At 42.9% G+C, this 137148-nt stretch overlaps 1 protein-coding gene across 3 annotated transcripts; it reads right to left on the bottom strand.

Annotated features, from left to right (window-relative positions):
* Positions 1 to 16320: 16320 nt before the first annotated feature.
* On the bottom strand, positions 16321 to 57896 carry LOC143933864 (uncharacterized). Of its 3 annotated transcripts, XM_077456960.1 has the most exons (11): positions 57733 to 57791; positions 57145 to 57188; positions 51736 to 51845; positions 49189 to 49328; positions 47909 to 48131; positions 44861 to 44983; positions 40737 to 40956; positions 39841 to 39988; positions 29636 to 29818; positions 26516 to 26658; positions 16321 to 19844 (listed from the first exon to the last, which is right to left on the bottom strand). In XM_077456960.1, exons 4-11 carry the CDS (start codon positions 49264 to 49266, stop codon positions 19760 to 19762), a joined length of 1203 nt encoding a protein of 400 aa, XP_077313086.1. In that variant the 5' UTR covers positions 49267 to 49328; positions 51736 to 51845; positions 57145 to 57188; positions 57733 to 57791; the 3' UTR covers positions 16321 to 19759. The 3 variants fall into 3 exon arrangements, with proteins under 3 accessions (XP_077313086.1, XP_077313084.1, XP_077313085.1); XM_077456958.1 differs by lacking the exon at positions 57145 to 57188 and having other exon boundaries at positions 57733 to 57896; XM_077456959.1 differs by lacking the exon at positions 57145 to 57188 and having other exon boundaries at positions 57737 to 57865.
* Positions 57897 to 137148: the final 79252 nt, after the last annotated feature.

The raw sequence follows: 137148 nt of genomic DNA, 5'->3' as shown, positions 1-137148 counted from the left end.
ATTTTCATTTGTTGGGTGAGCAGAAGAGAGTGGAGAGACTGAGGCGTTGCCAGCTTCACATTTCGCGTGCCGTTTTTGAGACCTGATGTACGCGTGTGGGCATCTTTTACTTTGTGGCATTGCCAGCTTCACATTTCGTGCACCATTTTGTGAGACCTGACGTACGCGCGTGGGCATCTTTTACTTTGTGGCGTTGCCAGGTTCACATTTTGCGCGCCGTTTTTTGAGTCCTGACACACGCATGTGGGCATCTTCCTTTTACGTCCACGTTCCGGCGGTGACGTCAGACTCCGCCGGGACGGGAGGAACCTATGAATGCGGCTACCTAGCTACAATGATCTGTCAGAGGTGCCCTGTGAGTGGGAGAGTGAACATCTCTCCCACCTCTCTCTATACATTTGAATCTTTTCAACGCAGGTAAGCAATTACTCTGAATCTATTCCACAAGATACCAGATTCAGTTATGTACTTATCTTGATACTTAGTGTTTGGTTTTTGCTTTTATGACTCTTTAGATTTCCTAGATATATATCCCATGCTGGACTTGACCAGTGACCAGCAGGACTTTAATATTGATTCAACCTTATCAGTATGCACTTGAGGTAACTCCTATGTCATTTTAGTTTATTTCAATTTATTTATGTTTATTTTTGATATTTTTGGAGTATCATTAATCAATACCTATTTTCTTTTCTACCCACCTCTTTGTTCCCCTCTTCAGGAACATTTGTTTCTAAATGAATTTCCTCCTGCGACCACACAAAAGCAAACTTCTGGGTGGAGCACTCTGAACATATATAGGACGTACAATACTCCATCTTAAATCTAGTTTTGTATATAGTTCTATGCAGCCCGGATAAGATTCATCTCTTCCCACATTAACATACTTTTTTTGTACATTTGTCCTTTATGACCACCATTGTACTCTTTGATTACTTGCATACCCATGTTATGCCAACATTACAGTATTGACTTGTTTGTTTTCTTCTTTTGATCAAAACAACCAACATGAAGTCTCATTCCTGTCTCTTTTGTCATCCATAACATATTATACATTCTACCTGAATCTCCTGAAGAAGCTTAAAAAAGCGAAACATGTTGAGTGGTAGTGTTTTTATATGTGCTTTTTAATGGAACATACAATTTGTGATATGGATGGTATAATTTCCTCATGTTTGTTTTTTATCTTTGTAATAAAATAATTAATTTTATTGATTGTGCAATTGTCCTTTCATATTCCTTCTACTCATAACACCGTTAAAGTCCCAGGGTATGTTACCCCCCCTCCCTTATTCTATGTTCTCTGGATATACTGTTAATCATTGTTATTTCAACCATCTTATAATCATTTGTTTTCCATGCAAAATATTCATGCGTTTTTCCACATTTACAATTATGACCATATGTATCATATCCTTCTAATTTGCGGTATTGCTGGGACTTGTTCTCTTTTATACATTCAGCATCCCTTATCATTGTTTAACCCAGTTATCCTGTTTTATTGCCATCTGTTATACGTGTTCATAGTTACATAGTTACATAGTTACATAGTTAGCCAGGTTGAAAAAAGACACAAGTCCATCCAGTTCAACCTTAAAAACAAATAAATAAAATAAAAAATAATCGTACAATCCAGATACCCAATTTTATGCCCACAATTGATCCAGAGGAAGGCGAAAAAAAACCCAGCAGAGCATGCTCCAATTTACTACAGCAGGGGAAAAAAAATTCCTTCCTGATCCCCCAATAGGCGATCGGATTTTCCCTGGATCAACTTTACCTATGTTAGTACCTAGTTATATTATGTACCATCAGGAAAGTATCCAAGCCTTTCTTAAAGCAATCTACTGAACTGGCCATCTACTGAACTGGCCATCATCTGCTGTCTTTCAGTCCCTTTCTGTGTAAGTGTTTTGTGGATGAATATTCCTTTTATTCTGGCTATGGCTCCACTGCAGCGAGCATTGTACTGCTACTGAATGATCTGACAGTTGTTATCAGTACCGCTCAGCCCCTGCTCATTTCTCCACCCCACCTCACATAAAAACTCCCTCCCCTCTGCATCACACTTTTGGTTATGAAGAAGAAGCGACTGGGAATTCTCCAAAACGCGTCACCACCCACTTTGACGTAATTTTCAGGTCCCTGAGGTCTAGGCTGGCCCTGACAGCGCGGCTTTCCTTCCTGGATCAGACACACACTGCTTCCCACCACTGGTCAGTAGTGATGGCCGAACGGTTCGCCCGGCGGTCGTTTCGCGGCGAATTTCCGACTTTCGCCGTCCGCGGGTTCGAACGCCTTTTTCCGTCGTTCGCCCCGGCGGACTTACGTGTTTAATGTATACAAGAACTTTAACCTTTCGTGACACGTTTATCATGTGTTACAGGACAACCAATTGAGACATGACAGCTCATGGACACTTGGACATTCCCCCTAACCTATAAATACACCCGATCCGGTGGCCATTTTACATTCTTTCTTCTGTCACTGTAGGGAAAGGATCCTGTGTGGAGTAGGGACAGAGAAAACGCTAGCTATTTGGTACACAAAAGTTCTTTTCAGGACTGGTATAGGTGTTAGGTCAGCAGCCTGAGTTTCTTTTGTCAGTTTAGATAAAGGGACAGAGCGCTGTATGCTGCTATTTTAGGGACAGCTCAGCCAGATTAGTCTTTCTTCATCATCATCATCATCATCATCATTAGCTGTTACTATCAGGTCCACAAAAGAGCTGTTCCAGCTAATCGTTCCAGCCTACTCTTTTTTGCCAATTTGTATAGGGACAGGCAGGAAGCAGTGTGTCAGGCAGTGAGGATAATTTTAAAGACTTGCTGTTACTATTAGTTCCACAAAGGTTCTTTTCAGGACTGGTATCAGTGGTACGGTAATAGGCTTGTACACGTATAATATTCTTTCTTCCAAATATAGAAAGAATATTATACTTGACTGCTGCCCTTCTGCTGCAGTCTGCTAATCATTCACAACTCACTTGTTCCACAAAGCTCTTTATCAGGACTGGTAACTTGGTCTGTCTAGGGTGCTACGGTACATAGGCTTGGGTGCGGTACAGTCTGCTGTTCTGTAAGGACCGCTATCGGTCCACAATAGATAGGGTTGCCGTGCACTACTGCTGACCGCTGCCCTATACTGCAGCAGTCCTTCAGCGGTATAGGGACTGACGCACAGTCTGCTAAACACTAATACACAACCTGCTTGGTCCACAAAAGTTCTTATAAGGACTGGTAACTTGGTATAGGGTGCTACGGTACATAGGCCTGAGTGCGTTACAGTCTGCTGTTCTGTAAGGACCGCTATCGGTCCACAATACATAGGGTTGCCGTGCACTACTGCTGACCGCTGCCCTATACTGCAGCAGTCCTTCATTGGTATAGGGACTGACGTACAGTCTGCTAATCACTAATACACAACCTGCTTGGTCCACAAAAGTTCTTATAAGGACTGGTAACTTGGTATAGGGTGCTACGGTACATAGGCCTGAGTGCGTTACAGTCTGCTGTTCTGTAAGGACCGCTATCGGTCCACAATACATAGGGTTGCCGTGCACTACTGCTGACCGCTGCCCTATACTGCAGCAGTCCTTCATTGGTATAGGGACTGACGTACAGTCTGCTAATCACTAACACACAACCTGCTTGGTCCACAAAAGTTCTTATAAGGACTGGTAACTTGGTATAGGGTGCTACGGTACATAGGCCTGAGTGCGTTACAGTCTGCTGTTCTGTAAGGACCGCTATCGGTCCACAATACATAGGGTTGCCGTGCACTACTGCTGACCGCTGCCCTATACTGCAGCAGTCCTTCAGCGGTATAGGGACTGACGCACAGTCTGCTAAACACTAACACACAACCTGCTTGGTCCACAAAAGTTTTTATAAGGACTGGTAACTTGGTATAGGGTGCTACGGTACATAGGCCTGAGTGCAGTACAGTCTGCTGTTCTGTAAGGACCGCTATCGGTCCACAATACATAGGGTTGCCGTGCACTACTGCTGACCGCTGCCCTATACTGCAGCAGTCCTTCATTGGTATAGGGACTGACGTACAGTCTGCTAATCACTAATACACAACCTGCTTGGTCCACAAAAGTTCTTATAAGGACTGGTAACTTGGTATAGGGTGCTACGGTACATAGGCCTGAGTGCGTTACAGTCTGCTGTTCTGTAAGGACCGCTATCGGTCCACAATACATAGGGTTGCCGTGCACTACTGCTGACCGCTGCCCTATACTGCAGCAGTCCTTCATTGGTATAGGGACTGACGTACAGTCTGCTAATCACTAATACACAACCTGCTTGGTCCACAAAAGTTCTTATAAGGACTGGTAACTTGGTATAGGGTGCTACGGTACATAGGCCTGAGTGCGTTACAGTCTGCTGTTCTGTAAGGACCGCTATCGGTCCACAATACATAGGGTTGCCGTGCACTACTGCTGACCGCTGCCCTATACTGCAGCAGTCCTTCATTGGTATAGGGACTGACGTACAGTCTGCTAATCACTAACACACAACCTGCTTGGTCCACAAAAGTTCTTATAAGGACTGGTAACTTGGTATAGGGTGCTACGGTACATAGGCCTGAGTGCGTTACAGTCTGCTGTTCTGTAAGGACCGCTATCGGTCCACAATACATAGGGTTGCCGTGCACTACTGCTGACCGCTGCCCTATACTGCAGCAGTCCTTCAGCGGTATAGGGACTGACGCACAGTCTGCTAAACACTAACACACAACCTGCTTGGTCCACAAAAGTTTTTATAAGGACTGGTAACTTGGTATAGGGTGCTACGGTACATAGGCCTGAGTGCAGTACAGTCTGCTGTTCTGTAAGGACCGCTATCGGTCCACAATACATAGGGTTGCCGTGCACTACTGCTGACCGCTGCCCTATACTGCAGCAGTCCTTCATTGGTATAGGGACTGACGTACAGTCTGCTAATCACTAATACACAACCTGCTTGGTCCACAAAAGTTCTTATAAGGACTGGTAACTTGGTATAGGGTGCTACGGTACATAGGCCTGAGTGCGTTACAGTCTGCTGTTCTGTAAGGACCGCTATCGGTCCACAATACATAGGGTTGCCGTGCACTACTGCTGACCGCTGCCCTATACTGCAGCAGTCCTTCATTGGTATAGGGACTGACGTACAGTCTGCTAATCACTAATACACAACCTGCTTGGTCCACAAAAGTTCTTATAAGGACTGGTAACTTGGTATAGGGTGCTACGGTACATAGGCCTGAGTGCGTTACAGTCTGCTGTTCTGTAAGGACCGCTATCGGTCCACAATACATAGGGTTGCCGTGCACTACTGCTGACCGCTGCCCTATACTGCAGCAGTCCTTCATTGGTATAGGGACTGACGTACAGTCTGCTAATCACTAATACACAACCTGCTTGGTCCACAAAAGTTCTTATAAGGACTGGTAACTTGGTATAGGGTGCTACGGTACATAGGCCTGAGTGCGTTACAGTCTGCTGTTCTGTAAGGACCGCTATCGGTCCACAATACATAGGGTTGCCGTGCACTACTGCTGACCGCTGCCCTATACTGCAGCAGTCCTTCAGCGGTATAGGGACTGACGCACAGTCTGCTAAACACTAACACACAACCTGCTTGGTCCACAAAAGTTTTTATAAGGACTGGTAACTTGGTCTGTCTAGGGTGCTACGGTACATAGGCCTGAGTGCAGTACAGTCTGCTGTTCTGTAAGGACCGCTATCGGTCCACAATACATAGGGTTGCCGTGCACTACTGCTGACCGCTGCCCTATACTGCAGCAGTCCTTCATTGGTATAGGGACTGACGTACAGTCTGCTAATCACTAATACACAACCTGCTTGGTCCACAAAAGTTCTTATAAGGACTGGTAACTTGGTATAGGGTGCTACGGTACATAGGCCTGAGTGCGTTACAGTCTGCTGTTCTGTAAGGACCGCTATCGGTCCACAATACATAGGGTTGCCGTGCACTACTGCTGACCGCTGCCCTATACTGCAGCAGTCCTTCAGCGGTATAGGGACTAAGAGTTTTGTCACAGGGTGATTTAAAAAATGACAGGCAGAGGAAGAGGCAGGCCCTTCCGCAGGGGTGGTAGGGGTAGGGCAGGAGCAACAGCCTTGAGCCAAAGTGGGAAGTTGCAGAAGGTGCGTTCAATTACTTTAAAGGACGCACCAGACTTGGTTGAGTGGCTCACTCAGCCTTATTCTTCTGCACCCTCCTCATCCTCTCGATCTGCACCCTCTTCTTCACTCTCTGCTATGTGCACCCCCAAAGACACTACCACCAACAACACCACCACCACCACATACCTTCCGCTTGAGTGCAAATGGGGGCCTTCATGCTCCAGTGTTTTAATAGGGACCCCCGTATAAAAAGCATGAGGGTCAAGGACCAGTACTGGGTGGCAACGTACTTAGATCCCCGGTACAAACACAAAATGGCGGAAATGTTACCGCCGTCGCAGAGGGCTGTCAGAATGCAGCACTTCCAGGCCTTGCTTCGAGAAATGCTGCATTCTGCTTTTGCGTGCGCTGGCAGAGGAGCAATTCCCACTCCCAGAGAAGGATTTGCGGGTACCAATCCAACAGCGCCTGCAAGAAGAGGCCGGTTTGAAGATGTGTTGGTGACTTCGGATATGAGGTCATTCTTTCAGCCGACCCATCGACAGGTGTCATCCGGATCCAGCATCAGGGAACGCCTAGACCGTCAGGTGTCCGACTACATTGGGTTAACGGCCGATGTGGACGCTCTGAGGAGTGATGAACCCCTAGACTACTGGGTGGGCAGGCTTGACCTCTGGCCAGAGCTTGCCCAATTTGCAATCGAACTGTTGGCTTGCCCCTCATCCAGTGTCCTGTCCGAAAGGACGTTCAGCGCAGCAGGGGGGATTGTGACCGATAAGCGTACTCGCCTAGCTCACGACAGTGTTAACTACCTCACATTTCTAAAAATGAATGAGGCATGGATCTCGGAGGAATTCAACACATGTGATCAGTAGACCATGTATATGTCTATAAACAATTTTTGGAATCAAGCACACAGACCTTCTTAATTCATTTGGCTCACTTCCCTGACCCAAAAAAGCACACCGTACTATATGCCCCTACCCTCCTCTTTGAAGAGGTTGAGCGGTGTCATATTTCTACTGGGGCTGCTTATTATGAGGGGTTCCCACCATCCCTGTGCTGTGCTGACTTCCTCCTGGGTGTTCTTATTATGAGGGGCTCCCACCATCCCTGTGCTGTGCTGACTTCCTCCTGGGGGTTCTTATTATGAGGGGATCACACCATCCCTGTGCTGTGCTGACTTCCTCCTGGGGCTGCTTACGGTGCTGCTGTCAGCGCTGTATGTCACGGAGCTGCTGTCAGCGCTGTATGTCACGGAGCTGCTGTCAGCGCTGTATGTCACGGAGCTGCTGTCAGCGCTGTATGTCACGGAGCTGCTGTCAGCGCTGTATGTCACAGAGCTGCTGTCAGCGCTGTATGTCACGGAGCTGCTGTCAGCGCTGTATGTCACGGAGCTGCTGTCAGCGCTGTATGTCACGGAGCTGCTGTCAGCGCTGTATGTCACGGAGCTGCTGTCAGCGCTGTATGTCACGGAGCTGCTGTCAGCGCTGTATGTCACGGAGCTGCTGTCAGCGCTGTATGTCACGGAGCTGCTGTCAGCGCTGTATGTCACGGAGCTGCTGTCAGCGCTGTATGTCACGGTGCTGCTGTCAGCGCTGTATGTCACGGAGCTGCTGTCAGCGCTGTATGTCACGGAGCTGCTGTCAGCGCTGTATGTCACGGAGCTGCTGTCAGCGCTGTATGTCACGGAGCTGCTGTCAGCGCTGTATGTCACGGAGCTGCTGTCAGCGCTGTATGTCACGGAGCTGCTGTCAGCGCTGTATGTCACGGAGCTGCTGTCAGCGCTGTATGTCACGGTGCTGATGTCAGTGCTCTGTATTACGGTGCTGCTGTCAGTGCTCTGTATCTCCTGCACCCTCTTGTTTGCCTACCCTGGTCCCTGACCTTCCCTCTCCTCCATTGCCTTCATTAGCTCCATAGTCCTGAATTGTCAGAACAATTTCCCAAATAAAAAAAAAATGCTTGTAGTTATCGATCCCAAATTCACCTCATACATGTATTATGCTATTGTCCAGGTGGTGGGACTACGTGCTACCCCCTAATAATTACCCCGTGGCCGCAAATTCGACCTAAAGGTTTGCGAAATTCGCCTCCCATTGAAGTCAATGGAGCCCGCGGCGAACGGTCGTTTTCGCGAACGTTTGTGTCCGTTCGCGTTTCGCGTTCGCGAAACGTCCCGTCGGAAGTTCGTCCATCACTACTGGTCAGCTGGTCTTCCCATCTGCAGCTGTTACAACACCCAGAAGGTATCCCGCTGGACGCTACAGACCTATAATGAGTTTTGTTTTTATTACACACATCTTGTAAGCAGGGCCGTCTTTAATATTGATTGGACCCTGGGCAAAACTTTTCTTGGGGGCCCCCTCCCCATGCAGTTTCGCTCTCCACCTGCTCTAAGACATACAATAAATAGCAGCTAGACTCAAAATCAGTTTACTGAATCAGATCAGGCAGCTATTGCGATTGGTTGCCAGAGGTTTCAGTGTATCATTACCGCTCACTGACTGGTTGCTAGAGGTTACAGAACACATTACAGCTCACTGGTTAGTTGCTAGAGGTTACAGCACATGATTTCTGCTTGTTGATTGGTTGCTAGAGACTACTGTGGATATGATCTCAGGGGGGCATGATATACATATCAATGCTGCCGGCCACCTCTATTTACATATGAATGCCAGTAATTTACATGTAAACACAGGGTCTCCAGGTGAGTCATCTGGGCACAGCACAGGACTAAAACCTCAAGGGGCAAGGGAATTTAAACCAGCATAGTTGGCAAGTATGAAGCAGCTGCTTTGGGCCCCACAACAATGACAGGGCCCAGGGCAGCTGCCCCTTTTTCCCTGCCTTAAAAACGGCCCTGCTTGTAAGTGTTTATAACCGCTCTTGTCATTAAAAGGTTTTTATTACTACACTTACTGTAGAAGCACCTTCTCTTTTGCTTTGGGGACTGTACTTGGACTTTGGTAGAAAAGATGCACAGCTGGTCTGTAAAATTGCTTTGGACATGGGATCTTCCATTAGGCACCCATCTTGGCACGTAGTTCTACAGCACTTTCGTTTAGCCTTATGCCCCGTACACACGACCAGACTTTTCAACATCAAAAGTCTGACGGAATGATTCCGGCAGACTATTCAAACGTGTGTGGGCTGCAGCGGACTTTTGATTTGCAAAAGTCTGACAGACTTTAGAAATGGAACATGTTTCAAATTTTTCCGACAGAACTCTGCCGGACCCAGTTCCTACTGAGAAATCCGCTCGTGTGTGTGCTAGTCTGATGGACTAAAACCGACGCTAGGGCAGCTATTGGCTACTGGCTATGAACTTCCTTATTCTAGTCCAGTCGTATGTCATCACGTTAGAATCCGTCAGACTTTGGTGTGATTGTGTGTGGCCAAGTCCGTTCATTCGGAAAGTCCGTCAGAACTCTGTCAGAACTCCGTCAGAACTCCGTCGAAAGTCTGTCAGACTTAGTCCCTCGAAAAGTCTGGTCGTGTGTATGCGGCATTAGAGTGCTCTACAGTTTGAGCACCAAAGAGGTTGCTCACAACCCTGAAGGCCAGGGGACTGAATAGAATCCAAAATCTGTCCCATCAGGGCAGATATAAAAGCCACAAAATCCTCCTTACTGAGGATGCATGAGGAGTGTCCGATGAGGGAAAAAAGCAGGGTGCCAACTGAGCAAACATTTAGTGGCATCATTTTCCAGGAGACATCAGTGCAACTGCATTGTGGGCTCCTTGAGGGTAGGGACCGATGTGAGTGTGCAATTTACAGGGATAGGGACAATTGTAGACACTCACTGAGGTTGAACTGGATGGACTGGTGTCTTTATTCAACCTAACTAACTATGTAACCTCTTCAGCTTAATTGATAGTCTCCCCTCTTCCTCATCCATGACACTTTTCCTATGCTCCACCCTGGATAGTCAGGGGCACTTCTGTATATTGCACACATTGTGACACAGGAGGCAAGGAAGGGTTAAGATGGAGGGGTCCCTGTGTTCACTCACACAATGTGTAGCCGGTATCCTGTCCCTAATGCTCACTTGTTCTCATGCACTCTGCAGCTTTCTCAGTACAAGTACATAATGTAGTCGGCTAAAATGCGAAATCTACGGAAATCAAGGGCCAAAATGACCGCAGGGCAGCCCTGCTCTTGCACAGTAAGCCCCCGCTATTTATAATGGCAGGACTACCTCAGTTCCTTTCTCTGTTTCAAAAGTGAGACATTAGGAGTTTGTTTAAACCCCCGATATTTCACAAGAGCCCCCAAACAGTTTAAAAAAATTGTAAAAATAAAAAACAATTCACATGTGCTTTGCTCTCTGAAGAGCAGTCAGTATTTGTATCACTTTCCAGAGAGTATTTGACTAGGGATGAGCCGAACACCCCCCTGTTCGGTTCGCACCATAACCTGCGAACAGACCTAAACTTCGTGTGAACTTTAGAACCCTATTAAAGTCTATGGGACTCGAACGTTCACAATCTAAAGTGCTCATTTTAAAGGGTAATATGCAAGTTACTGTCCTAAAAAGTGTTTGGGGACCTGGGTCCTGCCCCAGGGGACATGGATCAATGCAAAAAAAAGTTTTAAAAATGGCTGTTTTTTCAGGAGCAGTGATTTTAATAATGATTAAAGTGAAACAATAAAAGTGTAATATTCCTTTAAATTTCGTAGCTGGGGGGTATCTATAGTATGCCTGTGAAGGGGCGCATGTTTCTGGTGCTTAGAACTGTCCCTGCACAAAGTGTCATTTGTGCAGGAAAAAAAGTCTTTTAAAATCACTTTGGCTAAATTGTCGGCTCCCCGTAATACAGAGAACACTCAATGAGTGTTCTCTGTATTAGCCGACAATTCATTCCTTCATTGATAAAAAAAAAAAAAAAAAAAAAGCGTGGGGGTTCCCCTAAATTCAAGTACCAGGCCCTTCAGGTCTGACATGGATATCAAGGGGAACCCCGTGTCAAATTAAAAAAAAAAATTGACATGGGGGTCCCCCTAAATATCCATACCAGACCCTTCAGGTCTGATATGGATATTAAGAGGAACCCCGCATCAAATTAAAAAAAAAATTGACGTGGGGTCCCCCTAAAAATCCATACCAGACCCTTTATCCGAGCATGCAACCTGGCAGGCCGCAGGAAAAGAGGGGGGGGACGAGAGAGTGGCCCCCCTCCCTCCTGAACCGTACCAGGCCACATACCCTCAACATTGGGAGGATGCTTTGGGGGTCTGTGACCCCTCAAAGCACCTTGTCCCCATGTTGATGAGGACAAGGGCCTCATCCTCACAACCCTGGCCGGTGGTTGTGAGGGTCTGCGGGCGGGGGGCTTATCAGAATCTGGAAGCCCCCTTTAACAAGGGGACCGCCAGATCCCGGCCCCCCCTGTTTGAAATGGTAAGGGGGTACAAAAGTACCCCTACCATTTCACAAAGAAAGTGTAAAAATGGTTAAATAAGACAAACACACTTTTGAAAAATTCCTTTATTAAAAATAAAAAAAATAAAAAAAAAGATTCCAGCGGTGCTAATCCACTCTTGCTATCCAGCGACGAATCTCCGGGGTTCAGCGATGGATGATCATATCCAGGAACGGGGGATCTCTCAGTCCAGCGCTGTCCATACATCCGTCTTCTATCTCCAGTGCGGAGACACTGCGGAGATCCCAGCGCTGACGTTTCTTATATTAGGAGGGCGGGGCCACCCGTCACCTGACCCCGCCCCCTCTGACGCTGGTGAAGGGAGCCAGGGGTTCCCCAGTGATGTATGGGTGACCCGCCCCCTCTGATGTAACGGAAACCTGCGTTACATCAGAGGGGGCGTGGTCACCCACACGTCACTGGGGAACCCCTGGCTTCCCTCTCCAGCGTCAGAGGGGTGGAGTCAGGTGACGGGTGGCCCCGCCCTCCTAATATAAGAAACGTCAGCGCTGGGATCTCCGCAGTGTCTCCGCACTGGAGACAGAAGACGGATGTATGGACAGCGCTGGACTGAGAGATCCCCCGTCGCTGGATATGATCATCCATCGCTGGACCCCGGAGATCCGTCGCTGCATAGCAAGAGTGGATTAGCACCGCTGGAATCTTTTTTTTTTTTTTTTTTTTTTTAATAAAGGAATTTTTCAAAAGTGTGTTTGTCTTATTTAACCATTTTTACACTTTCTTTGTGAAATGGTAGGGGTACTTTTGTACCCCCTTACCATTTCAAACAGGGGGGGCCGGGATCTGGCGGTCCCCTTGTTAAAGGGGGCTTCCAGATTCTGATAAGCCCCCCGCCCGCAGACCCTCACAACCACCGGCCAGGGTTGTGAGGATGGGGCCCTTGTCCTCATCAACATGGGGACAAGGTGCTTTGAGGGGTCACAGACCCCCAAAGCATCCTCCCAATGTTGAGGGTATGTGGCCTGGTACGGTTCAGGAGGGAGGGGGGCCACTCTCTCGTCCCCCCCTCTTTTCCTGCGGCCTGCCAGGTTGCATGCTCGGATAAAGGGTCTGGTATGGATTTTTAGGGGGACCCCCACGTCAATTTTTTTTTTAATTTGACACGGGGTTCCCCTTAATATCCATGTCAGACCTGAAGGGCCTGGTAATTGAATTTAGGGGAACCCCCACCCTTTTTTTTATTTATTTTTTATCAATGAATGAATGAATTGTCGGCTAATACAGAGAACACTCATTGAGTGTTCTCTGTATTACGGGGAGCCGACAATTTAGCCGAAGTGATTTTAAAAGACTTTTTTTCCTGCACAAATGACACTTTGTGCAGGGACAGTTCTAAGCACCAGAAACATGCACCCCTTCACAGGCATACTATAGATACCCCCCAGCTACGAAATTTAAAGGAATATTACACTTTTATTGTTTCACTTTAATCATTATTAAAATCACTGCTCCTGAAAAAACAGCCATTTTTAAAACTTTTTTTTGCATTGATCCATGTCCCCTGGGGTAGGACCCGGGTCCCCAAACACTTTTTAGGACAGTAACTTGCATATTACCCTTTAAAATGAGCACTTTAGATTGTGAACGTTCGAGTCCCATAGACTTTAATAGGGTTCTAAAGTTCACACAAAGTTTAGGTCTGTTCGCAGGTTCTGGTGCGAACCGAACAGGGGGGTGTTCGGCTCATCCCTAATGGGGGACATATTTTCTGCTATGGCTGTGAAGCATAGCATCGCAGCCATGGAATGCCAATGCTTCTGTTGCCAAAGCGGGATAGCAGTTTGTGGGTGATAAAAGCGCAACTAAACCATGTAGTTTTGCTGCCCCCAACCTCATACTAGCATAAGCCCTAAGAACTCATTCACACAGTTACTCAGGCTGTGTAAATTAATGGATTGTTCATGTGGCGTGAGCTGCCTGTTGGTCTAAGGGGTCATAGCGTCTGTAAGAACACAGATCCTAATTTGAGTTGTGCAGGGGTGAGTGGCCCAGAATACATATGGACTGTGTACAGGGACATACACCTGTGCCCACACGCCTGTCAAATTATGACTTATTAGCCATGTTTGTACAGCTGCTGCACCCCCATAGCGTAACAAATGCTGACTGCATACTGCGCAGATACATCATGGATAAAAGGTGCCAATGCCTGAGATTCCATCCTTGGGTGAGTGAGCTTTCCATCCACCATCTGTGACTGAAGCCCCCCCCCCCCCATTTCTCCTGCCACCAAGCATATGAATACACCAAGGGATGGAGGGATCAAATGTAAGGGATGCTTTGGAAACCCTGATTAATGGGGGAATGCTGGGGAAGCATGCAATGAATTCGGTTTCGGCATGGTTGTCTGCAAAAATGGGGTTAAAACAGGTGGTGAGGAGGCATTACATCCCCTGAACTCTGCACATAACACACTTCTGGTATTTATTGCCCCTTTAAGATTGTTAGTGCAATTTGGCTACACCCACTGTTCAGTGCGGTTTGGTGGTTGTGGTGGTGGTGGGGGTGTGTGTGGTTGAGTTCCTGCACATAGTCTTTGAGAATAAAAGGATAAATTTGTATAATTAACCATCTGTAGTACCGCACCATAGTCAAAAAACAGTCACCCATGGACCTCTCCCACGTGTCCCCTGGAGCATGCTTTATGATCACTGTGTCCTTCAGGCACAGCTGAGGAAAAGGGCCAATCACATCAGCCCTTTACCATGTGATCAGTGTCCAATCACAGCTGACGACATATAAACAAACTTGCTGGTTATCGCCATTCCTTTTCTCACGTCACTGTTTGAGGAAAGGAGAGCCGATAACCGGTATCCGTGACCTCAATATCAGTGCAGTCCCACCAGTACCTATCAGTGAAGAAGATACATTTTCTGTCTTTTTTGTTTGTTAAGCAAAAAATTTAAAAAACAGCGATGAATAAGTAGCATCAAAAGAGAGCTCTATATGTCTCAATTTTTTTTTTTAATGGGTACAGCAATGCATGGCTGCTGCAATTATCGTTCAAATTGCGACAGCTCTAATGAGGCGTACACACTATCGGAATTTTGGCCAGCAATAGACCGATGAGAGCTTTTCATCGGAAAATGCAACTCCCACCAGCAAAAATTTGATAGCATGTTCTCCATTTTCCCGATGGAAAAACTTTCTATCAGAAATTCCGATCGTGTGTTTGCAATTCCGACGTGCAAAAACTCACGCATGCTCATATTCAACTATGAGATGGAAGCTATTGGCTACTGGGTATTGAACTTCCTTTTTCTAGTCCCGTTGTACTTCACCGCGTTCTTGGTAGTCGGAATTTGGTGTAACCGTGTGTAGGCAAGACAGTTTGAGCGGAATTTCCGTCGGAATTCTGACGGGAAAACCATCAGAGCTTTTTCAAATGAGAATTCCAATCGTGTGTACGTGGCATAAAAGCTGAGAATTGGCTTGGGCAGGAAGGGGGTGAAAGTGCCCGGTATTGAAGTGGTTAAACAAAAAAACACAGTCAATTGCCTATTTAATGTGGGTTGCAAGCAATGCAGAAAAAGTGATTTCACACCACCTAGGAAATAATGTAATGAATGAAATAGTGTAGCGCTACCCATACAAATAAATCATGTGCTCAAATCAAAATTACTATGATAAAACACATACATGTGACTTTTAGAAATCTTTAATTAGTCAGACTCTCCCCATATGAAGTAAATGTCTGTCTTACAGATACAACCAGCCCTTTGATGGCAACCATGCTGATTTTGAGTTTGATACCACCGATATGGTGGAAAGTTGATCAGTTTCACTGCAAAATTCACGGGCCTCTCTTTGCCATTCTGAAACTTCCCTCCAACCGCTTTGCATATTATTCTATATATACCGTGATTGTGTATTTGCCAAATATGCTGCAGAAATCTCCCTCCACTGAGTCTGTTTGCAACCATTTTAACTGTGGGCACTTGAGGCTGCTGCCTGTTCACTTCCTGGATTTACACAGACACACAGAGGCACACTTCCAGCTCTGCAGCTCTCATTGACCCTCTTATGACTCACCCCCCCCCTTCCTGGAAAACTCTCACAAGAGAGAGAGAGAGCTGTGCATGATGTCATAAGCCTAGCCTTTTTACCAGACAAGAAACAGGGCTGTATAAGGTATTTACGGACATAAAAGTGTTTTACTATCCAAAGTTAAAACAACAAGGGCAGATGATTTAATAGATGGAAAGATGAAAAAAATGACTGAAGCTCTGCTTTAAGTCATTCTTTATTGGACTCAATATAGTTGGTTTAAATACTGCCATCTTGTGGTCATTTTGGTTATTGCACCATCTTTTTCTGTGTTCCCTCCTATTTTATTATCTATTTCCCCTTTCTTCACATTGTCTTTATGGCATAAAAATGTCAGCTTGTCTCGTGACCACATGCTAATCTGCTCGCATGGGGGAACACGTAACCATGTTTTAACCTGCAAATACTATATTTTGAATCATCTGCCACATCCTGTTGTCTGCTGTAATCTGCTACGTTCCAAAAAGATCTTTGTGGATGAGAAGAGGTATTTTGTCAGTTCATCCATCTGATAAAGACTGTCTGCGGTGATTGTATATGCTTATACAGGTTAGGCATATAGATATAGGTCTCAGCAAGGGATAAGTCACTAATAAACAGTCGGAGTCAGAATAGTTCTAGATCGCTCTATAGATAGTGGTTTTAAAGATTCAAATATAAAATAGTTAATTATAAGAAAAACAATATATTTATGAATCATTTTATTCTGGGAAATGGATCCAAAAATCTAATTGGCACAAACATTTATGTCTCCATGGTCCTAAAGTGGTTGTAAACCCTTACAACACACTTTGACCTACAGGTAAGCCTAGATTAACCACTTGACCACTGGGCACTTAAACACCCTTAATAACCAGACCAATTTTCAGCTTTCGGTGCTCTCACATTTTGAATGACAATTACTCAGTCATGCAACACTGGACCTATATGAAATTTTTGTCCTTTTTTTCACACAAATGGAGCTTTCTTTTGGTGGTATTTAATCACCGCTGGGTTTTTATTTTTTGTGCTATAAAAGAAAAAATACAGAAAATTCTGTAAAAAAATGAATTTTTCTTCATTTCTGTTATAAAATTTAGCAGATTAGTAATTTTTTCTTCATAAATTTTGGCCAAAATTTATACCACTACATATCTTTGGTAAAAATAAGTACAAATTGGTGGATATTATTTGGTCTTTGTGAAAGTTATAGAGTCCACAAGCTGTGGTGCCAATATCTGAAAATTGATCACACCTGAAGTACTGACGGCCTATTTCAATTCTTGAGACCCTAACATGCCAGAAAAGTACAAATACCCCCCAAATGACCCCTTTTTGGAAAGAAGACATTCCAAGGTATTTAGTAAGAGGCATGATGAGTTTTTTGAAGTTGTCATTTTTTCCCACAATTCTTTGCAAAATCAAGATTTTTTTCACTTTTTTTTTTTCACAAAATTGTCATATTATCAGTTTATTTCTCACACAGCATATGCATACCACAAATTACACCCCAAAACACATTCTGCTATTACTCCCGTGTACGGCGATACCACATGTGTGAGACTTTTACACAGTGCGGCCACATACAGAGGCCCAACATGCAGGGAGCGCCATCAGGCGTTCTGGAGCACCCAGGACAATTCTGACGTTTCTCTCCTACATGTAAAAATCATCATTTATTTGCTAGAAAATTACATCGAATCCCAAAACATTATATATGTTTTTTTAGCAAACACCCTGGAGAATACAATGGTGGTCGTTGCAACTTTTTATCTCGCACGGTATTTGCGCAGCAATTTTTCGAATGCTTTTTTTTGGAAAAAAAACTGTTTTGTGCTTAAAAAAAAAAAAAAACACAGTAAAGTTAGCCCAATTTTTACATAATGTGAAAGATGAAGTTACACCGAGTAAATCGATACCTAACATGTCACTCTTCAAAATTGCACAGGCTCGTGGAATGGCGCCAAACGTCGCTACTTAAAAATCCCCATAGGCAACGATTTAATTTTTTTTTTACTGGTTATATGTTTTGAGTTACAGAGGAGGTCTAGGGCTAGAATCATTGCTCTCGCTCCAACGTACGCAGCGATAACTCACATGTGTGGTTTGAACACCGTTTTCATATGTGGGCGGGACTTACGTATGCGTTCGCTTCTGCATGCGAGCACATGGGGACAGGGGCACTTTAAAAAAAAAAAAAAATAATTATTGTTCATTTTACTTTATTTATTTTAGTTTGACATTTTTTTCCCCAAAAATAATTTTTTTTATCACTTTTATTCCTATTACAAGGAATGTAAACATCCCTTGTAATAGGAATATGGCATGACAGGTCCTCTTTACAGTGAGATGTGGGGTCAATAAGACCCCGCATCTCACCTCTAAGCTGGGAAGCCTGAAAAAAAAAAAAAAAAGATTCTGGATTTGATAGTATTGGCGAGTCGGTAGAAGCACTGGAGGGCGGCGGGAGGGGGGGGGGGTTGTCTATGGCTGGGTATTGCAGGGTATCACCGACTATGGCTGGGTATATCAGAGTATGGCTGGGTATCTCAGAGTATGGCGTTGCAGAGTATTGCGTTGCAGAGCATTGCAGGATATTGGAGGGTGTTGCAGAGCATTGCAGAGTGTTGCACGGTATTGGCGGGTGTTGCAGAGCATTGCAGAGTGTTGCAGGATATTGGTGGGTGTTGCAGAGCATTGCAGAGTGTTGCAGGGTATTGCAGAGTATTTCAGGGTATTGCAGGGTATTGCAGGGTATTGCAGAGTATTGCAGGGTATTGCAGAGTATTGCAGGGTATTGCAGGGTATTGCAGGGTATTGCAGGGTATTGCAGAGTAATGCAGGGTAATGCAGAGTAATGCAGAGTAATGGCAGGGTATTGCAGAGTAATGGCAGGGTAATGCAGAGTATTGCAGTATAATGCAGACTATTGCAGAGTATTGCAGGGTATTGCAGAGTAATGCAGAGTATTGCAGGGTATTGCAGGGTATTGCAGGGTATTGCAGGGTATTGCAGAGTAATGCAGAGTAATGGCAAGGTATTGCAGAGTATTTGCAGGGAATTGAGGGGTTAATTTTCGGTGAGCAGCGATGTGGGCACTGCAGATGCAGCCCACATCGCTGCTGACACCGATCTCTTCCCCCTCCGCTGTTCCGATCGGTACAGAGAGGGGGAGGGAGGAACCGGCGTCATAACATGACGCCGGTTTGTTTACAAGTGATCACTCCGTCATTTGACGAAGCGATCACGTGGTAAACGGCCGCGACGAGCGGCCGTTTACCGTGATCCGTGATGCGCCGGGTCCTGTGGACCTGGCGGTCACGGATGCTCTCGAGTGCGCGCCCCAGGGGGCGCGCAAGAGCGGAATTCTGGGAGGACGTCATATGACGGCCTCCCACAGTTAAGAAACCGCCCTGAAGCCGTCATTCGGCTATAGGGCGGTTATTAAGTGGTTAAGGCTTACCTGTATGTCCAAGAAATATCTCCTAAACCTACACGGTTTTGGAGATATTTTCCGAAAGACAGGCACCGCTGTCTACGGCGCATGCACCGTAGACAATGGCGCGCAGGCGCACTGAGCGCGGCACCGTCAACGGTGAAGATGCCGCGCGTGTTGGCTCCCGTGTGCATGCGCGGGAGCGACGGCTTCGCCGAATGACATCGGCAGAGCAGCAAGACCCCACTGAGAAGATGGATGCGCTGGACTACAGGGGACAGCGGTGACTTCGCTGGCTCCTGTGTCGGGTAAGTGACACATAATGGACTACTATGTGATGCATAGTAGTCCATTATGCTTTGCCTTTGCAGGGAATGAAAGAGGAAGTAAACTCATCAGGGTTTACTTCCTCTTTAAACCCTACTATCATTAAATTTAGACTTTAAAAGATAGAATAGTGGTGTACAGATTGTATTTCTACAGAATAAATGCACTGTGTATGTATGTATGTATGTATATATATATATATATATATATATATATATATATATATATATATATATATACACATATATATATATACACACACACACACACACACAAACACTGTATCAGATGCAGTTGATGTTGAAAATGACTGAAAACAAAAGTGGAAATGTTATGTAGAAGAGCAGAGAACCACTGAGCCATCAGATGACAATCTTCTTCCATTAGTGATTTTCCTTTTGCTGAGAATTCTGTCTCAGCTGTTGTTCCAGGTAAATCTGCATCCGACACTGAGGCAAAGCTGGAGACCTAAATAAGAAGAGAAGGATAGAAGTTACATACATTCTCAGATTTTCTTTACAAGTTGCTATGACTTGTTTTTTTTTTTTTGTTTTTTTTTACAGCACAACACGGTGTCAATTTATATAATGAAAGTGACACTAAACTCTGGTTTGAAAACTTCCATTTAAGTATGTATTGTTAACTAAAAAAAAATTCCTTCTATTGCTCTCAGCTGCCTCCAAATCTCTAAATTCCCTTTTCTTGCTGTTATTATCTAACTTCCCAATAGAGGGTGGCTACTGTAATGTGCATAGAGCAATGTACATGACTACAAATAACGTGCACTGCTCCTTCCAAATTAACGTAAGTGAGAGAGAAAAGGAAAGGATTGAGAGCTCACAAAGGAGCAGTGGATGTGTATGGGTTATTTTTGGCTCTGTATGCCATCAGAATAAAATTAAAAGGAAACAATCCAAATGAATATAAGTGCAGACCTTCAGCTTTAATTGAACATAAATATCAAGAACAAAATTTTAGAAAATGCAACTATTTTTATACACAGCGCCCCCCCCCCCCCCCTATTTTCAGAGGCTCAAATGTAATTGGACAAATTAATATAATCATAAATACAATGTTTATTTTTAACTGCCTGAAGTCTGGAACCCATGGACATTACCAAAGACTCTGTTTCCTCCTTTCTGATGCTTTGCCAGGCCCTAACTGCAGTTGTCTTCAGTTGTTCTTTGTTTCTGGGTCTTTTTGCCTGTAGTTTCGCATTCATCAAGTGAAATACATGCTCAATTGGGTTGAGATCAGGTGATTGACTCGGTCATTGCAGATTCCACTTCTTTTCCTTCAAAAGATCCTGGATTGCTTTTGCAGTGTGTTTTCAATCATTGTCCATCTGTGAAGTGCCAACTTTGTTACATTTGGCTGAATCTGGGCTGACAGTATATCGCTAAACACTGCAGAATTCATCCCGCTGCTTCTGTCTTCTGTCACATCATCAATAAACCCCAATGACCCAGTGCCACTAGAAGCCATGCATGCCCATGCCATCATACTGCCTCCACCATGTTTTACAGATGACGTTGTATGCTTTGAATCATGAGCTGTTCCAAGCCTTCTTCACACTTTTTTCTTCCCGTCATTCTGGTACAGAATAATCTTAGTTTCATCCATCCAAAGAATGCTTTTCCAGAACTGGTCTGGCTTTTTTATGATTTTTGGCAAAGTCTAATCTGGCTTTTTTATTCTTCAGGCTTATGAATGGTTTGCACCTTGTGGTGAACCCTCTTTATTTGCTCTTGTGAAGTCTTCTCTTGATTGTAGACTTTGACAATGATACCCCCACTTCCTGGAGAGTGTCCTTCACTTGTCTGGATGCTATGAATGGGTTTTTCTTTACCATTGAGAGGCTCTTGCAATCATCCACCACTGTTGTCTTCCATGGACGTCCAGGCCTTTTTATGTTGCTGAGCTCATCAGTGCGTTCTTTTCTCAGAATGTACCAAACTGTTGATTTGGCCACTCTTAACCACTTGCCGCCCGCCCTATAGGCAATTAACGGTGGCAAAGTGGTTGCATAATCCTGATCGGACGTCATATGACGTGATCGGGATTTCAAGCCGCTGCGTGCCCCCGGGGGCGCACATCGCGGCGATAGTTGTTGCGGGGTGTCCGTCTGACACCCTGCAACTATGATCTCAGTAAAGAGTCTCCGACAGAGACTCTTTACCACGTGATCAGTCGTGTCCAATCATGGCTGATCACAGTGTAAATAGGAAGAGCCGGTGATCGGCTTTTCCTCACTCGCGTCTGTCAGACACGAGTAGGAGAGAGCCGATCGGCTGCTCCTCTGACAGGGGGGTCTGTGCTGATCGATTATCAGCACAGCCCCCCCGAGGATGCCCACACTGGACCGCCAGGGACACCACCAGACCACCAGGGATGCCCAGCAAAAGGTAATCCTCCCTAGACCACCAGGGATGCCAGTCAGTGCCACAATGGATGCCAATCAGTGCCCACAATGTACATCACTGATTGGCATGCATTATTGTTTGGCACTGATTGGCATCCATTAGTACAGTATAACATAATACAATGCCGCCTATGAGTGCCCACCTGTGCCGCCTATCAGTGCCCACCTGTGCCGCCTATCAGTGCCCATCCATGCCCATCTGTGCCGCCTATCCATGCCCATCTGTGCCGCCCATCCATGCCAATCCGTGCCAGCTATCAGTGCCAATTTGTGCCACCTATCAGTGCCCATCCGTGTCGCCCATCAGTGCCACCCATCAGTGCCGCCTATCAGTGCCCATCAGTGCCACCTATCAGTGCCACATATCAGTGTCCATCAATGCCACCTCATTGGTGCCACATCATTGGTGCCCATCAGTGCTGCCTTATCAGTGCCCATCAGTGTAGCCCCATCAGTGCCGCCCCATCAGAGCCCATCAGTGAAGGAGAAAACATACTTATTTACAAAGTTTTGAAACTGAAACAAAAAAAAACATATTTTTTTTCAAAATTTTCGGTATTTTTTTATTTGTAGTGCAAAAAATAAAAACCGTAGAGGTGATCAAATACCACAAAAAAAAAGCTCTATTTGTGGGAAAAAAATGATAAAAATTTCATTTGGGTACAGTGTAGCATGACCGCGCAATTGTCATTCAAAGTGCGACAGCGCTGAAAGCTCATAATTGATCTGGGCAGGAAGGTGTTTAAGTGCCCGGTATTGAAGTGGTTAATGTTGCTACTCTCTCTCTGATGGATTTGATTTTTGAAGTCTAAAGCCTCATACACACGATCGGACTTTGTACAAACTTTCCCGTGGACTTTTGTACAAAGGGCGTAGTCCACAAGTTTGTATTGCATACACACGATCGGACTTTTTGACAACAAACACGAACGTAGTGACGTCACAACGTACTGACGACACTTCAAAAGAGTTCAATGACTCCAGCGCCACCTTTGGTCAACTTCTGTATTGTAGTCTGATCTTTTGCATTGGTTCTGAGCATGCGTGTTTGTACCTTGTACAAAAGTCCGATGCTTTTGCGTACACACGGTCGGACTTTGCTCCATCGGACTTTTGTTGCCAGAAAGTTTGTCCGTTCGCACAGCCAACAAAAGTCAGATGAAAACAGAAAAAGTTTGTCCGATGGAGCGTACACACAGTCGGATGTTGCTCCAAAACAGCTAATTTGCATGTTTGTTGTCAAAAAGTCTGACCGTGTGTACGGGCCTTTAGAATCAACTCCAGACCTTTTACCTGCTTAATTGATGAATAAATAATGAAGACGTAGCCCAGACCTGGCCATTAAACAGATCTTAAGAGCTGTAATTCCTAAACGCTTCCTCCGATTTGGATGTACATACCCTCAAATTAAACCTGAGAGTAGGCACTTTCAGCCCATATCCATTATATAACTATAGCTTGAATATGTTTTGGTACATACCTGAAAAAAATCTAAAATTGTGCCTGTGTCCAAATATATATGGACCTAACTGTATATATTGGAATTTGTATTTATTTATTTTTATACTATTTATTACAGTGATCAAAAACTTATGCCTAGTACACATGGCCTGAATGTCAGGGGACATCGGCCGGTTCAATAAAAACCGACCAACATTCAGCTCATATGTATGTAAGCTGGCCCGACAGAATCCGGCCAGCACCTGGCTGACTCCAGCCATGGTTGACAGTGCCGACCACGGGCGCCCCCCCTGTCAGAACACAACAGCTCAGCAGGGAAGATCACTGTACTAATGTTGGATCATCAGTCCAACTGGAGCTGTCAGGTTTTTTTAGTTCAACCCGCTGGGTTGATAAAAAAAAAACTATAATTCCCTGTACACACGGTCGGACTTTCCGATGGAAAATGTGCAATCGGACTGTGTTGTCAGAAATTCTGATTGTGTGTGGGCTCCATCTTACTTTTTCCATCTGAATTTCCAACACACAAAGTTTGAGATTTGGATCTAAAATTTTCCGACAACAAAATCTGATCATTTAAATTCTGATCGTGTGAAAAAAATTCCGACGCACAAAGTACCATGCATGCTCAGAATAAATTACAAGACAAAAGCTATTGGCTACTTGCCACTTTATAGTCCCATCATATGTGGTTTACGTCACCCTGTTCTGAACGATAATTTTTTCCGACAACTTTGTGCGACCGTGTGTATGCAAGACAAGTTTGGGCCAAAATCCATTGGAAAAATTCAGACGGATTTTGTCGTAGGAATGTCCGTCCGTGTGTACAGGGCATTAGTGTGTACCAGGCTTAATAGTGGGACTGCGAGTGGAAACTGACTAACTAACATCACCAGCGACACTAGTGATAGTGATAGTGATCAGTGATAATACTATACTGTCACTGTACTATTGACACTGGCTGGGAAGTGGTTACCATCTCTTGGTAATTCCTTCTCCCCGCTTTGCGTTTTTACTTTGCTGTGTCTATAGGAGCCTGAAGAGGTTAAACTATAATGGTTTAAAGTGATTGTAATCCCTCACCCTGTAAGAAAACCCATTCCGTTTAAAATAGAAATGAAAGGCAAAACATTTGTGCATAGATATATAAAAAATATATATAAATACCTTTCTAGCCCTCTTTTTGTAAGTGATCAAATTTCACACAAATGAAGCAATACAAAGAGAACAGAAAACTTTTTCATAGAAGTACATAGTACAACGGGCACATATAAGGAATATGAAATGTTGGATTTACATACTCTTTAAGAAAAAAAATATATAAATGCATAAAAATAAGGGTGGAAATGGTCCCTGTGTTAAAGTGGACCTATGAAAATTCAAACTTCACTGGAATCAGGTAACAGTGTCAGGATTACCAAATCACAATATCATTGTAAGTTGTGGGTATAGGATTTTGTATACAGGATTATATATATATATATATATATATATATATTAAAAAAATGTTCTCTTCTATTGGATGAACTGGACGATCTTTTTCCATCCAGACTGACTTGCTAAGATTCAATTACGATAGACAGTCAGCATATAGTGAAGATGGCCAAAAGGAACCAAAGAGTCCTCCTTAAGGCCCCTTTCACATGGGCTTTCCGATCAGGTCCTCCTGTCAGTTTTTCAGGAAGGACCTGATCGGATGCTCCATGCCCCTGGCACCCGCTGCTATCCAATCCTGTCCGTGAAATCCAGATGGATGGAAACCCTATTTTCCATCCATCTGGAGAATTGGATCGGATGAAAATGGACAGGTGAGCAAAGACGGACCTGTCATCTGCCTGCTCAGCTAAGCAAAGCAGAGTCCATACACGGTCAAGCCCGTGTGAAAGGGGCCTAACTCAGCAATCAGAAAAACTGATGCTCCCTCTGATTGGAGAGCACTGGCTCTGACTCAGCAGGGAGTGGGTCAGACTTCTTTAAAGAGTTCCCTGCTTCCCCGTGTGAATAAGAGTCGCACACTGCAGCATGCTGGGGTAGCACCCTCTAGTATGCACCTAGTGTAGGTAAATGTGACTCATGGTAGTTGTATGAGTCTGTTAATTGGGTCAGGGTTCAGATTCAGGTCAGGCTGGAAGGCTCTGCAGACCAGTCCTCTATTGCCTCCCCCTGGTTCTGGAGGTTGCTGGAAACTTCTAGAAGCTAGTGGGTGGAGGTCAAGAGGCTGGGTCTCAATGTGGATGGGAATTTGGACCAATCCCCAGGCTTGGCAGGGTGGCTGAACCAGCCCATAAATATGGTGGAGCCTAAACAGCAGGAGAATCAGGTGGAAGATTGAGTGCTGAGGTTGCTGTCATGTGGCCTGGGAGGGAACCCTGGGTCTGGGGACTCTGTCATCATGCAGGAGCTGAGGAAAGGAAGGAGAGAACTCCTAAGAGAGGAATCTCCAGTACCTTTGGACATCCAGGCTGCCATGAGAAGATCTAATCAGTTGGAGGCCTGAACAGGAGTCTTGCCCAGAGCAGTGGGGAGCAAAGGACAGTGTGAGTACCTCAGCACACCCAGGGGCATACAAGGGGAAAGACTGCCAGACTTAGCAAACTTTCCAAAGACAGTGTTGTGCTGAGTCCTGATTCCTTATCCTGGGGAGTTCTTGGGAGTTGCTTGGTGGGGTGATGGTCAAGCAGCCAGGCGGGCCGGTGGTCAAGGCAGCCGGGTGGGCTGGTAGTATCTGCAAGCGTCAGAACTCAATGAAGTTCTACAGAGGAAACAAGACACTTCTGCATACAGTTTGCAACTTTGTTCTATTTCACTAAAGGGGACTGAGAGCTCCTGGTTCTTAAAGGATCTTGCCACTGATTCATAGAGATTGCATTTATATTGTAGGGAGTACAGTCCAGGATCTTCTCTTTTTTACATAGAGAGATCTTCATTTAGTACCAGAAAATAACACTGTGCCAAAAACATTTAAAATTTCCAACATGTCTGCAGTGTCACCACCAGCCCATACTCACTGTCACTTGCCGCCTTGCCCATCTAGGTGATTGATAGCTATTTTGGCACAACTAACGATCTCCTGTGTAGCTCTAGCCTAGCTGAACACTGGGCATTTCAGGCAGTTTGTCATGGTGGAGCACAAGTGATTAGTGCTATGTTGGTGTATCCTGCTTAGAATAGAACAGTCCATTTTGGTACTGATAATGTCTGGCCTGGAAATAATAGAAGGCAATACCTATGAAACTAATGAATTCTGTTATAATACCTGTAGGTCTCCTTGTGCACAGTGCAGAAGTCCCTGTCTCCAGTCAGCTCCAGGTTATCCTTTGCAGGTTTGCAATTCTTCACCAGCTCACCCTTTTTAGGTATGAATGTAGCGCCAGTTGTAGTTTCACTGTCAAGCTTTACCTGTGAATTTTAGCAGATTAGTATGTTGTCTTACATGGGAATTTCATTTTAAAAGTACATCTGTCATGAATGGGCACCAATAAGGCGGCACTAGTGTGCACTGAGAGGTGACACTGAGAGGTTACTTAAGGGCATTGATAGGTGGCACTGAGAAGTGGCACTAATAGGTGGCAGTGATGGGCACTGATGGGTGGCAATAATGGGCACTGATCAGCACTGGTAGGTTACACTGATGGGCAGCACTGCTAAGTGGCACTGATTGGCATCATTGGTGGGCATTGATAGGTGGCACTCATGGGCATTGATAGGTGGCACTGGCAGGGGGAACTGATTGGCACAGATGAGGCAGCTGTGCCTCATTCCTCTTTGGGACTGATGTCCCTTGCACATAAGCCGGTGATCGGATTTTTCTTCTCCTCACGCTGTCAGTGTGAGGAGAAAAAAAATACGATTACCAAGCTTTTGTTTACACATGTGATCAACTGTCATTGGCTGACAGCTGATCACGTGGTAAGGGGCTGGGACCGCCCCCTTACTCAGATCTGTCATCAACCGAGTCTCTGTGACTCCGTGATCACAGAGAGCACCACGCGTGCCCTGCAGGGGGTGAGCGGGGAGCATGCAAAGGGGAGGCTGTGACATATGACAGCCTCCCGGAAATTTTGGTCCACGCTGTAGCTGCCATTTGGCTATAGTGCGGACACCAAGTGGTTACAAAATTGTTGACTTAGGGCACTTGCACTCTGAAAAGCAATCAATAGTGGATCATTTTTTAGAGAGATAACATAGGAAGGGATAATTGGGACTTTTCAAACATGGACAAAAATATTTAGAAACATTTCATAAGTGATAAAAATCCACACTAAATCAGTAACAAATATCAACAGAAGTAAAATTGTAACTCTACATGTTTCGCCGTTTGCGGCTTCTTCAGGGGATTCTGTTACAATAAACTCTGTATGTATAGACTGTTCATTTTAAAGATTCAAAGTTACAATCATCAACCATTGTGGAGTAGACATGTACGATTCATTTCGTACGAATCTCAAATTCGTATGAATTTCCCAAATTCGTACGAATTTCCCAAAATTCGTACGTTTGGGAGGATCCGAAATACGAATTGCTGTGCGTCCGAATTCTGTACGCAATACGAACTTTTGTTTACGAATTTCGGATCAGTTGTCGTCATTATGCTTATGTCAGCACAGGGATGGTGGGAGCCCCTCATAATAAGCAGCCCCAGGAGGAGCAGACGCAAACTGGACCAGCGGTGCATGGTGTAGTGTCATATTTTTCTCCCCATCATAGAATGCTCCGGAAGTGACGTTGCGGCCAGAAATTTAGCACTGCGCATTCGCGATGCGCTCCAAACACTTGCGCCATGCGTTCCAAATGATTTGCGACAATGCAGACCAGTGAAACCGTCAGATAATGTCAGAGAAGTGAGGGGAGGTAATCCCCTCCCTGAGCCACAGTTACCCGCTCTCTCTCCGCCGCTCTCTGCTCTGTCTAAAGTTAATGTCACGATTACCTCCCCTCACTCCCGTGACATTATCTGACGGTTTCACTGAACTACATAGTCGGAAATCCTCTGGAACACATGGTGCAAGCATTTGGAATGCATCGCGCATGCGCAATGCAAAATTTCTGGCCGCAACGTCACTTCCGGAGCATTCTATGATGGGGAGCAAAATATGACACTACAATGGCAGACAACCAATCCGCTTCACTCTTTCTCATCTAATGAAACTTCGTATTTCGGATAGGAAATTCTTCAACGGAAATTCGTATTTCGATAAAAACCAAACTTCCATCAGCATCGACTGTCATATTGAGGTATATTTTTGCCTTTAAATTCATCGTAAAGAACGTTCGTACACGTTAACGAACCTAACGACAATTCGTATTTCGTACGAAACGAAACGGAATTTCGGACACGAAATACGAAGTACAAATTAATTTTAATACGAATCGAAACGGATTTATTGACGGCGCCCATTTCTATTGTGGAGAGGCATGCAGGACCACTTGGGAGCATCATAGAGAAGGGTAATAGACTAGGAAGATCTGAAAATTCCATGTCAGTAATTTTCAGTCAGAGTCTTAGTATCACCAACAAGTTACAATTTCTCCGTTTGCATACAAGGGGAAAATAAACTTTCTATACCAAAAAAATTCTCCAAATATTCCGGACTTCCCTGTTATTTATTTATTTATTTGTTTTAACGCCTAAAAACCTCCCACCAAACATGATGGGGAAGGGGATAATTCTTTCCCCTCCGCATGGCAAAGCATTGGGGCTGCAGCATATGTACTATGTACACCACTGCTTTTGTACATTAAGAGGGAGTGGTTGGGGGTGATAAAAATGCAGATCAACCCCCCCCAGTAATAAAGTTTTGAACTTTAATTTTGAACTTAGTTTTGAACTTTGAATTAAGGGTGAATAATAGTTCAATAATTATTTCCCGTTTCATGCATGTGTGGCGATATACAAGTGTGCAGTTGTTTTTCGTAGCTGCACCCAATACATGCATTTATGTATGTATAGATGTATGTGTGTGCGTGTATGGGAGAGTGTTGTGCTTTCAAGTTTTATTACATTTTTTTGAATGTTATGATCATTTAAAAAAAAAAAATTAAATAATTGTATTATTATTAAATGTGGGACCAATGCTAATATCCTGGATCTGGGCTTAGGCATTCCCTTATAATACATTTATTTTAAAGTATATATATTTTTTTAGAAGCAACAAGAAATTTGGAGAAAATAATTTCAAAGCAAGGAAAATCCTTTCTTAGACAGTTACAACAGGTGTTCCCCTTTATATGTTTCTGATGATAAAATATATATATTAAAATAAAAGTAAAAATACACTCAGCCATAGATAAAAGCTAAATCAGGAAATCTAAGGTTTACATCTTATTAATTGATTGGCTGTATTCTTATTTTTACATGTAACAGTTTTTACTATACCAGAGGTCTTAGTGAAACACCATCCATGGGATCTCCATATCGTTGTCGTGGCTGAACACCCCAATCTTTGAACACACTTCTGCTGTGAGTAGTGCCATCAAATTTTCCGTTAAGAGGCCGAAGTACTGACCGTGGACGTCTCACCGGCTCCCTGGATTGCGGCTCTGGAGGCAGGAAAGCGAGCTTTGAAAATGATAAAAAAAAAATCTAAGTGGAATAGATGCAGGCAAGACTTGAGGTAGTCATCTCCTTTTTTTTATTATTATGTGGGGACCAAAGCATGGTTCTTACATTAAATTAACCTTTTATTTTAGTGTTAATTTTTTCCTCTCCATTTGTTTACATATCATTTGGCTCGATTAACAAACCTTCATCCAGCAGTGATCCCCAGAGGAAATCCCTTGCTGTATGAAAATACACCACAACCTGTCATTGAAGTGTACAGGCTCAGCAGCCGCTCACAGGTGTCACAAACCGGAGCAGGAATCTGCAGATTCCTGTCGCTGCCATTCACACTGTGCCAAAATACCCATGTGATTGTAGCCTAAGTATCTGAATTTGTCTTTATATAGGAAGCCTGTAATCCTCTGCACAGCAAAACTCAGGTAGAGGGAAGACCATCCATGACCAAGAGTCAATCAACCTTCAACCTTACACATGTGCTGTGTATATAGAGTAATGATGACTTGTGCTTTTGCTCCTTCATGTGCAATCATCAGGCAGGTGACACGTTCTTTACTAAGCTATGCTGATGCTGTAGTGAAGGTCCTAGACCTAGTTATGCTGTCTGGTATATGTGTATTCCCACAATGTAATTAGTTTATGCCAAGAGTTCAGCTTAAGGGTGAATTCACACTGTATGTTGAGACAGACGTTTTACCAAATGGTAACACATCTGTCACTGCAATTGTTTTCTGTGTCCCATTCACACTTCAATGCATCCTAGCACTGCACTGCAGTGTGCTGCAGTAAAATCCAGACATTCTGCATTTTATCACAGAGCACCGTGCTGAATGCACGCCAGTGTACAGCAACTCAGCGCATCCTACTGCTGTACAATACTGTGATTGAAGGATACGTTTTGTATGCTTCAAATTAAGATCATACAAAACAAAAAAAGGGATATGTGTGATGTGCCGAATCATGCACCACACTGCCCCCTGCCACATCTGGCAATGGAGACCTTCCGGAGCAGTTGATGGATCCATCAGGTTTACGCTGCAGTGTGAATTCAGCCTTAAAAAATATAACCAATCATATAAATATGTACACACACACATACATAGATACATACATACATATAACCAGCTAAAGAAGCTGAGGGCAAAGGTGATGGACTGGCCCAGCATGTCTCCAGACCTAAACCCTATTGAACATCTGTGGGGCATCCTCAAACAAAAGGTGGGGGAGCGCAAGGTCTCTAACATCCGCCAGCTCTGTGATGTTGTCATAGAGGGGTCGAAGAGGACTCCAGTGGCAACCTGTGAAGCTCTGGTGAACTCCATGCCCAGAGGGTTAAGGCAGTGCTGGAAAATAATGGTGGCCACACAAAATATTGATACTTAGGGCCTAATCTGCACATTTTCACTTAGGGGTGTACTCCCTTTTGTTGCCAGCGGTTTAGACGTTAATGGCCGTGTGTTGCGTTATTGTGAGGGGACAGCAAATTTACACTGTTATAAAATCTGTACACTCACTACTTTTTTCGTTCCCTTCTCCCTGATACCCCCTCTAAAGCACTTACATGCCACAGGCTGCACAGAGTGTTCCGCCCGAAACTTCCAACAGAAACCCCCCCCACGATGTGATACTCTGCATTAAGGATTTCCTCACAAAAGAAGAAATCCTGGAATACCAACCAAATTGAGTTGGATGGGGTCAAAATCCAGATCTGCCCGGATCTATCCCAGTCCACTCTTGACCATTGACTCAAAATGAAAGAAGCAACAATGGTGTTGCAAGCAGCCCATATAAGATACAGCTGGGGATTCTCATTCAAACTCACAGTGCCTCATAATAGCACCACATACACAGTCTATAACCTCAGGGAAGGCAAATATCTCCTGAACAAACTTGGACTGCCGGAGTCAGATGCTGTACCCCGCAACCCCTCTACTCCTCAGCCTAACCCTCTCTGGGCAACACCTTCCTCCCGCCAAGATCAGAGAAGGTGGCGCCAACCTTTCAAGTTCCTCCATAACGATTTAGCCGGCTTTGCCAGATTTTGGTCACACAGCGAGACGTGGCTTCCCACTGGGCCTCTCGGGGGAATTCTTCCCTTTACTGACTACACCATATTATTGTCCCTCACGTGGATAGCCAGTCTGGTAACGGCCCTAAAAAGAACCTTTATTGTATAACTAGATTAATTTACTAGGGCTGTTACTGATTAAAAGTTTTGTGTTTGATTAAACGATTTTTTTAAAACGATTAATTGACAAATTTTGTTTAATTATAACGCACATACAGATCCAACTACTTTTAGCTGATCTCCTTGCATTGCAACTCTGCATTAGTCAGTGGTAAATGTGGTATACACTATATACAATCACTCGACACTAGTTCGTTTCCACAATCCATGACTTCATAGTTCACACAAATACGTTTTAAATTCAAACTGTAGCACTGACGTAAGTAATTTTTTTTCCACAGTAGTGTGACAATCCCTCCACCTCCGGTCTAACTAATCACTCTCATCTTATGGTATGGACCCCTGTGCAAACAGGTGGTCATGCAAGCGGGTATCAAAAGGGTTAACATGGACCATAAACTTCTCTCACGTCTCCTTAGATCTCAGCAAGGATGCCAGGTTATGGTTAGAAAGAAACCGCTTAAGTATAAGATTACATTTTTGTGTTCAAACACAAACTACTTACATAAAGATGATAAAAACACAGCATGTAAAGCCGACAATCGTGTTAATTCCGTAGGGCAGCAGCGGGTGACGTCATGCTCCTCCCCCGTTTGTGTTACGTTCAATCAGAACTTCGATGTCACCGGACTCCTCCCCTTCCCTTATTAGCAGACGGAGGCACTTGGGGAAGGGGGGAGAAGACCAGTGACATTGATGTCTGTGACATCACCGGATCTCCGATGAAACTCCCTGAAGACCCCGGAAGCCGGCAGAGAGGTGAATTTTGATCGATCAAAAAATGAATTGAGTTACTTACCCCGCTCTAATATTTTAATCTTTGTTTTGTATCTATTAAATGACAGGTTACTAGTACTGTCCCGAACACAGTTTAGCACCCATAGGGGTGTTCGGGAATATATTTAGGTTCATCATCTTTGAATTACTTGAATTGGCAGTATATAAATATATGAAGATAATATTTATATTACTTTTGTGTATTGTCTCCACAATGGATGTATTAATAACCTCCCGATCGTTACCTTTATTATCCCTATTATAATTGAGATAATTAATATGGTTTTCTTTATATTATATTTTTTATTATTTTTGGATACTATTATCTATGTATCTAAATACTGTAACTGATATGTTATTTAGTCATAATTTCTGTCATTTGTCTTGATAAAAATTTAAACTTTAATAAAAACTATTGATTAAAAAAAAAAATGAATTAAGGATCTAATCTTTGATTTCCACAGCCCTATAATTTACCTTTCGGTTGACATCTTCTTCAAGATACAATGCCTCATATAGACACTCACTGTCTGACAAGAAGTCTCCTCGCCAACATAGTTGTTCCCCCTACTTACTCCTTGATCGGACCCGTGATGGTGTTCAATGCAGCATGTGATATATGGCTGAGCGGTTCGCCATCACAGATCACCTCGGTTCTGGTGGTAGGTATCGGACACCTTGGTCCGAAGTATGTTATGTTTTGGTCAGTTTGAAGGTTCTCCCTTCAAATTACCAATGTTGGTTGGTTCAATGTTGGTTTCTATTTTTTTGGTTTTATTGGTTTACATCTTATGATTACAGAAAATTTAATTTCACAATTCAAATGTACTATATGCTCCTTCATACTGTTGGTGAACATAAAAAATTTTTGACACTGCTTGACGGGTATAAATGCTGGAATCTAGCTGCTTCACTGAGACTTCACACCTTGTGTATGAGAGTTCTCGCACCCACTTCCACCTACCCCCCTCCTTTGATGGCTTACTATGGCACTTAAAATAATATCCCATAATGTTCGAGGTTTTAACCTTCCTCAGAAGTGCAAAAAGGCTTTTTGCCATTATAAAAGTCTGGGAGCTGATATCCTGCTACTGTTAGAGACCCAGTTCTCAGTCTGTAATCATCCCCAATATTTTGACAAAGCCTTCAAACAATTTTATTGCACCACTCATACAGCTAAGTCCTGTGGAGTTGCCATATTTATACTCATATTTATAATCATCCAAAGCACGATACAGGGCCGTGCTACCACTATAGCCTCTGTTCATGCACCAAATGAGGCCCAGGCGTCATCTTTTCTGACGCTTCTTTGACACCCTAGATCAGGGGGGCTCTAACTGGTGGCCCTCCAGCTGTTGCGAAACTACAAGTCCCATTATGCCTCTGCCTGAAGGAGTCATGCTTGTAACTGTCAGCCTTACAATGCCCATGAAGCACATCCTCTACCACATTGTGGACAGCCCATAAGGCGGTCATGCAGGGTCACCTTATTTACCTAGCATCTAAAAAGAATAGAACTAAACTGGCAGATCTACGTTCCCTTACAAAGACACTGGATTGTTTGTACTACCGCTATAACCAATCACCCACCCCAACCTCTTCAAACAAATCAATTCTAAAAAATGCGCATTAGACGCATTACTTTCAGAAGATACGGAAAGGGCTTTGAGATGGTCCAAGGCTAAATTCTTGCTGTTTAGTAACCATATGGTTAAACCACCTCATGTATATAAACTGCGTAACTCTTCTGGCTCTTTGGTATCTCACCCCAATGACATTCTTGGTATTTTTATCAACTACTACCAAAAACTATTTTCAAAACCAGTGATGGCTGCCGACCCGGCCTCTCAAGCTAGGTTTTCCAAATTAACATTACCCACTCTGTCTGCCCAGCAACTGGAAACCTTGAACGTTCTGTGCACTAGTCAAAAAATTGCAGACATTAACCCTTTGGGACGTATTTGTCCCATGTTTTTAATTGCCTGTATCATCTGATTAAGAACTTAAAATACTTTTTTTTGGTTTGAGTCAAAATATTAGTTCTTAACAAATGGATCTAACTTTTTGCCAGTTATTTCATGAAATGGCTTAGTTACAGCAACTGAAGTGTACGAACTTAAAAAAAAATATTTAAAAAAATTGTCGGTAATCTTATGGTCCTCAAAGGGTTAAGTCCGTTAAATCATCCACAGCCCCTGGCCCAGATGGCAATACCACCACTTACTATAAAAAATTCTCCTCCACACTGACCCCAAAACTAGTCACTCTCTATAACCACATTTTGGAAGGCCAACACTTTCCATCAGAGATGCTTTTGGCCAATATGTCCCTTACCCTGAAACCTCACAAGGATCATTCCACCCCCCAAAACTTTCGACCCATCTCAGTCATCAATAATGACTTAAAAATATTTGGCAGGTTGCTGGCAGACAGACTGGCCTCGGTGATAACCACACTTATTTCCCCAAACCAAACTGGCTTCATACTGGGGAAACAAATTACCAATAGTATTAGGTTGGTTATGAAAATTATCCAAGCCACCATAAACTCTGCGCAGGTACTACTCCTCAGCCTTGACATACAAAAAGCATTTGATAATGTAAGCTGGTCATACCTTGATCACCTACTACATAGATTTGGTATTACAGGAGCTTTCATAGAAGGTTTTCACACCCTATATCAAGACCCCCAAATAAGTATCAGGTTACCGGGCAATTATTCCCAATTCCTTTCACTTTATAGAGGCATGAGACAGGGCTGTCTGGGGTTATATTAAGGGACCCAAAGAATTCAAACTTAGCCTTTATGCAGATGATGTTCTCCTGTTCCTGACAAACCCCCTAATTGCACTGCCAAATTGAATGTCTCTTCTAGACTCTTTCCAATCATTTTCGGGTCTGGGGTGAATATAAGTGCACCGCTATGCCAATCAACATATCTAACAATTTAGCAAATTCCCTGCAACAACACTTTGATTTCTCCTGGTGCACTCACACCCACTTTCCAAGATTTTTTCTGCAACAATTATAGCCCAATAGTTGCCCATATAAAAACCATTTTAAAAACCTGGTCTACATACCGAATCTCCTTTTTGGGTAGAATAACAGCCATCAAAATGATGATTTTATCCAAAATACTATTTTTCTTTCCAATCTACATCTCCTATATAGATGTATATAAGTCCTATATAGATTCCATTCAAAGGGACATTAATAAATTTGTATGGCATGCCAAACACCTGAGATTTAATAAATCTTTGCTGTACAGACCCCAACCTCTCGGAGGTTTGGGCCTCCCAGATTTATGGCGTTATTATTTAGCAGCCAGACTCACCCAAACCGCCCAATGGCATGGCCTAGTAGCTTATATTTCATGGTTACGTTTTGAAACGCACTCGGTCAGGGGCGTACCTAGAGCATTTGGCACCCGGGGCGGATCCTATATCTGGCACCCCCCCCCCCACCATAAAATGTAAAAACACCCACCGTGTCCCCTGCATACCTCTGCATCCTTCAATATCTTTTTGTCACTACTGTGTACCCCCCCTCTCCACAACTGCACCTCTGGACCCCTTTAAATTACACAGCACCCTGCACCTCTGGACCCCTTTACATTACACAGCACCCTGCACCTCTGGACCCCTTTACATTACACAGCAGCCTGCACCTCTGGACCCCTTTACATTACACAGCTCTTGTACCACTGGACCCCTTTACATAACATAGCACCCTGAACCTCATGACCCCTTTACATTACACAGCCCTTGTACCCATGGATCCCTTTACATTACACAGCACCCTGAACCTCTGGACCCCTTTACATTACACAGCCCTTGTACCTCTGGACCCCTTTACATTACACAGCACCCTGCACCTCTGCACCCCTTTACATTACACAGCCCCTCACAGCTCTGGACCCTCTGCATGTTACACAGATCCCCTACAGTGCAGACCCCCCTCCCTACCATACAGACCCCCATCTACAGTGTAGACCCCCCTACAGTACAGAATCCTCCCCTACAGTGCAGACCCTCCTACAGTACAGACCCCTCCACCCTATAGCGCAGACCCCCCCCCCCTACAGTGCAGACCCTCCTACAGTACAGACCCACCCCCCTACAGCGCAGACCCCCCTACAGTACAGACTCCCCTACAGTACAGAATCCTCACCTACAGTACAGACCCCCCTACAGTGCAGAATCTTCCCCTACAGTACAGACCCCCCCTACAGTGCAGGACCCCTTCTACAGTGCAGGACCCCTTCTACAGTGCAGGACCCCCTACAGTGCAGGAACCCTTCTACAGTGCAGGACCCCTTCTACAGTGCAGACCCCCCTACAGTGCAGACCCCCCTACAGTGCAGACCCCCCTACAGTGCAGGACCCCTTCTACAGTGCAGGACCCCTTCTACAGTGCAGGACCTCCCCTACAGTGCAGGACCCCTTCTACAGTGCAGGACCCCCCTACAGTGCAGGACCCCTTCTACAGTGCAGACCCCCTACAGTGCAGGACCCCCCTACAGTGCAGGACCCCTTATACAGTGCAGGACCCCTTCTACAGTGCACGACCCCTATAGTGCATGACCCCTTCTACAGTGCAGGACCCCTTCTACAGTGCAGGACCCCCCTACAGTGCAGGACCTCCCCTACAGTGCAGGACCCCTTCTACAGTGCAGGACCCCCTACAGTGCAGGACCCCCTACAGTGCAGGACCCCCCCTACAGTGCAGGACCCACCACAGTAAAGAACCCCCCTACAGTGCAGGACCCCCCTACAGTGCAGGACCCCCCCTGCAGACCCCCTACAGTGCAGGACCCCCCTACAGTGCAGGACCCCCTACAGTGCAGGACCCCCCTACAGTGCAGGACCCACCACAGTAAAGAACCCCTAGTGTACCTGGAGCCCAAGGCAGCGGCATTGCAGGGGGGAGGTGCGAGCAGCACCCGAGTGAAGTGTCACCTGTCGGCTCAGTGATCCGGAACCCGGCGCAATAATCCCCTTCTCTCTGTAGTCACGTGACTCACATCGCGCCGTTCTGATCAGTCTCGGGCAGCGGCTGTCACTCACAGCCGAGCAGAGTGAAGCCGCCTCCCCCTCCTCGTCTACACAGTGCTGTGCATAGAGGAGGGGGAGGCGGCTTCACTCTGCTCGGCTGTGAGCGACAGCCGCTGCCCGAGACTGATCAGAACTGCCGCGCGACGCGACCACAGAGAGAAGGGGAGCCGGGTCCCGGATCACTGAGCCGGCAGATGTCACTCCACTCGGGTGCTGCTCGCACCCCCCCCCCTGCAATGCCGCCCACTGCCAGTGCCTCGGGCTCCTCACGGCGCTGTCTGACACTTCAGTTGCGGAGAGGGGAGGGGGGGGCGCTGGCCTGACACCCCCCCAGTGTGTGGCACCCGGGGCGGCACGCCCCCCGCCCCCCCACTTAGTACGCCCCTGCACTCGGTGTTCCCCTATCACCTTCCTGGTTTGTTGTGATCTAGATCCATAAGAGTGTGTAATATAGTTCCCCTTAACAATATCATGGGCCAATCTCTTCATCTGTGGTCCCTCTACCACGGCAATTAGCCTCCCCACTTGCTCCCCTTTACTCCTTCATAGACGATCCCGACTTTCCCCCAGTTTTTCAACATAGGGACAGTGTGGTCAGATAGAGCTCTAAAGGCCTAACCACCTTTGCAGCTTTCAAAGTTGGCACGCACTTTAAATCGTTCGCCCAACTCCAAACCGAACACCAAATACCTTCCTCTGAACACTATCAATATCTCCAAATACGGCACTTTTATCTTAGTAAAGTTACACTATCGTCCCGCACTCAGAACACTCAATTTGAACTTATCTGCAAACACTCTTCCAGAGATAGAGGAGTAATCTCACGCATATACAAGATTCTTAATGAAGCATCTCTGGACCAAAAAACTAGCCCAATGACCAGCTGGGAGATGGAGACTAATCTCACATTCTCACCCCCAGAGTGGGAAGAGATGTTGGAAGACATGTATAAAAACACGAGATCTATATCTACTCGTGAAACTGCAATTAAATTACATACCAGATGGTATTTGACACCTACTAAGCTTCACACCCTGTTCCCAGCTATATCTCCCCTTTGCTTTCACGGCTGCCCTGAATCAGGTTCTTTCCTCCACATTTTTTGGAGCTGCAAACACCGTAAACCAATTTGACAACAGACAGCCGCAAGGGCATCCAGGATAGCTGGTAACCTGCTTACATTTACAGTACAGATATGCATTTTTTTTTGTACCACCATCCCAGACGTTCCCGTTCCATGTCAGACACTGATACACACTTTTTGTAGCCATTCATTGGGTGACTGCTTTGAATTGGCATTTCCACCTGGTCAAAGGTTTTGGCCCGGATGGAGACAATTAAACTTTGGGAAATGGGAGCGCTGGGACGTTCCATTCTGATCCCACTTCTGAGTTTGGTGTTAAAGACAATATTTCTGCATTAAAACTACATTTGCATTTACCTGTGAAGTCTGTATATGTTTTATTTGCTTACCACTACACGTATGTCAATGAATCTTCCAATAAAAACCTTTGTAAACAATAAACTACTTCAATAGCTGCAAAGACTATCAGGAGTTTCCCATTCACAGAGGACTGTGAATGAATGATGTGGAATGACTTGCATTTTGGCCTCCTTGATATATGCGTACAATAATTTGGTGTTTTCTTTGAAATACTTTTCTTATAAAAGTTTATTATAACTATATTGGTGGCGCTACTGGTGGTAAAGCTACAGCATCAAATTTTATTCGGCCACCAGACTTGTGACGGTTACCAAGAAAGATCTTAATTTGGTAATCACATTGTTTCATTATACTCACAAGTGATTGGCTAGAAATTATACCTTTCTTAAATTGGTCCATTACAAGACTAGCATGGTACGAATTTGCAGAAGAGAACCTCGACATGAATTGGCTAAGGCTAAAATAAAATAATCTACTAGATATTGAAGATAAAGATAAATGTGTGGATAAGTGTGAAACACAAACTCCAAAACCCATGTTGGAGAGATTTTTTTTTTTACCTTTGTGACTGTATTCCCCTCTACTTGTCCTCCTCTCTCCTTATCCATGGCTGTCAATTCCTCTTTCAGCTGCGCTGGCTCAGGCCTAGGGTGCAGAACAGGGTTCCAGCCAGGAAAAGCTTCCTTTTGAACCGTCTTAAAGTCAGTGCTAATGATCATGGACAAAGAAGAAGATAGTTTACAGATAATTGTTGTGCATGCTCATGTTATCCTCCCTTTTTCCCCCTCAAATGGTATATTTACTGTATGTATCTCTCACTTCAATGCAGAGAATAGTAAGTCAGTCGTTTGGCTCTTTTTGGTAAATGTTTATTTTAAAGCTGAACTCCGGTCAGGGTTAAAAACAAATAGTATGTACCCCCTTGAAGAGCAATGTTGAAATGCTTCCTTAATCTAGGGGAAGGGCCTTCATTCCTGCACTGTATGTGAAGACACCGAAGGCATTTCATATTTTGGGAGCAGAGGAGAGCACTGGCTGCTGATAAGTAAGTAAACCTCTCCTGTATTAAATACGCATTTAAGAATTGCTATATGGAGGAGGAAAAGGGGTGGGTGCTGGTAGGTCGCATGGTACTAATATTTTATGGCTTAATGGAACTTTAAGATAATCAAGGTGCTTTATTCAATAATTATGCACACTCTGTGTACCTGGAAACATAATTTCTATATTATCTGCAGAGAGTATATCACTGCAAAAGATCCAGTTAAAAAGCTGCTTTCCGATTATTGCTAAAATTCTTTACAAGCAGCAGCATAACCCAAATGCCTGTGTAGACTGACACATATTCATGGTCCTATTAAACTGGCCTGGTGCCCAAGCATTGAACATAGCTTGGACCTAAAGTGCATATATGCATCTATACATACTGTATATCTTCACACATCCAGTTTCTAACCTATAAAATGGGTTTACTGTCAGGTTATTGGTGGGTGGGTGTGCCAGCTTGCTTGGTTCCATGGGATAATAGTTGGAGAAGTCACTCTGGTACTTAGTCACAGCCTCTAATGGTGGTCGCTTGATGATACGTTTTGGCAACGGTTCCTTGGGTTCTTTAATCTTTTCCAATGGCAGAGGATGGTAAGTAGATTGATGTGTTGTCTTCATGTAATGCTCTCCTGGAAGTAAAAACAATTACTGGAACTAATAAAACAATACTAAAAGCTGAAAGTACCCTGCCCATTCAGTAATAAACGCTGTAGTAATGAAGAGTGGTCACCTTTGTTTTTTGTTTTTTTGTGACACAGACTTGCAAAAGCAGATTTTACCAGCAAGCTAACTGAATATGTCCTGCTGTTTACTAGATGGCTGTAGGTTGAGGAAGAACCTTCCATGTTACCTCAAAGGGAGGCCCAGGGGATTTACAATTTTTTTTGCAATTAAAGATATGAAGAGGAATTTAGATAAATACCAAGATGTAGCATTAGAATGTTACTCCTGCCACTGGCTGATCATTAAGCTATATTTGTGGAACACGGCAGGGTCTTCATCAATGCTGGTCAAATTTCTACATGGCTCTATAAACTCTCTTATTAAATCCTAAAAGACAGAGCAGCTGCTATTGAGAGACTTTTCTTTTATTGGCAATGCACTTAAAATAGCTGTCCTTCTTACATAGTTAGTCTGATTGAAAAATGACACGAGTTCAACCAATAACCTTCTTCAGGAAATTGTTAATTCTCTATAAATATAGTACTTTGCAGTAAGATTTTGCTTTAAAAAGCATATTTTATTCAGGAGCGCATGTGAACAAGTGGAGAGCTCGTTTAACCACTTGCGGGCCATTCATGTATCATTATACGGCCGCTGTTTGATATCAAATACCAGGGTTATGGCAGCAGACAGCTGCCATAAACCCAGTATCTTTTTAAACAGCAGGCGGTCCGCTTTCAGATAAAAGTGGTCTCTGCAGCAGATTCCACAGGTCTCTGCTGCTTACGGGAGCTGTCGGTAGCGGCGGAGACAATTGGGTTTTTTCTTCTGAGAGACATGGAGTCAAGTGAGGGAAAGATGACCCTCACTTGGCTCTATACCATTGGATGATGAAAGTGACGTCAAATGTCACTTCCGCCCAATGATCTTAAAGGGGAAAAAAATTGTAACTGAGCTCTGAGGTCTTTTTGACCTCAAAATCTCATGTTAAAAAAGGACCTGTCATGATTTTTTTCTATTACAAGGAATGTCCTTCTTACATAGTTCGTCTGGTTGAAAAAAGTCCATCTAGTTCAACCAATAACCTTCTTCAGGAAATTGTTAATTCTCTATAAATATAGTACTTTGTAGTAAGATTTTGCATTAAAAAGCATGTTTTATTCAGGAGGGCATGTGAACAAGTGGAGAGCTCATTTAACCACTTGCGGACCACCCGCCGTATAATGTATCATTATACAGCCGCTGTTTGATGTCAAATACCAGGGTTATGGCAGGAGATAGCTGCCATAGACCCTGTATCTTTTTTAACAGCAGGCGGTCTGCTTTCATATAAAAGTGTTTTCAGATTTACATTCCTTGTAATAGGAATAAAAGTGACCCAAACTTTTTTTTTTTAAATGGACAGTGTAAAAATAAAAAAGTTAAATATATAAAAAAAAATTTTTTCGATCGCCCTGTAACGCCAAGCTCGTGCACTGAAGCGAACGCATACATAAGTTGCTCCTGCATATCAAAATGGTGTTTAAACCATACATGTGAGCCATCGCCATTATCGTTAGAGTGACAGCAATAATTATAGCAAACAATCTCCTCTGTAACTCAAAACCGGTAACCTGTAGACATTTTTTTACTTTGCTTATGGAAATTCTTAAGGGTCAAAGTTTGTCTCCATTCCACGCATGGGCGCAATTTTGAAGCATGACATGTTGGGTATCAATTTACTCAGCATAACATTATTTTTTTTAAAAAAATAAAAAATTGGGCTAACTTTACTGCTGTTTTATTTTTTAATTCAAAAAATGTTTTTTTTTTCTCCCAAAAAATTGCGCTTGTAAGACTGTTGCGCAAATACAGTGTGACACAAAGTATTGCAGCGACAGCCGTTTTATTCTCTAGGGTGTCTGAAAAAATATATATAATGTTTGAGGGTTCTATGTAATTTTCTATCAAAATTTTTTTTTAATTTAAACTTGTAAACAACAGATCTCAAAAAAAGGCTCGGTCCTTAAGTTGTTAAAAAATTATTTAGAGTGATAAACATTTGAATGAGCATGTATTGCAATTAAGTGCAAATATACTCAACTGTAGTAAAAATGTTATTCCTGCTGAGATCTTCATGGATCATAAATACAGCATGTACACGAGTTATCCTTACAAAACCCCAAAAATCACAATACTAATACTTTGGTATTGTCAGCAGAGAAATGAAGGTAGTTATGTATAATGACATTTTCAACATCCCTATTACATAAGTTCCTGGTCCTACAGATCATATGCCTGCTAAATCTAGTGACTAATGGGGACAAGCACAACTGATTCACATTGGGAGGATGAAAGAGAATCCAGGTTTTCGTAGATTTTATATGACTAGAAGCAATCGGCACTGACATGCAAAAGTAGAATGGTAGCCACAAAGGCTGGACACATTTTTAAATGGTTGTATCAATGTAACTATTTTAACCAAATGGGCAAAAAAACTTTGGATTAAAATGGTCAACTGGAAAAGTAGAGATGGTAGATTCTTTTAATTTAACGGAGACACAGACAGCAATACAAAACTGACAGGTGTTCTAATCCCTCTCTACTCTAGCCAAAAACTACCATGCAATTTGGTGTGTACAGTCTAGTGCAAGTTGCAGCTCATTCAAATGAATGCACAGAGAAACAGAGCGCACACCAGCCCTAGTGCATTAAAGTTTATTTAACTCAGTAAAAGGTTAAAAAAGCCAGGTATGTCACTCACAAACATCCGTTGAGTAGTAGCATTGGTATTTACAGCCTCCACTGTTGCCTCCTTCCCCGATTTTAGGCTCCCTGCAGTAGCTAGCAGTACGGATGGTTAAGTACTCGGTTCGCTTGCTGGCTGCAGGTACACTCTCTCTCCACGCCTCACACGCACGGACCTGCCGGCTCTGGATGACGTCACTCGCAACGGGGGGCGGATCTCTCAACGTGTGTACTGACTCTGACGCTGGCTATAACTGTTCCCAAGACAACATGTTTCGGAGGCGTGGCCTCCTTCTTCAGAAAATTCAAATGAATGGGCTGCCAAATCGCATTGCATGGGATCGCACTTAATGATTGTGTATCTGTATGTCTACTTTAATGCGGTTCTTAAAGTAGTATTAACCCATCAGCATTTACAATCACTTACACAAAAAATTAAAGTCAGCAGCTGCATATACTGTAGCTGCTTACTTTAACAGACACTTATCAGTCCAGGAGTCCAGCACTGTCATCACCCAGGCCGGTTCTTCACCGGTCTTTGTGGAACCCCAGCACCGCCATCTTGCTTGTAGGAAGCTAGCTGTGACTTCTTGCTGTTTCACAGCTGGCTCCCCACTGTGCATGCACGAGACCTGCTCCCAGAAAGAAAACAAATTTGCAATGTTGAGAGAGGAGAAATTCTTATCCTGGCAGTTTACAACTTTCAGTGCTGCTGGCTCCTGTTCGCTCAGTGATGCTTCCCTGAACGCCTGGTCTTCACAGGAAAGAATCAGCAGTGGACAGTGCAGCCTTGAGTCAGTCTGTGCGCTTAGAGAAGGGAAGGAGGAAAGAGGGAGGAGCAGGTGAGTATCAGGCCATCCTAGACTATAGGTCTGTGTGTTTCTATAGATGCGCACAGTGTGGGAAGACAGTTGTAGTTCCGGCATGCAGGGGTGGCTACATTAGACATTGTAAAAGAAAGGAGTCACCCTGAAAGAGGAAACCTGGGGCAGTGACCATGGTATTAGCTTAAACTGATAAAGAATAAAAGATAAAGAAGCTGCATATTCAGTAAATAATTAAATCGGCTGCAAAAAAATCTTAAAAGGAAGGGTTAAATATAATTTTAAGGTCGTACTTGAAACTCTTGGTTGTGTCCTTTACCTTCCATGGTCAGGTGATCATGTGAAGCTTTCACTGGCTCTACTCTCTTCATCTTTTTTTCTACAAAATGCTCTTGGGTTGTAGTTTTCATGTCACACACGTCACCAGGGAAGAGAACAGCTCCTGTCAAACATGGGTAAGTGAAGATGCACAGTGGTATATAAATCTCAGAAATAACATTTTTTAAGTTTCTTCTTGGACCATATTGCTTAGCTTTGGCAAAATAAGGTATAATTAAATATTTAGTGCATTGTCAAGAAATCTTGACGAGCCCTTTGTGATTGCTGCAGGATAATTGGCATGTAGCTTTAGTCTCCCTGGATTCTCCTGTTCATCGATTGCTTGTTTGTGTAGTGTTCCGTAGAATAATTCTGCAGTAATAATATACATGTTCCTGTACATAATATACAATGCAGCCTGCTTCCACAGCAGAACAATCGGGGGTTTTACACCGGCAGATACTGTACAGGGGTCTGCGCAATTAAAGTTTTATTAAATACGTGATGGGATGGCTTGGTGAATTGTAAGTGTGGCATATAAAACTGCAATCCTCTCTACAGAATGATTTTTATAATATTGAAGGGTGAAGACAACGTAATTATCAAGTTTCTACCTGGTCCCTGTGATATCACCAGTATTTCTCACTCCGTCCTTCCTGAAGTGACAGAAATGGTGACAAATTCATGCTTCATTTTATTCTTGTGATGTGACATTGAAACTTGAAGACTTCAAATTTGGATTTTTAGGTGTACATTTCTAGTTATTCAAAGTTAATCAAATCAAAGTGCTTCCCTGAAGATGTTCCAATCTACCTGAAAACCTTTACGATTGTTTCACATACAGCGCAGAGAATGCCAACTAAAATGTATATCTATTCATTACATTATTCTGGAAATAATATGTCATATAGAATACAAACAATTGCTATTAATTCATAATTTTATAGTTTCCAACATTTAATGTACAGTATATTGCAATGGTTGATTACAAATATCAATTAATGTAGGTATGGCAGGGCCGTAAACATAATAAAGTGGCCTCATGGAATTGTGAGCCCTGGCACCCGGGTTGACACCTCATCCCTTTAAAACCAAACCCTTTTTGATTACATAAGTTCTTTGGCTGATTAAGGTGGTAACTAAACTCACTTGGTGCCTTATCTGCATTAAATAAGCCTCAGAACTTGTGTAATTTATATGTATTTGGGTTTAAAGGATGAGGTGGCAACCCTACCTGGCACCCCTTGTTAAAGTTAAATAATTGTTTCTCTGTTAAGGTTTTTTGTTACGGGGCAGTTTATGGCTCTCCTTTATCTGTTTCAGGTTCTGTTTCCATTTATCCAGGCAGATTCTAAGCTAGCAGCTGTCTAACCAAATCTGCTTGTTGCCCACCACTCTAGGATAGGTCAATGTTCTCTGAAGGGAAACTTACCTTTTTAATGTCTGCCTCCTGAGTTGATTTTCAGCAATCAGATCTTCAATCAAGACCAGCTGTTCCACCCACCCTGCCCTTAGTTGTGTCTATCCTTTGCTGGGGGTATTGTCACCCACTATTGTGGGTGGCTAGTGTGATTCAGGACTTTAATGGACTGCTACGTTCTGCTTGAGTCTTGACTGAGCTTTGATGTTTGTTATTTGCTTCAAATATTATGGATTTTTTATAATTATTTACAATATGGTATCAAAAAGTTTCAAGACTAGTTCTGTAACATGCCAACAGATGGCAGCACAAGGCTGCATGCACAGTCACAGGGGCCACTGACCTTCATAAGTCAGTGTGCCAAAAAACATCGTCCTGTGTACATCAGAAGCTGTGTAACTGGTGCTATTCTGAACACGTGCGATATCACATCTGCTATTTCATCATGGACAGCAAGTTAGAACAAACCGCAAACGAGTCACAAATTGCTCTGCAAAGAATCGCATGCAATTTGAACAAGAATGCGGTGCAATTCCGGTCTATACCGCATGCTATTTCCCCCACCGGTCCTTTGTGAGTGCTAGAAAGTGCCATCTAGTGGGCAGTTATTAAAAATGTTAGAACTCACACTAATACATATCTGGTCAAATGCAAAATTTGCATCGGTGTCCCAGTTCCACCGCTGATAGAAAATCACGGCTGCTGGAGGTGCTCAAAGGGCTGGAGGAGATGTCAGCTTGGGGGTGGACCACCAATACATCTCCTCCAACACTGCGGAGTTCTAACATTTTGAATAAACCGCCCACTAGATGGTGCTTTTTCCTTATATATATATATATACACACACACACACACACACACACACACACACACACACACAGGAGCGGTGAGTGAAATCGCATGTGATTTCGGACAGCAATTACACCACATTCCTGTTCAAATTGTATGCGATTCTTTGCAGTGTAATTTGCGCCCATTTATATTGTATTGACACAAATTGCACCGCAAAATATTGTTTTCGATATCGGGAGCATTGTCACGAGTAAGTGTACTCGTGAAATGCTTGTTATCAGTGCATCCCTACAATATGGTTCTGTTGCCTAGTAGGGCTGTGCAAATCTCAGCAATTAATAGACAAATATACAAATCATTTGGCAGGTAAAACATCTCATATATATATATTTCAACTGTGCATTTAGCTGTGTACAGGGGAGGACTTGGATCCTTTGGTCTGGTTGGCAAACACAGCCAAGGGGTCCGTTCATGATAGATTTCTGTGAGCTCTAGAAAACGTACGTATGCTCCAGCATTAGTTTATTTAAGGTTCTCAGTATGGTCACATAAAATTTCAGAGCAACAAATAAAATCTGTGTTGTAAGATTTCTTTTATCAGGTACTGTGATTGCAGGTCTGAATAGGAAGCAGATAGCAATCAAAGAATCACTGTATGTGGGTCCTACTCTGATTGCTGTCTAAATGATGGAGTATCTCAGAGCCACCAGACCAACATATCTTAACAGTACTGGTCTAGGAGGCAACTGGCCCCAACACCCCACCCCAGTCCTCCCCTGGCTGTGTGCCTGGTGTTCAGCTTTAGATTTTTGTATAGAGGTTTATCTTATGTGGTACCTGCTAGAGTTGGTAGTTCTCCATAATGTGGTTGTCTCTCTGTCTTCCATTGTTTAAATTGATCCCTGTTTGTGGTGGTATGGTGTGAACTTGCAGGAGGTGGAGGGTGCAGGTTGTCTGGTGGACGTGTAGGCATAGTTCTTTCTGCGTCCTTTGGAGGATAGTGTAGTCCATAAACAGTCTGTTTTAACAGGGATTCCTCTGGGCTCTGGTAATACCCCTCCTGTTGATGTAGTATTGAAAGAACTGTAAACTTCATAGAATATATGCATGTCCATATTAAATTACCTTTTACCAGTGCCACTTTTTATATTTTTCTGAACAGATCATTGAAATTACCTACCCTTGGAAAACAAATGGTCTTCTCTATTTACCTGTAAACTCAGTATATCTGTATAGTGAAAGCTATATAAAAATGTCTCCTCCAAAAGTTGGCAGTTTCATTGTGTTGGATTTGTAGAGGCGAGTCAATGGGGCTAACACAAAAAGCTGCTAATAATTTTAGATTGACAGATTAATAGTGCAGTCTAAAATCAGATTTTTTTGCTTTTCCTGCCCTTTCTATTTCTAAGAACTAACGTTCTACATATACTGTATAGTATAGTATTATATAATGCTTTATGCCATGTCAAGTTTACGTTTTGTAATATGCCTTTTTTCATGTTATGTCTGACTCACTCCATCATCTTCTCTTGCTTATTTAGTAACGTGATGCCGGGCAGGTTTATAGAAAAGTTCAACATTGTATCACAGATAGTCTTTGTTCTTTTATGTAGGTGAACCTACTTACCATTGAAAACTACAAACTACACCACAAATAAAAACTACAGTATCCCCACTGAGCAAATTGCTGTAGTCACTATCCAGAAAGGAAACCGTTCAGCACAGGATCTGGAAGATAACAGAAATCACTGTTTTAGAGGTGACTACTACAGTGATTTTCACCTTCTACAACGGTCCCTCAGGTTTGAGATGCACATACTTACATTAGTCCAAGCTGGATCAATGTAACTATGCAATAAGACATCAGATTTAAGGAAACTATCCTATTTCCAAAACTTTGCTACTGGTATTGATAGGTACTAACACCACAGATTCTTCACCAGCCCCACCAAGCAACCCATCAAAAAATATTACAATAGGCACCTAATACCTAGAACACAGGAGAAATAAAACATATCAACCACCCACTGTTTAGGTGTTTATTTTCCTAATTACTGAATCTCTAGTCAATAACAATTCTTTAATTAATAATGAAATGGATTGATTGACATACTTACAGGAGGAATACATAATTTTGGTCTTCCTTCAAGTGGTCTTGGTACAAATTCTGCTCTCTGAGTAGTGGCCAAGTTCATAGGAGGCAGGTTACGGGGTACAGGGGTATGAGGGGGTCTCTTACTGCTCCTAGGGGCCACATCTGTGTTGGGAATAACAGATAATAAGTAATAATATTAATAATAATACATTTTATTTATAAAGCCCTTTTCATCAAAAGATCTCAAAGTTCTACAGGTTAAAAAACAGTTCATACAACGAAGCAAACATCTAAAAACAAAAAAAAAAAACTGCTAAAAAGAAATGTCTTAAGACCTTTTTTAAAACAGTCAGTAGATTGAGGGGCCCTCAAACTGCCAGGTAGGGCATTCCACAAGTATACACAAAACCTAAAAATATTAGAATATTTTTAACTATCTTGGTGTATTTCTTATTACCAAATGATTTATTTTTACTTCCTGTCCCATGGAAATGTCCCTGAAGAATGACAAGTGTAGTGGAACAAGGGTTTACTAACCATGGCTAGTGACACCTGGCCTGGTCCCCTTTACCCTAGCACTTGATGGAACTTTAAGGGTGGATAGATCTTTTGCCAGTTATTGAGTTGTTAAGGAATGATAAACAGGGAAGGGTTAAAAGACAATATAGGCATAAGTATGTGTATAATCTGTAGTTACAGATGGTAGCTAGTTGTTCCATATGGAGGACCTTAAAAGGGAGAGGAAGGGAAATGGAGAAAGGAAAAGAGATCTAGTACCTATAGGACCCAATGCAATAATAAATATGGATCAATGAATATAAGTATGTAGTTTAAATTATGAGTAGAAGTATGTGTGCATTCAATAGGAAAATAATTTGGATTATTACAGTATGTTGGGCTGATTTTTTTTTAAATGCTTCCTCCCTTGCTTTTTTTTTACATTTTCTTATTTGTAAATTGAATTTGAATTTATTTAATTTCTTATGACTTGTAACTGAAAAATATTGTTAATAAACAGATACACTTAAGATAATGGAAATAAGAACAAAGAACATATCTTTTTTTTAAATTCTAAATATATAGATTCTGAAAGATTATTTTATTTTCTGTGCCTCTTATTATAAGTGTCCCCCATGACATTATTTATACGAGTCTCTATAACAGGATAACAACTTGGAAAATTAAGGAGTTCCACAATGTAGAAGCCACGTGATAGGTAGAAGGCTCCACTGAACCTATAGGACATTTATAAACCAATTCTTTTTTTTCCACCAAACATTCACCGGTGGTGAATAAGTCACTGCCATTTAAAACTTGTGCACCAGGAAAATTCATGTGCAGAGACTATTTGATAAATGCAGATTGACTGCTTTATAAATATGCCCGTAGGTGTTGTGTAGATGGAGAGACTTCTCAAAAGAATTAGCGGTCTCAGCTGGTGGTGTGCAGTATTAACTATTGATTACACGCTCTATTCTAAGCCCTTGTACACACGGTCAGACATTCCGACAACAAAATCCGTCAGATTTTGTCCGACGGATCTTGTCCGAAACTGGTGTTGCATACACACGGTCGGACAAAGTTGTTGGAAAATCTGATCGTTCAGAACGTGATGACATAATTTCGTTACGGCGGGACTACGTTCAGGCTAGTAGCCAATAGCTTTGGTCTAGGAATTTGATCGGAGCATGCGTGGCACTTTGTCCGATCGGAATTCTCTACACACAATCGGACAAAGTCCGATCGGATCATGTTGTCGGAAAGTTTTATAGCCCAGCTGTAAAACTTTGTCCGTCGGATATTCCGACGGAAACAGTCCGATGGAGCCCATACACAGTCGGATTATCTGACAACACGGTCCGATCGGACATTTTCCGTCGGAATGTCCGACCGTGTGTACAAGGGCTAAGACTGATCTGTCTTGGAAAACAGCTATTTCTTCAGTTAGAAAAGTATAGTATGTGCTGCTCAACTTAAAGCCTAAATCCAGGTTTTTGTATCTTTAATAAGTTAGTTTGGACCAAGCTGGTCCAAACAAACAATGTGCTTCAAACAGAAGAACCTGCTAGGAGTGCAGTATAAACTTAGTGTAGCATGAAATACAAATAGTATTTAGCGCTGTGTTCCGGCAACAGTATGGGGATTTCCTGTCCCATTTCTGAAACAAATTTGAACTGAGCTGTGCATTGCTTAGCCATTTACAGGAAGCTTTGTATTTTATAAATGAATACAGAGCTTCCTCTGATTGGCTAGGGTAAAGCGGCGGGTGGATGATGTCATGATCTCTACTTCAGTCAATCAGAGGAAGCCTTTTGTTCATTCATAACATTACAGGACTTACAGGAGTAGTGCTCAGCTCGACTAAATTTTTTCCCTGGAGTTAAGCTTTAATGTCAAAGTCTTCACAACATTTACAATGCAGATAATAATTATAAGGTGCAACTGAAAGATATTTGACTGTCAGACATTAACCCACCCACTTAACATGATCAACTACACAAACAATATAGATATAAATGCTCAGATTACATATTTGACATCAAGTACTTTATAGAAAGTAATCACTCACGCCCTGGTGCATTAAAGGTGGCCTTATAGTGGGTGATATAACAATCTTTGTTCGTCTGTCTTCGCTGAACTCTTTGTGGTTTCTTGCAGCCTTTATGATGTTTATGTCGCCTGTAAATAGACCAATATTTTCTACAGTGACTTTTAAAAATAATAAAAATTATAAATTAAATTTGCAACTAACGAGCAGAAATATACACCATATCCCATTTGGAATTAAAGTGTTACCCCAACATTTCATATTCCTGGTATGTGTCTGTGAAACCATGTATTTGTGTTAAAAAAAAAAATCCTGTTCTCTTTGTATTGCTTCCTTTGTGTGAAATACCCGGTGATCCTGCCAGTCCTCCTGCTTTCCAATTTGCCAGGGCATGGAAGCACATCCATCCCAGTGTGGTCAGTTTTCTTATTGCCAGTACAGTCTACATGTAATTCACAGCTCAGACTTGTGCTCACCCCCCCCCCCCTCACAGCCATTCTCTGGGAAGATCAATGTACTGCTGTTCTCTGCCTCATACTGGCTTGAGTTCTTCAAAGTATACTCCTGTCTGTGCATTTTACACTGGACTGGGCTTGTGCTCCATTCAAACTGCTGCTGACAGGTCTCCACCTCCTCTAGTTTCCTTCTGCCATCTTTTCAGGATTTTCTTCTACAAATTATGCCTTATTTCTTTGCCCATTGATGGTGTAACCCTTGCCCATATGTGTATGGAAGAGACACTATCCTGGCACCTGGCTTAATTTATAAGATGTTGAGAGTGAACACTACAATGTACATGCACTCTAGAAAATATTTGTACAACAAAAAACTGCTATTTTGGAAGAAGAAACATGTAAATTAGGCATATCTATAAGCCTGCATTCACAACTGTGTAATGCCTGAATGTACAGAAAATTACGTGATTTTGCATGCATTCACAAAATGCACAAAAGTGTATATAAAGGTGCATATAATGGAACTCCAAATGTGGCAAGCAAGACCTGCGGTTCAAATGAATGGGTTACAAGACACAAAAGACATGCAAAAATGTGAGGTGCGCTATAGCAGTGTGAGTGGGGGCATACATAAGTACTAAAATCACATTCATTATATTAGGTATTCATAAAAGTGAAAAAAGTGTCACGTTTAGCATAACCGATAATGGCCAAAGAGGGGAGGGGGTAATGATGTTGTTAGAGGGTTATGTCATGATATAATGGGAGTAAATATGAGCATTAAACTTCAGATTTAAGTAGTGTGAGATTGGGGTGATTAAACTCAAGTAGCAGGTGCATTTGCAATGAGCTGTGCCAGTCCAAACTGTAGTTTTAGGGCTTGGCAGCCCACTTTTATTGCGTAAAGGAAAAGTTCTCTTATACGCCAGTTGCTCACGCAGGGGTTTCTTCCACAAAACATGAACAAAAATACCAAGCTACCTGGCATACGTGTTGGCAGCACTGCTGCTCCTCTTACCAGTCCTTTGACTGTGTCATTCAGCTCTTTCACACACTTGGCTCTCTATCCTTCGGTTAGAGTGCTCTGCTGCAAGGCTCAACTCCGACCTAGGGTTTGGGGTTCCCCTGACACCCCTGATAGGAGCTAACTTAAATCCTGGAAACTGAGACCTGCTGGCTTGTGGCTGGGTCCTCTGACCCCTTGATGAGACCTCTGTCCTGTGGCTTCTGGCTGGGGCCCCCTGACCCCGGGTGAGACTTCCGTCTCCACACTGGAAGCGGTCTCCACAAATGAGAGCTTTGAGCAATTCTCAGACCTGACTATATAATGATCCTGCACACCATTAGCCATTGGCTCCCGCTGATTTCAATTAAATCAAATGACTCGGGGGCGGGGCAGAGTCCTGCATTTGGCCTCTATGGACGCTGAATGCCGGACTCAGGAGCGTGCTCGCAAGGTAACCCCCTTGGGAGCTGCAAGAGGTGCCAAAGGACCCCAGAAATGGATGTTCGGGGCCACTCTGTGCAAAACGAGCTGTACAGTGGAGGTATGACATGTTTGTTACTTATCACTTAGATAAGTAGAGTGGTGGTCAATTTGTTAAAGTGTTTGCTATTTTGTGATCTGTCATTGTTTGTGCGTAGTTTCCTTTGCTTCTGGGGTTATTTACTTTGAAGAGATCCCTAGAGGCAGCCAGATAACATCTTTAAGTCTATTGCTCTTATCACTCATTATCACACAGTTGGTTCACTTGAGTTATATTTGTCTACTATTCAGTTATACTGTTAATGTTTGTTCTATTCCTAAGAAATTTCACAGTAAAGACAATTTCTTTGTTTACTACCATCTGTGTCCTTTTACTTTGGCGTTTGCAATAACCTTATAGCCAGGTATGCCAGAGGGGCTGAGACTGTTCTTGGGGTTGAGAGGCAGAGTACAAAACTAAATATACTCAAGCGGCTCCTCCAGGGGTAGTTCTACATATGTATATACCAAAGAAAAATAAATACAGCGTTGTGACCCCAAATGTATTTAAAAGCAGCCAAGACAGCAAGGGACAAAGTTGAATTGCAAAATTTAAAGGGATATGTGCAGCTCTAAAGTGAAAATATCTATATCTACAGGATATTCAGGTGTGTGCATCAACCAGTGAAGATCAGTGTACCTTGAAAGGTCATACATCTACAGAACACTGTCAAAATATGTAGCCATGAGCATAAACATATAAATCTCAAACTGATATATAAACAGTGATCTAAATTCAAATCATGTGACAAAAAAGTGGAATAATCACAAAGGGAGAAAACGTGAGGAAAAAAAATCTAAATTATTCCACACAGGTGAAAAAACAAGTGTTCGAATGGAATCCAAAATGTAGGGTAAGTCCTTATGGTATTAAGGATCACATATGTAGAAGAGATAACACCACCAACTCTGAGAAGGCTCACCAGAACGTGTGGACTTAGTAAGGAGTATGCACAATAAGTCGACAAGGCTTGAGGTGTATATACACCAATCAAATGGAGCTTCCACGCCTCTTAATTCTGGCCGCAATAGGAGATGATCGCTCTGTACCTATTAGGGCCCAATGTTGTAATAACTTGTCAGGACTGGCAGCATTTCCATGAATAAAAAGCACTAACAGGAGTATTCAAGTAACGCAATGGCATCAGCAGGACTCATCCCAATGCGTTTCATCTAAACAGGCATCATCTGGGGTAGACCCCCAGATGATGTCTGTTACACGAATGGCATTGGGACGAGCTCTGCTGATGCCATTGCATTACTTTGACTGTCATTGAATACTCCTCTAAGCGCTTTTTATTCATGGAAATGCTACCAGTTATTACAGCATTGAGCCATATTAGGGATGGAGGAATGTTCTCCTATTGTGGCCAGGATTAAGAGGCGTGGAAGCTCCATTTCATTGGTGTATATACACCTCAAGCCTTGTCGACTCATTGGGCATACACCTTACTGAGTCCACACGTTCCGGTGAGCCTTCTCAAAGTCCGGTGGTGGTTATCTCCTCTACACACGTGATCCCTATGCGATCCTTGCTAATGCCATAAGGACTTACCCTCCTTTTTGGATTCCATTCGAACACTTGTTTTTTCACCTATGTGGACTCGCTTTTTCTTCATGTTTTCTCCCTGTATGGTTATTCCACGTTTTGTCAAATGATTTGAATTTAGATCACTGTTTATTTATATATCAGTTTTAGATTTATATGTTTATGCTCATGTTTACATGTTTTTATGGTATTCTGTAGATTTATGACCATTCAAGATACACTGATCTTCACTGGTTGATGTACACACCTGAATATCCTGTAGATATACAGATATTTTCACTTAATCGTTGCACATATCCCTTTAGATATGTATATACTATACCTGGTGGATCGCCCTGAAATCTGTTAATCATTGAAGTAAACACCACTACTCCAGTGATCTCCACTAGGTTCCGGGTCCCATGCTGTGCACCTGCCACGGCTGCATTGTGAACACAGGAGGTCAGCTTCTTCAGCACATGCTCTATTCAAAGAATGCCTTGCATTTACTGAATCGATGCAAAGTGTTCTCTGATTGTACTAGGTGGAGATTGGAGGTGGTGATGTGTTAGAGAACACAAGTGAAGATATCACTGGAGTAGTGGTGTTTACTTCAGTGATTTTCAGCTACCAAGGGCATCAGCCAGGTATAGTATGTACATAGTTACATTAGTCCAATCGGTATACTATAACCATACCTGGAATTCATCTTCAAAGCTCAATTAAAGCGCCTCAGGTTGCATAAAAAGTAAACAATGTGTTTTTAATGTGTTAAAAGTACTTTAGAACTTCAAGTTGCTCTGTGCTGATAGCTTGCTTAAGATCAGTGGTCCAAGTCAACACCCCCCCTGCACAATGCTCTAATCAGCAATGCTCACACTCCCAGGGCAGTGTTAGTGAACGAATGACCTTACTGGAGATATGGACCGCTGTGATATGTATGATCAGGATCTCCAGCACACTATCTGCACAGAGCACGTTTAACACATTAAAAAAATACAAATTTTTTACTTTTTTGCAGCCTTACTTTTTAACAAGAATAAAAAAAAAAACATGGCTTCAACTGGGTTTAAAGCATAGTTCACCTTTACCAAAAAAACTGCCTATGCTGATGAGGGACGTCTGTAGATAAAAATAAATTGTGCAGCTTTGACCAAAGTGGAATAATGTCTTTCCTATCAGTGTAGGCCCTTTACATACCTCATGAAGCTTGACTTGAAAACTCCTAGGATGTTGGTAAGGGAAGCCTAGCTATTACAAGTCACCTTCACATCACAGGATCAAGCTCTCTGATTCAAACCCCCTCACATGTGCCATTTCTAACCTGATGCAGTAGCTCTAAGCTCAGCATTTGGGCACTCGCTCCTGTGATGATAAAGGCAGGGGCAGACTGACAACTCATGGGGCCCCTGGACAATAGGAGATTATGGGGCCCCCAGGCAATCAGAGATTATGGGGCCACACAGTATACACAGACAAGTTTCTATTGGCTGAGAAGGTACTGGAGAGGTGAGGCAGCTATAATCTCAGGATTTTTAGACCAAAAGGATGTCGGTAAGGGACATTTCAGAAACGGATGTAAAAAAAAACGGATTTTTACATACTGTCCCTGGTTTTACTGAGGCTGGCAACCCTGATGGGTCCCCCTAGTGGCCCGGGGCCCTCGGGCAGTGCCGGAGTGGCCAAATGGTCAGTCCGCCCCTGGGTGAAGGTGAACATTAACAGTTAAAAGTCTTTTAGGAACACCCTTCGCAACATACTAGGAGTTTTCCAATCAGGCTTCATGAAGTATGTAAATACTACACCTATAGTAAGGGCATTGTATAGTAAAGGTTACACACGGGGGGATTATCCGGCGGACTTGAGTTTGCCGGACTTTTCCACCCGATTGTTTGATCGTGTGTACGCGGCATTAGATTCACCTTCATCTCCAACTCCAACTCCACCTCCATCTCCAAGGGCCTGTCTGATTGCAAATTGAAAGTGTTTAAGTTTGATCTCATATTATATTATTTTGAAAAAATCTATAGGAAAATTGTACAGGTGAGTTAAGCAATATAATGTATGTCCAGTGTAGCCCTTTTTAAAATTATTTTACTGTGGAGACATTGTATAACAACAACAAAAAGATTTGTAAAATCTATCATAAAAGATGTTAAATCGGGAGGAGTTTAATACAGAAATTTTAGAAAAGGCAAAAAGAACATTACTGTATTGTCATTCTAAATAAAAAGATCTGCCAGTGTATGGCCAACTCCCGCGGTGGTGTTAAATAGGTATTTTATATCTATTACTTTGTTATTATCTAAGTGAATGAAAATACAACTCTACTTCACCTAACACACAAGTAATCAAATTCATATAAGAAAGAACACTAAACAATGCTGTGTTCAGGATCTTATTTCATTCAATAAACTTGAACTTGAACTCTCCACCATTATGGTGTAAATTGTAAAGCATACAAAACAAGATATAACAAAAAAAAATGTATGTCTTATGTCTTATCTCACCCACAGTCGCACAGCTCACAGATACAGGACACTGCTGGGGCATCCATCTTCTGAAGTCCACTTTTAGAGAACGCCCCATCCCTGTTTTGTGTTGCCATGGTCCCCTGGACTTCTCTTGTCTTCTATGTTTGGAATGTGAAAGCCGGTTTTACCAGAACTGATTGAGCCATTGTGTGTCTGGGAGCCTGTGGTTTGTGTACCTGACAACCTTTCAGCAAGTTGTGACGCAGCACAGTCAGACCAGGTTCACACACAATGAGCCAGGGAAGGAGTAGTGTTTGGCCAGCAGGGCATAGAGATGGAATCACATTCTATTATATTGCTTTGCAGGAGCTAAATATTTAGAATAATGTTTGCAAAGGAATCTTAACCTGTGCGGAGCTAGTGTAATGTATAATACAGAAAAATACAAAATGCATGCTGTACTTTGCTTATTGTACCATCATAAAATCAACCAATTCTTAGATGTTATGGCTGCATTCTTTTTTTTAGGCTTTTCTCCTATATTTTCACTTTATTTTGATCCTGTGCTAGCGTGTCTTCACTCTATGGAGGAGTAATAGAGCCACCTTTGGACAGCAGCTTTGTCAGTCTGGAGAGAGGGGAGTATTAGACTAGCACATTGAGATGGACTTGACTGTTACGGCTTATTTAAGACATATTAAACCCGAAACCAATAATGTAATATAAGAAAAATCTGCAAGGAAAATAGGGAATAGAAGGCACCTGGGCCTTATGACACCAAAGGAGAGTAACACATAGGATAAAATAAAATTATATTTTTATTTGAAAATGTTGAAAATTTCCCCCGTAGACATCATAGTATCAGGAAATACTTGTAAATAAACTGAACAATGTAAACACACAATAGATAAAAAGTTTTTTTTAGATTTTTTTGGGGGCCTTTTGAACTCAGCATACAGTCCTTTTTCTCCCTGGGGACCTTTGACATCATATAACCTGCTGTATTTGTTAGACTCCATAAGCTATGCAATTACATTATATTATGACCTTGAGAACTTTCTTATGGGCAGCAATGTACAATTGTTTTTTTATATTTGTATACTTACTATATCTCTGTTTGAGCGTTTTCCTGATCCGTTCTCCAAGAGCAAAATAACCTGATAAAGACCATTAACCACTCCCCATCCAGACCAATTCGAAAATATCTCTCCTAAATGTAAAATTCATAATTTTTTTGCTAGAAAATTACATAGAACCCCCAAAACATTATATATAAATGTTTTTTTTTATAGCAAAGACCCTAGAGAATACAATGGTGGTCATTATTTATTTTTTTTGTTAATTTTACTTTTCTTTTTTTAGTTTGACACTTTAAAAAAAAAAAAAATGATCACTTTTATTCCTATTACAAGTAATGTAAACAGGAATATGTAATAGGAATATGACATGATCGGTCCTCTTTACAGTGAGATATGGGGTCAATAAGACCCCGCATCTCACCTCTAGGATGGAAAGCCTGAAATAAAAAAAAATAAAAAAAATAATTTTTTTGAATGCAGAGGCCAGGCATGATGTCATAACATTGCGCCCGGCCTCTGAAAGATCACAGAAACTCCAGCGACCATCTGGTCTACCGGAAATCTCTACCGTCACCATCTGGGGCCGGCGGATACTGTCTCTGACTCACCAATGGAAGGGGTGAATCGGTAGAAGCACTGGGGGGAGTCCCCTCTCACCGCTTGTAAGAACGATCAAGCGGTGGAACAGGTGCTATGATCATTCATATAGTGTAGGGAATCACCGGCTGAAAAAGACGATATCTGAATGATGCCGGTAGCTGCAGGCATCATTCATATATCCTCGCTCAAAGTCAAGGACGTCATATGACGTACCTTGGGCGGGAAGTAGTTAAGGTCGAAACGCGTTGGGGCCTTTTGGAATTGTACAATCAGAAACATTGCTATATGGTATAATTTATTTTTTTCTTATTGTGTTTTTCATTGTTCACCTTGTTTACAAGGATTTCCTGATACTATGATGTCTACAGGGGATATTTTAGACATTTTTAAATAAAAATATAATTTTATTTTATCCTATGTGTTACTCTCCTTTGGTGTCATAAGGCCTCAATGCTTTCTATTCCCCATTTATTGCACAAGAGACAATCCCTGGAATTAATAAAGATTGAGGCACACAGATATTGTAAGAGTGTCTTATGTGCACCCTAAACGCAGTGCAGTGTGCACCAAATTCATGGATCCGTCTTGAGCTTTCATTTCAATTTGACGGACAATGTTCCACTTTTAGAATGCTTGCAAGACACTTTTACAAAACCTGACTCCAGTCCCTCTCTCTACACCCAAAGAGAGTTAGAGGTCTTTATTAGCTCCACTTTCTTAAGATGTGAACTGTCAGTGGAACATTTTAGGACTATTTGTATTTGGCTGTCAGGAACGGTGTTGTTGCTGGGATCGCCTGCTGGTGTCACTGTTTATTTTGCCATCAAAGGTTGCAGTTCTGGTGGTCACCAGCGGGTGTCTCCCAGCAAACAGACATTCTAATAATCCAGCTGCACCTGAAGTGGTATGGCTTGGAAGTATATAAGCCCGCCCTTCACTGAGGCTCATTGCTTCAGAATCCTTCCTGCTAGCCTTGTCCCTGCCTGACCTGTTGCCTGAGACCTGTTCCTGATTTGCTTCCTGTCCTGGACTCTGTTCCCTATACCTGTGACTTGTCCCCTGATCCCTGCCTTGGCTCCGCTTTCTTCACCTGGCCTCCTGTTCCCCTTGTCTCTCATCCCTGCCTTGTTATATATGTGTTCCCTTTCCATGTATATAGTTAGTTAGTTAGTTTAGGGTTTTGGGGTTTGCTGTGTATTATTTGTGTTCTTGCTTGTTTATGGTTTGCTGTGTATTATTTGTGTTCTTGCTTGTTTATGGTTTGCTGTGTTTGGTTGGTTTGCAGGTGTGCCTTTTTCCTTAATAAATATTTATATTTTCACTTACCTTTCGAGCCTCATTCCTCAGTGCAGCCCATTGATCTGTTTATTCTGCGCTGGATGCCTGTGTTAGGCATCCCTTCCGTGACATTGGCGCTGTCAAAACATGACAAAAAGTGTTGCAGATGGTTCATGAATTTGGCACATACATTAACAAGGATTAATGCCAGAAAAGTGGCGCAGCAGCTTTAGTGAATTTCCTCTGCAATAAAAAAACGTACCTACCTGTTCACAAGAACATATACAGTTGGGAAAATTATTATTTGATCCCCTGCAGATTTTGTAAGTTTGCCTACTTACAATGAAATGAAGGGTCTATAATTTATTTAAAAAAAGTTTATTTTAAATGAAAGAGACAGAATATCAAATCCAGAAAAAATACATTACAAATGTTGCAGTTCAGTGAGTAAAATAAGGATTTGATCCCCAAGCAAAACATGACTTACTACTTGGAGAAACCCTTGTTGGCAAACACAGAGGTAAGATGTTTCTTGTAGTTGGTTACTGGGTTTGCACAGGAGGAATTTTGGTTCACTCTTCTTTACAGATCTTCTCTAAATCCTTAAAGTGTTTGGTTCCCTATAAAGCACATTAAACAGAAAAGTGCATGGCTGATCCTGCCACTTCCTTTGTCCCCCTCTGTCAGCTGACCATGATAATCAGGGCTGCTGAGCCCTGACCACCGCGGTCAGCTTACGTCCCTCCGTCATCCTCAGCCCTCCTCTGTCCTCCTCACCCACTCCCTCCCTGCCTGTCAGCTGTGTCTCTGTCTCCGCCGCCCCCGCCATTATTAATAGAAATAAAATGTTAGGAATGGTCACTGCCATCCCCTCTATTATAGCTAACCATACCACACTGTATAAATGTTTTATTAAAATGAGGCATGTAAATAACTTTTTAGGGCTATGTTCAGGCTGGTCATATGACTCACGGCCGTTCCACACCTGCGTCATAGGGGCTGAGCAGCTACATGACCTTCCCGGCTGATGTCAGAGGGAGATCTCAGCTCCTCCTGCAGTAGCTCTGGAACAGAGATGTAGTGCGGCTGGATTGCTCTTATACAGTGTGGTATGCCTAGCTATAATAGATGGGCTGCCAGTGATTTACAGGTTTGGGTAACTTTAAGGTTTCTTGGCTCTCACTTGGCAACTCAAAGTTTTAGCTCCCTCCATAAATTGTGAATAGGTTTAAGGTCTGGAGACTGGCTAGGCCACTCCATTACCTTAATGTGCTTCTTCTTGAGCCACTCCTTTGTTGCCTTGGAGGTATGTTTTGGGTCATTGCTGGAAGACCCATACTTGATCCATCTTCAGTGTTCTGGCTGAGAGGTTCGTTGGCCCCTCAATGCAACAAAGTCACCCTGTACCTTTAGTAGAGAAACAGCCCCAAAGCATAATGTTTCCACCTCCATGCTTGACTGTAGGGTTGGTGTTCTTAGGGTCATAGTCAGCATTTTTCTTCAACCACGACGGGTCAAGTTAATGCCAGAGAGCTCAATTTTGATCCCATTGTATTGTTACCAATGGTTTGCTTGGTGACTATGGTCTCAACTGGGTGGCACAGTGGTGTAGTGGTTAGCACTCTTGCCTAGCAGTAAAAAGGGTCGCTGGTTCGTATCCCAACCACTACCTGTTTGGAGTTTGCATGTTCTCCCTGTGCCTGCGTGGGTTTCCTCCCACACTCCAAAGACATGCAGGTAGGTTATTTGGCTTCTATCCAAAATTGGCCCTAGTATATGAATGGGGACCTTGGATTGTGGGCTCCTTGAGGGTAGGGACCAATGTGAGTGTCCAATGTACAGGGTTAGGGACAATTGTAGACACTCTTGTAGAACTGGATGGACTGGTGTCTTTATTCAACCTTACTAACTATGTAACTGCCTTGAGATTCACAAGCTCCTCCCATGTAGTGCTGATCCCTCAGTTTTCTCATGATCATCCTTACCCCATGAGGCAAAATCTTGCATGGCGCTCCAGACCAAGGGCGATTGATGGTTATTTTGTATTTCTTCCATTTGGAAATAATTGCTCCAACAGTTGCCTCCTCATCAAGCTTCTTACTGATGGTCTTGTAGTCCATTCCAGCCTTGTGCAAGTCTATGTAAGTTGTGTAAGTACTATCTTGTCCCTGACATCCTTTGACAGCTCTTTGGTTTTGCCCATGATGGTGGGTTTGAATGGAAGAAAGAGATTCTGTGGACAGGTGTCTTTTATACACATAACGAGTTGTTAATAGGAGCACCTTCTTAAATTGACAGGACTACTCTGTGTACCACATGAGCACATACTGTAACCAGTCTTTGGGAGGCAGAATTATTGTTGGTTGGTACGGTATCAAATACGTATTTTTCTCCCTGAACTGCAACTCAATTTATAACATTTGTATCGTGTTTTTTTTCTGGATTTCTGGTAGATATTTTGTCTCTATCATTTAACCACTTCAATACCGGGCACTTAAACACCTTCCTGCCCAGACCAATTTTGAGCTTTCAGTGCTGTCGCACTTTGAATGACAATTGCGCGGTCATGCTACACTGTACCCAAATGAAAATGTTATAATTTTTTTCCCACAAATAGAGCTTTCTTTTGGTGGTATTTGATCACCTCTACGGTTTTTATTTTTTGCTAAACAAATAAAAAAAGTCAGAAAATTAAAAAAAAAAATGTTTTTTTTGTTTCAGTTTCAAAACTTTGTAAATAAGTACATTTTCTCTTTCACTGATTGGCACTGATGGGGCTGCACTGACGGGCACTGATAAGGTGGCACTGATGGGCACTGATGAGCTGGCACCAATGAAGTGGCACTGATGAGGTGGCATTGATGGACACTGATATGTGGCACTGATGGGCACTGATAGGTGGCACTTATGGGCGACACGGATGGACACTGATAGGTGGCACAAATTGACCCTGATAGCTGGCACGGATTGGCATGGATAGGCGGCATGAATGGGCATGTATAGGTGGCACAGATGGGCATGGATAGGCGGCACAGATGGGCATGGATGGGCACTGATAGGTGGCATGGATGGGCACTGATAGGCGACATTGTATTGTATGGTTTTGTGCTGATGGATGCCAATCAGTACCAAACAATAATGCATGCCAATCAGTGATGCCCATTGTGGGCACTGATTGGCATCCATTGTGGGCACTGATTGGCATCCATTGTGGCACTGACTGGCAACCCTGGTGGTCTAGGGTGGCATACCTGGTGCTGGGCATCCCTGGTGGTCTGGTGGCATCCCTGGCATCCCTGGTGGTCCAGTGTGGGCATCCTTGGGGGGGGGGCTGTGCTGATAATCGATCAGCACAGACCCTCCCTGTCAGAGGAGCAGCCGATCGGCTCTCCTCTACTCGTGTCTGACAGACGCGAGTGAAGAAAAGCCAATCACCGGCTCTTCCTATTTACACTGTGATCAACCATGATTGGACACGGCTGATCACGTGGTAAAGAGTCTCCGTTGGAAAAACGTCGGCAAGTGGTTAAAATACACCTATGATAAAAATGATAGACCCTTTATTTCTTTGTAAGTGGGCAAACTCACAAAATATGCAGGGGGTTAAATAATTATTTCCCCCACTGTATATTGTTTGAAATTAATTAAAACTGAATCTCTTCACATTAATGGGGAAGAAAAGATTATGCAGCAGGAAGAGGAAACAAAGTACAGCAAATTCCCCTCTTTGACAATTGTCGAGAGAACAGGTATTCACAACTTTATGAGACAACCTCTAATTTTTGGATTGCCAATCACACTCTATGCAATAAAAAAAGCAGCTTTTGAGTAAACATACACTTTAAAATATAACTGGAAGCAATGTCCCCTGGTGTAGATCCATCATCAATCATGACGCCCACTGCCGACCCAAAAACAGAGAAAAAAAAAAAAAGGCTCCACTAGTGCCGAAGGCTCTCGCCGTCTGCTTGCTCCGCCGTGTGACAGTTCTGAAATAGCTAAGGCGACATCACCTGGTGGCACCGCCCCCTGTGATGTCACCGACCGATGCATGGTGGGTTCCTATCAACATGAGCACAAGGTGATTTGGGGTGGGGCAGTACATATATATATATATATATATATATATATAAAAAACATATACACAACATGCTTGTTATGTTAGCCTTTACAATCACTTTTATTAAAGGAAGTTGATGTGACTAAACCTACCGGGATTTTTTTTAGCTAAATTTTGTGTTAATTTTCCTTAAAACACTGCTAATCACCCACATTATACACAATGATTTGAATCTCTCTGAGCTTCTAAACTGTTCCTAGCAAACTTGCATGGAGAATGTCAATTCTTCTGCTCAGGCTTGTCAGACTAGCTCCCTAAAAAAGTTATTATTCGTATTTAAAATAGTTTTCACAGAATCATTGATTAAGTCATAATTCAAATGCTAAAAAAATAAAAAATAAACATTTTGTTTTCACCAAATGGAACCAGCGTTGACACTTTTCACAGTCAGTAATCACTTTCCCTGCCAAAAAGCAATTATACTTGGCTGCAGAGATTTCGTTTTGTATAACCATATAGCGAAAACATTTTATGAATCCCAGAATAGACGCAAGCCGCTTCTGCTGTATGTTCTGCTGCCGAAGTTCATGTTTTCAGTGTTGCTATGACAACGCGACACAAATTCCTTTTACTTGTGGCTGACATTTTTATTATGTTCATTACAAAAAGGTTTCAGTGTCTTTTTTCTGATGCAACTACTATACATGTGCTGGCATACAAACTTTGTTATCTGTTCTGAGCCAGAAAGATGTTGCGTCGATTCCGTTGACTTATAAATATGAAACATCCAAAGCTTCATCACCGCGTTTATTTTTGTGTTAATAACTGATGGATTATTCATTCGCACCGCACAATATTTGTATGGTTTGACAATTTCTTGGCAGATAGATAATCATATGTTTAGCAGAACATCTCACCTTTAGCCTAAAATTGGAATCTAGCCAGTCTCTCCCAAACAAACGTGCTGCTTCTTAAAACCCGTCTGAGAATAATAACTGTTCTGTTCAATAATAAGTCCTTTCTCCTGCCATGTACACATCAGTCGTTCATACAGAGGTGGTAAAGGTGGGCAGCGGGTGAGCATCACTTATTCCAGTGAACAGGTCAGTGTTCTGATTCCACTCTGTATCTCCATTTTGTTTTTAAAGTGATAATAAAACCCTCTATTTTCAAAGGGATTCTAAAGGATGAAGGTTTTTTTTTACGTATATATTTTTTACGCATGGAGGTAAAAAAAACAATGTGCAGCCCCCCCAGCCCCCCCTTATACTTACCTGAGCTGAACCCAGCCATGTGCAGGAGAGCAGCTGGTCTCCTGGCTCCCTTCCTCCTCATTGGTTCAGACACAGAAGCAGGAGCCAAGGGTCACTCACAGCCAGTAATGAACATACAAAGCGTGGTTCAAGAGTGGCTCAGAAGGAGGGAGGAGCCCAGGGTGCCAGCGGGGGGACCTGAAAAGAGTTATGCCCTGTACATAAGGTCAGACATTCTGACAACAAAATCCATCGGATTTTTTCAGACGAATTTTGTGCCAAACTTGTCTTGCCTACACACGGTTGGACAAAGTTATTGGAATATCTGATCGTTCTTAACAAGGTGACGTACAACACGTACGTTGGGACTATAAACGGGCCAGTAGCCAATAGCTGTGGTCTCTTAATTTATTCTGAGCATGCGTGGCACTTTGTCCGTCGGAATTGTCTACACACGATTGAAATTTGAACGATCGGATTTTGTTGTCGGAAAATTTTGGATCCTGCTCTCAAAGTTTGTGTGTCGGAAATTCCGACGGAAAAAGTCTGATGGAGCCCACATATGATCGGACACAATCCGATCGCACAATTTTCCGTCAGAAATTCCGACCGTGTGTACAGGGCATAAGATTGGGGCTGCTCTGTACAAAACCATTGCACAGAGCGGGTGAGTATAACATGTTTGTTTTTTTATTTTTATTTATTTTCCTTTAGTATCACTTTAAGCATTTTAGCATTGATTCAATCACTTACTGAGCATGCAGCTTCTTTATCTTTGAATCTCCTGTTTAGGCTGGTGCCATGACCACTGCTCTAGGTTTCTGGTTTCACGGTGGCTCTTTTGTCTCTTATGTACCTCCCAGATTTTGAACTTCAGGGTTGGAGAGTGCGCTATGTACCATGTGCAGGGTTGAGGAGTAGAGATGGGCTGAACGATTTTGCAGAACTTCTAAAAGTAGTGAACCCCATTGAAGTCTATGGGAGCCAAACAGGAAAAATTAAAAGTTCCCATTTTGTTGGCTTATATGCAAGTAATTGTCCATAAAAGGGGTATGGGGGTCTGGGTACAGTCCTGGGGGATATGCATCAATGCCATTTTTTTAAAACTATCATTTTGTTAGGAGTAGTGATTTTAATGATACTTGAATTGCAACAATAAAAACAAAAAAATATAGTGCCTGGGGGGTCCCCTCAGTCTGCCAGTAAAGTGGAACATCTGTAGCATGCATAGAACATGCTGCTGCAAAAATTTAATTTCTAAAGAAAGACCCTTTTAGGGTCTGCTATGGATTTTAAGGGGAACCTCATGTCAAAATGAGGGGTCCCCCAAAAATCCATATCAGACCCTTATTTGAGCAAGCAGCCTGGCAGGTCAGAAAAGGGGGGGGGGTAAGCAAGCCCCCTTCATGAACCATACCAGGCCACATTCCCTCAACATGGGGGGTGCTTTGAGGTGGGGGGGCTCTGCCGGCGGTCCTAGCAAGCCATGACTGCATTGATGAGGGTGGCAGAGATTGCCAGCAAGGTCTTCTGCCAGAAATCCTCACTTGGTGCTGTATGAGAGAGCACATATTGCACCTATTGGGAATACCATTACCGAGTGGAGCCCAGTGTTACAACTTGTCCGTCACTGGGCTGTTGGACTCCAGCCCAGATCCACAGGACCGAGGGACTTACTTGAATTCTTAGGACAGTCCTGCGGAATCTGAGACAGTTGGGAGGTATGCTCTTACAGTGTCCTATGGAGTCACCCTAAAACCAGGTACTAGAGTTGTGTTTTCCGACAATGTGTGCATCAATAGAAACACACAACCAGGTACCCTAGGATGGCAAAGCACTCTCCTGCTCCTCCCTCTTCTAAGCTAACATGTAGGTGGCCCAACCATGCCTAAAGCACCCGCTCACTCTCCATCAGGACCCACCTAAAACAGGGCTGACTCAGGCTTAGAGCACAAGCCCACACAGCACTCCGTTTCTGCCACACACGTGCCTGTATAGTGTATGCTACACATGGCGTGCCCTTGACACATAATTAACCATACTCCTTGTAACCCTTAGGAGCAATGACTCTCCTCTGGCTGACAGTCCTTGTACAGGCCCCTGTGTCTTATCCATGGTTGCAGGACAAGGCAGCCCCAATCTTACAGTTTGCCTATAACCTGAGACCCCTGGGACATGGGGGCTCAGGTCATTTGCTGTGTGCTGCTTGGAGAAAGTCAGCTCCTCACCAGCAAGAGGACGGACCTCTTACCCTGTCCACCACCTGACCCAACTCAACCAGCTGTGCATTAGATCTGTTCCACTGGGTTCCTATATCCCACTGTGTGTTTCTTCATCAAATTCAGTAGTCTAGCATTCAGCCTAACAGGGGTGCTATCTCACTTTACATCACCAATGGTAATAGTAATCCACTTTAGTCACTTCAAGCAGACACAGGTTCGATACAACTCAATTTTATTGGGGTAATCCATAGTTCAAAAAGTATATTTTCTTCCTCTTTGTGTGGCAGTGTACCTCTCTAATCCCAGTAGCAGGGGTGCCCATCCTGGCATTAGCAGAAAAGACTGACAGTCTTCAAGCCATCTCACAGGCCAGTCTCTGTCTTTCAAGGGATGTTGGTACCATTTTTCTTTGTTGGATTTATTTGGAGCTGACCTCTACCCATATTTTCTATAACAGAAAATGCCTCAACAAGGACCTTTATTGTAAGGATCACCAGATATTATTCTAATGAAAGCTGTAAATTTAGGAATGTATTGAAAAATCACTTATAAAAAAACATTAACTTTGTAAAGCTTATATATGGGCAAATGTTTGTGACAGCAAATAAACACTCTTGCGCATTAGTGTGATGACCGGGTGATCTATGAAGGGATAGTGTCTCGGACCTTGCTGCCCTCCAGGATAGGGGATATCCTAATAGTCACAAAAAAAGATAAAAAGAAGAGAGCGCACCAGCCTTGTGCATTATCCCAAGATAATTTTTTATTAAAAGTAATTAAAAATACAAAAACGCGTCAGCCAGCAGTGGTCCTGATGTCTTCCTCCTTGCTATCTGGAGACTGTCGGTTCCAGGACTGATTGCCACAAACAAGTGGCTTTTACAAGCAATCGTTTTCCACGTTTTTGTGAGGTTTTTTTTAAATTGTTTTTATTAATAAATTATCTTGGGATAATGCACAAGGCTGGTGCACCCTCATATTTTTATATTTTTTTGCAAATATTTGTGACACCTGACCATCATACCTATAGGAGTCTGTAGGACATTCTGTCCCAAACCAATATGGTGCACCTCTCCTCAATCCTCTTATGCACCTATAATAGCCTCCACATTTCTGGGAAGTCTTTTCATTACAAAACAGTTGTAAAGGGCGCATTAAAGGGGTTGCAAATCCTCGTGTTTTTTCACCTTAATGCATCCTATGCATTAAGGTGAAAAAAACACCTGTCAGTGACCGGCCCACCAGCCCCCCCGTTTTACATATCCAAGTCCTGGAACTTCACCCGGCAGGGACGCGCTGTCCCTCTGCCTGGGGTTATCAGCTCCTGATACGATAAATTGATAGCACCGCAGCCATTGGCTCCTGCTGCTGTCAATCAAATCCAATGATGCCGGGGTTGAGTCATACATTTGGCGGCTATGGACACCGTATTATGGACTTGTGAGCGCATCCGCAAGGTAACCCCCGCTGGAAAGCGATTCTCCTAGGGAGTTATCTGATGTGGAGAGGAACCGCAAGAGCCGCCGGGGAACCCCATAAGATGAGGTTTGGGGCCACTCTGTGCAAAACGAGCTACAGAGTGGAGGTAAGTATGATATATTTCTTACTTAAAAAACAAAACAAACAAAAAATGAACCCTTACCATCACTTAAAAAGGTCGGTAGGAGAATCCACAGCAACTAGCAGGGAACATGCTGTGACATCTGACCTGTTGTGCAGCTTAAACTGAACATGCATTGTTAGATCAACACTAACACATTAACTTGAATTGATTTTAATATAGATTTTAAGATTTACACATTAATGTCTACCAATTCAAGAAAAAAACATGCATGAAACATCAGATAGAAAAACAATTGCAATATGTGAGGAAATGTTCAACTCCAAACAGATATGAAAGATGCAAACTATTGCAGTGCTGAATTCATTAATACATCCTTAAATGTATTTGTTTAAATACAAGCAGTGTAAGCACCTGAATTTGTCTTGGTATCAGTCTCTTTCAATCACCTGTACAGCAGAGCTCAGACTGGCAGGGATGAAGCAGCACAAGAGCCAGTCAATTGTACTGTAGTGCAAGGATCATACTGATGATGATTGACCCTGTCTTAAGCCACGCTAGAACCAAATACAGATTTCAGCTTTCCTGAATGAAAAGATAGCTGCCAAGCAGGTTGTGAACAAGCAAGAGTTATCTGTGTGAAACCGGTCTACCAATGGTCTTGTCTACGTCCTTTGGCACCTTGGCAATAAAAGTAACAATTCTACAGAAGTTCTTCCTTCCATGGTGTGCGACCAATTTTCTTTTTCTTCAATACAAAGCAGGTCACTAGAGTTAGATAAGCATCCAGAGGATGTGGTTCTCTCACTCAACCAAGAAAGACGGTAACTTGACTTTCTGGTTTAAAGTGGAAGGAGAAAGACACCCCATGGATAAAAGCAGTCTGAAGTTTTAGAACTATTCTGTCCGGGAAGTGCAGACAAGGTTGAACTTTAAACATATTTGAACCTAGGCCCCTGTTCAGCCCCAGTTGTAAGAGCTGTAGAACCTTGGCTGGTTTAGATGATAAAGGAATCCAGGCTTTTGCTGTGTGAGATCTGCATCATTTTCCCACATTCTTTGGTAAGTCTTATGCCTTGTATACACGGTTGGACATTCCGATAACTAAATCCATTGGACAGAACGGGACTACGTTGAGGCTAGTAGCCAATAGCTTTGGTCTCGTAATTTGATCTGCGCATGCGTGGCAATTTGTCTGATCGGAATTCTCTACAAAAGATGGGAAAAAGTCAGATCTGATTTTTTTTGTCGGAAAATTTGAGATCCTGCTCTCAAATTTTTTCCGTCAGTCTTCCACTGTTGTCCAGGTGCAGTAAAAATCTTGCTTCTCTTCTAAAAGGAGCATGACAGAAGGGCTTTGAACACTACTCTCAGTTCAAGATAATTAAATACTATGCCTCATAAGCTGAACATCCCATGACCTTGAGCAGACTGCTCTTTGAAATATGTCCCCCAACCTTTCTAGCTGGGGTCTGATGTGATGATGTTCCATTCGAAAACAATTGGTCAGTTACTACGAACCAAGGATACTCCAGCACTGTTCTGCTGGAAGAGACTTTGCTCCCAAAGCGTCTTTGGCTTTACCAGAGGATGGATATTCCCTTGTGGAAGCTCTACTGAATTTTTCCCATCGCTATGGCAGACAGTAAGCCCTTGTACACACGGTCGGACATTCTGACAACCAAATCCGTTGGACTTTGTCTGACGGATTTTGTCCGACGGATTTTGTTGCATACACGCGGTCGGACAAAGTTGTCGGAAAATCTGATTGTACATAACGTGATGACGTTATTTCGTTACGACGGGACTACGTTCAGGCTAGTAGCCAATAGCTTTGGTCTAGGAATTTGATCTGAGCATGCGTGGCACTTTGTGCGTCGGAGTAGGCTACACATGATCGTAATATGTCCGATCGGAGCATGTTGTCAGAAAATTTTACGGACAAGTTGGAAAACTTGGTCCATCGGATACTCCGATGGAAACAGTCCGATGGAGACCACACACAGTCAGAATATCCGACAAAACGGTCCGATAGGACACATTCCGTCGGAATCTCCGACCGTGTGTACAAGGGCTAAGTTCTTTGTTAAAGCCCTGGGAGAGATGTACAGACTGAAGGGGAGGCACCGAAACTGGTGATGAGGGACAAGTAGGTGTCTGATAAACCTACAGAGCATCCAGTCTCCCAGATTTATCAATAATATAATTGATTGGAGGTTTTCTATCTTGCACAACTCCAACTTCCTATGCTTGTTGAATTTATTTTTTGTTCTTCAACTTTAGCACTGGGCACAGATTACCAGAATTTATTTATTTATTTATTTATTTATTTTGCTAGGAACAGAGGTGAACCGAATCCTCATCTCCTCTGGGCAACTGAAACCTTCAAGATTGCTCTTTTTTTATTTAATCCGGCTACAGCCTGGACCAGAATTTTTTACTTTTCCATAAAGTCTGGTAGCCTGCCTGACTGGAAGATATTGAAAGGTGGACATCCCACCTATCAAGGTTATATGATTGTTATGCTCATTGAATTACGCCCCTGCGTGGGTGAATCATGATGTTATACTTTTTCAATAAACATTATTGGAAAGGTGGACATCCCTTACACTTCCACCAATGTCATGCCAATACAGCTGATATGGCCCACTGATCCTGAATATTTTCCATTCAGGTGTCTGCTCAAAGCTTCACACAGGCACCCCTTGGATGAGTGCACCCTTAAAGGGATTGTAAAGGGAATTTTTTTATTTATTTAAAATAACAAACATGTTATACTTACCTCCACTGTGCAGCTCGTTTTGCACAGAGTGTCCCTGAACCTGCTCTTCTGGGGTCCCTCGGTGGCTGTCTCTGCTTCCTCCCGCAGATGCTTCTCACGTTCATGTGAGCTCCCTCGCATGGTGAGAAGCATCTGCGGGCGCGCTCCCGTGATACAGCCGGCGGCTATAGCCGCCCGGCTGTATCACGCGGCCCCGCCCCCGGCGCTCCGCGTCAGTGGATGTGATTGACAGCAGCGCGAGCCAATGGCTGCGCTGCTTTCCATCCATCCACTCCAGCCAATCAGCGGCCAGGCTGAACGGTGGAAAGGACGTCGGGGGAGGAGCGAGGGATTTTCGAGGGGTGAGGTAAGTAAAACGGGGGGGCTGGGGGCGCCGGGACTGTCAGATGTTTTTTCACCTTAATGCATAGAATGCATTAAGGTGAAAAAACATTTACCCTTACAACCCCTTTAAAAGGACTCCCACTGTTCTCCCAAGACAAGTGCCATAGATTTTTAAGGCTTAAATAATGAAGATTGAGTACTTCCCCAGTTCCTTTACTAATCTTTTCCCCGGTCCGTAGGATTTTGCCTCCTTGTATCTACTTGGGAGTTGCTGCCTGTATGCTGGGTCTTTCTGAATTTTGAGCCATAATGCCCCTCTTGCCGTGACTGCGGGGAACACCGTTCTGAAAAAAAACATCAATTGACGTCTACTGACACATCCACCACAGAGTTACCACCTTGTCTCTTCACTTCTTTCAAAAGGGCTTCTTTAAAGGGTTACTCCACTTTTCTTTTCAATCTGCAGGGCTGTAATTTTCTGTAAAATGCAATGCAATATTACTATCTGGAGATGTTCTATACACAGAATGTGTATAGAACAGCCCCCTGAAACATAATTTCCTGCTTGTGTGACTGGCTCACTAATTTTCCCAGAAGTCTGCACCAAGATAAAAGTCAGATTTTTGGCATCCACTGCAACAAAAATGTCATTTTTGGTAAGATACTCTTAATAGGCAATCACGTCTAAAGGGATGCAGACCATGCCACTTTCCTCAGAGTCCTGCAGGTGCAGCAGCTGGTTGATAATTATGAATCCACTCCCATTAGACTCACTCAGCACATGCTAAAAAGGGGGGGAAGAAGAAATAGACCTGGCGCTATACCATTTACTACTAGAAATCTGTACGTGAGAACTCTGTTACATATAATTTTTAGCGTGCTGGCAATTAAATAAAAATCATGAAATAAAAACCATGAAATAGAAAATGCTCATCCATATACCATAGGGTTCCCCATGAATAAGTCCTATGACGAAACATGTCGGGGGCGTGGCTATCTGGCAACTATTGATTGAATCAACTCTGCAAACAAGGCGGAAGTGTGTGTGCCTCTAACACGAGGAACAGGACTGGAGAGAGAGTGTCACTGAGAGTCTGGCTGTAGGGTACCATACAGCAGAAGGAGGGGTGAGAGATATCACTGACACTGCTAACTGTGACCAGTATCCATTGTAACCACCAATGCCTTAGAGTGAAGTTTTGCTGATGTGAAGTATTGCAGTGACTTTGAAGTGCTTGTTACAAGTTTTTTACATGTGAGTGCATTACCGAGTGGCTTTTAAGTGTGCTATTAAAGTTATTTTATAGTATTACACCATGGGAAGCCTCTGTTTTTCTCTTTGAGGAACTTGGGGAGATAATCTTATTGGAATCTGCAAAGAGGAATTAATACTCTCTGAATACTGTGTGCCGGACATCTGTGATCCTCAATTAAGTAATTTAAAACGCTTGTTGAGCCTGGTGCGAGAGTGCTAGGCAATCCATCTGGTGAGTGCTCCATCTATAGGGGGTCACTGTTGGTGTGGTGAAGGATTTTCATCGTTTGGGGACACTGATAAGAAAGCACACAGGAGAAGGGTGTGCTGATTTTCTATTTTTTCACCACTTGTCGTTCTCTTTTGGGACACTTCTATTAAGGACTTGCTTCTTTGCTTTTTTATAAAAAATAGCTTTTTTCTTATATAAAAAATTGCTTTTTTCTTTTATGTTAAAAACACATATGAAGTTGTGGTATACACTTTTGCATATTTTTTTGAATATACTGTGTTCCTTAAGGGATATGCACACATTTTAATTTGCTATGAAAATATTTTTTTACCTTTGCACATATACTTATTGAGTGAATTAAGGTCATTTGATATTCTATTTATATGCTTGATTTTTTTGCATATATACATATATTCTGTTTGAGGTGAATCGAACAAGGGTTGGAGAGTCCCTTCTGTACACTGTCATCATATACTTTTGGAAGTGTTTACAGGGGGACTGATCTTACCTATTTAGCGCCACAAGGTGATAGTGATTTGACACAGTGAAGGTGTGAGGTTATATTTACCTTCTGATTGATTGAGTGATATATATATAAGTGGCAGCTGGGGGAGGTTGGGTGCTGGCGCAGTGTTGACACACGTAGGTGGCGGTATTTGAGGTGTGTATAGTTTGTGGAATATACTACTATTGATGATAATAAAGTGCAAGTGCCAGTGAATTTACATGTGCCAATAACTGTATGCTGTCATACATAAACTTGAAAAGGACTATTAAAATAAAAAATATAGAAATAAAGTAAAACAAACCAAAATGTGATATCTTTGAACTGCCGGTGGATATAGTGACTGTACTTAGTCTATTGGGTGTTTTACAAAAAATATCGTGCAAAGTATAATCAAGATTAATATCGTGGTGACTAGCACACTGCAAAAAATATATAAAAGTGGAAACGTGTGCAGTGAGAATTTAAAAAACAAGATTTAAAATAAACAATGGACCATATGCATTTAAATTGTAAATAGTCTCTAGTGAGTGACGGAATCTTCCGTGCGTGAAGGAGGGGGGGGGGGGTGATGATTTCCAAAATTATTCCCCGTGTTCAGTGGTCACTTCTATATTATGCTCTCACCGGAAAAAGGACCCCATCCGGGGTGGATCAACCTTCACAATATCAGCTATTGTGTCGCTCTCTGGCTTGCTTCAGATGCAATGCTGGGGATCCCTCGTTTTTCTGTGAGTGTAGTGTGCCACGTTGTGTATGTTAAAAGAGAGGCATATCCATAGTGTAATAACGTTTAAAAACTCCTTTTTATTCGAAATAGATTAAAGCAGAGTTTTCAATTGCGGTTGTGTTACAGCTTTAAAACGGTTTTAAAAGTCCCGCTCAGCTTCCTGGTGTATGCTAGAGGTGTACGTTGCTTGGCCACGTCCTACGCGTTTCGTCATTCAGACGTCATCTGGAGCGGCCATCTTCATACACCTTTAGCTTTATATAGGGTGTATTGTTCCTATCGCGCATGCGCGGTCAGTCGCCGCCATTTTCAGTGAGGGAATGCCCTCATACTTTAGTACTGCGCGATGTAATGTTCCTATTGCGCACGTGCGATCAGTCGCCGCCCTTTCTAGTCAGGGAATGCCCTCTTAATTTGCTGCTGCGCGATGGACATTACACCACTATAATTGAAGCTGCAACTTAACCCACTCCAGGCTTAGCCAGAAAGACTTTATCAGAGTTGAATTCTATTGTACATAAACAATAAACAATAAAACAGAAAACGAATGTGGGGACTGCTGTGGTGAAGGATCTAGTAGAGAGGATGGTTATGATTAGAAGGATATGATTTTATTTAAACGGGAAACTGAATGGATACTTAGTAGAGACTGGATTTAAAACAATGAATTGGAATACCCAATTATCTTTAATGTTACCGGGTCATTCGATTATAGAAAACTTATATATGTAATGAGTTAAAATGAATTCTCATTACTGCAACTACGCTATATCATTAATTTAACAAGAAGGGGCCTATTTGATGCTTAGAAAAAGGAAAAAATATTTATTAAGGGAAAAAATATTTATTAAGGGAAAAAATATATTCGTATAAAAATAAAAAATAAAAATATAAAAAGTTATATATATAAGAATACTCAATCTTGATATTATGTAAGGAATTTAACCTATAAAAGATATATACTTAAAAGAAACAGTGTGTATTCGGTATAAAAAAGATGTAAAAAATGTAGAAGATATATAGAAAATATAAAATGTAAAAAATAAATAAAACTATAAAATCTATAAAAATAGGAGGTGAAAGTTTATGTGGGAAACAAGAATGCATTAGGAGAGGAACAAATTGAGAGTGCCTTGCTTATTACCATATGTTTTACCGGAAATATTCTAATTTTTATTTTTATTTTTATTTTCAAATAGATAACATTCAACCCAAATTCATGTGCTATTCTTTGATTTATTGGTAGGGGTGGAGTCCAACAATTATTTCCACCTTAAGTTAATTATGTGATTTTACACCATGTTTGACTACCATGTGTGTCTTATTCATGGATAGGGGGTATTTGCCCCTAATTGATGTGTCAGATCTACAATTATGTTTGACCCCTGAGACTACATGTAATGAATATAGAAACTTGTATAGGGAATCATATATATGGATATGCAAGGGATGGGTTTAAGGCCATTCCTTACACAATTCCCTAAAGACATGTGCCTAAGGATACATGTAAGGGAAGGGGGAGAATTGAAATGGGAAGGACTATAAAAGTAATATTTCCCGTCTTATGGTGGATAAGGAAATGTCTATTGCCCTTTTCTTTGCAGGTGTGAAGTTTTTGATTTGTTGAATTTGTTACATTCGACCTGGATATATTCTTAAATAAAAAGTTTCAAATATGTTAATAGCAGATTAAAAATTGGTTAAAAAACAGTTGAGATCCAGGTCTATATTCATTCCTGCGGGATGTAAAGTTTCCAGGTTAAAAATCCACTTTGTTTCGTTCTGTGAAATTTTAATAGTCATGTCTTCTCCCCTCCAATGTCCTTTAATTTTATCGATGGCGTAAAAGATCATTTGTTTAGGATCTTGGTTATGAAAGTCTCTGAAGTGCCGTGAGACACTATGTTTGTCATATCCTTTTCTGATGTTTTTAATGTGTTCCCTGATTCTTTCATGTAGTTCCTGTGTGGTTCTTCCCACATATTGTTTGTGGCAGGAACACTCTATGACATATGTCACATGTGTACTTTTGCAGGAGATCAACTCCTTTATGGGGAATTCTCTTCCGTTGGTGGTTGAAGAGAATTTAGTGGTTTTCCTGTGGGTTTTTTTACTCCTACGGCAAGGGAGACATTGTCCACATTTAAAGAAGCCTTTTAAATGTTTGTTGATCTTGATGTCTCGTGGGGGGGTCGATTGAATTCTTAACTAATTTGTTTCTCAGATTAGGAGCTTTTTTGTAAATAAAAGCGGGATTATTGGGCAATATTTGTTTTAGCACTTCATCTGTTTTTAGAATGGGCCAATATTTCTTTACGATCTTTTCTATTTCTTTATGTTGTCTATTGAAACCGGTGAAGAAGGCAGTCTCTATGTTTTTCTTACTCCTAGGTGCTGTTTTATTTTCTATTAGTTGTTTCCTCTCCGTTTTCATTACGGCTTCTTTAAGGGCCCGTAGGTAGGATTCTTTGTACCCTTTATGTATGAACCTTCTGATAATGACTTCTGCTTGTGTGTCGAAGTCCTCTTTCTTGGTGCAATTCCTATATACTCTCAGAAGTTGCCCTTTGGGTATGTTTCCAATCCATCTTGGATGGTGGCAACTTGAGGTGAGTATATAGCCGTTTCAATCAGTGGCTTTAAAGAAAGTTCTTGTACCCAGGGATCCCTCAGTTTTAAATATCTGTAAATCTAAATAATCTATACTATGGTCATCCCATTTGCCTGTGAAGGTGATGCCATAAATTTTATGATTTATTTCATCTAAAAAAGACTGTAGTTCTGCTTGGGATCCTCCCCAGATGATTAAAATGTCATCTATATATCTTCTATACATTTTCAGGTTCCTTCTGGGTGTTCCATAAATCTGTTCCTCCTCCCAATGGTCCAAGAAGAGGTTTGCCACACTGGGTGCGTATTTTGCCCCCATAGCTACTCCCTTTGTTTGGACGTAATGTTTCCCTTTATACCAGAAGTGGTTATGGCTCATTGCAAGATCCAGTCCTTCCAATATATAATCTATTTGTTCTTGTTTCAATTCTGATTTTCTATGGAGGGCCCACTCGACTGCATTGAGACCATCCTTCTGTCTAATATTTGTGTATAAGGAATTAACATCAATCGTAACTAGTAAGTCTTTATCCTCCACCTTGATATTTTCCAATTCCTTCAGTAGTTGTCTACTGTCTTTTAAGTAGGATTTCCCTTCAGTTACTAATGGTTGCAGGAAACCATCGACGTAGGCACCTAATCTTGAAAACAGGGAGTCTATTCCACTTACTATGGGTCTTCCTGGAGGTTGTGTTTGGCTTTTGTGAATTTTTGGAACATAATAAATCACTGGGGTTTTTGGTGCGTTGGGTGTTAAATACCTCGCTTCCTTTTTATTAAGTATCCCTTTCAATAGGCCCTTCTTGACATAATTGTTAAGTTTTTTGTTGTATTCTTCTTTTGGATTTTTCTTTAATTGTTTATAGGTATCTGGGATGTTGAGGAGATTGGTCATCTCCTGTTCATAGTCTGTCTTATTAAGTATAACCAGGCCGCCGCCCTTATCTGCTGGTCTGATGACTATGTCTTTTTTCTTCTCTAATTGTTTAATAGTCTTCCAGATGCCCTTCTTCTTAGATGGTTTTATTACCAGGTCCCTGATGTCTCTTTCTACCATTTTTTTAAAGACTTTAATTCCCTCATTCTGCTGCTGGTTTGGATTAAAAATAGAATTGTTTCTCAATTGGGAATGTTTAAAACTGGGCTCTTCTTTCTCCTTGTCTGTGCCTTTTGTGTTGGCATAAAATTTTTTGATGTTTAGTTTCCTGACAAATTTTTGTAAGTCAATAAAGGTTTCAAATTTGTCCAGATCTTTGTCTGGAGCAAACTTTAAACCTAAATCCAGTATTTTTAGTTCTTCCTCGCTGAAGGTTGCCCCACTGAGGTTATAAATACCTTCTCCTAATATTCTTGCCTTCTTTTTCTTGAGGCCTCCTCTCTTTCCCCTCTTTCGTTTTCTTCTGCCCATCTTGGGGGCCTGTACTCCCTCACTCAGCACATGGGCTGGTTATTGCTGGTCTGCGGACACCTGCAGATGCTACAGTATGTAGGAGCATTTCAAATCTAGATCTAAATTTCGGACTAGAGCCTCCTTGAATGTGACAGCAAGGTGACATGTGTTGCCAGCTACATTAATGATGCATCCACCATTGGAGGAGACTGCAGCAGTTTGACCTTTAGCTTTTTCAGGGTATACAGTTTTGACAGCCTGTTTATACAGGCATTTTTCTCTGACCCCTTCCATTCCTACTGGATTAACTTCTCCAGTTCAGTGATGGGAATGAGTACTTTCTAACCTTGTGAAGAGTTTCCTACACTTCACCCCAGGCAATTGCGTCCTTAACTGCCCTTGCAAAAAGGCTCTATTGGGCAATCTTCAAAGCTTGTGGCCCCTTTAACGCTTTCTTCCCGTAGCAAGCTTTCCAATTTGGACACGCCTACTGGCTCTGGTTGTAAGTGCTAGGCAATTCAGCCACCGACTGGGGAGCACAGGCTTCATGTATCAACACTGTGGCCAATTCTTTAATCAAGGCAGCAACTTTCCAGACATCCTACTTTGCTCCAAGCCGACTTTACATGCTAGCTTGTCAAGCAATGACTTTCCACCACAAATGCAGCAACCATTAGGGCTGGTAACTTGTGGTGTTTGTAAATGGGGAGCAATAATGGTGAGATGATGACATTGGTCAATGTTGCCTGGATTCCCTTCCACAGGCGGTGGTCTCAGCGGGGAGCATCGATAGTTTCAAGAAACTATTAGATAAGCACCTGAATGACTGCAACATACAGGGATATACAATGTAATACTGACATATAATCACACACATAGGTTGGACTCGATAGACGTGTGTCTTTTTTCAACCTCACCTACTATGTAACTATATATAACTATGTCTGTGCCTGAATGGTGACTGTTCTGGCTTTTAGAAGGCTCCCTCCATCTTGAGGTCCTTGCAGGGCTGTATACTGCTTGTCCCAGGCAGATTTGACATACTAGCTTGGCAGGCAATGACTTTCCACCATAAATGCAGCGACTATTAGGGCTGGTAACCTGTGATGTTTGTAAACGGGGGACAATGATAATGAGGGGTGAGATGATGACCTTAATCAACATTGCATGGACGTCTGTTCTTAGATGGTGACTTGTCTTGACTTTCAGAAGGCTCCCTCCATCTTGTGGTCCTTACAGGACTATAGATATTGGCTCTCTTTTTCTCAATCTTCACTACTTACCTAACCCCTATATGTTTAAAGCAATGGGTGGTCTGGCTGGGCAACGTCCCCCATAGAAACAGAGCAAAGCAGCAAACTGAAATGAAAAACAGCATAAGGCTAAGTCTCCACTATTGCGATCTGAAAGTCAGGTGATTTTCGCTGCAAATTTGATGCAACTTGAAGCAATGCATGTGTTCTCTTGAGGTCTGTGGACCTCAAGTCTCATTAAAGTGGGACCAAAGCAGTACAAGGACTACCTTGAAGTCGCACAGATATGAACTATACTCATTGGAAATCATAGGGGTACTACTTGTCATGCGACTTTACAGTCCCAAGTCACATTACAAGTCGCACCAGTGGAAACCAAAGCCAACACAGTGATCCCAGAGCATGCATTGAGAAAGCAATAGGAAAAGCCCAAGTGACCACATAAGCATCCAGCATGCATGAGTAGAGTACTCCACCATTTGTTGCCCAAAAATGCCATAAAACCATTGAAAACAGTCACATTTTGCCATTAGTGATGATATCAGTGCCTGAGGATGCTCAGATCGCCATCCTGGAAAGCTCTAGCCAGGAAACTGGTCACAGAGGCCGCATCCTTTCCTGCCTCTCATGCTCAGACTATACTTGCACTGCTGTCACCATATTGGAATTGGCAAACACCCATACAACAGAGGAAATAAGTAAAAAGCACATGGAAAGCAAAGGGATATGCTGTGACTTACATCAAAGCTTGTTTAACCGCTTGCTGACCAGCGCACGACGATGTACGTCGGTACAATGGCATGGCTACGCAAATGGGCGTACCTGTATGCCTCCTTTGAATCGTGGGCTAGTGGGCGCACGATGTGAGCATGCTCGTGGGTTCCACGGACTGGATGTCCACTGGTGGGCCGCGATCATGACACGGAGAGGCAGAACAGGGAGATGCCTATGTAAACAAGGCATTTCCCTGTTCTGCCTAGCAACATGACAGAAATCTACTGCTCCCAGTGATTGGGAGCAGTGATCTCTGTCATGTTCTAGTGAGCCCACCCCCCCACAGTTAGATCGCATCGGAGGGAACACAGTTAACCCCTTGATCGCCCCCTAGTGTTTAACCCCTTCCCTGCCAGTGTCATTTACACAATAATCGGTGCATTTTTATGGCACTGATCGCTGTATAAATGTCACTGGTCCCAAAATAGTGTCAAAAGTGTCCAATGTCTCTGCCGCAATGTCATGATGAAAATCTCAGATCGCCGCCATTACTAATAAAAATTTTTTTAATAAAAATGCCATAAATCTATTCCCTATTTTGTAGATGTTATAACTTTTGCGCAAACCAATCAATATACGCTTATTGTGATTTTTCTTACCAAAAATATGAATACATATCGGCTTAAACTGAGAAAGAAAGAATTTTTTTTATATTTTTTGGGGGATATTTATTATAGCAAAAAGAAAAAAATATTGCTTATTTTTCAAAATTGTGGCTCATTTTTTGTTTATAGCACAAAAAAAAAAAACTGCAGGGGTGATCAAATACCACCAAAAGAAATCTCTGTTTGTGAGAAAAAAAGGATGTCAGTTTTGTTTTGGTGCAATGTCGCACGACCGCGCAATTGTCAGTTGAAGCGACGCAGTGTTGTATCTCAAAAAGTTCTCTGGTCAGGAAGGGGGTAAATCCTTCCAGGGCTGAATGGGGCTCCAACTATATATATATATATATATATATATATATATATATATATATATATATATATATATATTTTTATGTGTTAAGCATTTCACATAAGCATGTAGATTGTAGAGAAGAGATGCATGTTGATGTGAAATTTAGGTCCACTTTCAACTGCAGCAAAGAAAATTCTCCCAGCCTGTCAGACAGGGCTGTGCAGTGTGGTAGAGGTGTGTAAATTTCAGGACTGGTTGAACATAATTACAAATCCTTTATCCGGGCAAACAAATTCCTTGCATGCATTTCACCTCTGCGTTTAGCTTTTTGCCTGGAGTATAGATTTAAATAATGCAATAAAGGTTATATTGCTCTCAGTGTAAAAGTCTGTGCTCAGATTTTAGATCCCCTTGGCTGGCTGGACACTCGCCAATTACCAGAAATCCACATATACCAGCAGTGAATACCTTTATAAAACATCTATTTCAAACAGGGCCTAAAGACACCTAAGAAAAAAACGTGTAAAAGCTGTGACAAAATGTGAACAATGTCAGACCTTTTTTCGTTATATGAACTTCAAAAACAGTTTCTTGACAAGACACATGATACTCTGTTTAAAAGATAGTCTTTATAAAAAGGTATTCACCATGGGCTTATATGAACTTGGAAAGTAGTTTTTTTTTTGTTAAAAGTCAGTAGCAAAAGCCTAATTCTCGTCTCTAAGCACTCTACCCTGACGATTACAAAAACACATGACTGTCAAAGGAATGGCGGAGGTGTACGTCCACGTCTGTGTGGACTGTGCTTTATAGTCAGGCTTTACTTTCTCTATGCTATACAGGAGGAAGGATGGCAGTGATCACCAGGGTCACTGCTGTGCTCTCAGGAAGAGGGGGTTGTCCCTAGAAATGCGTCGGCTGGCAGTGACCTTTGTGGGTTTTCTGTGACACCTTCTGAGAGGTCTCGTTCATCTGTGACTGGATGCTGCTACTTGTTGACCACTCATATGGCAAGCACTTTCATTATTGTTTGTGAGTAGTTTTCTCCTTATCTTTCCAATAAATATCATCCAAGGATAATGCACATGGCTGGTGCGCCCTCTTTGTTTTTCTTTCATTTTTGACTCTTAGGGTTCCCCCACTCTTGAGGGCAGCAAGGCCTGTGCTTGTGTACTGCTGGTCTGGTGGTTTGCTTGTGCGCAGGAGTGTATTGTTTCAGTGCGTGCAAAAAATCACCAGGGCAAGACCTGAATCTCTGGGGACAGACTGGAACAGACTTTTCTTTCACTGATTGTGCACTGGTAGATTGTCACAGCACTGATATCCCAGGAGGCTGCAGAATTATTCAGAGCTTCCTCCTACACACCATGTGACCATGTGACATCACATGCAGTGTAAACCTGGCCATTACTGCAGTCTTATCAGTTGAAGCTGATAAGACTGACATAGGCAAACACTAGATAATCGGCACAAGTAAATACTATGAAATAAAACAAGTCGGCTATGAACAGGGAAGCAGGGTTGCCATAGAAACGTTGGATTGAGAAGGAGGCTTGGTTAACAGTACAGGAAGTGCTCAATGTAAGGGTGGAAATACACTCTACTGTGGACTTAAGATGGCGCTGCCTTACCCCTGGAAACAAGTTTTTTAAAGTTTCTTTAAACAGTAAGTAATATGCGATTTGGGCTGGATTACAGTGGCTACAGTTTGATAATAACTTATTATAGAGTAGGAGAGTTTACTTCCTCTTTAAATGCCAAATGCTACTGCTGTGGTAAAATATAAAAAAAAATCTATATACCTGTAGATGTCTGCCGGTGGAGTTTCCATGATATCTTTGCACTGACATTTTTGGCAGCAAGGCACAAAACAAAGAAATCCCCATCACTTGTCCTCCCCATGTGCCACATGTTTATGTGATAAATTTGATCTGGATCAGAACAACTTGCATATGTCTTATGGATATATTTGGATCCATTACTTGTAATTTAACCATCAGACATTTCTGTAATTTTTCTGAATAGCACTTGTAAAATGTAGGAAACCCTGACATACAGTTCCTTCTCAAAAATACCAAAATGGCACACCATGTCTTGTGTCTCCATGTCTTGATGGCCACAAATGTGCAAACCTTCTATGCTGATGACTGTGATCCTTGGAAGGGTGCTGTAAGATCTGTGCACCCCCTCCTTCATCTGCATGTATGCTCCGAACGTGAGCACTCAAGCCACGCCCACTGTTTCTTCCAGCATCTGACGAACTCCCGCTAACGTGCCTGTGTGTGAACAATCACCTCGGAGCTACAGACGCCACTGCAGCGGCCGGGGACTGTTTCATCTTCACTGCTGCCTAGCCAGGAAACCGAAGGAGCATCCAGCACAGCTGAGAGAAAAAACATTTTTTTAACGTATTTATTACGCTTAGAGTGGCACTGCTCTTTCTCCCTTCTTCTCGTGTTATCATAGAGTTACTTCTGCTCTTCTGAGCCGGCTACCACTCCTACCTTCAACCCAATGGCGTTTGGTGCTCAAAATTTTTAGGGGGACGTAAACAAACTGAAAAATTCTGAAAAATGCTTAAAAAAAAATAAAAATCAACTGCAGCCCCACTGTGCCTATCAAATTCAGCCCCTTTGCCCATCAATTGCAGTCACTGTGCTCAGGAAATGCAGCCACTGGGCCATCATATGCAACCACTGTGCCTATCAAATACAGCCACTGTGCCCATCATATGCAGCCACTGTGCCCATCATATGCAGCCACTGTTCCCATCATATGCAGCCACTGTTCCCATCATATGCAGCCACTGTGCCCATCATATGCAGCCACTGTGCCCATCATATGCAGCCACTGTGCCCATCATATGCAGCCACTGTGCCCATCATATGCAGCCACTGTGACGATCAAATGCAGCCACTGTGCCCATCATATGCAGCCACTGTGCCCATCAAATACAGCCACTGTGCCCATCACAGTCACTCGTTCAACCCAGCGAGAACCGGACAAGATTCAAACTATGTATAGGCAGGCTGGATGTACCCAAATTGATTGATCAATCAACTTGGGTACAACCAGTCTGCCATATTTTACATGTGATTATTGCTAGCAGCTGTTATAGCCTCTAGCAAAAATCACTGGGTTCTCCCAGCAGGAGTGTCTCTCCCCCCCCCCCCCCCCCAATGGAGAACACATTGTCTCCACAGTCAGTGTTTATGGGGGAATCAAGCAGTTTTCTTTCCTAAAACCCATGGTTGCAGGAAAGAAAATTGCTCCGCCTATATAGGTTTAGGACTAGGATAGGTACAATGTTTTTTTTCGTTCTACTCAGTCGCCATACTGACTAAGCAATGTTATTGTGGCGATCTCTCCCACTGTATCTTTGTGTTGCGACAGGGGGACTGCCTCCACGCCACAACACACCGATCAATGGCTGTGAGCGTTCATTGGCATGTAGGCAGGTGAAGTCTGTATTCCCCACTGTAGGCTTGAATTGAAGCGGCAGTGCAGAAGAGGAAGGAATTCATGAGGGGCTTGGTTCCTCTATAACTTCCTATGGTCACAGGGAGACAGCTGTGCAATTTGACACTTGTGCCCCACATTAATTTGGTGGCCATCTTGGGTCAGGCAGAGTCTATTTCCCAACCCAGCTTCTGGGTTGGGTGCACTTTATGTGAATGGCTAGTGTAGGGATAGGTTCCCCATCCGGTAGGTAAAGGGTCCCGAGGAGCAGGGAAAGTGCAGAACTGCAGAACCTCTGCTAATGTTTGTAAGAGGCTCCTGGACAGCTGTGCCTTCCCGCCAGGCCTGTTTGTATGTTGTTGGAACTCTCACAATATACTGTTTTCATCAGCCTCGGAGTGTATTCTTGCTGTTGGCACATCACGCTGCACCCTAACTGCAGGCTGCTGGTCGGATGCTGGTTTTCCAGCAAGACCACTTGACAGAAGCTGATCAGGAGTCCGGCTGCTGTAGTGCAGGCACCTGTATGCACTATCCAAATGTTGGCCAATTCCTGCTGAACTGGCCAATATTTGGATCCTGTGTACTCTGAGGCCGCGTACACACGCGGGGACTGTTCGCCCAGCTTTGTCCGTCAAACAGTTTCAGCAAACAGTCCGCTCAAAATTAGTATGGACGGACATGGCCACACACGACGAACGAACAGTTTGCTGAAACCGTGCGCGATGACGTGAACGGCACGTACGACGGGACGAAAAATACGACGTCCTATACACTGCATTATAACTTTCGGCGTGTAAATCCTTTCTGAGCATGCGCGAAACTTAGTTTGACGAACAAGCCTACACACGAGGGGACTGTTCGCTGAAACAAAGTTTCAGCGGACAGTTTTTCGGAAATTCCGAAAAACCTTGTTCAGCGGACTGTTCGCTGAAACTGTCCTCTGAAAGCCCACACACGAGCGGACTGTCCGCCGAAACACTGTTCAGCGGACAAAGTTGGGCGAACAGTCCCCGCGTGTGTACGCGGCCTGATTCTAACATTGTTAAAAAAAAAACTTGCAGTCAGCCATGACACCATCTTCTGAGAAACATCAAAAAGGTAACAAATTTGTATTTACTTTATTTTTATTTTTTAAGTATGCTGTGTGAATGGGAACACATAACAAATGTATAATGGGGTTTTCTCAAATTTGACTACAAATGTGGAAATACATTTTAGGATAAACACTGCAATGTCAATTCAAGATATGCATTAACTATGCATAGACGTAAAAAAAAAAAATATATAAAAAAAAACCTTGCAGTACCGACTGCCAGCAGATCAGTAGTCTAGATCTAAAGAATTGGATTTTGACAGCAGATTTAGCAAATTGTTGCTAGAATAGATTTTCCATTATTTGCTCGTTAGTAATCAGGAAAGGAAAGTTTGGAGAATGGGAGATTCAAATGACAGCCTCGGTGACTGCAGTGAGAACAAGCAGTTCTAGAATATTTGTCAGAGCTGATGAAAGATCGGTGTACGTTTTCGGTGTTGGCAATACTTTGAACGTCAAGCATTTTCTAGTAAAAGATTAACTGAAATAATCCAGTTCTCTCTTTTATCGATTCTAATTCCATTTGGGCTCCCGTGTATGAACATCTGATTTCTAAGTACTTTGTCATTTATAATACATAACATATGCGGTAGTTTGATGGGTACATTTCAATACGTTCAATTTTCAAATGGAAGCATATTTCAGTCCAGAGATCAATGCTAATATGTCACTAAGTAACTCCATCTCTTTGAAGGCACAATACAGTTATGTTTGTTTTCCAGGGTAGCTGACAGCTTTTATTCATTGTACACTTTTGTACACTTGCTGTATGTTAATACATAGCAAATACTTCTACTCTAAATGTGTTTTAACATTTTACAGTAATTATCAATAAAGGTAAAACAAAATAATTAACATAAAACTACTAGAAACATCTACAATCATATCTAAACATTCAGCTTTTAAAATCTAAGAATGGCAAGATTTTACAGGCTTACCAATTACTGAACATGTTCTAATCAGATATGGACATACAACCTGTGCAAGCTGGACAGGAGCCTTGAAAGACCTCAAGCTCACTGCAGGACCAAGGAGTAATTTCCTAAAACCATTCTATTTTGATTGGTCAACTTTTGAGGGTTTTTTGGGCCCTTTTCTGTGGCAGAGATAGCCTGGAGACAGCATGGCTTCTCTGGCACAGAGATTAGGCTATAAGCATGTTACATAGTTACATAGTCAGATTTAAAAAAAGACACAAGTCCATCTAGTTCAACCCAAAAAAAAAGAAAAAAAATACAATCCCATATACACAATCCTATATCAACAGTTGATCCAGAGGAAGGCAAAAAACCCCAGCAAAGCATGCTCCAATTTGCTACAGCAGGGGAAAAAATTCCTTCCTGATCTTCCGAGAGGCAATTGGATTTTCCCTGGATCAACTTTACCTATAAATGTTAGTACTCAATTATATTATGTACATTTAGGAAAGAATCCAGGCCTTTCTTAAACCAATCCACTGAGCTGGCCAGAACCACCTCTGGCGGGAGTCTACTCCACATTTTCACAGCTCTTACTGTGAAGAAACCTTTCCGTATTTGGAGATGAAATCTCTTTTCTTCTAGATGTAAAGAGTGTTCCCGTGTCTTCTGTGACGACCTTAAAAAGAATAACTCAACACCAAGTTCACTTCATGTGAGCATGTAAAAACAGATTCTGGTTTTCATTGGCATTGAAATTTGAACAAAATAATTTTTTTTGTCGAAGGCTCCTTTCACATGAGGCGGACTCCGCTTCCGCGGAGTCCACCTCTGTCCACTGGCTCAGTGGGAGATCTCTCCGTTGATCTTTGCTGAGACGGCGGATGACAGGTCCCTCCCTGCTCACTGAGCAGGGAAGGGCTTGTCCAGCTCCGCTGGTCTCTATGGAGAGATCGGATGAAAACGTGTCCGTTTTCATCAGATCTCCCCCGATCCGATCCACCAGTGACGAATCTGGACATAGGGCTATCCGTCTGCTTTTGGCAGATCGGACGGGGTTGGATGTCACCGGACATGTCTCCGCTGACATTCGTCGCTCCATAGACCAGCATGGAGCGCCCGTTCAGGTCCGCCGTCAAAACTGACAGGCGGACCTGACAGTGTGAAAGGGGTCTTAGATGTAAGTTTGTTTTTTTATCTCCCCTTGTAATAGTGCAAAGATTACGCTGCAATTTGTCCACTTTATAACAATATTTAAGTTCTGCTCCCAAAGGTATTTACAATTAAAATAAAGGTTATTTATAAAATGTATTTTTTTGATGCAATGCTACAAAAATGAACAAAGAATGTATGGAAATGAAAATGTTTTTATACAAAAAAAGTTACATATTGGTTGCATTGGAGCAAGTGCCTGTTTAAGCCAGCTGTAGGATGGAGGGATCACTTCCTATCTTAGTCAGAAGTACAAGTTTATTCTATGGACTCATTTTGTATGGACATAACTATGGCACTTTATGGATTTAATCATTGTATAACAATCATTCATGTCTTTCCATATTAATGGTATTACCAGTCATTGGTTTTACAAATTAGATTCTGTAGCCTTACAGAGTTTTTTATTTAGCGCCGATCATATTTTATAATCATTTGTTTGCATTTGTCAAATGCTGAGCTGGCTGCTGTTTGTTTTGGGTGTCAGTGTGATATATTTTTATATTCACTGTAATGCTGCCCAACACTGTACCCCCAATGTTGTACTCTCTCATGGGATTCATTTTCCCTAGGTGCATTATCAGGTACTGTGGAAACTGTATTGTACCAAATCATTTACACTAATTTATTAGTAAGATGGACCTATATAAATATATTACCAAGGACAACAACAAGGGATATAAGAGTGGAGAATCCTGCGGCCCTCAAGAATGGCCAATGACAAATAGGTCTTAGCCCTTGTACACACGGTCGGACATTCTGACAACCAAATCCGTTGGATTTTGTCTGAAGGATTTTGTCTGAAACTGTTGTATACACACGGTCGGACAAAGTTGTCGGAAAATCCAATTGTACATAACGTGATGACATTATTTCGTTACGATGGGACTACGTTCAGGCTAGTAGCCAATAGCTTTGGTCTAGGAATTTGATCTGAGCATGCGTGGCACTTTGTCCGTCGAAGTAGGCTACACATGATCGGAGTATGTCTGATCGGAGAATTTTGTCAGAAAATTTTACGGACAAGTTGGAAAACTTGGTCCGTTAGATACTCCGATGGAAACAGTCCGATGGAGACCACACACAATCAGATTATCCAACAAAACGGTCCGACAGGACACATTCCGTCAGAATCTCCGACCGTGTGTACAAGGCCTTACACTTAAAGTAGTCAGTAGTGAAAGAATACACACCAGGGGCATTAATTATTCAAATCTAAAGTATCTCTGCTAATTGAATGAGTACAGAATTAATTTCAGTACTGTAGCCATACTCCTAGAGTGGAAATAAACTCCCATGCACGATTTCTACCTTTAGGTAAAAATCATGCACGAGCCAGCTACCTGGACCAGCAGCTGGCTGAGCCTCTCAGTGAGCTGGCAGTCACCAGAATTCTGCAGCCTGAAGATCGAGTGCTGAGTAGTGAGCTCTCTTTAAGTTTTCAGTCTTAAGCCCCATACACACTATCATTTTTTCTGCTGATTTTTTCCTTCAGATTTACCAAAACCATATAATATGAGGACAACCCTTAGGAGTTTCAATTTGTATGCAATCAGGCAGGCCCTTGTACTACATGGGTTTGGTAAATCTGAAGACAAAAACCAGCAGAAAATCCGATGTGTGTACGAGGCGGCAGGGGACAGATGCAGCATCCACCTAGGTGAGTATAATTTTTTTTTCTAATGAATCCCTAACTTCTCCTCAAATGTATACATAACCAGCCCAGATCTTTGTCCACTTGAACCAGTTCCTGACTGCGCTATAGCCGAATGATGGCTACAGTGCAGTGCACATTGCCAGGATGGTCCTACTATGATTGCTCTTTCCGCATGCCCACTGCTCATCACAGAACAGGGTAAGGAGCCAATCACAGCTAATAACGATATAAACAGAAGCCAGTTATCGGCATTCCTTTCCTCACGCTGACAGTCTGAAGTGAGGAGAGGAGAGCTGATAACTGACTTGTGTTAAAGGGACATGCACACTGATTATCAGTGTCCTGATTATCAATGCAGTCCCAACAGTGTCCACCAGTGCCGCCTATCAGTGCTCACCAGTTCCACCTATTGGTGCCCTTCCATGCTGCCAATCAATGACCATCAGTGCCACCTATTAGTGCTGCCTATCAGTGCCGCCTCATCAGTGCCACCTATTAGTGTTGCCTATCAGTGCAGCCTCATTAGTGCCACCTCATCAGTGCTCACTAGTGCAGCCTGTCAGTGCTGCCTGGGTACGGTGTTGCATGACTGTGCGATTTTCATTCAAAGCATGACAGCTCTGAAAACTGAAAATTGGCCTGGGCAGAAAGGGGGTAAAAGTGTAAATGGGGGACAGAATCATGGTAGATTATGGACATGTAATGTTTTAATTTAGTTTTGGCCCAATAGTCATTTACAGATATCATTCCGTTCTTTGCGCAGAAACCCGATCTGTGTCCACTATTCTTTTATTTGTATTCTTGTGTCCATTCAATGTTTCTGATAGTTGCCACAGCACCCTACCTGTGAAAAAAAATGGATTTCAGATGTGTGGGCTGAAGATGTATAATCCCTGGAGGAATTGTTTTGCCATTTGGGTCCTAAAAGTGTTATACGCAATTGTTAAGGTGAGCGGACATCTTTTGGATTTCATTCGAGGTTCCTTTTTTGGGGAATGCACTTTTCCTTCCATATATTGGAAGCATTGCACTTGGATAGATAGACTATTATAACAGATGGACACTTTTTAATTGAGGTTTTTTTGATGTTTTGTTATTCATTTGTAGTAATATACACATTGTTTTGTGGCTATATATACATCCTATTTAAAGTCATATCCTTATTGTGGTAATATAGACATACAGTAGTTGATTATTTATCGACTTTCCATCCAAAGGACATTCCTGTACATCCTCGGGTTTCAGTGGTAATACCGGTGCTGTGACTGCAGCTTCAGTAATGACCCCGGTATCTTTTTTGATGCTCTTTAATGTAAAGGTGATCCTAGTGGCTAAATAGCTGCCGGATCGCTTTTAATTGTGGCGGAAGGTGCCGCCCACCTGGGGAGTCCGGGACTGAAGCCAGTGGTTCAATGGCTTACCATAGAGATGAACGAAGAGCGGAACTTCCCTGATCATCTCTATGGTCTAAGAAACCAGAAGCAACAAGGGTTTTGTCACTTCTGGTTTTGTTCAGATAAAAACAAACCATTACAAAACTGATCTTGGCTTGATCAAATGCTTTTAAGGGCATAAGAGAGATCTAGGGCTTAATAGACCTCAGATCTTTCCATAAAGAGGAACTATCATGGCCCATGCTATCACAAGGGAATTTTTTTATACCTTGTGATAGCAATAAAAGTGATACAAAAAAAACAACAGAACTATAAAGACAAAGTGTAAATTAATAAAATAAATACAAATTGTGATATAAACACAGCTCAATTTATTTATATTTTGGCCCAATGGCCATGTTCAGAAATAATCCAGTTCTCTCTTTTAGTTCTAGTTCTGAAACTATCTCCGTGTCTGCTATGCTTTTATTTGTATTTTTAGATGAAAATATGGTGCAGCAGCCTTTAGAGCCGGTTCACACAGGGGCAACACGACTTTCAACACGACTTTTGGAGGCAACTTGGACACGGCTTTTCAACACGATTTGGGGCGACTTACAACACGACTTTAAGTCACCCCAGGCCAGGCGACTTTTGCCGTGGCCAATCAGAGAATGTGCTCTCAAGGGGGAACTCCACGCCAAATAAAAAAAAAAAAAAAGGCGTGGGTTCCCCCTCCAGGAGCATACCAGGCCCTTAGGTCTGGTATGGATTTTAAGGGGAACCCCCACGCCGAACAAACGGCGTGGGGGTCCCCCCAGATCCATACCAAACCCTTATCCGAGCACGCTACCCGGCCTGCCAGAAAAGGGGGTGGGGACGAGCGAGCGCAGCCCTCCCACCCCAAAGCACTTTGTCCCCATGTTGATGAGGACAAGGGCCTCTTCCCGACAACCCTGGCCGTTGGTTGTCAGGGTCTGCGGGCGGAGGGCTTATCGGAATCCGTGAGCCCCCTTTAATAAGGGGGCCCCCGGATACCGGCCCCCCACCCTATGTGAATGAGTATGGGGTACAATGTACCCCTATCCATTCACCTGTGAAAAAAATGTAAAAAAAAAACACAACACACAAGGGTTAAAATAGATTATTGCACAGCTCCGGGGGTCTTCTTCCATCTTTGGGGGTCTTCTCGCCAGACTCCTCCGCTATCTTTTGCTAGCTCTTTTACTAGCGGAGGAGCCCAGCTTTCTTCTTCGACGCCGCCCTCTTCTTCCTACTTCGGAGGTCTTGTCCCCCTCTTCGGGGGTCTTGTCCCCCTCTTCAGTTCTTCTTGCCGGGCCACCGCGCCTTCTTCTAGCTCTTTTACAAGCGGTGGTCCGGTCTTCTGTCGCCGCTGCCTTCTGTTCTTCTCTTCTGGAGATGTTGCCTCGTCGCTGTCTCCGGTCACAATGACAGGACACGCGACGTGCGGCGACTTATATAGGGACATCGCCGGATGATATCCCCGCCCATTATGATGTCACAGTCCCAGCATCCTCTAGGACTGTGACATCTGTGACCCCAACAACCAATGGCCAGGGTTGTCAGGAAGAGGCCCTTGTCCTCATCAACATGGGGACAAGATGCTTTGGGGTGGGAGGGCACGGCCCCCCCTTCCCCAAGGCACCCTCCCATGTTGAGGGCATGCTGCCTGGTACGGCTCAGGAGGGGGCGCTCGCTCGTCCCCACCCCCTTTCCTGGCCGGCTGGGTAGCGTGCTCGGATAAGGGTCTGGTGTAGATCTGAGGGGGACCCCACGCCGTTTTTTTGGCATAGGGGATTCCCCTTAAAATCCATACCAGACCTAAGGGCCTGTTATGCTCTTGGAGGGGTAACCCACGCCAACTTTTTTTAATAAATTTGCCGTGGAGTTCCCTTTTGAGAGTATAGACGGAGATCCGACTTGGAGGCGACCTCCATTGAAATCAATGGGTACCAGTCGCTTACAAGTCGGATAGAAGTAGTACAGGAACCTTTTCTGTCGGAGCGACTTCAGTAGTGTGCATTAAGATGGATCTCTTTCACTTACATTGATTTTTACATGTAGCACGACTTAAGGCGACTAGGGGCGACCTGAAGTTGGATCTGAGTCGCCCCTGTGTGAAGCGGCTCTTATAGTGTAAGACCAAAAAGAAGGTGGAATCCCCTCCAAATTAATGAGTTCAGGTGTTTCAGTTCAGTGAAGAGCTCTAAAAATGCTACAGTAATGCCTCATACACACAATGAGATTATCGGACGATTAATCGTCCTTTTTTTTTACATGCTGATCTCTTATTAAAAATTAAGAGGTTACTAGAGTTATGAAAATTCCTCGGGTTTCAGTGGTTATCCTGAGGCTGTGGCTGCAAAAATCTGGAAGTAATATATTGTATTGTATTTTTATGAAAACTGTACTGATTAAAGCGGTAGTAAACCCTTCTAAAGAAAAATGATTTTAACAATATTATAGAATAAAATAACTGTTCATTTAGATTCAAATGGGCACTATGAGTAAGCATAAAAATAGTTCTTACTGCAAATATTCTTTCTATCCGAAACGCTGCTTCTTCACAATACCCGTCACCATCTCAACTGTGGTGTGAGTGTGTCTAAATAGTAATTTATTTCCGCAGTACATTTTCGACTCCATAATCCTGCAAATGCGCAGTAATCACAATATTCAAGCCTCATATTTGTTTCCAGTTACTATGCAAACTAAGCAAGCCAATCAGCAAAGAATTAGGAGGAAGCATCGCTGGATGTCTGGGCTGATGTCGACAATGGGAAATGACACAGCAGACATAGACAGAGCTTGGCTTGCCAGAAAGATAGAAAAAATAGCGCATTCGCGGGCAACATTATCACAAACTAATATAGCGAAAACTTGCAAGGCAAGCAGGTAAAGAAAAAATGATTGATGGCAAATTATTTTAAACACTGCAATTAATAATTCAATAGAAAGTCATGAGAATGGGTATACGACCGCTTTAAAACGAAAATCATATGATCTGATATCGTATAAGAAAAATATTCGTGCTTGTCCCATTGAATAATATTGGATAAATATTGGATAAACTGTCGTGATTGGCTCTCGAAAGCTGTGTATTAACACTCAGATTATCATATGATCGTTTTGAAAGCAGTATTTTTCTTCCAATTTTCTGATCATGTGTACGGGCCTTTAGTGTCTGGAAAGTCTGCCCAGGCAAATGTGGCAAATTTTGTTAGATAAATCTATGGGGGCAAATTTTGCTGGTAAATTCTGTCTTCGTTTATGAGACAAAAAAAAAAAAAGGTATAGGAAGCCAGACACCAAACAAGGAAAAAAAATACTATACATATTGGAGAGGCTTTTTTAATGTTGCCTTCAGAGCAATATTAAAAATACAGGAATCCTTTAAATTACAAACGCGTGGGATACCTTAAAGGGGTTGTAAAGGTAAATGTTTTTTCACCTTAATGCATTCTATGCATTAAGGTGAAAAAACATCTGACAGTGCCTGCGCCCCCAGCCCCCCCATTTTACTTACCTCACCCCTCGAAAGTCCCGCACTCGCCCCCGCCGTTCTTCATCACTCAGCCTGGCCGCTGATTGGCTGGAGTGGATGGATGGAAAGCAGCACAGCCATTGGCTCGCGCTGCTGTCAATCACATCCACTGACGTGGAGCGCCGGCTGTATCATGGGAACGCGCCCGCTGATGCTTCTCACCATGCGAGGGAGCTCACATTAACGTGAGAAGTACCTGCGAGAGGAAGCAGAGACAGCCGCTGAGGGACCCCAGAAGAGTGGGTTTAGGGCCACTCTGTGCAAAACGAGCTGCACAGTGGAGGTAAGTATAACATGTTTGTTATTTATATAAAAAAATAATTTTACTTTACAATCCCTTTAAAGCTGTACATGGTATTATGAAACACCACAATTTTAACAAAAAACATATACTTACAGCAAACATTTGGCTGTGGATTCTTTTTCCTTTTTACATACAGCAGCAGCACTGCAATCTGACTCATTTCATTTGTTTGAAAAAAAAAAGACGACTTTTTTTTGGGTAGCTTTAGCGGTGACACATGCTTTTCCATCAATTAAGCTCACCTTGACTGGCAGATAGAAATTGATTTGTAGTTAGCTATGGGTGTCCTTGTTCTCCCTGATAAAAAAACGGTCCTGCCCCTTGCCAATTTCTATTAAGCTCTGACTAAGAATTAGGAAAATGATAAATCAGTGGAAATGTCTGTGATGTGATCACTTTACAGAGTAAGTAAACTTCCATGGATTATTTGTACTTATAAGTAAGCCTATAATAAGGTTTATCTATAGGTACTGTAACTGTAAGTATCCTCTAAACATGCATCGTTTAGGAGATATTTACTGCATATGCAGCCATCTGTGCCGTTTAAGAAAAAGCTCTAATTAATGAGCGGAGTTGGTGTACTGGCTGTGTAGTTCACTGTGAGTCCAATAGAAGAAATCACTGGCAACCCAAAGCTTCTTCTTATAAGAATTTTATTTGGCACAATAGCAGTGTACAATCCACATAATGCTAATGCGTTTCGGCCAAAGCCTTCCTCATAAGTTAACAAAATTAACATCACGTTTTTTATAACAAAACAGCCCCTTTGAACAAAGGGAAATGGGGCAGTACAATACTTAATTGACAATCATGGAATTAATTAGTCAAAACATGTGAACAGACCAAGTGAGATAACATAGCCAGTGGGAGGGAAAGGGAGAAAAGCATTCTGAAAAGAAAAAGGAGCACAAAACAGAAAAATTAACCATATAAATCCCAAAGGGTAATGCATTTATTTCAAAAAACTAATTTATATCCATCCTATTATTAATTCCTGTTGGAATTCTGGTATTAACCTCCCTGGCGGTACGATTATTTCGAATTTTAGGTGCTGAAAGCGGTACAATTATTTTGCATGAAAATTTGGCATTTTATATTGTAGTCCTGTAATTCTTAACTCTTAACTTAAATCTGTCCAAACCAGAGTCTAGCAGACATCCCGGGTATGATAAAGTTTAAAAAATGAAATAATAAATTATAATATAATAAATAACTATAAATAATTATACCAAATAATAATATAACAATAATAAAAATTATTCAATAATGTAATCAAATCAAAAACACTGAAATTTGCTCAGTTGCAGAATCGTCACTGTCATTACTTTTCAGTATTTGATGACGGATCTCCCCACAAATCGTTATCCCTCAATTCTGCGAGTGATTACAATTTATTATCGCTGTTTTCTAGCTGGTCTAAAATCATTTTTGATGTAAAGGGACAGTTTTGGTTGCTATGGACAATCTCCAGTTTCCAGGCATAAAGAACAGTTTTTATGATATAAAACTGCATGCAGGGCACTGGGCAGACCACTAGGGACAAAGGGGATGTGAAATAATTACATACAGCAATGTAATCTGTAAGATTACATTATACTGTATGTATACGGTGTGTTTCACTTTTTTAATTTGGCGCCGTTCTCCGTCCCCGTGCGTCGCAACGCTCGCAGGGAATGGAGATCGGCTCCGTGATGAATCGAGCGGAGGACGAGCCGCTCATACAGCGGGGGGACATCACTGGATCGAAGGGAGAAGTAAACCTCCTCCTGGATTCAGCGATGCGGTCTGGCTCGGGGTTACCACATTTGGTATAAAACTTCCACCCCGAGCCAGACTCGGCAATACCACCAGGGGGGTTAAGGGTGTAAATCCACCAACCTTCTCTCTGGAGTAGGGTTCAATTTATGTCACCCCCTCATGCGTGGGAGTGATGTCTGGCCAGTCACAGAGCCGAAGCCGTGAACCCAGCAGGAAGACAGGTGAAGATGGATGCGGCCTCCAACAGTGACAAAGATGGCTTTGTTTGCAGGTAAGTTTCACATAATGTGCTAGTATGCATTATGCCTTTACTTTGCAGGTAAGAGAAAAAAAAAGCTACACTTTACTTCCTCTTTAATATCTGAATAAAATGTTGGACTTTATTCACAGATTCAAGATGTGCTAGCAACATATTTCTACCTGTGTCGATGCAATGCTTACTGATAGTTGCCACAGCACCCTACCTGATTCCAGTCAGATGTTTGGTTAAAAGCAAGATATCTGGTGGTGCCCAATGGGGGGGGGGGGGGGTAACTGGGCTATAGGAAACATACTGCTGGTACAAAGTTTGTACTCACTGAGCATTGTGAGTGTAAAAAGCTAAATAGTCCATGTTTCATAGACAACAACAATAAATAAAAAAAAACACTTTAATGGCCTTTCTTATATTACATGGTGTTCCTTGTTGACAGGAGCATTGCCTAACTAGATGGAACTAGAGACAGGGCTCCTGATGGTCAGTCAGATCCTGTCTGGATTTGCTGGACCTCAGTGCCATGTCATTTTGTTACAAGGATCAACATTCTAGGGTCATAGACTATGAGAGGAAAATGAAATGCTCCAACCGAGTGATGAACACAAATAATGAATAGACTGTGTGAATGGTACAAATGTCAAATGTTTATGGCACAGTGACATGTAGAATTTAATGAAAAGATACAGTGCCTTGCAAAAGTATTCACCCCCCCGGCATTGTTCTTGTTTTGTTGCCTCACAACCTAGAATTAATATGGATTGTTTGAGGTTTTGCGTCATTTAATTTACAGAACATGCCCACAACTTTGAAGATATTTTTTTTTTATGTGAAGCAATCATATAAATAGGACGAAATAACAGAAAAAGTTAATACACATAACTATTCACCCCCCTAAAGTCAATACTTTGTAGAGCTACTTTTTGTGGCTATCGCAGCTCTAAGTCGATTTGGATAAGTCTCTATGAGCTTGCCACATCTTACCACTGGGATTTTTGCCCATTCCTCCTTGCAAAACTGCTCCAGCTCCTTCAAGTTGGAATGGTTTGCGCTTGTAGCAATCTTTAAGTCTGACCACAGGTTTTCTATTGAATTGAGGTCTGGGCTTTGACTAGACTATTCCAACACATTTACTTGTTTATTTTTAAACCCCTCAAGTGTTGCTTTAGCAGTATGTTTGGGGTCATTGTTCTGCTGGAAGGTGAACCTCCGTCCTAGCCTCAAATCATACACAGAGTGGTACAGGTTTTGCTCAAGAATATCCCTGTATTTAGCACCATCCATCTTTCCCTCAACTCTGACCAGTTTCCCAGTCCTGACTGCTGAAAAACATCCCCACCGCATGATGCTGCCACCACCATGTTTCACTGTGGGGATGGTGTTCTTTGGGTGATGTGATGTGTTGGGTTTGCGCCAGACATAGTGTTTTTTTTTGATGGCCAAAAAATTCAATTTTAGTGTCATTAGACCAGAGCACTTTCCTCCATACATTTTGGGAGTCTCCCACATGCATTTTCACAAACTCAAAATGTGCCATTTTGTTTTTTGCTGAAAGCAATTGCATTCTTCTGGCCACGCTACCATAAAGCCCAACTCTATGGATCGTACGGCTTATTGTCGTCCTATGTACAGATACTCCAGTCTCTGCTGTGGAAGCTTCTCCAGGGTTACCTTAGGTCTCTGTACTGCCTCTCTGAATAATGCCCTCCTTGCCCAGTGTGTGAGTTTTGGTGTGTGGCTGTCTCTTGTCAGGTTTGCTGTTGTGCCATGTTATTTCCATTTGGTTATGATAGATTTGATGGTGCTCCTAGGGATCATCAAAGATTTGGATATTTTTTATAACCTAACCCTGACTTGTACTTCTCAACAACATTGTCCCTTACTTGTTTGGAGAGTTCCTTGGTCTTCATGGCAGTGTTTGGTTATTGGTGCCTCTTGCTTAGGTGTTGCAGCCTCTGGGGCCTTTCAACAAGGTGTGTATATGTAATGACAGAACATGTGACACTTAGATTGCACACAGGTGGACATCATTTCACAAATTCTTTTTTTTTTAAGGTAATTGGTTGCACCAGAGCTTTTTATGGGCTTCATAACAAAAGGGAGGGAATACATATGCACATGCCAAATATCAGTTCTTTATTTTGGAAAAAAAAATGTATGCATATATTTTTCTAATTTTACTTCACCAACTTAGACTATTGTGTTCTCATCCATCACATATAATTCAGATTGAAAAAACATTGAACTAAAGGCTGTAATACTTTTGCAAGGCACTGTATCTCTGATAGCATGGATGGATAATATACCACACAAATTCATTATAAGTAAAAACTGACAATATGGATAAACTGGCAACTATTGCGCCACCATTAAATATACTGTATTCTATATAGCACATCCCATATAAATTAAACTGGAACCAAAACTGAAAATAATGGATTTTAGCTAACTGTGCAATGTAAAATTAGAGAGAGGAAAACATTATAGATGGGGGGGTGCTTTGGAGGTATTCATTCATCAAAAGAAGTGTCAAAAATAAATAAATACAGGAGGCAGTTTTTGACAATTCCTTTATTAAAAAAAAAAAAATGTTCCCCCAATGTAGAGCCATCGTCAATTATGACGCCCGCCGCAATGCTGGACCCAGAAAAAGAAAAAAATGCTTCACCCACGACGAAGGCTAACTGCCAAATGCCTGCTCCACCATTTGACAGTTCTTAAATAGGTAAAGGTAAGGGGCGGGGCAATCTGGTGATGTCACCTGGTGGCACTGCCTCCTTGTGTGATCACAAGAGGGCAGTGCCACCAGGTGATGTCACCAAGTGGCCCTGCCCCTTACCTATTTACAAACTGTTAGATAGCAGAGCAGGCATTCGGCAGTTAGCCTTTGTCACGGGTGGAGCATTATTTTTGGACGGTTTGTGAGGATTTTGGGGGAAATCCCACGCAGTTTTTTTTTAACATTTTGGCGTGGGGTTCCTCCTAAAATTCATATGAGACCCAAAGGGCCCTTACATTGTTTTGTTTTTTTAATATGTTTGTATTGCTGGCAATTTAAATGTATTTATTAATTTTTTTTCCTTAAAAAATGTCAGTTTTGCTGCAGCAGGTTCTATACACGGCACATATGCACCACTTTACAGACAGACTACGGGACCCCCCCCCCCCACTATATTTAAAGGAATTTTTTATTTAGTTTTTGTTTCACTTTAGGCATCATTAAAATCACTTCTCCTGTAAAAACGATCTTTTAAAAAAAAAATGGTATTAATACATGTCCCCCAGGACACTACCTGGCCCCCAAACACTTTTTATAGCCAAAAACTTCCATATAAGCCCTTCAAAATTGGCACTTTTGATTTTTCGATTTTGGGTCCCATAGACTTTAATAAGGTTTGTGGTTCGGGTCTGAACTTTTGCGATATACCAGAATTCTGCCACAAACTGAACCAGGGGTGTTCAGCCCTCGTGTTTTTGAGCGGATATTTCAAGCAGAAAAGATGCCTAAGTGCCGAAAACTGGAAAAAAAGCATGGGTTTGTAAAAAAAAAAACGCTTTTGCTCCATAAAGCTTGAACAAGCTCAAATAAGTACAATACAAACATGCAAAAGAGCACAAACAAGCACAGGCTTCTTCAAGCTTTTAGGCAGAGAAAAGCTCAAATGCCTGTAAAAGCAGCTTTTTTTGAGCTGCAGTGTGCATGAGCCCTTAGACCAGGGGTCTCAAACTGGGTTTCAGACCACTGTCTTAGGCCTTGTACACCCGGTCGGACATTCTGACGGAAAATGTCCGATCGGACCCTGTTGTCGGGTAATCCGTCTGTGTGTGGGCTCCATCGGACTGTTTCCGTCAGAATATCCGACGGACAAAGTTTTAAAGCTGGGCTATAAAACTTTCCGACAACATGATCCGATCGGACTCTGTCCGAATGTGTGTAGAGGATTCCGATCGGACAAAGTGCCACGCAGGCTTAGATCAAATTCCTAGACCAAAGCTATTGGCTACTAGCCTGAACGTAGTCCCGTCTTAACAAAATAACGTCATCACATTACGTACGATCAAATTTTTCGACAACTTTGTCCGAACCGTGTGTATGCAACACAAGTTTTGGACAAAATCTGTCGGACAAAATCCTACGGATTTTGTTATCGGAATGTCAGACCGTGTGTACAAGGGCTAAGACAAAAAGAAAAGAAAAGTTTGGGCTTTAGATTCAGTTTAGGATGAACCAAATGCTATGATCTAACTTGGCTACGGTATATTGTTTTTGTTTTTATCATCTTGAATAAAGATAAAATGCATCATAAAAGTAATACATTGTAACATATAGTTATATATATAGAGATAAAAAATAATTTCATATAGCTTTTAGCAATACTGCCTGTGATGGCAAGATGCAGTTTTAGATGTATTTGCATATTTTGAAGTGTTCTGATAAGTGTTTATTGTTTGCTCCATTAGAAAACAGATGTTTCACAGAATGTAACAAGTAAATGTGATCTAATGGAAGACTGCTATTTATGAGCATAATTTTTAATAGCAGGTTTTCCAGCACCAATATTTGGAATGTTTTTCTCCAACAGCTTTTCTAATAGTGACAAAGGCATTGTAGATAGAAAGCATACTCTCATGATAAACAAGGCTATCGCTGCATTTCTTTACACAGGATCAGCCAAATAGAAAGCCCAAGCGCTATGTGCAAAAACTGGCCATATACTGATTGGGTATTTCTGGCCCCTCCTCCACCCCCCTCCTGCTTTCTGGGGGACACACAGGTCCCAGAAGATGGTGGGACCATTTAGAAAGCGCAGCACGACTCGTCGGCTTCCCTTACTTACAAAGCCAGTGCCTGCACCCTAAGCCAATTAATGAATCCACTCGAGTTGCCGACATCGTGGGATCCCTGGACAGGTAAGTGTCCTTACATTAAAAGTCAGCAGCTACAATATTTATAGCTACTGACTTTTATTTATTTTTTTCAAGACTGGAGCTCCTATTTTATAAGGGGACTGAAGGACACTTGAGGCTTGAGAGGAGATATGATAGCAATATACATATATCTTAATGATAATTCTAGCATAGGGAATAAACTATTCATTCTGAGGGCTTATAAGAAGACACAGGGCCACTCAATGAAATTGGAGGAGAAGCAGTTTAACCTTAAACTACATAGGTTTTTTTTCCACTGTTAGGGCAGTAAGGATATGGAACTCACTTCCACAATTGGTGGTGTCAGCAGGAAGTATTGATAGTTTAAAAAAAACTTTTGTATGGCCATTTTAGCGAACAAAATATACAGGGATATGGGAAATTATTTTTTACATGAACACACTCTTGACAAAGTAATTCTGATAAATAATGTTTGGAGGGGCTTGATTCCCTGATGCCACCATGCAGGAGAGGCTGACTCTTTTCATGATATCATTCAAGTGTGGACCTCGGATGATATATTATATGCTTTATGCTTAGTGCAAGCTATAGCACATCAACACGTGAGTGTATTTTTAACATTTAGGATTATTTTATTCAAATAAATAACTGTGCAATTATTATTTGTTACCATGTCCCCTTTATGGCATCTTTTGAGCTCTGTATAAGAAACACTTATGCCAGAAAAAGACAGATGAGAGCTTTTCAATGCGACCGTGTGTATGCTCCATCGGAATTTAGCTGTCCGAATTCCCGCCAGCCAAAATTTGATAGCATGTTCTCAATTTTCCAGATGGAAAAACTTTCTATCAGTAATTCCGATCGTGTGTATGCAATTCCGACACGCCAAAAATCACGCAATGCTCAGATTCAACTACGAGACAGAAGCTATTGGTTACTGGCTATTGAACTTCCTTTTTCTAGTCGCGTCGTACGTGTTGTACGTCACCGCGTTATAATTTGGTGTGACCGTGTGTAGGCAAGACAGTTTGAGCCGAATGTGTCGGAATTCCGTCAGAAAAACATCAGAGCTTTTTCTGACGAGAATTCTGATCGTGTGTACGCAGCATTACGGTAATTGGAGAGTGGTGTAGAAGAGCAAAATTTATTTTTTCACTTTTTTATTGACCAAATTATTGAATTAGGTGGTCAACATCATACGATGTCGAATTTATCACAGCAACTCTTCTGAGAGAGTTTCACTGGATAATTGATTTGTGAACTTTTTCCTCAAACACTTGGGGTGGCTGGTTCATGTCATTTTACAGATCGGTTCAAATCTTGTTTTACAATATTGGATTTTGTTCTGTAGGCTAGGGATGAGCTTAGTGTTCGAATCTAACACATGTTCGACGTGAACACCAGCTGTTTGCCCGTTCGGCGAAATCAGAACTTTATGGGCAAATTCGAGTGGCGCTCGTGGCTCATAATTCACGACAGCATCGCAGTGCATTGCTGGCTGATGATTGGCCAAGCATGCACTATGACCCGCATTCTTGGCCAATCACAGCGCCGTCAGCGAAGAGAGCAATAATTGGCCACAGGCAGGATGCCTGTGTCCAATTAGGGCTCAGGGGGTTTAGTACAATTACCCCAATTGCTGGTCTTCTGCTGATCCTATACCACAGGCAGCTGCAGTAATTACAGTTGGTGTACTGTGTCATCTGCTCAGTATGCACCTAAAGCTACCCCAATTGCTGGTGTTCTCATAGTAATAATACTACAGGCAGGCAGTTGATTCTGCTAGCTGCAGTATAATCAGTATATATACGTCCCAGCTTTGTGCAGCTTCATCTCCCTGCAGGCCATTAGTATGTCTGGAAGACCAACAAGGAGAGGCAGACAGTCACAAACAGTCACAAACTAATAAAAGAGGGCAAGCAGGCTCTGTGTCTAGAGGCAACAGTGCTGGTTGTGGACACAGTGCATCCTCATCAGCACATGGCCATGGGACACGCTTGTCCTTATTTTCGGCAGCTGGACGGGTTGAGCCGCAACATGCAGAAGACTTGGTAGAGTGGATGCCCAAGCCCTCCTCATCCTCCTCATCCTCTCTCACCCAGGCTCAGGGTACTGGCAAAGCAGCTGCTAACGTGGCCTCTTCCCTCATCTCAATGGCATCAGTCACTCCTTCCCTAGCCCCATGGTGGGGCTAGGGAAGAAGCCCCGCATGGTTCTCTATGAAACCTGAGCCTCTCTGAAACCTGCACTGAGAGGAATGAAGGTGTAGAATTAGGTGTGTCACAGCCAAGTACTTGCGGGCAATCTGCTAGCGGTACACCGACGTCCGATTGTACCAGGCAAATTTCCCTGCCCCAGCTGCTGGACCGTCAAAAGAAGTTCACTCCCAGCCATTCACATGCCAAGCAGTTGAATGCTTGCTTGGCTAAATTGCTAGCACTTTAACTGCTGCCTTTTCAGGTGGTAGACTCGGCTCCCTTCCGTGAGTTTGTGCAGTGTGCGGTTCCTCAGTGGCAGGTTCCCAAACGCAACTTTTTCTCACAGAAGGCGATTCCAGCTCTCTAACGGCATGTGGAAAGCAATGTCCATGCCTTGCTGGACAGAGCAGTCAGAGGTAAGGTGCATATTACAGATGACTCGTGGTCCAGCAGACATAGACAGGGACGTTACCTATCTTCTGGCAGCTGGGAAGGATGTAGGAAAAGGTGCAGTAGTGTTGGAGGTTGTTCCTCCACCATGCTTCCAAAATGCTACTACTGGTGGTTGTGACACACCTCTCTCCTCCACCCCTCTTCTTCTTCCTCCATGGCCCCTTCCTGGGATTTCTCCTCGGAACCAGCGGTGCTCTGTAGGCGTTCAAGGGGCTACGCAAGTACGCAGGCAAAAAGATGCCATGCCGTGTTTGACTGGTGTGCTTGGGGGACAGGAGCCACACTGGGGTAGATATTCTGTCAGCTTTACAGGGGCAGGCTGAGAGGTGGTTGACGCCATGCCAGCTTAAGCCAGGAATGGTGGTTTACGACAATGGCACCACCCTCCTCTCCACCCTCCGACAGGGACAACTGACCCATGTGTCCTGTGTGGCTCACGTCCTTAACTTGGTGGTGCAGTGGCTCTTGGGCAGGTACCCGGGCTTACAGGATGCCCTGAGGCAGGCCAGGAAAGTCTGTGTACATTTCTGCCAGTCATATAATGCCTATGCTCGGCTGGCTGACCTCCAAAAGGAATTTAACCTTCCCAAGAACCGCCTAATCTGTGACATGCCCACCAGGTGGAACTCAATTTTGGCCATGCTGCAGTGGCTGCACACACAGCAGAGGGCCATCAATGAGTACCTGTGCGACTACAGCACCAGGACAGGGTCAGGGGAGCTTGTTTTTTTCCCCACGCAAGTGGGCCATGATCAGGGATGCATGCATTGTACTGTCACCATTTGAGGAGGCCACGAGGATGGTGAGCAGTGCATGCATCAGTGACACTGTACCTCTTGTCCACCTGTTGGAGCACACGCTGCGTGGAATAATGGACAGGGCCCTTGAGGCAGAACAGAGGCAGGAAGAGGAGGACTTCCTTGCCTCTCAAGGTCCCCTTTATCCAGACAGTGTTCCTGCTGGCTGCCGATCACATAGGAAGAGGAGGAGGAGGATTGTGTCAGCATGGAGTTGGAGCCTGGCACTCAGCATCAGCAGCAGGGATGATTTACATTCCCAAGAAACCCGTGGACTTGTAGGAGGTGGCTGCGGATCATGTCGTCCTTAGTGACCCAGAGGACTCTGGACCAAATGCCTCAGATAACCCAAGCTGCATGGCCTCCCTGATCCTGCAAAGCCTGCGGAAGGATCCTCGTATTCAGCGGATCAAGGAGAGGGATCATTACTGGCTGGTAACTCTCCTTGATCCACGGTACAAGGGTAAGGTTGCGGACCTTATCTTGCCGTCCCAGAGGGAGCAGAGGATCAGACATCTTCGGGAGTGCCTACGGCCCAATTTTTCAGCCCCTGTTTGACAGGGGCATGTAATTACAATTTTTGATGCAGTACTTTGCAGCTGGGCTCATTCCTGCTCTCCAACTAGAGTTTCTGTGAGGTGTTGCAGTGTTGTGGCACCAGTGCCTAAGGCCCACATTTTTCTGCCCCTGTTCAACAGGTGCATGTAATTACAATTCTTGATATAATATTTCACAGCAGGGCCCGTTCCAGCGCCCACCAAGAGTAACTGTGTGGACTTATAGTGTTGTGGCAACACCAACACCTTAGGCACAAATTTCTGCAGAGCATATAGGGCAGGCCCCTACTTTCAAACATCCAACTTTCAAATGTCTCCTACTTGCAAACGGAAGGAGACAAAACAAATTATACAGGAGTGATAACCCTTCCCTATGTTTTCCAAAAAGCTTAAAAATTTATTTTTTGACTGGAGCTACACTTTAAAAATGTACTAGTTCAAAATTACAAACAGATTCTACTTAACACAACAAACCTACACAGTACCTGTCTTGCTTGCACCACCTGTATACTGCTGTTCTGAGTATATAGGGCCTGGGGGCCCCACACCTTTCCTTTTTTTAATTTGAGAGAAGAGGTTTTCCTTAATATCTGTACAAGACCCAAAGGGGCTGGTAATGGCCACGGGGGGATACCCATGCAATTTTCTCAATGATTTTCATCCATTTTGACGGGACCAGACATTACATTAAAACCACAAGCAGTTTTAAATGACTTTTTTTTCCGTTAGAAATGTCATTTTGTGCAGGGACTGTTCTAAACAAGGGAAACACGTGCCAATTCATAGGCATACTATAGACACCCCCCAGGCATGATATTGAAAGGAATATTTCACTTTTTTTTCACTTTAAGCATCATTAAAATCAGTGCTCCCGAAAAAACTGCAGTTTTTGAAACTTTTTTTTGCATTGATACATGTCCCCTGGGGCAGGAGCCAGGTCCCCAAACCCTTTTTAGGACAATAACTTGCATATTACCCTTTAAAATTTGCATTTTTGATTTCGAATGTTCCAGACCCATAGACTTTAATGGGGGTTCTAAAGTTTGCGTGAATTTTCGGGCCATTCGCAGGTTCTGGTGTGAACCGAACCGGGGGTGTTCGGCTCATCCCTACTGTAGGCCATTGCGATTTTTTTTATATGGTTTTATAGGAATTTGTTACAACTTTTCTTACTATCTATGCTATATATGGCCTAAAGCAGGGATCCCTCCAGCTATTGCGGAACTACACATCCCATGAGGCATTTTAAAACTCTAACATTCACAGACATGACTAGGCATGATGGGAATTGTAGTTCCTGAACAACTGCACTGAGAATAAAGCAAAGGTCCATGGGGACATACTGTAGATTGATCAGCTTGGTGAGGAAAAAGCCCAGTGGCCTCCAATAAGCCCTGACCTTAATCTCACTGAAAAATGTGTGGGTGAGTCAGAATGTCAATTGCAAGCCAGATCTTCTTGGTACCTGACCCCACAAATGTTATTTTGGATAAATTGGCAAAAATGCCCACATACACACCCCAAATTCATATTTAAAGTCTTACCATTGGAATTTAGGCTGTTATCGTCACAACAAGGGATGAGGCAACTCTATATTGACGCCCATGATTGTGGAATATATTGTTCAAGAAGCTCATGCAGCTGTGATGGTCAGCTGTCCACAAACTTTTGACTATACTCTGTATACTTATACCATAAGCATATTAGTTACTTGGTGGATGTGAGGAGTTTTAACACACTTTACAACAAAGCCATAGTCAGAATGGATCCTAACAGTCTCACCAAACATGTCCACAGTCTCTATGTCCTACAAAATGTCTGTCATCTCCAACAACACCTCTGGCTCTGACCATCTCCTGTATTATGTCTGTAGACACTGACTATCTTCTGCATCAATACATACAGTATATTATATACTATATGCAATCCCTTGGAAATGTCAGGGACCACACTTGAAGCCTTTTGTGCATTGTAAATTGATTACCACTGGTCTAAAACACTGGACAAGGTATTTTATTTCTATAAATCGCATTTAAATCTGTTTTAGAACAAACACAAGAAATAAATAGATATGTTTTATGCCTGGCCTGCTCAGAATGAGAAGCTTTTGGTGCTTAATAGGATAAGCAGTGAAGTTTAGAAATTTACAGACAGTTCATAAAAGCTACAGACTAAATTAAGCCACATGGAAAGCCTGTCAACTAAAAAGCTTTGCTAAAGTATCAGATGTTATGCATAGCTGGAATACATTTCTCTGTGATGGGCAGACAGGTTTTTCTGTTTTTCCTAATAGTAATAAATGTTGGCTTATGAAGTTAAAGCCAAACTCCAGGCAAAATCTATACACCCAACTCTCCCTCTAACCCATTGCGCCATCTGTTAAAGATTTCCTTACCCAGTGAGTTCAGTTATCTGAGTCCCCCCATCCATTTTGTTTGCATACACCTATTTCAAAGAAAGAACAACTGAAAAAAATGCTCCAGTGGGAGTAGAAACTCTTTAAGTGAGCAATATTATGTATCATTTAAGTCCCAACTCCAGTATATTAGTAACTCCCCACCACCCTCATCTAAAAAACTGCTGGTATGAAAATAAAATCCTATCTGAATACACATGTTATTTACTTGATCTTTCTGTCTTCTTTTTATTTATTTTTTTTACTTCTTGGGGAGTTTTTTCTGGTGTCCACATGATTGCCTGTGTGATATGGACATCTATTGGTAGAGCTGACCCTTCCTGTGTTCAGGTCCTCTCTCATAGGCTCCTGAGACTGGAGAATGCATGGGGGGGGGGGGGGGGGGGCGGTGAAGAGGAGACCAGTGCCCAAGAAGATAACGAACAGGGAAAAGTGTCTGGTCCCCAGAGTAGGATTTTGGTTTTGCTCAAATAGTAATTTTGATGCAAAATGCACAAATGCCTTTAAATTTCATTTTTTCTCAGAGTTGGGCTTTACCATAGATCATGAAAAAACAATCGATCTTTGGAGCTGTATATAAAACAATTAGAGAAATTACTTGATGCTGAGCTTGTTGTTTGCACTAAAGGATATAGAATTATTTTCATCACTGCCTGTTGACAACGCTCAAATGCTTAGGGACCCAACTGATAAAAAGTTGGAATTCCTGTTAAAAACATTTTGGGGTATGTCAATCCTTGAGTGACCACTTGAAACAGATGCTCAAGGATTTCCCTGAACAGCAGGCCCAGGAGTTAGCCGAGCTGCCAGCGGCTTTGTGTTTTTCAGTTGACGCAATCAGAGATTCTATCCTTCATACCTCTCACCTTATGCTTGGGTTGGTGCATATGCGTAGAATTTTATGGTTGAAAAATTGGTCAGAAGAAGCACCATGCACAAAGCTCTTGGCTGGTTTTCCCTTTCACTGTGTAAGGCTGTTTGGGGATGATTTGGACAATTATATCCAAAAAGATTTCAAGTGGGAAAAGTACCCTTTTGCCAGTTAAGAAAAGGAGTAAATGTCCCTCATTCAAACAGGCTCCTTCTCCAGTGCTAGGGGCATCAGCTTCCAGGCTGTCATGACGGCTCCCACTGTCAGGTTCAAGAGGTAAAACTCAGAGTCAACCCCAGAGACAAAAGAAGTCCTAGGTGAGGAAACCTACAATACAGAATGCTAAAGCCTCTTTATGAAGGGGCACCCCCACTTGTTTGAGTGGGGGGGAAGAATGCTACAGTTCTCAAAGGTCTGGCAGAAGGATTTTCAGGACAGATGGGTGGTCTCCACAATAACTCTAGGTTACAAACTAGAGTTCCGAGAATTCCCGTCTTCCCATTTCCTCAGATCAAATGTTCCCAAAGACCCAAAGAAAAAGAAGTCTCTCCTTCAAGCTTTAGAGCGACTTTTGTGGCAAAAAGTGCCTTAATTTTTTCCGGAACCTTGTTCTACGGAAGAAAAGTCAATACATTCTCTGGATATAGTGAGAGCGGTCAAAATCTATTTGGTGGTGACTGCTCAGTTTCGGAAAACGGATATTTTGTTTGTGGTGCTTGAAGGTCCTAAAAAGGAAAGGCAGCATCGAAATCTACTATTGCTAAGTGGATTTGGCAAGTAATTATTCAAGCTTATGGTTTGAAGAGGAAAGTTCCACCCTTTCAAAGCAAAGCACACTCCACCAAGGCTGTTAGTGCTTCATGGGCAGTGCATCCCCAGGCCTCCATGGCTTAAATCTGCAAGGCCACAACTTGGTCTTCAGTCCATACATTGAGGTACTCCCAGTAAGGGGAGGGGTTATATAGGGAGCTATACTTCCTGTCTAGGGTGTGCCAGTGTCCATCACATAAAGGTGCCTATATAACCCATTCAGTAAATACTGTGGCTCTGTGTCCCATGATGTACTCAAAGAAAAGGATTTTACAGGTAAGCTGTTATAAAAATCCTATTTTAGCTCTTATCTGCTCTGTGCAATGATACAGTATTACAGAAAAACATCACTTTCATCCTCTGCTTGCAGTCCCTACTGCTGTAGCCCCCCCCCCCCCCCCTTTAGCAACCCAGGTACTAAGGAGGCACTGATGCATGCTTACTAACATTGGGTCTCATGCTGATCTGTGTGTGTTCATAGATGCAGAGCACAAGAAGGCCACGTCCCTGCTGCTTCCTCACAGGTATTAGTGGTAGTAGTGGTAGGACACTTATTGGGGCGTTTTTTTAAAACATTTAATGCAGAGGATACATGGCTAGGATACCCTAGATATATAATATATAACCATCCCCATCCTAAACATTCCCAAACTTTGTGTATATATATATATTAGACTTGACACTGAGCTGGAGAAAAGTAGACGTTTGGCCATTTTATTAGCAGATAAATATTAAAATCTCTAACATCAATAATCAAAAACCAGTACCTGTAATGTATCACTAAGCTAGGATGCAGGTCTTAGAAGGCATCCCATAACCCCATTCAGCTTGGGTATCAGCGTTATACTCAATTATCCCCAGCCATGCAATGGCATGGGGGGCAAACCCATTTCACTTCACTATCCTCATCTGCGCAACATCGGCTCGGGGACAAACATTACAGTTCCAAATTGTTAATGCCTCCACAGACCCCAATCACCACACGTCTAGGCAAATAAAATGAAAAAACAATCAACAATTGAAGAGTGGTAGGGCAGGCCTTCCTTCTTCATTGCTGTCATACACTAATGGAGTACTTGGTAAGTGCAGCTTTTGGAATGATTCTGACTGGGTAATCCTTTTACTTATGTGACATCCACTCATTTACTAACATTGCTATTTAACCCACACAATATTATTCTTTTGCAATACTGTATAACCATAATATCACTCCCTCACTTTATGCATACAGCATTCAGTGTCATATCACTTGTGTTTGCAACTTTGATTCATCTCACTTTCACCTTCTTTTTTAATTATCCCCCTCTTTTTCCCTTTTTTTCCTCACACACATACACGCATGCATCATCCCCCCCACAATCATTTAGTTGCCCACACTTGTCACTTCACATTTCCAATATTTTGTTGTTTCAGTTTTCTTTTTTAGCAGTTTGGTTTTGTTTTGTTTTCACTTTTACACTTCTCTTGCCCCATCATCAGTTTACCTCACATCATGCATTTTCACTTCACCCATCACATCACCACATCCCATCCCTCACCCACCTTCTCTTCACTGTCAGTTAATCCTTCTTATAATCAATATAACTATCGAATAAACTATGCCATGCTAGGTACAACTAGCTTAATTCTTTTATAATATGAATTCATTAATGGCCAAGTAATAATAAGCCTGCAGCTGCCAAGCACTTCTATATACTCCCTCTAATCTAATATTATATTATATAATGACGACTTACAACGTTTTTTTGCATGTCCACCTGCAGGTGTTTTACCCCCATCCTCCTCTCTGGGTCCCAAAACGTGGCCCTCTGTAAGCTCAGTGGACTATACACCCACCCAGAGGGCGCGGGGGGAACATGTGGCAGCGGCGGGATCACTGGATGGTTATAATCCTGCAATGCCGGCTTGTGCGACACACCCTCATGTCCTCACTCACCCATTGGTAACTATATCTCTATATGCATGGAGACCTAATTTTGCTTAATTTGAAAAACTATACCTATATATAATTTTACATTGTCCAAAGTCTTTAATTAGATATTTTGACATTTCCCTAGAATATAAATCCCCCTGAAGAGACCGGAAATCGCAAGGGTCGAAATGCATCGGGGTTTTTCATGTGGTTGCGAATACAATTGACAAACCATGCCTGTACAGAGTTTTTTTGCTATGAGTGATGTTCCATGTTTGTTTTTGTCGCACTACCTATATGGATGATGTATTATTGTTCATTTGGAATTACTACTGTCTGTTAAATAAATGATGATTTTTTTTATACCAACTATTTTCATACCAACTTTCTGCTGCTAAAAAACCCCTGGGGTAATTTCCTGTGTTTTTTTTTGTATACTTATGGGTTATGCAGCTTTGGGGGCTCCCTTATTGTGTTATATTTCCTTTTTACATATTCCTTCTTCATTGGATCCACCAGGAGTATTCTGCTGTGTGCACTGCACGTCTCCTCTGAAAAACAGCCAATCCTGATAATCTTCCCCTCTTCACTACTTGTAAATAACCCCTTCTTGTCAGTTATCACTGTCTACCCTATTATGAAGCCCTTCGCCTATTGTTTTATTTTTCAATTTTTTGCTACGGGCTTGTCTTGGCTAGGGTACCCCAGATATATAACCATCCCCATACCCATCCTAAACATTCCCAAACTTTGTGTACAGGCCCGGACTGGGACAAACAAATAGACCCGGGGATTTTAGACTGAGCAGTCAACTTTTCCAGGGACCGTGGGGAGAGATGTCGGTAGACATTCATGGGGGTGGCTGGTGTTGGTCCTCCACACTGTAATGTGCAAGGACACTATGATATAAAAGGGACTGCACTGTAAAGGGGCACTGTAATGATTACAGTGCCCCTTTACAGTGCAGTCCCCTTTATATTACAGCGTCCCAGTCCTATTGTGGCCATACAATGCTAGTACTGTCTCCTATTGTGCCACACTGCCCAGTGACACTGACCTGCTCTCTCTGGTGGTCCTGGACAGCATGGCGCTCTCTTTCTGGTGGTGCGGTACAGCGTAGCTCTCTGGTGGTGTGGGTACCGTATGGTTCTCTCTGGTGGTGCGGTACAGCATGGCTCTCTCTCTCTGGTGGTTGCGGGAACAGCGTGGCTCTCTCTGGTGGAGTGGTGCAGTATGGCTCTCTCTCTCTCTGATGGTGTGGTACAGTGTGACTAGATTTCTCTGGTAGTGTGGGTACATCGTGACTCTGGTGGTGCGGGTACAGCGTGGCTCTCTGGTGGTTCGGGTACAGCATGGCTCCCTCTCTCTGGTGGTGTGGCCCTCTCTCTCTGGTGGTGCGAGTACAGCATGGCTCTCTGATGGTGCGGGTAGGGTGTGATGCTCTGGTGGTGCGGGTACAGCGTGGCCCTCTCTGGTGGTGTGGGTACAGCGTGGCGCTCTGGTGGTGCGGGTACAGCGTGGCGCTCTCTCTCTGGTGGTGTGGGTACAGTGTGGCTCTCTCATGGTGCAGGTACAGCGTGGCCCTCTCTCTCTGGTGGTGCGGGTACAGCGTGGCCCTCTCTCTGGTGGTGCGGGTACAGCGTGGCTCACTCTCTCTCTCTGGTGGTGCGTGTACAGCGTGGCTCTATCTGGTGGTGCTGGGGCTATCAGTTCCCCCAGCACAGTCCTCTATGGACTCTATGGTCAGTCCGGGCCTGTTTGTGTAGCACTGACCCCCGAAGGAGCTGCTGGTTTTATTGGGCTTACTGTTACCTTCTTCACCTCCTCTCCGTCTAGGGTTTCCCGTGGTAGATGGCCCAAAGAAATGCAGAAACTGACACTGGTTCTTCTTTTGGGTTATTTATTTGAATAGAAACAGGGTCTCTCAGTTTAGGGTAGAGGGTTAGGAGGAAGTTCGGGTACTTTGGACTGTCAAAAATGAAAGGTCTTTATAGGAAAAATGCAGAGAATAACCATTTCACAGATGGATTTTTCACAATCCCTGAATAGACCTCCACTCACTAGGCTTAGCAGCCGGTAGAGTGTTAAGTAAAGTAAAGTCTCTGCCACAGACTTGAGCGTAGAATATTTAAGAAAAAGTCTCTGCCACAGACTTGAGTGTAACTTAGGGATGTAGACAAATTTATAGAACCATTATACGGTACCAGTATCTCTCAGCCTGTCTGGCGATACCGTATGAGTGTGAATCCATGAAGTGTCCTTCAACTGAGCCTCCAGGCTCCTTCAGAGAAGCCTTGTGCGTAGCCTTCTCCTGAAGAGTCCTCCCCTGGATGCTTCTCCAGTTGTTGGGCCTCTCCTTAGATGAGACGACACCGGACCACTCTTGAACCACCAGGCCTCGATATCCATTCAGGCTATATATATATATATATTTATATATAATTGCACTTAACACTGAGCTTGAGAAAAGTGGCCATTTGGCCATTTTATTAACAAATAAATATTAAAATGTATCACTAGAACTAGGTTGCAGGAAGGCATCCCATAACCCCATTCAGCTTGGGTATCACTGTTATACTCAATTATCCCCAGCTGCTAAACACTGGCTCGGGGACAAACATTATAGCTCCAAATTGTTAATTCATCCACCGTCCCCAACCGACACTAAAGCCTTACAACTGTGTGCCGCTCCACACACTCAACGCTCTCTGCACCCCTTCCTGAATACTCAAGGCCCACAAATTGGTACCAATAGCATTCAAGTGAACCCCATCCCTGCACAGGTAGCGCCAAGTATCCACCTCCAGTTTACAGTGTCGCACCACGAAACCCCCATTATGTGAAATAAAATGACTCACCTCTTTGTTAACTTTTATACTTGCCTTGTTTAACTTCTCCATAGACCCAGGTTGGTGCAGCACTAGTATGTCGGGAACCCTGTCCAACGGGCAAAATGGGGAACTTTCAGAAGATCCCTACACCATAACATGCCTGGGATACCAATCCACCTAACAGTGGCCACCTCCCTCGGGAAACCCAACTGGTGAAATTAGGTCAAACCACAGCGCGCTTTGCCCCCCCAGTAAACAAAAGCGTGCCCCAGTATCTACACAAGGCACAGATCCGATCCTGTAAAGAAAGATGACAAGAAAACATGGCAGAAATCAATCTACCACCACACCAAGACAAGAAACACAGGACATGTTAAACCAAGTCAGGACGCACATAAATCTTAAAGCAATCGGATTGCCATCTGCCGATACGGTTCAAAATGGACTCGTCCAAACCCCACTCAGCAGCTTCAGTAGCTGCCCTGGTGCCGAAGGAGTGGGAGGAGTAACTCTGAGCATCCAAACCCAATGCGATCAGGCAATGCCAAAATACAGATTCAAAATGAAATTTCTACAGGGCTGATCTGTGGAGGTGCATAAGAAAAGAACCATTACGTTGTGGGCAGACAAGCATAAATGCCTCCACAACCGATACTGGACAAATATGCGAACCCTGAACTCATGTACCCAACTGGTCGGTCTTGAAGCGCCAAATAAATTAAACTATGAAAGAATCAGAGCATTTTACCTTATTCGCCAACAGCCCACCTTGCGCCGTTTGGGACGGACTGACCAACTCACTAACCTGAAGAGTCTTAAAAAAGGTCAGAACAAAAGCCATCTGGAACAAAAGCGACTTGTACTCAGAAACACTCACGGAGAATGTCTGAGCCCATAAGTCCTGCAACATAGAAAAAATAACCGAACGACGACTGTCCCAGCTGCGGAAACCCTCCTATAGCCATTCAGGGCCTGCGGAACAAGAAAAGTCTTCATAAAATCCTGTACACACCATATTTTGAACAGAAACGCCAGACCTGCCAATTTACGGGTGATGGCTGAGACTGACATTCCCTGTTAAAAATTAAAAACAGATGAAATACTACAACAGTGCTGGATATTCCATACTGACTATCTCAACGCCCACCCAAGCCAAAAGATCCTGCCACGCCATCCGCACCCTGGAATATGCCAACCATGTAGCCGCACTCAAGGAGTTACCTAGCAATTTGGCTGCAACCCCAGTGCAATGCTCCACAGCTCCCACGGACATGTCACTTCGTGTTGCTGCCAACTCTAGGAACCTGTCCAGCTGTAAACGAGACAAAGAATCAGCCAATGTTTTAGTTGCCCCAGGAAGGAGCACAGCAAATAAGAACACAATCGACAGTAGGCAACGCAACACCAGATGCCGTAATAAACGGACAACCGGGATTGAAGCAGCTGACAGCTGATTCAAAACTTGTACCACTGCCATATTGTCGCAGTGCAAACAATTTTTTTTGTCCCGGAAACAACCCCTCCCCCCCACCCCCCAAATTTCTATGGCAAAAATAACTGGAAAAAGTTCCAACAGGATCAGGTTCTGCAAAACCCGGCCTCCCGCCTTGTCTCCAGCCAATGTTCCATGCTCCACCACCACCCCCCAATGGAATGCACCATAGCCCACAGAGCCTGCCGCATCCACGTAGAGGTCCATATCATAATTACTAACCGGGCTCCGTTGCCATAGGGAATGACCATTAAAGGCATCCAGGAAGGGATGCCAAACCTTTTACAGTAAGTCCTCCCTATGCAGTTAGCGTAAAAAAGGTGCCATGGGAAATAATGCCAGCTGTAGCCCGCCTACAAGTGATGACTAAAAATCCACGAGTCTGTTGCTGTGTGCTCTGCACATCTCCCCTCCCAGCAGCCCCCACCTTCCTGAAAAACAACCAGCCAATCCTGATAACCTTCCCCTTCTCACTCCCTGCAATTAACCCTTTGTCAGTTATTACTGTCTACCCCATCATGAAGCCCTTTGCCTATTTTTTTTGCTACCGGTCTTTGCGGTAAAAACCATTTATTACTACTTTACTTTTAAGGCAATATACAACAGCATTCATTTATTTTTTTTATTTGCCTGGTGTTCAGCTTTAAGCACAAATAATATAGTTATAATTCCGAAAGCCTTTTCCCCATAAATATTTGTCATTCATATAATAGATTGATTTGAATGACAGGCAGAAATCTTTGTGATCGTCAGTGTATTGCTGTTCATCATTACTCTCGGAGAGATAAATTCTGTTTTGACAGGAAGCAGTTATGACAACAACACTGTATTTATCCAGACTGTACAGCTCCCATGTTTAATCTCTGTAGTATTGTGCACCTTCAAATCATCTCTTATAAATTTAAAAAGTATTTTTTTTAATTGAATTCTCCTTCCTTGTATGTGATGGGAACTATAATAGAGTAAAATTAACATCTTCCATTTTTGCTGAGCGTAGCTGTCATAAATAAGCCACCAGGATCAATAGGTTTGCCTCTAAGCTATGATTCTTACTTTATGTCATATGCTTTAGTTTAGCAAATAATATTTTGGGAGAACCTTACATCAATGAAAAAGCTGTAGGGCAAATGGAGTGCTACACAAAGGAACTCATTAGGCCCTCGCACATGGGGTCATCTAGGTGCAGTGCGTCCCTCCCGGCATTTTGGTGCACCCGTGAGGAACAGGTGCAGCATCCAACCATGCTGTCGGCAGACTATCAAAGTCTATGAAAGGCTGTGGCTCGATGGGACTGAATTCTGTATCATTTGGTATCTGAGTTTAGAGCCCTGCTCTTCCCTGAACACATAGGGCCTTTAACGCAAGTACCACTCAGTACAGCATTCAGCCCTGTCCAGCTGCAGCCTGCCATAGGACTGACAAGTTGCAGGCAGCAGGACTGAGTTCTAGATCTGAAAACAAAGAAAAAAGGAATGCGAGATATCACAAACACTAAAGTGGCTAATTAGAAGATATCTCAGATATAACCAGGTCAAAATGGTGCCATCATCCTTAGTGAGTAGCTATTACGAGAAAGGACTGGATGGGGACTTTAGGATTTTAAAGGCACCAGTAATAAATTTGAAAGGAGTTTCTTTCTAAACAATCAATATTGGTTTTATATAAATTTATTCAAAAAATAGAAAATCATACAGATAGAAAGATTAAAAAGACTGTTAGACATAGGAAAAGGATCTATACACATAGGACAACTGCATCAGTATACATATCAAGGTGCAAATATTACAAAGATTCCATATCTATACAGGGGAACTAATCACCCACAGTAGAACCAAGATAGGTCAGTAGATATTATGATGAAAAACTGATGCAGGATCCAAGGGAAATGCCCGACATGTTTCGCGTTCTTACGGACAACGCTTCTTCTGGGGCGTGATTAAAATTATTTATATACTTCAAAAGACAAAGAGAAAAAAAAAAACATATATGAATACATAGGTATATATGACATCCAATGTTATAAGCAAAACCCCGAAAGGTATACTATATACAGCATTTTCACATTATATAGAGAGAAACTAATATATATATATATATAGAATTGTCTAAAAACACACTTGTCAAGGAAGGGAGCCATGCGGAATTTAGGGGCTATAGGTGCCGGAACATATAAGGGACACTGTGGGAGCATGCACGTATAAATCTATACGTATACATCAAGTAAAAGAGGCGATATAAAAGGGAAAGTTTTTTAGTGTTTCATTTTATTATTATATTGTTTTATTGTTATATTAAAAATAATATATCAAAGAAATATGTAGATAGTTCAAAGTAAATATGTTCCGGCACCTATAGCCCCTAAATTCCGCATGGCTCCCTTCCTTGACAAGTGTGTTTTTAGACAATTCTATATATATATTAGTTTCTCTCTATATAATGTGAAAATGCTGTATATAGTATACCTTTCGGGGTTTTGCTTATAACATTGGATGTCATATATACCTATGTATTCATATATGTTTTTTTTTTCTCTTTGTCTTTTGAAGTATATAAATAATTTTAATCACGCCCCAGAAGAAGCGTTGTCCGTAAGAACGCGAAACATGTCGGGCATTTCCCTTGGATCCTGCATCAGTTTTTCATCATAATATCTACTGACCTATCTTGGTTCTACTGTGGGTGATTAGTTCCCCTGTATAGATATGGAATCTTTGTAATATTTGCACCTTGATATGTATACTGATGCAGTTGTCCTATGTGTATAGATCCTTTTCCTATGTCTAACAGTCTTTTTAATCTTTCTATCTGTATGATTTTCTATTTTTTGAATAAATTTATATAAAACCAATATTGATTGTTTAGAAAGAAACTCCTTTCAAATTTATTACTGGTGCCTTTAAAATCCTAAAGTCCCCATCCAGTCCTTTCTCGTATGAGTTCTAGATCTGTCCTTCATGGGTGCACCAAAAAGCTGGCAGGAATGCTGTGTATCTAGATGGCCCTTTGTTCAAGGGGCCTTATGCCACGTACACATGATCGGACTATCTGGCGGACTTGGTCAATCCGGCTGTCTGTGTGCTGGTCCGTCGGACTTTTGAAATGAATGGACTTGACCGCACTCAGAGGAAAGTCTGTTCATTTTGAACGCAGCTCCAGGTAGACAGGACTAGCGAAGGAAGTCAATGTCGCCGCCTTCGGCTTCGCCTTGACACCTCACTGGCCCCGTCACCTAGTATGGACTTAAAGGGGAAGCCCTACGCCAAAAAAAATGGCGTGGAGGTCCCCCCCAAGGTCCATATCAGACCCTTAGCCGAGCACGCAGCCCAGCTGGTCAGAAAAGGGGGTGGGAACGAGCGAGTGCCTCCCCCCTCCTGAGCCATACCAGGCCGCGTGCCCTCAACATGGGGGGGTGCTTTGGGGAAGGGGGGCCATAATTAGTAAGGTATTGTTGTATCAGGGGTTCCCAATCAGGGTGCTTGTCAGGGGTGCTGTGCTATAGGGAAAGTGTGGACTCTCATAGCTCCCAACTGTCCCTGATTTCGAGGGACTGTCCCTGATTTGGAGCAAAATCCATCTGTCCCTCATTCATCCTCATTTGTCCCTCATTTCGGTTAGAGATGTATATAAAATGCACTTTTTATACATCAAAAAGTGTTTCCCAGCAATAAACTTTTCATCTAATTTCTAAATTACTCCATCGCCGTGGGAATACCCGCGATCGCCTCAGGGAGAGGAAGAACGGGGAGATGCTAAAGTAAACAAGCATCTCCCTGTTCTACCTAGCAACAGTTACACTGATCTCTGCTCCCTGTGATTGGAGCAGAGATCAGAGATCTATAAAACACAGCCATGCCCCCCACAGTTAGAATCATGCCCCTAGGACACACTTAACCCCTACACTGCCATCTAGTGATTAACCCCTTCACTGCCAGTGTCATTTTTTTTACCAACAATATGTAGAAGAATACGCATCGACCTAAACTGAGGAAAAAATGTGTTTTTATATATTTTTGGGGGATATTATACCAAAAAGTAAAAAATAATGCGTTTTTTTTTAAATTGTAAATTTTTTTTATAGCGCAAAAAATAAAAACCGCAGCGGTGATCAAATACCACCAAAAGAAAGCTCTATTTATGGGAAGAAAGGGACGTCAATTTTGTTTGGGAGCCACTTCGCACGACCGCGCAATTGTCAGTTAAAGCAACGCAGTGCCAAATTGTGAAAACTGCTCTGGTTAGGAAGGGGGCAAATTCTTCTGGGGCTGAAGTGGTTAACCAATCTTGTTTTTTTGTACAATTCTACTTTAAGGGAGTGTGGCAAAGTGTGTGTCCTATGCCTGCATACTTTTACTGAAAGTCTCAATAAGTTGGGAGGTATGGACTCTGATGTGAAGGGCGGTGTACACCAGAATATGGTGCAGGAAAGGTACAATTGCAAATGTAATGTATTTGCAGGCTGCAGTACCATGTGATTTGGTGCGGCATATTTTTCAAAAGCAGTGCATGCACTACTTTTTGTGTGTTCCGGGGAGATTTGCAGCTCATTAAAAACACATTGGAGTGGAACACACAGGATCCACACAGGGACGCAAACACGTACCTGTGCTATTCTAGTATGAACTGACCCAAAAAAAGGGGAGGGGGGATATGGGACCCTAGTTTCAGTTTTCATAGTTCCATGAAATCAGGTTAAAATGTAACTAAAGGCAAAGCTTCTTTTTATTTTGGATCTAGAAAGGGAGGTATAACCCCTGTCACTTTATTTTGCCATCTGTGTCCCATTGGGGAGATTTCCCTTGACTTTCTGTCCTATAGTCACAACAGGAAGTGAGAGGAAATCCCTCAAAACTGAGGCAGTGTGTCCACATTGTAACACTTCCCACCAGACTTTGGGATTTTCTTGTACTTTTACATTCCATGATAACAGTAAACAGGAAAAATAGAGACAAATCTCCCTAACGAGGGCAGAGACAGCACTAAGAAAGTGGCAGGTGTTCTAATCCCTCTCCACTCTATCAAACTGAAAAAGAAAAGTTTCCCATTTTGTTACACTTTAAGAAACCCTGCTGTAGATAAATGTTTCACTTTACTATGAAGACTTCTGATGTATTTCTCCCATATACAGCATATATAGTGCAATATATACTGCAGAGCATTGGTCCACAGCTATTCCCAGAACTGAATACAGCTCAAAAGCGGAATGTATTATATGCAGAAGAATTGTCACTCACTGCTTCTTTTTTTATCATCTATTACTTCAATGCATGTGAAAAATAAGACCAGTATAAAAAGGTATCAGCTTGGGGAGCTGATGCAGATTTCTGAGAAGGGAGAATCTATTAGGAACTTTTCATACTAAGCTATCATTGTAGTCAGTAGCATAAAATTCAGAAATTCATCGGGCTGTAAATCTACTACAAATATCTGCCAGCGAATGTTGATCTTCTGAGCGTTCTTATTGCTGGATTTTATTTGTTAAGCAACTGGTCTGTATATTTGCCAGAACTGTCTGCCTAACTGACTATATTAAAGTAGCGCTAAACTCCATGACACTCACCTTTCCTTCAATGGTCTGCCATCCCTCATCGCATCTTCTACCTGGCTTCTTCTGGGCGCTAGGTCAGTGCACAATAGCATCAGTCCTGCGCAGCTCAGTGTATATTCCAAAACAGACTGTGAGCAGGCAAGTAGATTTGTTTTATAATAAGGAGCCAGTCTGCTTACAGTTTTTGAAAGCAGGGCCCTAGTTGCACTTTAAAATCTGAAATCAAAAGTAAGGTACACACCATAGTTAAATAGTTGCATAGTTAGTAAGGTTGAATAAAGACACTAGTCCATCCAGTTCAACCTGAGTGTGTGTCTACAATTGTCCCTATCCCTTGCACGCTCACATCGATCCCTACCCTCAAGGAGCCCACAATCCAAGGTACTCATTGATATACTAGGGCCAATTTGGGACAGAGGCCAATTGGCCTACCTGCATGTCTTTGGAGTGTGGGAGAAAGCCGGTGTGCCCAGAGGAAGCCCACGCAGGCACAGGGAGAGCATGCAAAATCCAGGCAGGTAGTGTCATGGTTGGGATTCAAACCAGCGACCCTTTTTACTGCTAGGTGAGAGTGCTAACCACTACACCACTGTGCTGCCCTAAGGGCTCACACCAGTGAAAATGTAAAATGAAAAATTAAAGTGTTATGGTATGCTAACCTATACTTGCCAACGGTCCCGGTTTTTCTGGGACAGTCCCAGTTTTTAGTCAGCTATACCTTTAAGGCTGTGTGCCAAACCATGTACTGCTCAGTGTGAGGCCCGCTGACACTTTCACACCTCTGCTTAGCCCATGTCCTGTTGTGCCCAAGTCCCATTGATTCATTCATAAGTACCTCACACACAGCTCAATCATATGTAAATCCACCCCGCCCCAGAAGTTCTGCCCACTATCACTTGCTGAATGCTCTATAGGTAGGGAATGTTCACAATCAAAAACTGGCTTGCAAGTCCCACCTGCTATTGCTGCCTATGCCCCGCATAGTTACATAGTTACTAAGGTTGAATAAAGACACCAGTCCATCCAGTTCAACCTGAGTGAGTGTCTACAATTGTCCCTATCTCTGTACATTGCACATTCACATCAGTCCCTACCCTCAAGGAGCCCACAATCCAAGGTCCCCATTCATATACTAGGGCCAATTTTGGACAGAAGCCAATTAACCTACCTGCATGTCTTTGGAGTGTGGGAGGAAAGCGGAGTACCCAGAGGAAACCCACGCAGGCACAGGGAGAACATGCAAACTCCAGGCAGGTAGTGTCATGGTTGGGATTTGAACCAGCGACCCTTTTTACTGCTAGGTGAGAGTGCTAACTACTACACCACTGTGCCGTCCATATGTGGGGAGGCACCACGCTAACAATGGAGTTCTTTTATATGCTCCCTTTTAATCTGCTAAGTGTATCACTGAAGGTGTTTGTATCTGTTCAGTATAACTGCTGAGCTTGCCAGAAATCCAGCCCTGTCCCAGCAGAACCCCCCCGGCCCAGACCAATGTTACCCCTGTGTGTTCTTGATAGGATGACTTGGGGTAAATTAAGAAAAGAGCTTGCAAAAGAGAAAATAAATACAGCCAGCCACCAAATCTAAGGACTGATTATCTGCAATAGATTACATTTTTGTTCAGCTATTTGGTAAAGTGGAACTCAAGGCACACATACCTACCCCAATTTCCACGGTCCAACACCCACAAGGTCCCATGTTGGTGCCGGCATCTGCTTCCTGCGATTGGCCTGGTGCTGTACTTTGGCACAGGAGGACATGCATTGGACAAAAAATTTAATTTCTGTTATTTCATCCATCGATAATGTTTTAGGGCCAACTAGGAATGACAACATATGTCAATACATCAAAAATAAGCCCCAAAAACAAGCTGCAACACAAACACATAAGTGTGTCAACTAAAATTTGCACTTTTTTTTTAGTGATGTCAGCTTATACCCTGTGGTATGGGTGGGCTTTAGAGATATAAAAGTGATACTCAACCAAGGAAAATTTATATTTAAATATGTGTTCTTAACCTAAAAATGCAACTTGCATTGTTCTCAGCTTCCTCCAAATCTCCAAATTCTTTTAACTTTGCTGCTGTAAGATGACTGCCCGTTAGAGGGTGGCTACGATCGTTCTCCGTGGTCCCACTGTAGGAATGTAGCCACCCACTCTCGCTGGCTCCTGAGATTACGAGGGTCCATGGACTATGGGATTTGTAGTGTTCATAAAGCAGGGCACATGACTACAACTAATGTGCACTGCTCGTTCCAAACAGAAGTGAGAAAGGGAGAAGTTCAGGGCTCATGGAGGACATTATAAAGAGGTGGATAAACACCGTAAAAAACAAATTTCATTAAAAATACATTACAGGGTCATTAAGTAGTGGATGTGTATAGATTATTTCTGGAAACTAAGGATATTGTTGAGACTTACTTTAAATGAGACTATGGTGACTGCAAGCACTGTGTGAACAGCAAAAGAAAAAGTCTTTATTAGAGAATGTCAATATGCTACAGTGAAAATGACATGTTTTTTATAATTAACTAACAAAATATATTTTATTATGCTGGCATCTAGCAGGTATGATAGCTAACAATGATCATGAATAGTATTTCTTACAGTGAACATTCCTGAAATAAGGGCTCAAATGTCAATAAATTACAAGGGAATCAAACTAGCTGTTTTTTTTACATTTCTCAGTAACTATAGGAACCTTCCACTGATAGCAAATGTGTTTTGTAACTTTGATTTTTACACTTTTACTAACCTATTTAGTTGCGTTGACAAATTTTCAATGATACTTTTATTTATATAAGTTCATACCCTTGAGGGACTTTCCAGTCTAATGTCACTATCAGTCACACACATACATTAGGCCCAATTTGGGAGGAAGCCAGTTAACCTGCCAGTATGTTCTTTTTATGTTTTAGTTATTGCTGCAAAGCGCAGCTTAGTAAACCTACCAGTAGATGGCAGTAGACTCAAAGGTATATACAGCTCTAAATAAATGTAGCCTGCAGAGTCACAGCTGTGATAATGGTTTTAAAGCAGAATCAGTTTGGAATTTTTTGTTTTCTTTCCAATTTTTTTTCCTTTTTTTCTGAGCTCCTTGTTCTGTATCCTTTGTGTACTCTCCTCCGGCAATAGATTTGTGGGACCTTAGACTGCAAGACATTAAGCCTCAGCAGTCCACTTGTAGTTCTCAGTACTACGAATCTAATGATGATGCTGCTGCCGCCATTTGTATTTACTATTGTCTTTGCTATTGGCCCAACGAGCACAGCAGCCACACCCACAGCTGCTTGAACTGCACAGACAGGGTCATTCCTGTAATGCCGCTGCTCCCTACCCACCTCTATACCACAGGAAGGAGAAGAAAAGGACTGGGGGCAGTCACATGATCACTGCATTCCATCCTTAAAGTGCTATTAAACTCTGAATTTTCACTTATATTTACAGATAAGCTTATAATAAGGCTTACCTGTAGGTACAGTGAATATCTTCTAAACATGCGACAAAATATTCACATATGCACCAGCTAATCACATTACTGCACATGCGCAGTGCACTCTACATTGAGGGCACACTGAGTTTGCCCCAATTGCTGCGATTGTCCCAAAGCACACGAGGGCTCCATTTGAAAAGTAAGTCTGCCATAGTGCACTAGTATGTGGTGCATACTGCAGGAGGGCCTTTTTTTTTGCAGTTTACTAGTTAAAAAAAAGGGTATTTAGTTATAACTTTAAAATAATTAAGGAGTGTGTATTGTCCAGGGGTAGGAGAGTGGATTGGGGTAAATGATTTGTAGAGCCGACTCCTGAAGAGCACGCACTATGTGATTTTTTCTGTTTAATATTCCTAAAACCGCAGTTTGGTTTTGGAGTTAATTATGGTTAATAACCAAATTATGGTTTCAGTGCCAGTCTAGCTGGATTGCACTGGGTTCTGCTTGGCCACAGGTGTCGCTGTCACCACTGGCAAGTGTGAGAACGCAGTTTATCTAGGCATATTGAATGCCATTCTTTCTCGGAACCAGCCCAGTGGGAGTGTCATCTTGCTGTGTATTCTGGGAGAGGGTACTTAAGGTACTGACATCACGTGCTTCTGGGTTCCGGTCCAGAAGATCTTTCTGTTTGGTCCTGGTCCTCCTGACCAGCCCCCATGGCCCTCATGGCCTGGGGTGTGGATCCATCCTATTCCGAGTCTCGGGGCTGGCTAGCCCGAGGCAAAGTAACTGGGAGGAGGATTCAAGGGTGGTCCAGTGCCGTCTCATCTGTGGAGAGGCCCAGCAACTGGAGAAGCAACCAGGGGAGGACTCTTTGGGAGAAGGCCACGCTAAAGGCTGGCTTCTCAGAAAGAACCTGGAGGCTTAGTTGAAAGACACCAAGTGAATCTACACTCGTACAGTATCGCTGGACCGGCTGTGAGATACTGGTACCGTATGAGGGCTCTCTAAATTTGTCTACATCCTTCAGTTACCACAAGTGTTCTACAACAAGTCTGTGGCAGAGACTTTATTCACAAGTGTTCTACAACAAGTCTGTGGCAGAGACTTTGTTCAAGCGTTCTACATGCAAATCTGTGGCAGAGGCTTTGCTTTATTCGAACACTCTATCGGCTGCTAGGCCTAGTGAGAGGAGGTCTATCCGGTAGCTGTGAGAATCCAGTTGTGAGTGGCCATTCTCTGGATTTCTATAGTAAGAGACTTCCTATCTATAGCAGTTTCAAGAGTACCTGAACTTTCTACCTAAACCCTCTATCCTTCATTAAGAGACTATGTTTTGTCTACCCCTTTTTTGCAAATAAAAATCCCATAAGCGGATCCAGTGTCAGTCTCTGCAGTTCTTTGGGTCATCTACCTCGGGAAACCCCTAGTCACATATGAGGTCAAGAAGGTAATGGTAAGCCCAACAAAACCAGCTGCTCCTTCGGGGGTCAGTTCTACAGATTATATTGATATTCTACTGGAGTTCTACTTTAAGGTAAATGGCATTTTTTTTTTACAACATAGTGTATATGTCAGGCCAAAGAGCAATAAAGATGTGAAAAGTGCAACAAAACATCGTGACCCATCTCATTTCATCCTTCATCAGTCCAGAGTAGTAAGAACATTAGAAGGAGATTATGGGTGTCCTTTTTTTGTTAACACTGGCCATAGATATGAGATGACGCTCACTTAATCTGCGCAGTGCTGGCTTTACATGATAACAAATTCATGACTATGGCAGCAGCAGGCTTATACCGTAGAGCAGGGGTCAGCAACCCTTTTCCACTTAAGGGCCGGATTTAATTCACGTAAATGCGTGTAGGGCCGCATGCACCTGTTAATGAATTAAGATAACATTACACAGCCCATCTGGCCCCCTTTACATTACACAGCCCCCACACCTCTGGCCCACTTTACATTACACAGCCCCCTGCACCTCTAGACCCCTTTACATTACACACCCCCCTGCACTTCTAGACCCCTTTACATTACACAGCCCCCTGCACTTCTAGACCCCTTTACATTACACAGCACCTTGCACCTCTGGCACTCTTTACATTACACAGCCCCACACCTCTGGGCCCCTTTACATTACACAGCCCTGCACCTGTAGACCCCTTTATATTGCACAGCCCCCTGCACTTCTGGACCCCTTTACAATACACAACCCCCGCACCTCTGGCCCATTTTACATTATACAGCCCCCGCACCTCTGGCCCATTTTACATTACACAGCCCCTGCACCTCTGGACCCCTTTACATTACACAGCCCCAGCACCTCTGGACCCCTTTACATTACACAGCCCCCCTGCATATTACACAGCCCCCCTGCATATGTAAAGGATGTATAAAAATAGACACCCCTCAAAAATAAAGTTTATATGATATATTCAGCAGTGGCATCCTGACACCAAAATACTGCTCTGAAAAGGGGAAACATTTCCTACAACACTGCCTGCACAGCAAGTGGAGGGGAAAATACAGTAACTTGTTCCTGGTGGGAACCTCCTTCAGTTGCATCCTGTCCCCCCGGAGTAATGTATGTCCCATTTGTCTTGCAGGTAAGAAACATCAAATCCAGGGCCAGAACTAGCACTGAAATCATCAAGTGTATGTTCCTGGGACAAGTAAATGCTGCCACAGTGTAATATTAGAATAACCTATGATTTTTATTGAACAATTGCAGATAATATGTTCCTAGGGTGCAGGACATGTGATTTTTGCAATCCATTACTGAAATGTTACCCAGAAGCATTTTAAACTATATGTGCACAGTTTTATGTATGGTTGCTGTATTTTATGATTGTTTTGTGCAGTTGCAACCTGTTCCCAAGAGTAATGTATGTCCCATGTTTCTTGAAGCTACCATCTATTAAACACCCCAATTTCACGCGCCCCTATCGCACCGTGGAATTTATACATTCATTGTATGTGCAACAGATATTACACAACTCCTCCCCCAGCTATGTAAGCACAGAGGAATCGGGTGCAAAAAAATCTGATCACTTTTATTGCTGTCAGAAGGAATGTTAACATCTCCTGTGACAGTAATAGGCAATGACAGGTAACTCTTTATAGAGGGCTCTGGGGTCTAGAAGACCCCAAATGCCTCCTTTGCACTTAAAAGCAATCAAAACTCCAGGTTTGGCAGTTTTGAATACTGTAATTTTTTGTTAAAATTTAGTGGCTTTAAGTCTTCTGTAAACATAAAACGTCCGGGTTACTAAATCAGAGACCCGATCACAGCCGATTCCAGTTTTGTTCGGGTGTCCGGCCAGCCGGTGGAAGTGCTTGCTGGTTGATCGGGCCTCCCGGTGGGACAGGAGAGCCCGGGCGAGCCGTGGAAGGTGGCGGGAGGGGGGAGGACATCCCCTCCTGCTGCTTGGGAAAACAGCTAAACAGCTTCTTAGCCGCATCGGTTATTATCCCAAGGAAGCCAACCGCTGTCTCTAAAAAATGGTACCAGGTTGATGACTGCAGCGGCAGCCATTACCCCGGTACAACCTCTTCAAGCCAAGGCCACATATTTGCATACAGTTGGTGTGAAGGGGTTAAAATGTCTGCAGGCCGGGTGTAGGTGAATTCATCATGTGCACTGACAGGCCAGACATTTAATGGCTACGGGCCGGGTGTGGCCCACGGGCCATAGGTTGCCGACCCCTGCTGTAGATCTTATACAATATTGTTACTTTTTCACTTTAATGTTGAAGTTAAAATACTGGTATTAATGCAGCTCTGTAATCATTAACACACCATGGAATGTATTCTGTATTACAAGGAGTGTAAGTATCTGAATCTGACTTAGATTCAGCCCTGTCTACTGCACAGCAGAGCTCAGACTGGGTGACGGAGAAGTAGCATAGGGAGTCAGAGTTTTGCTGCAATGCAGGGAGAGGAGGGTAGAGCTGAATGACAGAGAGATTAGCCAATCAGGGTGCTGCTTCATCTTTCACCGTCTAGTCAATGGGTGGGGAGGGAGGAAGAAAAAAAAACGATACATTTGCTGAATTGCAGTAGAGAAAAATCAGGTCTCTGTCCCTAGCAAGCAGGGCTGTACTGTGTAACAAAGCTGTGTTAATCACAAGACAGCATGGACAGTAATATACATCCGCAAAGCTCCAATATACAGTATCTGCCACTTGTTGGTAATTTGTCAGTGACTTCCACAGAGTGTGCCGAGCCGGCTAGTGTCTTGGACAGATAGGCACAAAGGTCGTTATGGTTTTCTAGTAATAGGATCAGTACAACCAAACAGTGACTAGTGCAAAGAAAATACATTTAAAGAAATGTCTCTGCTTGGGCTCAGTATGCTCCAACAACCATGCTGTTCAAAAATAGCTTTTTTTAATATTTTGCTGTACAATGTAATTATACACAAAATAGCAACTGCCAGGTGTGTTCATTGTTTTCAACTGCCAATGTCTCAGTAAAAAGCCTTCCATTGCCTTTACTTTCTAACCGTTCCTGCACTCCGCTGAAAACAAAAAGATTTTTATCACGATTATCTCACAAAAAACACTTTTCTCAACCTTTTTACCCCAGGGGATCCCTTATAATATTTTTCAGGTCTCAGGGAGGCCCTGAAAGATGAGTCAGCTGGTAATCAATAGGAAATGATCCTACATTGGTTGTCGGTGAGAATAATTCCCCCCTTACTCCTCCAGCTAAAAAGATCATTAATGCCATGTTACTGGCTCTTCAAAGTGGGATCGGACCCAGAACTATGCCCACACCATCAGATGGGAGGCCAATCGGCCACAGCTCAAGGAACCCCTAGCAAATTCTGGACAACACCTAGGGTACAATAGAACCCTAAAGCAACAAAAAAACACAAAAACATAAAAAGGAGAAGACTCAACACACCCAATCAAAGCTTAGCTACACGCAATTTATTAGCATCAATAGCAAAAATAAGTCAGCATAAAAACACCAAGAAAGCCCTTCCAAGGGTAGAAAAACAAACACTTCACCTCCCCACCCTGCATATAAATCTCCCCTATACCACCCTCCCCGGGTACTAACCCCAACTAGGACCACCCCACACCAAAATCAAAAAGGGAAGGGGTAGGAGATGCAGCCCCACAAGGAAGCTGGTCCTACCCTCCCCAAGAAAATCCCCCTACAAAAATGGGCCCTTTCAACCACCCAACCAGGGACCATGGGCATAAACTGAACGTGTGTGTGTGTGTGTGTGTGGTGCTGCACCTTAAAACCACAATGGGCAAATTGGGCACCTCATCACAGCACAGGAAGAGTAAACCAACCCATGAAACCCGCCCGTGACAGCCCACTGGTCTCAACAGCTAAACGTCACAAGAGCCAAATGTCAGTCAAGAAGTTACTCAGGAAGTCTACATCCGTGCCATAGAACCTTAAGAGTCAATATGTGTGGTTAGATATGTAGCGCCTTGCTCCTAATGAGCAGACGTTATTGTTTTTTCAAATTTAAGTTGTCTGAAGCTGCAGTTTGGCTCAGTCTAATTATTTAAAATTTCTGGTTTCTGTACCAGTTCAGCTGGGTTGTGCTAGTTTCCACTTGGCCATGGGTGTTGCTATCACCACAGGTAAGTGTTGAAAATGAAACAGGCTGGATGCATTGAATACCCCTTTTACACGGAAATAGTCCAGCGGGAGTGGTTCACCCGATGTGCATTCTGGGTGGGGGTATTTCAGGTACTGACGCCATTTTGAGGGGTCTCTTTTCTGGGGTTCGCTATCCCGACCTCATGGCCCTCCTGGCCTGGGGTGTGTGCTGCCAGTTCCTGTTCCTTTGAGGCCGGCTGGTCCGAGGCTTTGCAACTGAGAGGGTAAACCCAAAAAGTCTTGGGGCCTACTGATCCAGGGGTGGTCCTGTGCTGTCTTGCCTGTGGGGATAAGCCAAGCGACTGGAGGATCCAGGGGAGGACTTTTTCAGGAGAGGACCGAGCACAAGGCTGGTATCTCTGGAAGAGCCTGGAGACTCAGTTGGAGGACGCAACCCGGGTCACTAACCACACAGTATTGCCGGGTCGGCTAAAGGAAACTGGTACTGTGTGACAACTCTTCAATATTTCTCAAGAAGTCTGTGGCAGAGAATTTGTTTGAGCATCTCACCCTCTGCTAGGTCAGTGAGAGAGGCCTATCTGGGGATTGCTAGATCCAGTCTGTGGAAGCTGTTTGTCCTCTGGATCAAGAAAATACCTCTATCCCGCAATTACCAGTTACCTGAACTCCCCTTAACCCTCTATTGCAAAACTTTTTGTCTATCTCAAATAAATCTTGAAAAATGGACTAAGTGTCGGAGCTAACATTCTTTGATTCACTTTCCAACGGGACCCCTGAGACAGAGAAGCGAACAGGTGAGGGAACGGTAAGCCCAATAAAAACCAGCAGCTCCTTCGGGGGTCAGTGCTACATATATATGTGTGATATGTGTCACCAGTGCAAAAACAATGGTAATAATAAATGGCCAAAATGTATTCAACATATAAGGTTTGCTGCTGTTACAGTTTTTCCACTAATTGTGGTGTATGGGTGAAAATATATACAAATAGGCAGCTGCACCAACCCTAATATGTTAAAATTATTATTCACATTAAAGTGCAAAATAGATATTCAATATAATCATCAATGTGCAATCAATCTAAAAAGTGACTTTTTCAACAGATATAGCGCTCACATCAATGTGCTCACTATATTCATTAATTCTCAAAGTATTGTGCATACAAAGTGATTCAATACAAAAAGTCCCAGTGATGGTTCTGCATAGGTTATGAATCCCACATGTCAATTATAAATTTGTGTTGAGCGATTCAAATGCTCGTGATTCACCACCCCGTCCCAAAGTTTACACTCACCAGAAAGCGGTAATCAAAAAGCCTTTGTAATGCCTGGTTCAGTTGGTCCTTTATACAGGTAGATAGAGCTGCACAATTAATCGTTAAAAAATCATGATCTCGATTCACCCCCCCTCACGATCTCTCCTGCTGAGGTTGCCGGTGTTCTGCCAAAAACTGTCCCCCCATCGGATAGTGTCCGTCCATACTGTGCAGGCGCAGCACTTGCGCAGCATGGAGGACAGGGAGACTCTGAAAGTCTCCGAAGATGAACGGCGCCTGCACACTGAGTCCAGGTTCAAGCCCCACCATCCAAGTGGACATACGATAGCACTTAGTAACAGGGCCCCTCTCAGGCTACTAATCATGAAATTGATGTCATTCATAATGTAATCTGTGGCATAAAACTGATCTAGGATCATTTGGATATACAATGTATTTTATGCCATGAAACAGTTAAGAGCCCTTTCACACTGCCAGCGGGCCGCGTTAGCAGTAAAACAGCTCTTCGGCTGCTAGTGGGCGCTTTTAACCCCCCGCTAGCGGGCAAAGAAATGGTTAAATGCACCTGAAAAGTGCAAAGCGCTTCGGCAGCGATGCCCATTCATTTCATACAGTGTATACACCGCTCCTAAACCACTCCAAAGATGCTGCTTGCAGGACTTTTTTAACATCCTGAAAGTGCACCACTCCAGTGTGAAAGCACTCTGGCTTTCACGCTGGGTCTGCAGGGGAGGCGTTTTTTCAAGCGCTTTACAGGCTCTATTTTGGGCCCTTTAGCGCCTGAAAAACGCCTTCAGTGTGAAAGGGGTCTCAAATTGTAACGCTCACTCCAGAAGGGTCGCTGGACACAGACAGGTTCTCCCTATCAGTACAGAGGCTACCAGTTAACCAAACACACTGATAATTAAAGCTTGGGCTTTAACAGGAGAAGGTTTAATGCCACGTACACACGACCAAACTTTCCAGCAGAAAATGTCAGACAGAATCATTGCAATGCATATTACGATCGTGTGTGGGCTTCATCTGACTTTTTTCTTCAAAAATTCAGACGGACCATGAAATAGAACAGGTTTCAAATCTATCTGACGGAATCAATTTCTATCTGGAAAATCATTTGTCTGTATGCTGGTCCAACGGACCAAATACAATGAAAGGGTAACTATTGTCTACTGGCTATTGAACTTCCTTTTCTAGTCCCATCGTACGTCATCACGTTCAAAACGAACAGACTTTGGTCTGTTTGTGTATGGGCAAGTCTGTTCAGTTGGGAAGACCGTCGGACCCTTTCTGCCCAAAAGTCCGGTCCTGAGTATGCGGGCATTAGGGTCACAAGGTACTCCAAAATAATCGCCAACAACAGCAAAATAACTAGCTTCCCTGTAGCCTCTCAATAGAAGCTTCTCTGGGAGGTAGCTGGGACTGTCAATACATCTGAGGTCCCACAGCTGTAGACAATCGGGAAAATGTTAGCAACTAGTTCCCCTCCGCCTCTACCCCACTGTCTGTCCTCCACAGGATCTTTACTCACAGAGTCTTTTGGAGCTGTCTGACACCCAGTCTCCACAGATAGACACTTAAAGAGGGAAATTATAAAGTCCTCCTCCAGATACCTTCAGTAGGCATCTCCTTTTTAGCCATCCTCCCCAGGACCTTAGCGCAGCAAAAGATCAGACCCAAATGGTGACTTCTTGTCTTAATGATCCTTTTCCTAGGGGCAACAGCCCCAGGAGTGTTGGAACCCTCCCTGATAAGTATATAACGTTCTGCTCGGGGCTCCTGCACATTTATCACCTCCTCAGCCAACGCCTGGATATCCCTTTAAGGGATTGGCCAGGGAATGATAAATATTCAGCTCATCATTTGATCTCCCTCCCTATGCTCTGGAAGTTTCCTTCAGAGGCAGGGAGAAAACTCTCATCCTAGGAATCTTGAGCAGATCAAAGCAATCGACCACCACTCCATTGATTACAATGGAGCCAAAAAATAAAATTGTCTAGAAGTCTAACTGGGAGGGTGCTACACAACAAAAAAAACATCAAACACTAATGTGGCAGAGGTGCCCGTGGTAGTATTATTTAGGCCCAGTTCACACTAATGCAGGTCGAGCATTCTGTTTGCGTGGATGAATCGCACTGCTCTTGCCAGACACGCGGGGCTACCATTCATTCTGAATAGCAACCCCATGCATTTTAGCCTGCAGTGTGATTGCAGATATGGGAACCGCATGGTCAAAATGACCATGCGGTTTTCCTGCGGCCACATTTTGCAAAAGTTGCATGTTTCCATTCAAATGAATGAGCTGCCATGCCCGAGCAAAAGCAGGACGCATGGCCCGCACTAGTGTGAACTGAGCCTTATAGAGTGGTCCAGCATCGTGTTTAGAGTAATGAACATTAACATTTATTTAATACACCAAAAGATGTTAGTGTTACACAACAATCTGCCCCAAATACATACCATCAAATATATAAATAAGATAAAACACAATAACATAAGCTAATGAGGAAATAAAAATTATACCACTGGGTCAAGTAATAAAAATGGGTATGCATCACATGTTAAAAAATAGATTTGGTATGAATTATAAAATGAAGGACTTATAGACAGGACCTATAAATTATGACATGACTTGGACGTGACTTGGACGCGACTTGGACGCGACTTACAACACTACTTTAAGTCGCCCCAGGCCAGGCGACTTGCCATGGCCAATCAGAGAATGAGCTCTCAGGGTAACTCCTTTTGAGAGCTGATAATTCTCTGAGAGTCGCCTCCGTATAGACGGAGATCCGACTTGGAGGCGACCTCCATTGAAATCAATGGGTACCAGTCGCCTACAAGTCGGATTGAAGTAGTGCAGGAACCTTATCTGAAGTCGGAGTGACTTCAGTAGTGTGCATTAAGACAGCTGTCATTCACTTACATTGATTTCTACATGTTGTGTGACCTGAGGTGACTTGGGGCGACTTGAAGTCGGATCTGAGTCGCCCCTGTGTGAAACGGCTCTAAGGGTTTTGGATACCTACTATCAGTAGCTGCAGCTGATGAGTTCATTTGCTGTTATTAAAGAAACAACACTACTATTTCATTATGAGTTTGCTGCATAGCCCTGCTGTAGAGGACAGGCTTTCTTAATTAAAATGTATGCATTTGTATGCCAAGAAACACTCAAAGACTGTTTCACCCTGAGTATATTTACAACATACTTCAGTTTGTTTGCCAAAAAGAAAAAAAAAGCTCAGGAATATGTACAAGAAACATTGGAACTGTCAACATACTGTCCTCTATATTAGTCATCTGGTATTGACAAGATGGTCTTGGTCAATGAACAAAACATTACGGAGTTTACTAAAACCGGAGTGCAAAATCTGGTGCAGCTCTACACAGAAACCAAAAAGCTTCCAGATTTTTTTTCCTCAAAGCCAAATTGAACAAGCTGAAGTTAGACGCCGATTGGCTACCATGAACAGCTGCACCAGATTTTGCACTCTCCAATTTTGGTAAATCAACCCCTATCTGACTCCAGATGAAAACTGTGGAGGGGATTTACTAAAACTGGTCCACACAGAATCTGGTGCAGCTGGGCATAGTAACCCATTGTGTAGGAGAAATCTCTTTCTCTGATTTTTTTTACTTCTGCATTGTCTTGATAGTTCCCAATCTGAAAAGCTGCATGCATTATAATTCAGCACTAGGTGGTGGACAGCTCTTGTACTTTTTAGAGTAAAAGAAGGATTTGTCCTTAAAGCATAACTTCACTTTTGTTGAGAAAATAAATATTCCGCTCTGGTTGATCTGTGTACATTGCAAGGATTGTAACAAACATTGTTGCAGATTCCTACCTTTTGTTATTCTGAAGAAATCCCTGTGTGTTTGTCTGTTCCTCTGTGCCCAGTGGGTTTAATGGGAGTGGTTTCATAATTATCAGTCAGGTGTGGCGCGACAGGGCACTAATGAGGAAATCTGCTGGGCCTGCATCCCTTTA

This window comes from Lithobates pipiens, unplaced genomic scaffold (assembly GCF_037356315.1).
Source record: "Lithobates pipiens isolate NorthernLeopardFrog02 unplaced genomic scaffold, aLitPip1_a1.2 Scaffold_27, whole genome shotgun sequence".
NCBI lineage: Eukaryota > Metazoa > Chordata > Amphibia > Anura > Ranidae > Lithobates > Lithobates pipiens.
The sequence above is the reverse complement of the archived record's forward strand: the minus strand, read 5'-3'. Positions and strand labels throughout refer to the sequence as shown.

Coding starts and splice junctions, on each gene's coding strand:
- LOC143933864 (XM_077456958.1), bottom strand. CDS start 57,830: ATGGCAACACAAAACAGGGATGGGGCGTTCTCTAAAAGTGGACTTCAG. Junction 39,989..40,736: donor ACAGTAAACCCATTTTATAG/GTTAGAAACTGG, acceptor CATGATCATTAG/CACTGACTTTAAGACGGTTC. Junction 29,819..39,840: donor AGGGGAATACAGTCACAAAG/GTAAAAAAAAAA, acceptor TCATTTTCAAAG/CTCGCTTTCCTGCCTCCAGA.